The sequence below is a fragment of the Gracilinanus agilis genome, chromosome 1 (genome assembly GCF_016433145.1).
Source record: "Gracilinanus agilis isolate LMUSP501 chromosome 1, AgileGrace, whole genome shotgun sequence".
Taxonomy (NCBI): domain Eukaryota; kingdom Metazoa; phylum Chordata; class Mammalia; order Didelphimorphia; family Didelphidae; genus Gracilinanus; species Gracilinanus agilis.
Genome location: NC_058130.1, coordinates 164,714,487 through 164,837,110, shown reverse-complemented (window position 1 = coordinate 164,837,110; position 122,624 = coordinate 164,714,487). Strand labels below are relative to the sequence as shown.

Below are 122,624 nucleotides of genomic sequence, written 5' to 3'. Positions count from 1 at the left end.
CTGAGGCCCTTAAAAAGGCAAATTTAAAAATTATAAGTTTTCTTTCTTTTCCCTCTGTATCTTATTTACCTTTTCAGGTTTCTCTCGATTTTTGTGGTTCGATATCAAACTTTCCATTTAGCCCTGGTCTTTTCTGTGCAATAGATTTAGATTTTATAGACTAAAAGTTGTAGAAGTAAAAAAGCTCCGGCTTTGGAACTATGTTCTCAGAATAACAGAAAAATACTTAATCATGATTAACAGTACATATAAACTTTTGTATCTGAGTTTCTTCATCTGTCAAATGGGGTTAATTTTTGCCTAACTTACAGAGGGGTGGTAAAGTTTGCTTAGAAAATATAGCTACATAGTCTTGACTTTATACCTCATCATTCAACTGAAATTATTCTCTGAGTTACCAGTGTTCTTTAAAATCACCAAATCTAATGGCTTTTCCCCAAACCTCATTCTTCTTGGCCTTTCTTTAGCTTTGGACACTAGATCATTGAGTTCTCCTTGATTCTTTCTAGATTTCCAGGACACTACTCTATCTTAGTTCTCTTCCTACCTGTCTGACTACCCCTTTACTGGATTTTCATCCAGGTCAAGCCCACCAACCATGGGTGTCCCCCAAGCCTCTGTCCTGGGCCTTCTTCTCTTTTCCATATACTATTTTGCTTGTCATTTTCATCAGCACCTATGGATTCAATTATCTTCTCTGCATATCTCAGATCTACTGATCCAGTCCTATCTTCTCTCCTGACTTTCATTCTCATACCTCCAAATCTCAGTTGAACATCTCCAACTGTATGTCCAGTAGACATTTAAAAATCAACATGTCCAACCTAAGTGTCATCGTTTCTTCACTTTCACATTTCTCTGTTCCCTATACCCAATCTGTTTCAATATCTCTTCTGCTCTGTTTTTCTCCTCTGACACTGTGGCTGCCCTGGTACAACTCCTCATAACCCCAAAACTGAATTATTGCAGTAGGCTACTGTTGATTATCCCTGCCTCAAGTCTCTCTACTCTATAGTCTCTTCTCCAGTTAGCTGTCAAATTGATCTTTTTAAATCACAGGTCTAACTATGTTCATTCAACTCCAATGGCCCACTGTTTTCTCCAGGATCAAATATGATGTCTATTATTTGGCATTCACAATAGACTGGCCCTCTCCTATATTCCCAGTTTTATATCCTACTCACTTCCACATACTCTGAAATCAGTGACATTGGCCTCTTTCCTGTTCCTTGCAAAAGATACTCCACCGTGGGGGCAACTGGGTAGCTCAGTGGATTGAGAGCCAGGCCTAGAAATGGGAGGTCCTAGGTTCAAATGTGACCTCAGACACTTCCCAGCTGTGTGACTCTGGGCAAGTCAATTGACCCCCATTGCCTATTTAAAAAAAAAAAAAAAGATACTCCATCTTCAACTGCATTTTTACTGACTGACCTCTGTCAACCCTGAGTAAACAAAACTACCAAAATAGTAATGATAAAGGGGTATTTAATTAAAGCAAGAAGTTTATAATCTAGGGTACCTCACAGCACTGGGGCACTGGGGTATCCAATGCATTTGGGAGGCACAGGCTTGAGAAGAGATTCCAAAGGTTATTTTTACCTAACAATCAAAAGTCCTGGGCAGCTGGGTAGCTCAGTGGAGTGAGAGTCAGACCTAGAGACAGGAGGTCCTAGGTTCAAACCCGGCCTCAGCCACTTCCCAGCTGGGCAAGTCACTTGACCCCCATTGCCCACCCTTACCACAATACACCGAAGTACAAGGGTTTAAAAAAAAAAAAAGTCCATAGACTGGGAAAGTCTATAATAACTAGAAGCTGGGGAGTTGGGAAGTGGTACTTGCCCTCAGGTAATTATTAGCTCCGAGAAATAACTATAGCCAGAAAAATCAACTGATGGTCAGCTGCTGGTTTAGACACTCCCATACCTAAAATTTTCTCACCCCTCATTCCTGCCTCCTAGCTTTTTTCATTTAAGTTCCAACCAAATTCCACCTTTTACACGAAACCTTTCCTGAACCATCTTTAATACCAGTGCCTTCCCTCTTTTGATTACCTACAATTTTTCCTTTATATACCTTGCATGTTCATAGTCATTGCCTTTCTTTGTATCTCCAGAGCTTAGCACAATGCCTGACACAGAAGCAGGAAGTGAGCTGTTTGTGGTCATCGAGTTAGTTACCAAGTCAGAACTAAAACCTAGGTCTCTAGTTTCTCAGTTACATCTTCTTTCTGTTACATCATGGGAAAAAGCTCCCTATAAATACAAAATAGCAATGACCTGTAGAGGAAAGTCTTTTATAGGGCCGGTTATAATTGTTTTAGGAAAGATATAGAATAACACTAGAAGACAAAAAAAAAAAAAAAAAAAGGAAAAACAAAGCACCAAATCTGTTCTAGGGAAATAGATTGAAAATAAATTTCTTTCTTTAGAGTTTGTAGCATCTACTCTTTTAATATAGTCAGCTCCAAAAATATTTTTTATTTTTATATATTTTTACTTAAAATTTTTGCTACCTCAATAGATAGAACAAATCTAATTTTCTCATGGTGTGACTGAGGAAAATCAAGATAAAGAAAAAAACTTGAGATAACATTACTTAGTTTCAAAATAAAGCAGTTTTTCAAAGCTATTTTGGGGATATAACTTAAAAAGCAGAATTTATATAAGGAATATGATTTCATTTAATACTTATTATCAATATCCTAATCCACAGATATTCTTGAGAACTCAGTTACATATTGGATATTTCTAGTACCTTCTACAGCTGTTGTCTTAGACAGTTGTCTCATATCAGTTGTCTTTTCTGTTGAGTCAATTTACTATAAATAGAATTAATTATCCATTATATTTGAGATAAAGAACTAATTCCTTCCTGAAGAAAAATTGGTTGGGGTTACATATACTTTGCCTTTCTGTCATAGTTTGACTGAACTTATATTCTTGTTTAGTGGACATTATTCGCAACATAAAAGCTGACGTTTTCTTTTTTTTTTTTTTAATTGTTTATCAATTTCATTTGTTGTTTGTACCTCAAAATTTCTTCCTATTTTCCTCCTATATTTCTACCTCATATCTCTTCCTAGGGAGCCACCCCAAATAACCTAATAATTTTTTAAAAGAAAAAAATCAGCAAAACTGAACAACACATCTTCCCCTCCTCAAAAAAACCTAATTTTACACACACACACACACACACACACACACACACACACACACACACACACACACACGAAGTATACCATATTTGTGGATTTCCTCACCTCTGCAAAGGAATTGCTTTAGGACCCAAGCTTGCTCTTTGTAATTCTGCAACATTCATTTTAATTTGTTTTGGGGTAGTGGTTCTTTATATTTACATTCTTGTAGTAATTGTGTATATTTTCTTTAGCTATGCTTCATATCAATTCATGCAAATATTTGCATTCTTTTTTCTTTTCCTCATATTAGACATTCCTCAACAGATGAACATCTTTTTTTCTAGTTCTTTGTTGCCACAAAAAATTCTTTTACAATATCATCTGGTATGTAGAGCTTTTTTTGACAGTAAATTTCTGAGGGCATATGCCTAGCAGCAGGATCCCTTAGACAAAGGATATGGATGTTGTAGCTATATTATTTGCATACTTCCAAATTGCTTTTCCGAATGGTTGTATTAATTCTCAGCATTACTCTGCCTATCTTTCCCTCAAACACTATTTCTGTCTTTTGTCATCTACCGATTTGTTGGATAAGGTGAATCCTCAGGATTGTTTTGATTGCCATTTCTCTCTTATCCTTTACCTTAGAACAAAGATTTTTTCCCCCATTGAATGGCTTCCTTTTCTTATCATAAATGAATTCCTTATGTTTGTACAGAAGCTTTTCCATTGTAGGTAATCAACATTATCTACTTTAACTTTTTTAATTGCTTCCTACCCTCTTTTAGTTAAGATTATAAATCTTTTTTTTTTAGCTGTGAATGATATATGTTCTGCTTCTAATTTTTTAATGGTATGATCTTTAATTTTGGTGTCATAATCATTTTGAATTTATTTTTTAACATGGAATAAGATATTAGTCTAAGCCTAATTTCTGCTAGACTACTTTCCAGTTTTCCTAGCAATTGTTATCATCAAATAGAGTTCTTTCCTTATGTAATTTATGTTTTTGAACTGGGCTATTGAATTCCATTATTTCTAATCCCTTCTTGTCTGGTTGGTTCCATTGATCTACTTAGCTATTTTTAAACCAATATTAAATAGTTTTGATGACTGTTGTTATAGAAGATAATTTGAAGTCTGGAAATGCTATTGTCCTTCATTCCTACCTTTTTAATGAGTTCTCTTAATATTCTAGAATTTAAGGATTTCTTAACTTTTCTTGTGGTGTGAACAGTCTGATGAGTCCCTTCTCAGAATAATGTTTCTAGATGCATAAAATAAAAGATGCAGGATAAGAAAGGAAATAAATTATATTGAAATAAAGGTATAGGGTTTTTTCCTCATCCAACTTTATCAACTTCCTGAAATCTATCCAAAGATCCTATCAGGAATGCTTGTTCTGGATCTTTTCTTCCTTCAACTGAATTTTATTATTTGGCCAGGTTCTAGAAAGTATTCCTTTGATGTGTCATCAATCAAGACTTATTTACGTATTATTGATAGTTGCATTGGTGTGGTCCTTTCGAGTCTATGTCCCCAATCATGTCCACATCAACCCATGTGTTCAAGCAGTTGTTTTTCTTCTGTTTCCACTTCTGTAATTCTTCCTCTGAATGTGAGTAGCGTTCTTTCCCCTAAATCCCTCCAGATTGTCCTGAGTCATTGCATTACTGCCAGTACAGAAGTCCATTACATTCAATTTTACCACAGTGTATCAGTCTCTGTGTACAATGTTCTTCTGGCTCTGCTCCTTTCACTCTGCATCAATTCCTGGAGGTCTTTCCAGTTCACATGGAATTCCTCCAGTTTATTATTCCTTTGAGTGCAGTAGTATTCCATCACCAGCATATACCACAATTTGTTTAGGCATTCCCCATTTGAAGGGCATACCCTCATTTTCCACTTTTGGCAAAATTTTCAAGTTAACTTTGGTAGTGTTGTCATTTTTTATTATATTGGCACAGTCCAGCTATCAGCACTGAGTATAACACTCCAACTATATGAGTTCTTTATTTCTTTAAGGAACACTTAGTAATTGAATCCATGCTAGTATTTAGTATGTTTTGGCAGACTGACTCCCAAGTATATTTTTTGTAGTTATTCTGAATGGGATTTCCTTTTACTATCACTTGGGTTTTGTTATTATATATAGAAATGCTGTTGATTTTGTAGCCTGGAGCTTTATAGAAACTATTGTTTCAGTTAATTTCTTTCCTAATTCCTTACTAAACCATCATGTCAACAGCAAATGGGAATAGTTTTTATCTTTCCTTTACTCATCTCTTCACCTTTAATCAAATCTGACATTTTAAACAAAAACTAGTTGTGGGCTATGTGTCAGACATGCATTTGTACTCATTTATGGAGGCTAGCCTACTCTTCAGAATAAAAATGTACTCTTTGTTCTAGTCAGAAAAAGTAGAACAAATCAGTCAATAAGTATTTATTTAAACTCTTAACATATTTGAGACAGTGTGCTCAGTCCTGCAGAAAGATAAAAGGGAAATCGCCCCTGCTTTGAAGGAACACACATTTAATGAGAGTGGCAACATATACACACATAAGTATATGCAGAAGATCAACAACACAACTACAAGATAGTTTAGTTGCATAGTATGATATGGTGAATCAGTTCTAGACCTGAGTCAGCACTCTTGAGTTCCCACCCCAGTACTTCTCACTTACTCTTTACAATCAAGGCAAGTGCTGCTTCTGTATTTTAGCTCACATTTTTATTGTGTTTTGCTGTTTCCTTGATTTCCTCCTGGTCTTTCCTTTGATCTGTGAAACAACTTTGTGAGGTAGGTCATGTGAATTTTTATCCCCATTTTTACAGATGAGAAAATGGAGGCTTAGAGTAGTCTAAGATCACAAATCTTAATAATTTGGCAGAGCTAAGGAATTGATGAGACAGGTGCTTTCCCCATGCCACTACCCTGCTTTTGGTTAGCCTGCCATTGGCATTGTAATAACCTTTGGCAAGTCACTTAATCTTTTGGGGGCCTCGGTTTTCTCATTTGTAAGATGAGGGTGTTGGATCATCTCAAGGTTCCTTCTAATTTGTTTTCTGTAATTCTTTACTGTCACTTAAAAAAATTACTGTGCTTTCTTCTGTTCATTTCTTCTCTTTGTGCTAACCAGGTTTCTTTATTGCATCTTTTGTCTACATCCATTGCTGACCACATGTTCTGTGTATCAGGAGTCTTTTCCCATAAACCAACATGTCTTAGGATTTTAGAGCTGAAAAATCACTTATAAGAACTCTGCTGAAGGGCCCCTTTCTTAAGCTTTCTACCTAAGGATCCCAATATATCATGCTTTTAAGCTGTTCATTAGGAATCTTCTAATAGTAAAAACTTTTTTGTTTGAGAGCAGCTCTTATTTACTACAGGATCATGTTTTGAAAGCATTTTATAGATGATCTGGTTAAGTTCTTGTGAACCTTCTACTATTTCAAGACTTGTTCAGGTTATAGTTACAGGTTACATCTTATTGAATAATCTCTGCTTTGATGTATAATTTTAAATAATTAATCACAGGGCTAAAACCAAGCTTGGGAAGTTTAATACAAAAGAAGTTTAAAAAAGTTATAAACAAGCATATAAAAAGTTTGAATTGATTCTACTGATGCTACGTTATCTTTTTTAGTCTACTCTCCCATTCAGTAAAACTAAATATACATATATTTAGTATATTAACATGTAATATAATAAATAATATATATTTTTAAATGCTTGCTTTCTGTCTTAGAATTGATACTATATATTGGTTTTGTGGCAGAAGATTGGTTATTGGGCTAGGCAATGGGAGTTAAGTGACTTTCCCAGAGTCACACAGCTAGAAAATGTCTAAGGCTAAATTTGAACTCAAGACCTCCCATCCCTAGGCTTAGCTTTCAATCTTAGGGAACCAGATAGCTGCTTTCTTAAGTAGATTTTAAAAGAAGAAATTTAAAAGTACTGGCCCTCTTAAATGAAAGCAATCTATCAATCACTCAATAGTCATTAAGTGTTTACTGTGTGCCCAGTACTGTGTTCTAAGAGCTAAAAATGCAAAGAAAAAGCCAGGCCTTCCTTTTAAGGGAGCTTATACTTGAATAGGGGAGATAACAGACAGATGAAAAGAGGGGAGAGCATTCCAGGTATGAAAGACAATCAGTGCAAAGGTACAGAGATGGGACTAGAGCATCTTATATGTGAGGAACAACAAGCATATAGGAAAACAATTATGAAGACCTCATGATTAAGCATGTACCATGTAGAGAGCCAATAGACCCAAGAGTATTTGTTCCTCCTTTTCCTTTCCCCTTCCCTCTCCCCTTCTTCTTTCTTTGGACTTGGCTAAAGCAGGGACTTGTTTTGTATGACCATATAATCTTTGTGATGAAATTTTTCTTGACTTCTTTTAAGTGGAAGGGCTAGGGAGGGAAAAGCATTTGCAATTGAAAATGAAATTGAATTTTAAAAAAGAGTGGAAATATAGGAAGAATTTTGATAATGAAGAGCTGTAAATGCTAAACCAGAATTTTTATTTGAACCTAGAGGTAATAGGGGCAGCTAGGTGGCAAAGTAGATAGTGTCCAGCCTGAAGTCAGGAAGACCCAAATTCAAATCCTGCCTCAGACATTTATTAGTGGTATCACTTAATCCTGTTTGCCAAGTTTCCCCATCTATAAATTGAGCTGGAAAGGAAATGGCAAACCACTCCAGTATCTTTGCCAAGAAGACCCCAAAAGGGGTCACCAAGAGTTGGACAAGATTGAAAGTGACTAAACAACAAAAGAGGTGATAGGGAGCTTCTGGAGTTAATTGAGTTAAAAAGGTGACTTTGTCAGTCAGACTTGCTTTAGGAAAATCACTCCTGCAGCTGAATAGAGGATGAATTGGAAGGTGAATGGAAGTCAGGCAATTAGGAGCTACTGCAGTAGTCTAAGCAAAAATTAACAATCAAGCATAAAGATTGCATTAAGATCTCACAAATGCACAAAATTTGTGTCTCTTAAGATCTATGTTCCTGAATGGTTGTGTATAAATCTATTGTTCTCCTTATTGAGTTTCATATAGAATTTCAGAGATCACAGTGGATCAGAGATTTAAAGCTAGAAGGGCTCCCAGGGGTTATTTTCTTTTTACTGGAGACCACCTGCTTCACGTATAAGTCTCAAGTAATCATCTATTTCCCATTAGTCTTAGTTTTGTTTGGCTGAGTGACCTTCATAGATCACAAAGTGTAGTGAATATTTTCAGGAGAGAAAAATCACCTTTAACTGGGTAAGGGTTGAGAAGAGAGAAAGAAGCTCAGGCTTTAGTTAGGGAGGTGACTACATGGGAGCTGAGCCTTTAAGAATAAACTTCAACAGGTAGAGATGAGCTTTAAAAAAATATGCTAGTATACATATACTTATGGACCTCTGGGTTTTTTTTTACTTCTGATCTTCATTTTTCTATTTTTTGATTCAACAACTATTAGAACAATAGTGTAAAGTGCTTGTCTGAGGATACATAATTTAGTTCGTACCATATTTACTAGAAGTGGCAGTTGTGAGATGTATAATAATAGAGAATAGTCTGCTATATCTTGCAATTTAAAAATCTATATCTTACAATTTGAAAAACTGCCTGGTTTTTACATAAAGTTGCACTTCAAGTTTTCTTCTTGAGCCCATTCTCCCTTTCAGGATTACTGTAGTTGAATTGCAGCCAGATGGATTTCATTCAAGACCCTATTTCTGGCCCACTCCAACAGCTGAGACTGATGTTTCTGAGTTGTTATAAAGAACTCTGCATATTTGTGGCATTGAATATGAGTGAACTCTGCATTTGGAATTACTTTAGTTCAGGCCCTCCCGTCTTATCACCTAATAGTCTTCCAACTGGTCTTCCTGTTTCTAGCACCCACCCCCTCCAATCTGTCCTTCCCAGTGCTGCCTGAAGAAGTCTTTACTCATTACTCTATTAAAAATTATCATTGACTCCTCATTGTTTATGAAATAAAGTATAACTTCCTCAGTTTGATGACCAACGCCTTCTATAATCTGCCTCCCTAATGGAAGCACCTTACTAGAGTTTGCTTATTCTACTTTTTCTTTTTTTTTTTTAATAAATCCTTACCTTCTGTCTTAGAATTGATATTAATTAAGTAGTAAGATACGAAATAAATTTCAATTCTAAGACACAAGAGTAAGGTTAAGTAACTTTCCCAGGTCACACAACTAGGAAATGTCTGAGGTTAGATTTGAACTCAGATCCTCCCAACTCCAGGCCTGGTGCTTCTGTGCTATCTGGCTGCCCCCTCTTACTACTTTTTTACATCCCATTCTCTTTCTCTGGTCTAGTCCTATCCTCTCTTATCTATGAGCCTTTGTTTATAAAATAACTTGACCCTGATCCAGTCCTTCCCATCTCTTCCTGTTGAATGAAGTTCCTCCTTAAAGGTCCAACTCAGATACTACCTTCGGAGAGGTTTGTCTTCTCTCAACTCCCACAAGTTAAAAGGTAATTTTTCCCTCTTGAAATTTTTCATCACTGCCTAGACTCTTCTTTTGCATGTATCAATTCTATTTTCTCTTGCTATTTTGGCTTTGTTATTTTGTATAGTTTTTGACTTGCATATGTCTTTTTTTCTTCCCTATTAGATTGTTTCTGTTTCATATGTATGTATGTATGTATGTATGTATGTATGTATGTATGTATGTATTTTTTTGAACCCTTACCTTCCATCTTGGAGTTAATACTGTGTATTGGCTCCAAGGCAGAAGAGTGGTAAGGGTAGGCAATGGGGGTCAGGTGACTTGCCCAGAGTCACACAGCTGGGAAGTGTCTGAGGCCAGATTTGAACCTTGGAGCTCTGGTCTCTAGGCCTGGCCCTCAATCCACTGAGCTACCCAGCTGCCCCCCCTCATATAGATATAGATATAGATATACACACACACATATTTTTTTTTTGAATGTTCAATCTTGATTTCATTACAATAGGGAGCTCTGAATATGGAAATTCTCTTTACCAATGCAGATCTGCAACTGAGAACATCAGAGAATAGCCTAGAGCGGTGATGGCAAACCTATAACACATATGACACGCGTAGCCATTTTCAATGACATGCGGCCGCATACAGAGAAGTATGGAGCCGCATGCCGAGGATGAAACATTTGCTGTGGTGTAGTGTAGACACTCTGTGCACTATAGATGACAATTCTACCTATATTAACTTACCTATTTTGATTTATTAAATAATTATATATTACAATTATACATTTTTGTTATTTAAACTATAAATATTGCAAAATTGTGGGGTTTTTTTTTCCTTGAAGTGATACATCACCGGAGTTATACTCGGTTTTTTGGCAAAATTTGACATACCAAGCTCAAAGAGTTGCCCATCACTGGCCTAGAGTAACTAGAGAGGTTAAATGGTATGGCCAGAATCACCCAACTGTTAATATGTTCAAGGCAAGACTTGAACCCAGTTTTTCTTGGCAGTGAGGTCAGCTTTCTGATCCTCTGAGGACCAAGCCATCTTTTTCATAACTAGTTTTATACCACCAGAACTTAGCACAAGAACTTGTAATATAACAGATATTTAATAAATTATTGAATTGGAAATCTGCCCATCAAAAACTTACTTAGTTTCATTAATCTTCTGGATGTTTTCTGAGTTTTTGCACTGATGAGCTGCTGGTCCCTGGGCTGAGCTGCCAACCCTCCTGATTTCAGTGCAGCCACTTGTGAATTTTACACTGTTGTATAAAGTCAGTCAATAGTCATCACAGATGGACCCTGAACCATTTTCCCCTTCTCAGGCTGAAACTGAGAGCTTTAATAATTTTTTTTCTTTCAACTCTATCTGCTTTGATCCTGTTTGTTTTTAATAAGTTAAATTAAAATGTGCCTGTATTTCATGGAATTAAAACTTTTGAATTGTGGCAGAACAATTTCTTCTGAGTTCCATTTATTGGAAACTGTTCATCTCAAACTTTAACTTTATATGCATTATGTGTATGTGTTAACTTTAAGTATTTTATAGGTCTATAAGTGTTTAGGTATTAGGCAAGGAGTAAGGACAATGATAGTTCTCATCATTTCATTATAATGTACCTGTTCTAGACTTTTTAAGTACAAATGTGACTAGTCTAAACAAATTATTTTATTCATGCTATATTGTAGTGGAAAGCCAACTCCCTTTTGTTGAAAGTTCTAATAGCTCTTTTGCTGTATGTGTGCTATGTGCGTTATTAGTACATATTCTTCACAGAGGTCAGGTGGCCTTGCTAGCAGCTAGCACATGCCAGTATACTCAGTCATGAGCAGTTGTTCCCCAGTTGTCAGCAACTATATTGGATAACTTTCAGCCAATTTTTGGCATACTTTGAAAGGATAAACTGATCCTCCTATGCCTGTCTATTTTACTTTAGCTCTACATAAAAAAAAAAAAAAATTCCAAATTCAGCTGTCCCTTATTTTTCTTGAATGAACTGTCAACATGATGCCTGTTCTTATATTAAAGTCTCTAATTCACCCTTTGATTGGACACAGGTGATATTAATGAAATTTATCCAATAATTAAATAATAACTGTCTAATCCCAGTCTTTTGCCAGTGGAACAAATCATACACTTACTGGTACCTTTAAATTTTGTTTTTGGTCTTGGTATAACATCTTGAAGATTCTAAGAATTGGACTAGGTGTGGAAGTACATGCCTATAATTCTTGCCTCTGGAGAGGGTGAGACTAGTGTATCATCTGAGCTGGAGAATTCCGAGCTGCAGTAGGGCTAAAACTGATCTAAAGTCTGCCTAAATCTGGTGTTAATATTGAGGTGTTCAGAAAGGACCAGCACCTTTGGTATGAGGGTTTGCCAAGCCCTTTTCAGGGTTGCTCATCCACCTTTGGTGTCTACTTGTCAAACAACTCTTAACCTGTAGCTCCAAAAACCTTGTATTATGCATTGAGGCCACCCGCTAGTAAAATCATCTCTGCAGAAGGGCTAAACCAGGTTTAGGATAACCAACAGGCCTCAAACCTGTCAGTGAGTTAGGAGAGTGTCTCTCCCAAGCATGTGAAGGTTTCCCCTGGAGGAATGAAACAATTTGTTCCAATAACCATGACAGGAACTAAAGCAAATTTGGTGGATCCTTAGGGCTTGGTCAGACATTGAAGATGCTATGGTCATCCACTGCATCCTGAGCCATTGGCAATTTCCTGACTTTTGTCTTGCCACTAGACAATGGAAGAAAGAGTGTCACTGACAACTTTGTATAACTCTGCCTTACTTATGTTCAATTAACTAACAAGTTCAGATATCACCCTGTTATGTCATTGGTCTTCTTGGAAAATGAACAAGAAGTATCAGTATGATGCTGCCTGAGAAGAGGGAGCCACCAGGCAAGATTTAAAGGGGCAAACTGGCCCAGACTGAAAACAAGTAGTTCAAGTCTTCCTTCCAATCAATATTAGGACTACTCCCACTTCCAGCCTAAGGGATATAGGAATAAAGGCCCAGTCTCAAAACAAACAAAACAAAAACAAAATCATATTTTTAAAATAGACTTATAAAAATTGTCTTTTGTGTGTGCTTATTTTTATCACATATCCATTACTGATGTGTATTTATCTAGACTAAAAATATACACCAAGACCCATTATAAGTCTGCTAACTGTAGAGTAAAATTTGGTACATGGCAGATTTTGTTGTGACTTCATTCAAAGGAAGTATAGTTAAGTACCAAGAGGATTCATCATTATAAGTTGGTTCAACTAACAAGGCATTGCTATAACATGGACTCCAAATATACATTATGATAAAGTCCCTGTTGAATGTTCTTCTTTTGTATATAATTATTTGGGGGAAAGTTTAATGATTATTTGTCGCTTATTTGTGCTCAGAGATGTTGATATTAAATACAAAACAATTGAATATGTATATTTAAAAGTACAAATTTAGTTGATATAAGTCTTTTATTATATTTTAAGAAGAAAAGAGTCAAAACCACACTTTCAGTTAGCAGTCAATTAAATAATTGTACACAAACTCTGATTTTTCCATATAATGTGCACATGAGATAACTTTTACTTTTGTGAGACATGGAAATAATCCCTTGCAGGTAGTAACTACAGAGTGAAAACACAGGAGTTGTTTCATGTAACTGACATGTATATTAAAATAAATATACATGTACATGGTTATTATATGTGTCTGTAGGTTTGTATATACAACATATATGTACATGTGTTTTTACAATGTCTTTTGTTTTTGTACCATCGCAGGAGTTTCCCCTCATATTTCTTCTCCTCTCCTTCCCAGAGAGCTTTCCCATATTACAAATAGTACTTTTTAAAGACAAAAAAAGAGAAGAAAAAGAAAAAAGGAGGGGGGACATCATAACTAATCAATACATGAAAGAAGTCTGAAAATATATGCAATTTATAACACTTGTGTACCCCCACCTCTGAAAAGGGGTAGAGTAAAAATGCCTTCTCTTATCTCTTCTTTTGAGCTATGTTTGTTTTTATAATTTTGCAGTATTCACTTCTGAATTATGTATATGTGTCTTACATTATGGACATTGTATGTATTATTTTCTTGGCTCTGCTTACTATACACTGCATGCTTCTCTATATTCATGACATCACTTCCTTTTTTTGTAAGGATGTTGTATTTTACCAATTACATGTAATAACAATTTTCCACATAGATTTTTCTAAAGTTATATGATCCAAATTGTCTCCTTTCCTCCCTTTTCCCAGAGAGGTAAGCAATGCAAAATTTCTCCATATTCGTTTTTTTAAAGAAAATAATCACATGCAACCAAACCCCCAAAATAAAAACCCAAATAAACTGAAGTGAAAAATCATATGCTTTGATCTTCATTCCAATTCCAATAGTTGTTTCTCTGGAGGTGGATAGTATTCTTTGTCATAAATCCCTCAGAATTGTCCTGGATCATTATATTGCTGAGTAGCTAAATCTATCACAGTTGATCATCTACAATATTGCTGTTACTGTATACAGTGTTTTGCTAGTTTGCTTATTTCACTCTGTATCAGTCCATGAAGGTCTTTACAGCTCTTTCTGAAATCATCCTGTTCATCAGTTCTTCCAGCACAATAGTATTCCATCACCATCATATACCACAATTTGTTCAGCCATTCCCCAATTGTTGGACATCACTTTAATTTTCAATTTTTTGCCACCACAAAAAGAACAGCTACAAATATTTTTGTAGAAGTCCTTCTCCTCCCCACCCCCCCCTTTTTTTAATCTCTCCAGGATACAGACCTAGAAGTGGTATTACTGGATCAAAGGGTGTGTGTCTGTGTATACACTGTTTGGCATAGTTCCAAGTTGCCCTTTAGAATGGTTGGATCAGTTCACAACTCTACCACCAACGCATTAGTGACCCAATTTTGCTACATCCTGTCCAATATTTATCACCTTCCTTTTCTGTAATATTGGTCAATCTGATAGGTGTGAACTGGTACCTTAGAGTTGTTTTAATGTGCATTTCTCTAATCAGGAGTGATTTGGAACATTTTTTCATGTGATTATTGATTTCTTCATCTGAAAACTACTTGTTCCTATCCTTTCACCATTTGTCAATTGGGAATAACTTGTATTCTTATAAATTTGACTTTGTTCTCTATAGATTTGAGAAATGAGCTCTTTATTAGAGAAATTTGTTATAAAATTTTTCCCAATTTATTATTTTCCTTTTAATCTTGGATATATTGATTTTGTTTGTTATATATACAAAACTTTAATATAGTCAAAATTATTCATTTTGCATCTTAAAATGTTCTCTATCTCTTGTTTGGTCATAAATTCTTCCCATCTCCATAGATCTGACAGGTAAATTATTCTGTTTCTCTATTTTACTTATGGTATCACCCTTTATGTCTAAATTAGATACCCATTTTGATCTTATCTTGGGATAGTGTGTGAGCTATTGGTTTTTTGTAGTTTCTGCCATACTGTTTTCCAGTTTTCCTAGCAGTTTTTGTCAAATAGTAAGTTCTTATCCTAAAAGCTGGGATTTTTGTGTTTATCAGACACAAGATTGCTACAGTCTTTTACTCCTAATTCATTCCATTGATCCACCAATCTGTTTTAGCCAGTACCAGATTGTTTTGATGACTACTGCTTTATAGTACAATTGGAGTTCTGGTGCTTCTAGACCACCATCTTTCACATTTTTTCCCATTAATTCCCTTAATATTCTTGATATTTTGTTCTTCCAGATGAATTTTGTTATTATTTTTTCTGGTTCTATAAAATAATTATTTGGTAGTTTGATGTGGCACTGAACAATTAAATTAATTTAGGTAGAATTATCATTTTTATTATATTAACTTAGTCTACCCATGAGCAATTAATGTTTTTCCATTTGTTTATAAACCTGACTTTATTTGTATGAAAAGTGTTTTGTAATTGTATTCATACAATTCCTATATTTGATTTTTAAAATTTACATTTTCAAGTATTTTATATTGACTAGTTATTTTAAATGGAATTTCTCTTTCTAACTCTTGCTGCTGGATGTTGTTGGAAAGATATAGAAATGGTAATGATTTATGTGGATTTAATTTTTATCCTGCAACTTTACTATACAGCAGTCATTTGTTACATACAGCACAGTAATATTCCATTACATTCATGTACCATAATTTGTTTAGCCATTTCCCAATCAGTGAGCTTCTACTTTATTTCTAATCCTCTGCTATCACAAAAAGTGATTGCTACAAATATTTTGGTGTATCTAAAGACTTTCTTCTTATCAGTGACCTTCTTGGTATATAAATGTAGTAGTCACCTTATTGGCATAATTTCATGTTGTTTTCCAAAATGCATTGAGTCATAGCTCCATTTAACAATGTACAAGTGTGCTTGTCTTCCCCCACTTTATGTCCAACATTGACTCTTTATCTTTTGTCATCTTTGGTATTTTGCAAAGTGTGAGGTGAAACTTCAGGGTTGATTTGATTTTCATTTCTCACATTACTAGTAATTTGTATATAAGTATTGTGTTTGTGTGTGTGTGTGTGTGTGTGTGTGTGTGTATGTGTGTATTGTGTTTACAAGCATATACATATATAGTTAATTATATATCTTGGATACAAAACCATTATCAGAGAAATTTGATACAAAGTACTTTTTCCCCTCCTATTTTGATAGCTTCCTTTCTTATCCAAGGTGCATTAATTTTATCTGTGCCAAAACTCTTTGTTTTAATGTAATCAGAGTTATCTACCCCCCACCTTCTCTCTCTCTCTCTCTCTCTCTCTCTCTCTCTCTCTCTCTCTCTCTCTCTCTCTCTGTCCCCTCCCTCCCCTTCCACCACCACCTCCCTGTCTTTCTCCCTCCTTCTTTCTCCTATATCTCCTGTTTGGTTAAGATTGCATCTGCTTCCTAAGATTGCTGTGAGAGGCATATGATCTTTAATATTAAGTTAGCATATTCACTTAGAATGTATTATGGAATGTGGTTTAAAGTCTTGGTCTAAGCATATCTGTCACAATGATTTCCAGTTTTCCTAGCAGTTTTTTTTTTAAATCAAATAGTGAATTCTTTCCTAAGTAATTTGTATTTTCCAATTTAGGAAACCCTGGATTGAGTTTGATTGTTTATACTTTTCCTTTGTCTAGCCTTTGACTTAAATTTTTAATCAGTAATAAAAATGTTTTTGGAAAGTTGCTGTAATTATAATGATTAACCATGATTCCAGAGGACCAAAGATGACAAATGCTACCCACTTCCTGACACAGATTTTTGGTTTTTAAATTTGGTGGGGAGCTTTTGGAGGAATATTTAATAATTGAAAAAAATTAATTACAAAAAAAGTTGTTATAAATCTAAATTGAGCTTAGCCATTATTTTATGAAGATTTTTGTGAAAGAGGGGCAGCTAGGAGCTCAATATGTAGAGAGTCAGGCCTGGAGATGGGAAGTCCTGGATTCAATTTTGGCCTCTCACTCTTCCTAGCTATGTGACCCTGAGCAAATCACTTAATCCCAATTGCCTAGTCCTTACCACTCTTCTGCCTTGGAACTAATACTCAGTATTGATTTTAAGACAACAGGTAGGGATTTTTTAAAGATTTATATGAAAGAAACATTGTTAGCAGCAGTGATGGTTGTTTTTTACTCAATATGCTGCATGATATTGAGAAAATATCTAGGAACTTAGGTGTGTAATTAGAGGGATGATGACTCCTACCCAACTACTTCTGGCTTTCAAAGATCATCCTTGCTCTGTATGTGAGAGTGTGTGTGTATGTATGTCTGTATATAAGAGTAAAGCCAGCCTATTCCTCATTACCTTTGCCCCACTTTAAGTGACTTATGTGAATGATGTTTAGACTTAATTCATAATAGTAGGTGATTGATCAGTGATCAGTTATTTTAGAAGTGGAATTGCATCATTGTTTTTACTTTCCCAAGTACATTTAGTTTTCCCATCTGCAGCAGAATGAAGTATGTTTCCATTGGTGTTGTGATGCTTTTATTTAATTTTCTTTATTACAAAATTAACAACCAACAATTATAAATTTGTTTTCATTTTTTTCAAGTGTATATTAACTTTAATGAGGTTAAAAGCCTAGGGACATAACCATTCCACCTTTCATTCTGGCTAAGCCACATCTAGAGTACTGTGCTTAGTTCAGTATTCATTTTAGAAAGGACATTCTTAGCTGGCCAGTAGCTAGAGGAGAATGACATATCCAAGTTCAGAAAAAGCCTTGAGGTCATACCATATGGTATTCGTTTTAGAAGAGCTGGTAATGTTTGATAAGGAAAAGAGAAGACTGAGGGATGAGGAGAAGTGGGTGGGTGTGGTGGATGTATTCCAGTATTCCCTTTGAAAGAAGAAAAAAGTTGTTCTACTTGTCCCCTGTGGGCTGGCTTAGGAGCATTTGGATAGAAGTTCCAGAGAAGCAGATTTAGTCTTGGTATAAGGAAAAACTTCTTAAGATACGGAGCTATTCAAAATGGAACGAGTTGCCTTTAGAGGTAGTGGTTCCCCATAGTTGAACCATTCAAGCAAAGGATAGGTGGCCATTTATAGAGTATGTTGTAGAGGGTCTTCTTGATAAAATATGGTTGGACTAAGTATCTTCTGAGTTCCCTCTTAACATTGAAGTTCAGATTCTGTGAAAATTGCTTTCCCTGTCCCTTTTAGAATGTCTTTTTCAATTTTCTGCTATTTTGGATTTGGTTGCTGTTACAAATCTTATTATTTACATAGTTATATATAATGAGTATTATCTTATGGCTAATTCTTTACTCTGCATCACTTCATATCACTTCCCATATTTATTTCTAGTTTTCATATTTGTCATTTCTTATATGATAGTAATAGTCACATACCACACTTCATTTAAACCATTCTGTGCTTTTTAGCAATGTGACCTTTTTATAGTTTTTTTGCTATTGATGCAATGCTTTTGTTCAAAATCAAGAAGTACTTTTTTTTTAAATAAATACTTGTTGAGTGTCTATCAGTGTGCTCTTCCACTGAAATCTTCCTAAAATAATCAAGCCACAGAGGCAAGCTTGAGTTCTTAAAAGTTACATCAGTGACTTTTAAACTCTAACAAACTCTGGCCTGCCCTACCAAATGAAAGGGCTTTGAGTATGTGAGCCAGGACTTGGCAACAGATTCTGTCTGTTTGAGAATCAGTCTTGCTAGGATGAAAGTGATCTGTCACCAGAAAGTTTACCACTAGGCAATGGTGGGATGTGGTGGGGGGTATGCAGTAACATATTTTAGCAATGCTGCTGAGGTGTGGAAGGGTCTTGATCTTCACAGTTATAGAGAATAGTTTTGGTGACTGGCAGAATGAGAGATGCTTTGACGTGTTCAAAAAGCACAAGGGATTGATGTTTAGTTGGCTAATGTAATGAGTTCAAGATCCATGAAAGAGAGTTATAGAGATAGTAAAATTGTTGATTCTTTTGTGGTGGAAGCTAATTTAGAGGTTATTTACCTCAGTGCCTCCCTTCCTCCCTCTTCCTGTACACATACACAAAAATATTTTAAGCGAGTCAAGAAACTCATGTGTTTGCTACTATTTTATTCTGTTCTCTATCTTTAAAAGAGTTCTTATCCCTTTGTTCATTAATCAGGGGCAGCAGATGGACCACATGCCTTAACATTCAGTTGAACATCTAAAATTAGGCATGTTACATTCAGTTGCTGAGGGGACAAAGTTTCAGTACTTCATGGCATTCATCATCTTCAGAAACAAGTAAGTGACTTCTGACTATGTGAGTATCTATGTATATCCTTATGCTGAGGGTTACAAAATAGCAAATTGTATCTTTTTCACAGATTCTATTTGCTATACAAATCATCTCTGCAGTGTACAATTTAACAGGCAGTTTCACAGGAGAATCGAGTCTTATCCATGAAATCTTGGGACATTATAATTCATTTTTTGTGTCTATGTGTGGCTTTCGTTGTTGTTAAAGAGTGTGTACTATGCTATATCTAATGTGAATGGCTTCTTTTTCTTCCTTATCAGTTAAAAACTAACAACTCACAATAATGGCATCATGCTTATACGAATGTCTTTGTGAAGCAGAACTTGGAAAATACTACCCTCATTTTGCTGCCTTTGGTCTTCAGAAAATAGATGAATTAGCTAAAGTTACAATGGAAGACTACTCCAAATTAGGAATCCACAATATGAATGATCGTAAACGCCTCTTCCAACTCATTAAAATCATTCAAATCATGCAGGAAGAAGATAAAAGCACTGATAGCACCTCCCAAGATTTCCTAACAAGTAACCTCTACATCCATCCTCAAGCACCTCCAAGCTCAGGACCTCGAAGGCAACTCTGTTTTGATGCTTTTGCCAATAACAAAAAACAAACTGCTGGGGATTTTGCAGTTGACACATGTAATCTTTCAGACTTTTATTCAACTGAACACAAACCCAGTTTAGTAGATATGCTGGAGCATATCCTACCAGGTGATACTCAATATAATAAAAAGCCAAGAACTCCCAGTGCTGCAGCTGCTGATACATGTATGCAAACAGCAACAAACAGTACAGCAGTGTTCTCACCAAATAACCTTTCTCCACTTTTGGGGGATATTGAAGTACCTACCGTACAAAGAGTCACTCACATTTCTGGATATAATTATGGAATCCCTCATTCTTGTGTCAGGTAATTATTCATTTCGGTTTTTCTTTGGACTGGCTGAAGATAAGCATAGTACTTTAGGAGTCTAAGAAAGAGAGCATTCTCCAAACAAAGCCCAGTACTTTGCAAAACAAAGTATTGTAGAAATGTAAAGGTTTGCTCTTAATTATTAATTTTATGTAAATGAATGCAATATAGGAATAAAGCAACAAATAGTTACATTGATAAAGTAAAAATATCCCTATGGGAAGAAAATATTCATAAGAAATTGGGATTTTCCAGATCAGTAGGAAGATTATATTGGGTAGTTATAATAACTGTTGCTAGCTAGAATCTGCAAAGTATCGGCTGTATTCAGTGGTTGCTGGTAAATGTTTTAAAACTAGCTCTCCAAATACAGAAGACATACACTCTTAAGTTTCATCTGTATTATAACATTTTGTCCATTACTTTCTTATGTTTAAAGTCAACAAATAAATCAAACCCTGATTGCCATATTTGCTGATTTCCAAAGTATATGGGCCTGCACTGAAAAATTAACAATTAACTCGAGCCTGTACAAGCTGGCTACAACACACCTTTGGCTCTGTTTCTGTCAAGCTTCTCTCGTTCTTGACTTGAGGCTCCTTCTCTTCTTCAGCAAAGTATAGCACAGGTATTTGTCCAATGAAGGACAAAACTGTGAGATGAACATAAAACAGTTAATTGATGGTTTTCTGCAATGGTAGATTCATGCCACTCTCAAAACAGTTTTCCTTAGTGTATATCAGTTTTTAAAGTGCCCTGTTGAAGCTAGCACTTATAAACGTAAATCACTAATAGCACTAATTTAAACTAAAATAGTCCTTTGTGCAGCTTGTCTGCAGCATAATCCAAATTGAAAGCTCCCTGAGCTATTCCAGCCCTGGATGAACAGACATCATTAGTGAAAGCAAAGAATGCAGTTGTTTTTATGAAGTGTCTGATTTGAGTGTATCCTTTTCACATTTACTTAAAGTTAGAACTTAAAAATAACCTCAGAGATGTAACATGAAACAATAACAACCTTTTCCCCCTCAAAGTGTCATAGAAAATACAATCTCGAAATCCCTTTTAAATTAACTTTTGTGTAAAAATGATTTAAATTAGTTCATAGTTTCAAATGGGATTTCACATCCAGTACCCTTGTTTTATTTTATGTTATTTCTCTTACACTTACTGTTAAGGTTGGAATATTAAATTGGCAGATCCAACTGAACTGCTATAGATAGAACCATAAAGATAGTGCTTGATTATAGTATAAAACTTATTAGTGGAGGAAGATGAGATTAAGCATGAAATCTCCTTAGAAACCTAAAATTAGCACTATTGGTCTAGCAAATAAGTATGGCAAATATTGTCTGATAGAAAAAGAAAGAATGAAGGAAGAAACAAGGTCTGGTGAAGGACAAAATGTATCAAAAAGGAACATTTTGAGTGACACAAAGAGGGACGGAAAATTGACATTCAATACTGTTCTTATTTAATTCAACAAGTTTGGTCACTTTATATAGAAAAGGTTTTTTAAAATGGTCGGGAAAAGAGTAAGTTTATGGGAATAATTGGATAGTGAGGGGGATAAAATATGAATTGGGGGGGCAGCTGGCTAGCTCAGTGGAGTGAGAGTCAGGCCTAGAGACAGGAGGTCCTAGGTTCAAACCCGGCCTCAGCCACTTCCCAGCTGTGTGACCCTGGGCAAGTCACTTGACCCCCATTGCCCACCCTTACCAATCTTCCACCTATGAGACAATACACTGAAGTACAAGGGTTTAAAAAAAAATGAATTGGGATTTTTAAAAGTTGGGGATGCAGAAAGACTTTTCACCAGGTTCAAAAGATTAATCAGAATGAATTCTATTAAACCTAAAAAAAGAATATCCACAATCAAAAAGCTTTTCAGAAGGAACTCTTAACTCCCCAAATTAAAAATCTTTTATCTTAAAGAGATCTTAATTGCCAAGACACTTAGTCAAGAACTAAACTAGTAAAATTTTTATTCAGTAATGTCAATACTTTGTCAGGAATTACACCCAAATCAACAATTAACACTGAATTAAGAATGAGTGTTGGGTGGCTTTTAAACATATGTACCTACAAATTTAATTACTAAAGTATCTAATTTCTTAATTCTTTCCACTTCTAAAAAGTATAGAGTGACCCAGAAGTCTTAGTGCAGTATTTAAGCTTTACTAGTTATTAAATTTTAAATTATTAAGCTTTTATAGTTATTAAATTTGCTACACTAAACTTCAGGAATACTCTTGACAGAAAATAAAAAAATAAAAAATACTCTGACAGAAGGAAAAAAACCTGTGCAATTCTTTTTCGAAAAGTAGCTTTAATAGCTTAAAATTGCACTAGTACTTCTGGGACACCCAGCACTTATAGATAACATTTGTTGTCTTCATCAAAAATACTGATCAATCATTCTAAAAGATATGCAAGGTAATAAAATAAAAATGGTTGCTACTAATGGGACCATTTAATAGTAATTTCAAATTTACAATAAAGGATACATGTGCATTAACATCAATATATTTTTCTTTTTAATGAAAATCATTTAAAAACTTATTTCAGAGAGAATATCTCAGAGAAAGATGATATTTGGACTGAAACTGAGAAAATTAGAGTGTGTGTACGGAAACGCCCTCTCGGCACAAAGGAAGAAAAACGTGGAGAATTTAATATTATTACTGTAGAAGATAAAGAAACTTTACTTGTCTCTGAAAAGAAAGAGGCAGTTGATCTTTCCCAGTATATTCTACAGGTATGGTGCTACCTTTTATATTTTAAACAATTTATATTTATATTGTAAAGGATGTTAACTGACCTTTTTATTAGAGTATCTTAGAATTTTATCATTGAAAGGGACTAAAGAGATCCAACTCCCCGCAGTGGAAGAATCACCTCTACACTCTTCATGAAAGACAGTTCTCCTTAAATCCATCAATTATCATAATATAAATCACAATATCATAAAGTAGGCAGTTCCATTTTTACATTTCAGTTTATTAGAAAGTTCTCTCTCCCTACTCAGAATGTCGAATCCCTCTTCCATATGTCAGCTTTTCACTTATTTGAAGACAGTGATTATAGTCCACTCTTCCCCCATAAGACTTCCCTTTTTTCAGGCTAAAAGTAAGCAGCTTGTGAGTTCTATTTCAGGTTCTGTATTTATATGACCTTGGGCAAGTCAGTCTCTCTCTGTGCCTGAATTATTTTTTACAAGCACATTGAAGATATTAATATAGTAGATCAAAGGATATCATGTGGGTCACATCAGTAAGCATTTATTAAACACCTACTGTGTGTCAGGCATTTTGCTAAGCTCTGTGAATACAAAGAAAGGCAAGAAATGGTTCCTGCTATCAAAGAGCTCATCTAATGGGGGAGACAATATGAAAACAACTATGACCAAACTGTGTGTGTGTATACACACACAGAATAAATCAGAGATAATCAACAAAGGAAAGTTACTGGCATTAAGGAAGATTTGTCAAGGATTCCATTATCACTGGATTGTAAAGTATGTAGGAGTGAGTAAGATATATGAAGACCGGAAATGGAGGAGGAGGCTAGTCTATGAAAGGTTTTGAATGTCAAATGGGGTTTTTACATTTGTTCATGGAGATGATATAGAATCATTGGAATTGATTAAATAGGAGAATTACATGATCAGCCTTCTGCTTTAAGAAGATCCTTTTGGAGGCAGGTAAGTAGCACAATGGATAAAGCACTAGGCCTAAAAGTTGGGAGGACCTGGGTTCAAATCTGGCCTTAAGCATTTCCTATAGCTATGTGACTGGGCAAATCACTTAATCCTATTTGCCTAGTTCTTGCTGTCTTCTGTCTTAGAATTGACTTAGAAAGTTAGAAGGTAAGCACTTTTTAAAAAAAAAAAAAGGTCTGTTTGATAACTGAGTGAAGATATAGTGCAGAGAGACCTGAGACAGGTAGATCAACCAGCAGGCTATTGCAGTAGACCAGCCTTGAAGTCAAAGGGAACTACATCAAGGTTGTAGCAGTGTCAGAGAAGTGAGGTATTGTAAAAGATGTTCCTAAGGTAAAATCTTCATAACAGTTTGGATATAGGAGAATGGGGACAGTAAAAATGAGGTAATGACTCCTAAGTTAAGAACTTGGATAATTGGGAAAATGATAGTGTCCTCCATAGTAATAGGAAAACTAGAAAATGAAGAGACCTTAGGTGGGGAAAAATAAGTTCAGTTTTGGACATGCTGAGTTTAAGATGGCTATGAAGTATCCAGTGTGAGATGTCCGGTAGAGATTTGGAGATATGGGATTGGAGGCCAGGAAAGAGGTTAGAATAGATAAGTAAATCTGAGAATCATAGGCATAGAGATAATAATTAAATCCATGGTCACTGATAAAACCAAGTTAAGAACTACAAGACTATCACAGGAGACTTAAAATAAGTTAACTTGAATGTAGGGTAGAGAAGTTTCCATTCCTAGCAAAAATGACCTTAAAAACTCAAAGATAATCAAAAGGTAAAATCCTCAGTTTATTGGTATTTACTTCTGGTTAGCAAGAATTTTATAACTGTTTCAGGTGGTAGAGAAATACTTTTACATTACTGAGCAATACATAACAAAGACATGTGATGTTAATAAAATTATTTCACAATTTGCCCTCTCCCCTCCCTGCTCCTCATATCTTCACATACTTAACCCCTAAGTATTTATTCCTAACTTCCCTTTATTGACCTAAGAATCAAATGAGTGGTAGACAGGAAAAAGCAAGAAATAATCTATTCTCTATTATTTGAAAATTGACTATATTAACTTACATAGACCTCTTTACACTTAAACCAAAAGAATTTTTCTAAATCATAATTTTCTTTCCCCACTTTGAACTTAGATTTCTGTTATTTTTCTCTCATCTCAGTAACAAAAATTGGACATAATTATTTTGCTCAAAGAAGTTGACTGGTTCTGTGTGCACAAAATTATTAACTGATCACTGCATGACCAATTATGCTTCAGCAATCAGTACTTATTTTGAAGATGGCTGGAATGATTAAATCAATTTTGCCACTTTTTATAACTGTCGACCTAAATACTATGTGACCATCATCTATAGAAGACTTCTATAGTACCAAGTGACTTCAGATCATGCCATTCTTTATTTGCTATTATTCTCTCAACAAGGCAACACTTTGCTTTTGTATTTTTTCTGTCATTCTCCCAAGCACAATAGCATTATTTCTTCATGTTCACAATTGTTGAATACTTGTAGTTTTCACAGTTCAGCATTGTATCACCATAGTTTAGGTTGCTCAGCCATCAAGAAAAGGAAGGCAAAAAGGAGAGGGAGTGGAAGAATTTTAATTCTGACCACATATTTGTTGAATTAAAGTATTAAAAAATCTATCCTTTTTATTGTTTTATTTTTATTTTTAAAGAGGTAAATGCAACTGTTTAGAGTGGATTCATTTGATAACTTTCTTAACAGTTAAAAATGGTGTTCATTTGAATCTACATTAGATTATACACATATACAATATTACTTATTCCTAATTTTTTATACTCTGATATAATCAGATATCTGAGACCAAAGTACAGTTAAAAGTTTGCCCTAACCTTACTTCCAAATTTTTCCACTTCATCAAATAAATAACCATAAAAATTTCATTAATATTTCAAATAGTTATCCTTTTAATTAATAATTCCTCTCCTAATATGTAAGTTTCGTAACTCCTAAGCTATTCATGTAAAATGGTAGAAGGGAGGAGAAAAATCTCTATACTCTCAGAAAAAGAAGAGATAAAAAAATTATTTTTAATCTTCAACTTTTTTTTATTTTTCTTGAGAAATTTTTATATGTTTATATTTTTAATCTAATGAATTAAGTAGTTTGTTGACATTATTATTACTTTTTTATTTTACTAAGTAATTTTACATAAAACAAGTTTCTATAAGTAATGAATTCATTATCCTCCTTAGGTATCAAGTGCATTTGAAACAATGAAAAATTCACAACTTTCCTCATCATCATCCTAACTAGAGTCATCTTCTACCTTTTTACAAAGGTTTCACATTTCTTTGTAAATACAAAATGGACCTTTTCACCCCAAACTTTCCTTCTTTATCTTTATTTAGCAAATTTCAGTTCCAATGTAACATTCCCGAGGACTGTATTATAGAAAAAAGAATAAAATATAGTGTTGAAATTTATCGTGTTATGGCTGATCTTCTGATAATGAGCCTTTTTGCACTTAATCTGGTCCTTGGATGACAGACAGATATTCTCTAGCTAGGTGCAGCCTAGTTTTCAGCTCTTTCAGCTTGATAGAACTGACCAGTACTTGTACTCCTCTAGAATAACCTTTGAATATACAAGATCTTCTGTGCCACAGTAAGGCCCTGGAGTAGGATTTTGAGGTGTACTCTAGTAGGTAATTGGATTTCCCCATCCTTTCCATCCTGCAAACACAAATGACCCAAATTGGAAGGAACCTCAGAAGCCATCTCATCAAACCTGTACTTGAGCAAGAAAGAATACTGCTATTACTACTCACAATCATTATCATAATAATGGCAATTTGCATTAATATAGTTTTTTAAAATTTGCAAAGCACTTTACAGATATTATTTCATTTGCAAACTCACAGTAACCCTGGGAGGTAGGTGCCATTATGTGGTCCATTTTACAGCTGAGGAAACTGAAGCAAATAGGCTAGGTGACTTATCCTGGGAAGTGTCTGGAACAAGATTTGAACTTGGGACTTCTTACTTCCAAGTTTAGCACTCTATCCACTATACTACTTAGTTGCCCCACTATCACATACCTGACAGTTGGGTTTCTAGGCTCTTCTTTAAAACCTTAAGTTAGGAGAAATCCATTACTTCCTTAGGTGGTGCATTTAGCTTTTGGATAGCTCAAATTGTAAAGGTGTGTTTTCTTACTTACACTTAAATTTGCCTCTTTGCCATTTCCATCCCAAACCCACCCACACTGCAGATGCATTGACACATGTAAAAATGTCAGCTTTCTGAAGTCTAGAGATTTGTAAATACCTGTCCTTGGAAGCATCAGAAACATCTATCCCTTCTAGTGTTCAATGAAAATGCAAAAAAAAATTAATGGGGAAAAATTGCTATTCACTGAGCAATGCATAGGAAATAAAGCCTTTTTTTTTTAGAGATTTTTTCATGTTCAATTTGTAATGCTTTTCTCTTTCTCATCATTTATCTACCTATGTAGATTTATATAACCTATGTATCCATTGTGCCCTTTAAGATTTGTCTGAAAATTCATCCCCTTCTTGAAATCTTCCTCCTCACTTCACACTGATTACCTCTCTAACATCAGATCATTTGGAATTTCTTGACCTTATTTTGAGGAGAATGAAAGGGTGCCCAACAGTGTTGGGCACACAATTTTGGCATATAATAACATCATTTTTACTGCTGACTAGCCCTGTTAACTGACAATGTTTCAAATTGTTTAGGTGGCTATGGTTTGATGCCTAAATAATATAAATTAAGATCTTCACCCCCAGTTGGTTGAGTTATTTATCCCAACTGATCCATATAAATCCCAAAAGAATTAAGATTCTCTTCTAATACCCTCTGGGAAATATTAGTTATTCTTGTGCTCAAGCAATCCCATCAGGAACAAAAATCCCTTTTTTTGGTCCTCTTTGTTAAAAATACTTACACGTTAATTGCTATTATAGATAAGCAATGAAGCTGAGAAAAAGAAGATATTGTTAATCTGCTAGCTTCTGATTGCTTATCCTCTCTGGCTGGTTATCATTTATTATTGTAAGCTAAAATGTCATTTTATTTGGTTGAGTTGAAGAAAATCCATTATATTTCTTTCCTTATAAAAATAAAATTTATCTTTCAGCATGTTTTTTATTTCGACGAAGTCTTTGGTGAGACGTGTACCAATCAAGATGTATATATGAAAACCACTCACCCACTTATTCAGCATATTTTTAATGGGTAAGATAGTTGTTTGCTTCTTTTTCTTTCACATATGTTTTTCTATATGAATCCTATTTATATTTTTCATACTGAATGAAACATGAATTAAGAATTTCCTATTTCCTGTATTTAAATTTCATGATTATTGAAATTAAGCTATGTAGGAAAATGTAATATCTATATTTATAGGAGGACTTAAGTACCCAGAAATTTGCATTACTCCTCAAATGTGAGTGATTTTGATTTCTCTGTATCATAGGAAAATATAGATTATTTTAAAGAACATAATTTGACAGAGTACCAAGAATTTCAAGTTTTTAACAATTAGTTGCATTTTATCTGATATTTTGATAGTTAGAATTATATATCCTCATTGTAGTTGAAGCTAAAATTTCCATAATCAATTATTGAGTATTCATGAGATTGAGACTACTCAATAAATACAATAACAATGTTTAAAAATCTACTAAAGTCACAAATAAATTAAAGTTTTGCATATAGTCTTAATTATGCATTTTGTAAGTACCAGTTCTCAAGAGAAAGGAGAGTTTAGGAAAATGAATGAACAAAATGGATTTGAATTTATTTAAATTGCATTATACTTAATAGCAATATAGTATTAGGCATTGGTATATATATGGTGGTTGGTTTCATTATGGAGAACATAACAGGAACTTATTTCAACATGATCATATATAAAAAAGAGAAATAAATGTATACCCTTTAAAACAATTCTGAATTTGTTATAGACATTAACATAACTTCTTTGTTTTCTCTTTGATGCTGTCTTCATAATTTTTATCTTCCATACACTTCTTTTTGGTTTCTTCCCCAGCATTTTTCAATTCCTCTTTTAAAAGCACTTCTGTCACTTAGCAAAGTTTATTAAGTGCCCACTGTACAAAATACCACACTAGCTTCTCTGAGGGGTGTAAAGGATAATGATCCCTGTCTTTAAGAAGCTGGCAATCTAATCTGAAGTACAGTGTAGTGGAAAGAATATTGGACTTGGAGTCATAAGATCAGGAATTAATGTTGATTTTTCTACTTACTAGGTACATAGCTTAGGAAATCTCTTCCTAACTCTCATTTTCCTCATCTGTAAAATGGGAATGATATTTACCCATCCTATCTCACAATGTTGTTGTGAAGAAAATTTTTTGTACAGTGCAATTGCCATTTTACTTTATCATATTTCCTTAATTGCTTTTCTTAGTCTCCCTCCCTAGCTTTGGGTTGATTTTCATCTTCTTTTCTTTGCTACAAGTAGGTCCCATGTAATTTTATTTATGCAAAGATTCATTTTACATATCAACTCTAAATTTCTCTGCTTGACATTTCAAACCTTTTGTAACTTGCCTCATCCTAATTATCTAATCTTATTTTCCATTACTTCTGACATGAACAGTAAGCTCTGTCTCCTTATTATATATCATGATTATTCTAATCTCTGAGGCCTTGTTTCATGTTCCCATTTTGCCTGGACTGACCTTCTCTTCGTCATTTTGAATTCTACCAATCCTTAAAAGCTTAGTCTCAACTCCTACCTTTTCCATGAAGCCTTCCCAAAATATTCCAGCTTATTCTGAACTATGATTATTGAAAGGCACTGTCACAAAATTTAGCATTTGATTTTATTTACTCATTTCCTGTGCATGAATCTCATGTCCCTAGACATACTAATCTCTTCAAGACAAAGGCTATATCATCTCTTTTTTCTCTATATAAAGTGCCTAACTGGGCCTATGTTAGAAGCTCAGTAAATTCTTATTGGTTGGTTGAGTCAAACCCTTGTCCTTCTTTCCTCCATTATCTTTTCAAAAGCATCAATTCTGTAACTAAACCCACTTTGTAAACTCTTTTCCCTCCTGAGGCATTTACAGTATAAGCTACTCCATAAAGACATTTCCTATACCTAGCTTATTTTTTAGCAATTCACATATGCAGGTTGATAGTCTAATAATATGCATAAATAAGTCAAATTCACATACTAATTAATGGTTCTTTTCACAGAGGAAATGCCACTTGCTTTGCATATGGTCAGACAGGGGCTGGAAAAACTTACACCATGATAGGGACTCATCAAAACCCAGGACTCTATGCTCTTGCTGCTGAAGACATCTTTAAGCAGATAGACATAGATGAGCCAAGGAAAGACCTCTCTGTGTGGATTAGTTTTTATGAGATCTACTGTGGACAACTTTATGATCTACTAAATGGAAGGAAAAGGTACTTGAAACTATAACCATGAAACTATAAGCAGTTTGTTGTTACTAGTTTAGGTAAGAACTCCACTGACTCAAATAAATATGGCATTGAGTAGGGGTGCTGTTCTTTGGTGGAAATAGAGCCACTCTGTGTTTCCTTTTACCTTGCAGACAATGGACACTTAATAAATGCATGTTGATTGGAATGGAGTAATGAAAACAGCATTGAGTTTAAAGTCAAGAGACTTGAGTTTCCTGACTGCCACTGACTAACTTGTAACCTTGGTCAAGTCATTTTACCATTTGGGGGCCTTTGTTTCTTTGCAGTAAAATAAAAGGATCATAGTATCTTATAGTACCTTCGAACTTGGAAGGAGTTTTAAAAGGCATCTGCTCTTAGGGCTGGAATAGATAATCTTTAAAGTCTTTTTCAATTTGTTAAAAGCCCTTTAATTCTAATCCATCCTATCCTATAAAATTGGGTCTTCTACAGTTTCTAGCTGATCTTATTCTCCTGAAAAACCACATAAACTGATCTTTTACTCATTATGTTTCATCATTTAAAGAGTGTTTGGTGACTTTTAAATTAAGGACTTTGTCTATTCTCCTGACCATCAAGGTAATTTCAGGAAGTTAGTATTTTCATCTTTTCCTCTTTGATTCAGAAGCCAATTACACTCTAAATACTGTGGAGTATATATTTCCTCTTAATTTTATCTCTGAAATCTTCAAATACACCTAAAAAAAAACTTATTTCAAAAGAGCCTGTCCAAAAAATACTAGCCTTATCCTTAAGGTTTAATTTTGAAAGTCATGGATCCCTACAACATATTTTCATAATAAATTATAAATTTATTCAAAAAGTACATGTTATAATTTATTATACTTTTTGACCTAGTCACATTTATTCTTTAGTATTTATATCTCATGGCTAATAAAACAGTAAAAAAATTTTAAGATTTATACAAATATTTTAGCCATGAAGTTAGTTGGCACTACTATCCAATCAGCATTACCATTTCTGGCACAATGGAAAGAACCAAAAGAAGAGTAAAAATCAGGATATGAATGCTTGCTTTTCTTGACAATTAGCTGGATGCCTTAGAGTAGAGTGTTTTCCCTTCTGGACTTTAGTTCTCTCTAATATAAATTACTAATGGTCCTTTCTCACTTTAATATCTTTTGACAACAAAGACAAAATTTTGTTTTCTTTGACCATTTACATTGCTGGGTAGGATACTGATTGAGAAATACTGATTTAGTGCTTATTATTTACAACATACTGTGTGGGTGCTCTGAAAGAGACAGAGAAGTATTAAAGTACTGCCCTCTAAGAGTTTGTGATTGATTTGGGGGAGAATAGAGTTTTTTTATTTTTCTATTTTTTTTTTTTTGAGTCCTTACCTTCTGTCTTGGAGTCAATACTGTATATGGGCTCCAAGGCAGAAGAATGGTAAGGGTAGGCAATGGGGGTCACACAGCTGGGAAATGTCTGAGGCCAGATTTGAACCTAGGATCTCATACCTCTAGGCCTGACTCTCAATCCACTGAACTACCCAGCTGCCCCCTATTTTTCTATTTAAAAAAAAAACAATGAGCCTTGCCAATATCAATTTTTTTTAGATTTAGAAATGGAAATGTTTAATTTTTTTCCAGGTTTCTGCTTATTCCAAACATCTTTTAGGGATACTTACATTTCACTTGCAAACTGCACTTTATAGAGATAAAGAAAAATGACATTCTAATTTTCTCTCTGACCTGCTATATACACTTTAAGAAAGTGTTTCTGAATCTAGTGTATGGATAGTCAGTCCATCAGTTTCATGGAATTGCAAATTTTAAAAACTGAAGGGATCTCAGGGGACATCTAGACTAAAATCAATAGAGGTGCATCTATCAATATGGTGGTGCATACCTATAATCCCAACTACTAGTGTGGCAGAACCCTCTGGATCTCTTAACCTTGCGAGTTCTGAGGTGCAGCAAGCTATGCCAATCAGCTGCTCATGTTAAATTTAGCATTAATATAGTGAGCCCCAAGCAGTAGGTGACCAAAGATCAGCAAAAGAGGAACAAACAAACCCAAGTCAGAAGTGGAATAGGTTAAAATTTCCATGCTGCTCAGTAGTAGTAGGATAAAGCCCATGAATAGCCTCTGTACTTCAGCCTAGGGGAGATAGGAAGATGCAGTCTTTCCAAAAAAAAGGAAATTAGAAGAGGATATAATTTTAAAATATTTTCTCTATTATTTCCCTTAAAATCTCAGGGAAAATAACCCCCAAAAAAGTAGGAATGGGTAGGAATAACAATTTTTAGCTTCAAACTATATTATAAAACAGTAATTATCAAAGCTATTTGGTACTGCTTAAAAAATACCAAATTAAATTAATAAACATTGATAAGAAAGAATCTGAAGTTTGAATTTGACTATAAATTACTAAGGGACAGACTCCCTAATCAACAAGAATCACCAGGGAAACTGGAAAGCAGGTTGGCATAAAATAAATTTAGAGAAGCATCTTACCCTAAGCTATAATAATTCCAAATTGATACTTGGCTGATTTTTGTTTTTTGTTTTTTTAATGTCACGTCAAAAATGGAGGAAGTGGAAGAAAATAACTTTTGCAACTATGGTTAGGGGAAGAATTCTTAAAACCAAACAAGGAAAAAGGGAAGTTAATAAAATATTACATTAGACAATTATGATTGCATAGAATCAAAATGCTTTTATATTTGCAGATTCAGTTCAGTAGAATAAGAAGCAAAACTGTTGATTAAGAGAATATTTAAACATCTGACAATTTTGTCTGATATCAGTGATACATAAAAAATAAGCAAATATGTAAGAGCAAGATCCATTCCTCAATAAGCTAAGTGAAATATATAGTTATCAACAATTAAGAAGCACAGCCATGTAAAATATTGCTCCAAATCTCAAATTATAAAAGAAATGCACATTTTTAAACTGTTTCATCTCTCACCCAGGAAATTGCTAAAATGCAAAGAGATAGAAATAATGTTTAAAGAGCCTCTGTAGCAAACAATCTAATATAAGTTATTCCAGTGCTGTCATGGAAAACAAATTTCTCTGTTTCTCATATTGTGAAAGAAGACATATATTCCATGTGTAAGAAAAAATTCATGAAGGACATAAGGCAAGAACTGGCATGGTTCAATCTGCATTCATATTCTGATAGTTCCTTCTATAGCTGTGGATAGCACTTTTATTTATTTTTATTTTTTATTTTTCCATGTTTACATGATTCATTTTCTTTCTCTCCCCTCTTCCCTTCCCCCTCCAAGATCAGACAAGCAATTCCACTAGGTTGTACAAATGTTGGATAGCACTTTTTAGCATGAGTCCCTCGGGATTGTCTTGGATCCCTGCATTGCTGATAATAGTCCTTCACAAGTTGATCATTGTACAATATTGCTGTTACTGTATACAATGTTCTCCTGGTTCTGCTCACTTCACTTTGCCTCAGTTCCTACAAGTCTTTCCAAGTTTTTCTGTAATCACCCCTTCATCATTTTTTAAGGTGCAGTAATATTCCATTATATACCATATACCACAAGCCATTCCCCAATTGATGGATATCCCTTCAGTTTCTAATTTTTTGCTGCCATAAAGAGAGCTGCTATAAATGTTTTTGTAAATGCTTGGTATTTTCCCCTTCTCTATAATGATTAATTTCCTTTTAACAGAAAAATAATATATTTTTTTATCATCATAGTTTCCTCCAAGCTCTGAAAAATATCCGATTCTGTGTTCTAGAGAAGGCTCATCAAGGTGAACTTCTCCTTAACTTATTATTAAATAACAATAATTATGATTAAAGGAAGGGACTTTTGTTCTGACATTAATGGTTTCTTATATGAGGAATAAAAGTATGATCGTGACCTGCTGATTAGGCCTGTAGTGAAGATGGAATTATTGGCTCCCACAAATATAATCCATAGCTTAGGACTGAACTCCTACATTTCCATTGGCTAGTTCAAGCTTGGAGAAGTGTCTTATAAATCATTCTTTACTGCCAAGGTTTTCCCCTGGGAACATCAGAATATAGACTGTGTCTAGTTTCTACAGAAAAAATAAAAAGGCCTTCAGATCCCAGGTAAGAATACAAGCTAAGAAAAAGAATGAATAGATTATAGGCTTTATTCACATGACAGAAGGATAAAAAACACCAAGAATTCACATCTGAGCCCATAAACAATTTAGACAACTGGAGTAGTTAGGTGGCTCAATAGATAGAGAGCTAGGTCTGGAGTCAGGGGGACCTTGGAAGTCTCAGACACTTTCCTAGCTGTGTGAATCTGAACACATCACTTAATTCCACTTTCCTAACCCTTCTTTTTTTTTTTTTCTTGGAGGGGTCTTGAATTTTTTTTTTAATTTTTTTTAAATATTTATTTTTTTAGAAAAGTTAACATGATTACATGATTCATGTTCTTATTTTCCCCTTCACCCCCCAACCACTCCCCACCCATAGCCGGTGTGCATTTCCACTGATTTTAACATGTGTCATCAATCAAGACTTATTTCCAAATTGTTGGTAGTTGCATTGGTGTGGTAGTTTCGAGTCTACATCCCCAATCATGTCCGCCTCAACCCATGTGTTCAAGCAGTTGTTCTTCCTCTGAATGTGGGTAGTGTTCTTTTCCATAAATCCCTCAGAATTGTCCTGGGTCATTGCATTGCTGCTAGTACAGAAGTCCATTACATTCTATTTTACCACAGTGTATTGGTCTCTGTGTACAGTGTTCTTCTGGCTCTGCTCCTTTCGCTCTGCATCAGTTCCTGGAGGTCTTTCCAGTTCACGTGGAATTCCTCCAGTTTATTATTCCTTTGAGCACAATAGTATTCCATCACCAGCATATACCACAATTTGTTCAACCATTCCCCAATTGGAGGGCATCCCCTCATTTTCCAGTTTTTTGCCACCACAAAAAGCTCAGCTATAAATATTTTTGTACAAGTCTGTTTATCTGTGATCTCTTTGGGGTACAAACCCAACAATGGTTTGGCTGGATCAAAGAGCAGGCATTCTTTTATAGCCCTTTGAACATAGTTCTAAATTGCCATCCAGAATGGTTGGATCAGTTCACAACTCCATCAGCAATGCATTAATGTCCCAAGTTGGCCACATCCCCTCCAACATTCATTACTCTCCCCTTCTGTCATTTTAGCCAATCTGCTAGATGTGAGGTGATACCTCAGAGTTGTTTTGATTTGCATTTCTCTAATTATTAGAGATTTAGAACACTTTCTCATGTGCTTATTGATACTTTTGAAGAAAAATAATATTTTTAAATCTATAATGCAAGTGAAAGATAGCCTTTACTATTCTTGTTTAACAATGCTGTTTTAGTTTTATATTTGCTGTAGAAATAGCCAGTAATTTTCTGGCTTTCACTTTTCTGTGACTTTGAAACATAAAACCTAGTCGCTGTTCTTTACTACTTTTAGTTAGATCCTCATTAATATTGTTCTCATTCCTGCAGACTTTTTGCAAGAGAGGATAGTAAACATGTTGTACAGATAGTAGGATTGCAGGAACTTCCAGTGGATAATGTGACTCTCCTTTTAGAGGTAAGTCTTATTTGCAATCTCAGCACTGCTACTTTTAAATGTTAAGTATTTTAATAAAATGGAAATACTCACTTTGCAAAGCGGACTTAAACAAAGTAAAAAAATTTTTTTCAGCAAAATTTTTTATTTGCAAAGAGAAAGAGTTGACCTTTCACAAGTTTCCCCATTTCTTTATATTGCTTATATGTTATAATACTTTGGGAGCTTAGGGAGTTTAGAATTTACCATCACTGAAGTAGAAAGAGGCCATTCCCTAGAACCTCTAAAGATTAATTCAAAAGGATTTTTCAGCATACTTTCCTGTCAGAGTAATTTTGTCCAGAGCTGCACTTAATAAACTCACTTTTGATTGGCTTTCCACACCTCTAAGGGGATTGATTCCTTATAGAAACTTTTTCTAGGAAGTGTCACTAGAGGACTGAAAAGTCATGATGTCATATCTATAAGGTCTTTGCCTTAATTTAATTTGCCAGGAAGATTTTCAAACTTTAGCTATAACTTCCACATGGATTTTGGAAAGGCCGAATGGGGTAGGAAAATACTGTGATACAGGTCCAGCCTTATAGAACTGCCTTCACAGGAAAGAAAGCATGTTTAACACTAGCATAAAACTCAAGGTCTTCCACAATCTGGCCACTGTTTTGGCTTTTCCATTCTTGTCTCCCACTTTTCCTATTCCTGACAAGCTATCTATGTCATTTCCCCAGCATGGATTATAAATTCCTGTTCCAACACTATACCATTTTGTTGTTTAGTGTATGTGTGTGTGTATATATATGATTGTATATTATATATGTATATAATATGTATACCTTTTTTTTTTAAATTTTTTTTAAACCCTTGTACTTCGGTGTATTGTCTCATAGGTGGAAGATTGGTAAGGGTGGGCAATGGGGGTCAAGTGACTTGCCCAGGGTCACACAGCTGGGAAGTGGCTGAGGCCGGGTTTGAACCTAGGACCTCCTGTCTCTAGGCCTGACTCTCACTCCACTGAGCTACCCAGCTGCCCCTATACCTTTTGTTTTTAGTTCTAATGTTATCTTCGCTTCAGACTACATCCCTTCCTTTTCCCCTTCCCATCAAGCCATCCCTTGTAATAAAAATAGAGGGAAAAAACAGTTCAGCAAAACCAACCCAATCAACTGAGTCTAACAATATATTCAATATTCCATACTCATATTTCCCACTCTTGCTTCATGAGAAAAGGAAGGAGGTATAATTTCTCATCTCTTCGTCAAGACAGATTTAGTCAGAGGCAGCTAGGTGGCACAGTGGATAGAGAGCCAGGCCTGGAATCAGGACGACCTGGATTCAAATTTGACCTCAGACACTTCTTAGCTGTGTGATCCTGGGCAACTTAACCCCTATTTCCTCGCCCCTTGCCCTTTTGTCTTAGAGTTGCAAAATGTAAGGGTTTAAAAAAAACAACAGAATTTAATTTCTGCATATGTCTGATTTGCCCCAGATTAAATTAGAAGTTTCCAGATGGCAGAAACATGCCATTTCCCTAAGCCCCCTAGCACAAGATCTCTTTCCTTGGGAATTTGCCTAGAAGAAATTTTTCAAAATTACTTTTTTTGTTTTGAGACTGAATCTGCCTCTCTCATCTAAGCAGGAAATGCAGTGGCCATTCATGAATGAGCATGATCTCATTGCTAATTGGTACAGAAGCTTTACTCTACTCTGTTTTCAGCCTGGGTGGTTTGCCTTTCCTTAGGCAGCCCCTCCCTCTTAGAGGTTCATTATATTGGTGCTGGACAGTAAAAATCACACAATTGGCTTAGCCCACTGTAGCTCAGAACTCCAAAGCTCAAGAGGATCTACCAGCTTCAGCCTCCTTCAGTAGCTGGTATTTCAGGTGTGCACCATTACATCTGGCCAAAATTATTTTTATGGGGCGGATTAGATATGAGGATTTCTATGGGGAAAAGAGCATTTTAAATTTTTTCAAGTCACTTAAAAAAACATTCCCAAGTTGGAATTTAGGACTGGAAATTGACTAGGAGGATTAGCTTTAATGTAGCTACTTATTTTCTTCTATGTCACTGAATTGAGGACAAAAGATACAATTTTTCAAATTCCTCATGAATACTGGGATTTTCCTTTGGTATAACTGTTTGGCTCTTGGGTCTTAGAAGCTGAAATCTAAGGAAGGTATTTAAATTGGCCATTTTGCAAAATCCCAGCTATTGGCTGTATCTCCTGACAATTGCAAAATCACATGCTGTATTATAACCAGATATATCTCACAGTGATCCCTCTGAGGGCAGGGTTGCTACTGAACTGCCTAACTGGAAAATTCATATGCCTTCAGAGGATTCATATGGCTCAGGGGGGAGAGGGGAGCAAAAGAACACAAAAACATTTCAAATCGGTAGAGGAGGAGTTGCAACATAGATGGTCTCTAGAGAAATGGCCTTAAGAAAGTTTGAAGCCAGTGGAGAAGAGAAGAAGGATCCAATATTCCATTATACTTATTATTTCCTCTGTACCTTTCTATACCCTCATTCTTTTCTATTAGCCAGGAACTTTCCCAGGGTAGTGCCTTCTCTATAAATTTTGATGAAAGTCTTCAGGTGAAAAGAATGAATTTCCAAAGAGAAATCTCTTTTCCTAGACTAAAAGCTATAACAGCGAGAACAAGTCTGAAAATTTATTCAAGATTTTCTCAAGAGAATTTTCTGTAATCTGCTTTCCTTAGTATATAGGCATGACCTTTATTATTCTAGTACATCTTTCCTAATAGGAGGCATATGGATTTTTTATGATTTGTAGTGAAGTATTGTTTTGGGAAGGCTATTTACTATTGACTAAGAGCAATTCCCCAATAAATGAATTAATGGTCAAAGGATATGAAGCAGTTCTCAAAAGAACTGCCAAGAATTCACAACCATGTGAAAAAATGCTTCAAAATCACAAGTAATAGGAGCAGTACAAATCAAAACTAGGTTTACCTCCTACACTGCAAATTGGCAAAAATGACCCAAAAATGGCAACAGTCAATATGTGGGAGGGACTGTGGAAAGAAAGGTACAATAGTACATTATTGTTACACCTGCGAAGTGATATAATCATTTTGGAAAACAATTTTGAATTATTCAACTAGAGCGACTAAATATATGTACTCTCTGAATCAGAAATTCTACTATTGATTGGGCTTATAATCCAAGGAAACTATTGATAAGAAAAAAAAATCCTCATACTCCAAAATATTTATAGGAGCATTTTTTGCGATACTTAAAAATCCTAAATGTTGTAGACATCGATTTATTTTAATGTGATAAAAGTATACAATAAATGAACCAAGTAAAAAGCATTTATTAAATATCATGTTGGGTGCTAGATATCTAAAAGCCAAAGCATAGCATCATATGTTATTTTTTTAAACCCTTTTCTTCTGCCTTAGAATCAATTATGCACACTATCCACCCCTGCCTGGCTTCCAAGCCAATTCTAACCCAGGAAAGTTTTCATGCTCCTGGCTGGGGAGGTGGGGGGTGGGGGACACTGAAGCTCTAGTCCACACGAGGGATCTCCCATGCCACATGCTGCTCTCTGACCTCCCAGCCAGAGATTGAGGCTCCATGCTCCAAGCTGTGGCTAAAGGCACACAGCAGCCAGTACACACAGGTGTAGTGCCACCCGCAGGCAAGAAGTAAAACTGCAATTTAATTTTTAAAAATTAATAACAAAATTAAATATAATTGAATGCATGAAGCCAAATTGAATAAAATTTTAATAAAAGAATTATTAATAATTTAAAAGTAATAATATTGAATTAAATTAAATAAATTCAAATTAATAAAATTGAACAAAATCAAATTAAGCCAAACTAATTTAATGCACTATTAATTAATCAAATATAATAATTCAGTGATTCATTATTTAAAACATAATAATAATAATTTTTAAAAACAATAATTATTATAACTTGCAACAATTACTAGTGCCTTGCATTGGTTTCTTATCTAACTCTACTCTGGTTTAGCAACTTTCTAAAAAAATAAAAATAAAGGAATTTGTGTTTCAATTTTTAAAATTTAATTGTATTCTATTCTTAATTTTTTGGGATCCTTTTATTGTTTGAATTGCCCATTCAGCAATAGTCAGAACAGCTCCTTACTGAGCCCTGACAGTAATAGACAGATTAGGACAGAAAGGCTAGAAATGTTTCTTCTAGATTCAGAGTCAAAAGATTAGACATTATAGGAAATATTGCAACAAATCAAAGGAAACCAGGAAAAATTCCTCCAAGTTCACCTTTGCACAAACTATTAAATTCTTGGAATAATCCTAATTTTCCAAAAGAACATGGTATGTCAAAGAAGGAAGCAAAGAGATTATGTAAAGCATGGGGAGTAAAATCCTTTATCTGGCCAAGGTATGGTTCTTTTGATTTTAAAGTTTTGAAAGAACTAAAACTGGCCATTGGCCATAAGAATTCTAAAGACTATGCCTACTGGCTATTGTGGGCAAACATGGTTGAAAATTCAGCAAAATCCACTGAAAATAGTTTGGTTGAATTTGAAAATCCTGCCAAACTGCCCTCATTGCCCTCCAGCCAGGAGGCTATTCCTTCTTTAGATCCAGACCATTCTGGCTTAACTCCTTCAGGTCCTCTTCCTAAACCATTAGTTAAATCTAGCAAGAAAGATACCCTGTTGTCTTCCCTCCCTGCCTGTGAGAAGGCTTTTCTTCCTCTTCTTGATCCAGGCCAGAATTTGATTCCTTCCACCCCTCCTCCTTCTATGCCCCCTTTACCTCCCAGCCCACCTTTGGTACCATCTCTCTACCCCTCCTTACCATCTAAGCCTACCCAAGCTCTGCCTTGCCCTGCCCACCCTTGCTCTTCCCCTGTTCACCTCCTCTCTTGCCTTGCCTAGCTTTTCACTGCCCACTGCCCAAACCCACCCTTTCCTCCCCCTTGCTCATCTCCTCCTATCTCCCCATCCCCTCTCCTTCTACTAGCCCAGCCACTCTCTCTTCTCCCCAACTTACTTTCACAGCTTTCCTTTGTCTCCCCCTCCCTGCTCTCCTCCCTTCCCTCACTCCTGCTAAGTCTTCCTTCATGTCAGGCTAGAAATGCATTACCAAAAGCAACGAGAGCTTGTTCTGACAGGCTGGGTACTTGGACTAAATTCAGAGACTTGAAACAGGAGGAAAATGAGAAACCACCTCAGTTCATGGATAGGCTTGTTGATCTAGGATGCCACTATCTGGACCTAGATCTTTCTAGGGGAAAAGATGTTAGACACATAAGAACACATTTTGTAAAAAACTGCTGCAGGATTGTTAGGAAATATTTTATGGCTAAATGTCCTAACTGGACCTTGATAAAAAGTGTAGCAGTTTACATCTTTGATGACCATGAAAAGGAAGATAGAGAGGAAGCTGAATTAGTGGATAGATTAAAGAAGAAGAAAAATGAATTAAAGGAAGAATTAAGGAAAGAAATAGCTGAATTAAAGGAACAAATAAAAGAAGGAGCAGTAAGACAGAGGTCAGCGCTCTTTTAAAGGAACACAAAAGGCAACCAGTGACTTGTTTGTTTGTGGGAAGGAAGGCCATGTAGCTATGGATTATATAAACAGGAACCAAGAAAATAGAAACAGAAGAAGCTTGACAAATAATAATAACAATAATAGATTCTCTAACAGGATCAGTAATCATAATAAGGTAAATTACAACTCAGACTATAATGCGCCATGCCAAGGAATCTCTTATCACTGTGAGGTACCACAGAGAAATAATCAAAGTGGCCAGAGATGTGGCCAAAGAAATCTAGATGAATGATGGTACTCGGAAGGGGAGGGGACCTTAAAAAGTCTGGAGGTGATTTTTAAGCCTTTTCAGACCTTACTGCCTTATTGATGTTAACTGTTATAATTTGTTCCCCTCCCCATAGTGAAGAAGTCCTGTAAAGCAATTTTAAATACAGTTCTACACCCAGGAAACAAGGTGTATATAATTTCTAGTGAATTACTCCAAAAGCTATCAAAATTGGAGAAAAGGACTCTTGGATTCATTGTTAACATGTAAAACAGCTACTTTCTTTTGACAGTGAGCAACTGTATTCTGTCACATATATTGTATTTGCTACTTATTTGTTTTAAGATTTCATTTTGTGTTTTTAAGCTTATGTGTTGATCTAATATAAAATATTCTGTTACACAATGTTACTTTCAGTTAGTATGTTTTGGCTATTAGCTATATATTCTGTTACATCTGCTTTATTTTGTACCCTTCTCCTCTTATAATTTTGGAGATTATGGTACTTCTTAGAATCTGCATTAGCTGTTGTACTACTGTTTATAATAAGCTTTTACCTGGTGAAAAAATTATGTACACTCACACCATGGGTCATGTAATGCAGGATTTATGCAAGAATTCTTGCGTTTGCAAAATTACCCTAGGCAATCCTGTCAGTTAGGAGAATGGAACTCTGGCCCAGCAGGTGCTAGTCCCAGGAGCTGACAGTTTGAGCCGGGACTATAAAAACCCCTGCAGAACCAACCTGGGGGTTCTGATTTCCTTGACCTCACCCAGACACCCAGCTACCCCTGACTTCCCCTTGGGGACCCTGGGAGGTTGAAGGGAGTTTGGGTTGTGGATCGTGGGCAGGATTTAGATTAGGGCAGCCTAGCAGTAGGGACACCCCCAAACCAATTCATCAACTATATCTGTCTAGCTGGTGGTCCAAACAACATCACGGCAGTGTTAAACTATCTCTGGATGAGGGCGGGTTCCCTTAGCCTGACCTTACCTTCTAGGTCCATAGCCAACACTTGCCAGTCGCCCCTAGCAACAGCCCCTCAAGAGCCCTAAACCCTCTTACCTCAGTTTTCCCCTTCCATATTAAAACCCTTAGCCTGCAACTGAGAGTTTCTATAATTATTATAACATCATCTTGGGCTAAGGGGCTGAGGAGAGGGGAGAATATCAACCAGTTGGCTTTAAAGGAAGTACTGAGCAGGCATCCATTGTATCCAGGAAGTGTGTGAGCTTCACTTCCTGTTGAGTTCTGTTTTCACTCCAGCAGGGAGGGGCCCCTCACTCTCCACCTTAAAGGAGCTATAGGTAGCAGGGAGACTGACTGGCATCACAGCTCTGGCTACACATCACTGACAGTCTCAAATCACCTGCTATTGTAGTTACAGGCTCCCAGGCCCAGGTGACTCACTTGTACCACTCTATTATCAGCCACATTATCTACTTATTACAGTCATGGCCAAGTTAGAAAGGAAATAGAACTCGCTTTTGAGTGAGAAACCGTTGTAATTATAATAAATATAAGTGGATATTAAAAGAAGTAATAATATTTTAATTAAGGCCATGTTGGTAAAATAAAGAATGACCACGTGCCTGCTAAGATCTATTTCAAAGTCCCCGCCATACCTTCTCCCCATAGACCACGCGCCTCGCTCCTTCCGTACCAAAGAGGGAGTGAGCACGTACCAAAAGAGCCAGTCCCAAACAAGTCCTTTCTATTTAAGCCACGCTTACATTGGCTCATGTCATCATGTCAAACCAGAAACCCATCGAATCATGGGAAATGTAGTTTCTAAGCCCCCTAAACGTCCACGAGAAGTTTGTCATATATCTAAATATTTAAAGGCTCAAATGAGTCCCAAATACCTCTCAATGGAATCCCCAAAATTCCAAATAACACAAAACCTTTGTGTTATGCCTCTCTTTGGCTGACACGTTGTCACATGGAATGTGAACTATGAATTCCTGGTTTTTTCAAAATTATTGTTCTTTATATTTGCAATAGGATATTTGATATTTTTTTCTTATTATTTTTTTGGTACTTGAGTACATGGAATCAGTGTTAATGGTTTTAATTTTGAAGGATAAGTTTACAATATCTATTAGCCCTAATACCAATGCATACCCAAAAAGCTTTAGACTATGGAAACCTGCCATTGATTGTTAAGTATTATGGGACTTTAATAATTGTATCTGATTTCAGAAGAAGGGATTACAAAAGAGCCACTGCACAGTGCAAGAAAGCACAAGGTCAAGGAGACTTAACAATCCCTATGGGTTTGATGAGGATCTGTGCCAAGACAAAGGACTTGTTTTAAGGTTCGAGGAAGCAGCTGTTTGATAAATCCAGACACTGGACTTCCTCGTGCCAGATTCCTATAAGTACCTTAGTTTGGCCTTCATTTTGGCTCCTCTATCCCCAAGGTTGAAGGTAAAATCAGACCAGGGAATCACAGTTCCCTTTTACCTTAAAATCTAGTCCCTTATCTTTTATATGCAATTTTCTGTAGTCCTGGCTGCCCATGGGTAAATGTAATACTGCTGCAATTGTCTTGCAGGCTTGTAGGACACAAATCACTTTAAATGGGCCTTGCTGGTGACCCAAAGACCTGTTAATAGGTTTATTTTTTCTTTGACTCATAATTTTATACACATAAGATTTTGAGTTATATATTTTTTATCCAGAATTTAATTTTTTCTCTTCTATTGGGTTTTTTTTGGGTGGGGAGGGGGGAGGTTGGGTGGAGGGAGGTTTGGTTTTCTTTTTAGAATTGATTCATAATACCTCATAACTCAGCCATATATCCCAGGGTGATTCTAGTGTTGATCAATACCCTCCTAAGGGGGGATTATGTAATTACCCTAATTATCCTAAAATCCAAGGTTTAGAATTTTTATTTTTATTTTATTTTTTACTGATTAATTAAGAAAAATTTTCCATGGTTACATAACTCATGTTCTTTCCCTCCCCTCCTCCCACTCTTCTCCTATAGCCATTAAAATCTTTTAAAGAAATTTTAGGAAAAGAAAATCATCAACACCCCAAATCAAGAAAGAGGATCTTTTGGAGAAGGTGCCATGAGGATGCCTACAGAAACCACACACTACATCAAAAGATCCAGAATGAACTTTGGGATATAATGAACTGAACTGAAGGGGGTTGAACATATCATTTATTCTGAATGTAAACTCTTATGCCAAAGGGGAGTTCCCCTAACTGGCATTTTGTCAATGCATCTATCAATCATTTTTTTTCTTTTTCTTCCCTCTTATCCCCAAATTGTTGTAACTCTCTTTTTTGTAAAGTACAAATGTTTTATATACCACTAGTAAGAGACCCTTTACAGGTAGGAGCTATATATGTGGAATGACTCATTGGGGAAACCTGACATGTTAATCTCCTAAAAGCCTCAAGGGAGATTTTAACATGCTGGTCTCCCAAAGAATCAAAGGGGGGCTTGTTTGAAGGGAACCTCCCCTTTCCCCCCAGGACCATGTACTGGCATTTCTTACCTGTGTCCCCAGACTGCTAGCTTGACATCACTTTATTAGATGTCACGTGAGAACACTCCAAACATAGGTCACAGGTGAAGGGTCCTAGGTACACAACCCAGAACTAAAGGTTACAGATCAAGGGATAAAGGGGAAGACAAAATAGGGGGTGTGAGTTAGGGCTCTCTCTATTCCCTTGGACAGGGGTGGTGGAGGACTGAGGCCGAGAGAACACCATGTGGAGATCACAAGTGGCTGGTTAGCTGGCAAGATTAAAATAGGGATAACCTCCCTCTATCTCTATGCTCTCTATTTCAAGTATATATTAATAAACTATATGGAAACTAAGAACCAGGAGTTTTTAATTTAACTTTAACAATTCTAACAATCAGTGCCAAGGCAGGTGAGCAGTAAAGGCTAGGCAATTAGGGTTAAGTGACTTGCCCAGGGTCACACAGCTAGGAAGTGTCTGAGACCAGATTTGAACACCAGGACCACCTTTGATTTAATTGAATACCAGGATCTCCAGGCCTGGCTCTCTATCCACTGAGCCAGCTAGCTGCCCCTATTATATGTAATAAGTTTTTCCAATAAATTCAGTCTTAAAACAAGAATGCCTCTCCCTTTCCTTTGCCTGTGTCATTACAATGGTTGTCTCTCCTTTCCCATGCTTAATAAGAGTCCCTTCCTTCTTTAATAAGAGTCCACCATCTTCTTTGTGAAGCCTTTCTTTATCCCTCAATTGCTTGTGTCCCCCCTCCTAAACTATATTTATTTTGTGCAAATATTTACTTATATTTATGTTGTATACATTTTTATATGTAACTATCTCCCTCATTTGACTATAAGTTCATTATGAGTAGGGACTGCTTCATTCTTTGCACTCAAATACCCAGTACTTAGCACGGTTCCTGCCACTTAAGGGTATTTAATAAATATCTGTTCATTGAGAAAGGAGTGTGTGTATGTCTGTGTGAGAGAGAACTGAATAAAAAAGTGTACTGTTTTTATTTTTCAGGTTATTTTGAAGGGTGGCAAAGAACGCAGCACTGGTGCTACTGGAGTCAACTCAGATTCCTCTCGTTCCCATGCTATCATCCAAATTCAGATCAAAGATTCAGCCAAGAGAACCTTTGGGAGGTGAGATGGAAAATAGAGCTGTCTTATTGAATGTGAAGGGTTAAATCATGTCTTTTATTATAATGTTTCAGATGCAACAAAGTAGCCCAATGATATGTCATTCTTTAGCTCAAAGATGGATAGTGGGATTTGTGTGCCTATATAAATTCTACTTTAAAATAAAAAAGCCATTGGAAATCTCAAAATAAAATGAAGACCTTTTCCTGGTAAGCCCTCTGCTAATAAAGGAACAACAGTTGTTCCTAACTATAAAAATATTTTTATAAAATATATTTATAATATATAATAAAATGTATGATATTTATAAAAATATCTAACCAAAAAATAAAAAGATGGATTTAAGAGAACTGAATGTCTTCCTCTCTTCTTCCCAAAACGCAAAAAATACACATTTGATTTAAGAAAGAAAAAAAATAATAGGAGTGCATTTTTAATTGATCTGTCATTTTTCTTATAAAACTAGTCAACTTCTTGTAGTGATTAATGAGTTCATCAAGCATTTGATTAACATGTCTGCCTATCCTCATTGGAAAATAATAGATAAAATAAAAATGAGTATTTAAAATTTCCTGAGGGGGCAGCTGGGTAGCTCAGTGGATTGAGAGCCAGGCCTTAGAAATGGGAGGTCCTAGGTTCAAATCTGGCCTCAGACACGTCCTAGCTGTGTGACCCTGGGCAAGTCACTTAATCCCCATTGCCTAGCCCTTACCACCCTTCTGCCTTGGAACCAATACACAGTAATGATTCCAAGACAGAAGGTAAAGGTTTTAAAAAAAAATTCCTGAACTGTTGCTTCTGAAGTGTTAAAAATTATTTGCCTTGGTTCTGAATCTCCTTTGGCAGGAATGTTCTGGAAGGAAGTCTTAAAATCTAATCCCTTTCCTCAGAACCACATGACTTGCATTGTGATGATGTGGCATGAAGCACTGGTGTGATCATCTGTGGGAATACATATTACACTAGGATGCTGTCCCTGGGCCAGGAACTCTTGTATATAGCATGTTATTGTGATACTTCAGGGAAGCTATGAAGCATTTTTCCTTTCTTGAGAGGGAAAGTGTTTTGGGTTATTGTGCTCTTAATATTAAAACATGTTGTCTGCTATCAAATTTAATAGGAAAACCTCAGGCTAAATCAATTCTTCCTTCCTCCACCCCCCACCCCCCATTAGGATATCTTTCATTGACTTGGCTGGAAGCGAGAGAGCAGCTGATGCCCGAGATTCAGATAAACAAACAAAAATTGAAGGTGCAGAAATAAACCAGAGCCTTCTAGCTGTAAGTTTTTTAGCAAAAAGTTTATGAAGAAAATTATTTTTCAGTTTCCGTGAATGTGCATGTACATGTATGCTTGGCCATATGCAGGAGTCAAACTGCCACAGGTCCAGGTATCTAGGAGGTGGGATGACATGGGCCACTAAAACAAATGAGAGACAGTCTAAACTTCAGCCAGGCAGGCTTCATGGAGACTGCTCTGGTCTGCCTCCTGTATGGTTTATTTTTATACGCTTTGAGATTACACATAAGGTTGGCATGGAAATTCATTTTCCACATATTTTTTTTCTTGTAAATAATGAATTAAGTCATACGTTAACTTTGTTACTAACGACTTTTCATTCTCTAGTAACTTTCAGTATTTTTCAAGGGTATGTTTGGCTTGTCTCTTTGGCTATGGGGTGGGGAGAACAGTTCAGGGACTTAGCCTTTGAAGGCAGTTTCTCCATTTTTCATTCATTGTGCGATCAGAGATCGGGGTGGGAGACTTATTGTTTCTGGTTTCTCGTTAGATAAGTTTCTGTGTATGGGAATGGAAAATCCAGGTATAGTTTTGTTAGAGTTTAAAATCTTAAACATTAACTCACTATTTGCTGGTTTATTATGAAGTGACTTTTAGGGGAATTTCTGTAGTAACAGCCTTTACTATTCTTCTGTATTTCCCTGGGGCTGAATAGGGATATTGATCACAATAATTTCAATAATAAGGAGTGTTAGTAAGAGAAAAGTCACAGAGGGGTATCTGAGTGAGGGGTTTCCATCTTCCCTGGATGGAAACTGCTGTGCAGTTCCAGGATCTCCCCCTGCGACTTTCTTTCAGGAAGGGTTTGACAGCCCCCCTGGCAGCTGATCTATTTCAAATCAGCTGTAGAGACAGATGGACATGCTCACTCAACTGAGAGTTCCCCATGGTGGCCAGAGAATGGCATTTTTCCAGAAGTTATGGTTGGAGGTAGTAACATACTTAAGACTTTATATGGTTTTCTTGGTTGCCTTTTTCCAGTCTCAGTTCCTACCAAAAGCTTGAGCTCAAGTCACAAGTGGTATGTAAAGGGAATCCCTTCCTCCCAGAATCATGAACTTTCTGCTCCATCCGAGCCAGCCTATTAGCGACCTGGAAAAGACTGGAAACTATTATTAATATACAAATAGTAGCTAACTAAATGCTAAATAAGTTGGTAAAATAATAAACAGTAAATATTACAAAAGTTCGGAGCTAAAAGAGCTGGGAAGTTCAGGCAAAGATTCATGAAGAACATGAAATTTCATTTAGGTAATATTGTCATTACCATTTTATGGGTCGGGAAAATGAGGCAGCACATGATGGTTAAGTATTGTATCACAGTGGCATAGCTAGTAAATAATAGAGCAGGCACTCATTTAAGTCTTCTCTCTAGCCAAGTATTCTTTTCCCTCTCTCACATTATTATATTTAGGTCCATACCTAGAGACATTAAATATTATTCACACACAAATATATGTGTCTCCTTTTTTGGTGGAAGGTGAGAAGCCAAATCTTGTATCTCTCCTGAGGTACCCTCCTGAATTGTCACTGCCAGCCTCCCCAAGTCTCATGAGGAAGGACATAGGCTTAGTTTGCTCTGAACCTTAACCCCAGCGATATGAGGTAGGACACGCAATCTGACAAGATCTCCCCATGCCCTGTTTCTCAGTGTGGATATATAAAAGGTGCAGAGAGTGAGCTTCATCAGCATATTAATAAGTGAGCCTTCTCCTCATTTCAATACCTAAAGGACATATTGCTTTTTTCTCTCCTATTGTTAGCTGAAAGAATGTATCCGTGCATTGGACCAGGAACATGCTCATACTCCCTTCAGACAAAGCAAATTAACTCAGGTAAAATTCAAGTTTTCTTCCTTTTTTTTAACAAATATTCACTCAACAATTACATAGAGAATACCATCCTAACTAAGCTCTATAGGAATTACAAAGGTGAATAAAACATATTCTCTTTCCCGCAGGAGTTTATAAGTCTAGTAGTATAGAAAGCATAAAAAAATAACTATAGTAGAAGGAATGCATCAGTACCCACATTTGACAATTTGAGGCTCAGCATGGTAATAGCAAAAAGAATGCTTCTTGGAGCAGCTAGATGGATCAGTAGATTGAGAGCCAGACCTAGAGATGGGAAGTCCTGGGTTCAAATCTAGCCTCAGACACTTCCTAGCTGGGTGACCCCAGGCAAGTCACTATTACCCCATTGCCTAGCCCTTACCACTCTTCTACCTTGGAACCAATACCCAGAATTGATTCTAAGATGGAAGGTAAGAGTTTAAAAAAAAAGTGCTTCAGGATTCATATCTTGATTCTGACATTGCCTGGGCAGTTCATTACTTCTCTCCTAGTTTTCAGTTTCTTCATCTGTAAAACAGATATACTTGCACTTCCTACCCCACAGAGGTACTTATGGAATATGCTTCATAAACATTAAGGTGATACAGAATTGGCTACTGTAGTTTTTATTTTATGTGTTCTTATTGTATACTTTATCATATCATATTGAAAGCCAGCTATGATAAGCAGCCATGTAGTCGATATATATTAGAGCTAGAGCTGACCTTAGAGATCATCCAGTCATAAGGAGTATGATGAAAAGGATTTTAAACTTCATCTAGTCCTCTCATTTTACAGAGGAGAAAGCCCCAAAGAAAAGAAGCAACCAGGTCAAAACTATTTAACTAATTAATTATGAACTCCCAGTCTTAAGGCTCTTTCCATTAGATTATTCTTATTCTGGTCATCTTGCTAGACATTAAATTTTTTTTTAAACCCTTACCTTTCTGTCTTAGAATTGATATTAAGTATGACTTCTAAGACACAAGAGTGGTAAGGGCTAGGCAATTGGTATTAAGCAACTTGCCCAGGGCCACACATGGCTAGGAAGTTGAACCCAGAACCTCCCATCTCTATCCATACAGCCACTAGGTGCCCCTGCACACTAACTTAATGAAGATATCTGTGCAGCTTCTGTATGGATTTAGGTGCCCAATAAATGTGTTAACTGGCTACAATTGGTTGTCCTAAAATACTGATGAGCATCTTTTTTTTTTCTTGTTAGGTACTGAAGGATTCTTTCATTGGTAATTCTAAGACCTGCATGATCGCCAATGTATCACCCAGCCACATGGCTACAGAGCACACCTTGAACACTTTACGCTATGCTGATAGGTGAGAAGAGGCTTCTCTCTACAAATGGTTTCCTATAATTGCCATTGTGCAGAGTATTATCAGTTTGGGAGGAGTTGTGTGCTGCACACAAGAGAAAATTTAGTTGGTCATCCTTGGCATTTTGCAGATTTGCCAGGAATGAATACAATGTGGAATACAATGTAGAAAGGATTAAGAGACTTGGGTTCTAGTCCCTGTTTCACTACTTACTTAGTCTTGCAACCTTAGCAGAGTCATTTCACCCCTGTGCACTCTTATGTACAGAGCTCTGTTGGACCAGAATACCTCCTAAGGGCCCTTCCAACTCTGACACTGCTTTGATGTTACTATGCTGTAGTCTGCATTGGTACAGTATGAGTCAGCAAGGTGATGAAAAGGACACACATGGCCTTGGCATATCTAAAACGATTACCTACAATGTAAGGATAGTCTCAGCACTAGATGGGGGTTTACTCAGCTTCTGCATTGTATTTTGAACCAGAGAAGATAAGTAAAAATAATTGGAGAGTGCAAAGTTAAGCTCATGAGAAGTCTTAAGAGAAAAAAGCTGATATTTTCCTCATGCATGTGAACATATTTTGCATGGTACTGACCAGGTGTTCCAGCTGAGAGTACATTGGGAGAAAAACTCGCACAACAGCAGGAAGAATACTATTTAGATATGAACTTATTGACCATGAGAAATTGTAACATATGCAGCCCTTAAGGAATTAAAGGGATGACTTAGATATTTCCCTTGCCATCTCTGGGCTGCAAAAGGGTAGAGGGATCCATCTAGATTAGGGTTTTTTCCTCCATTGGATATTTCAGAGTCATGTCCCATTGAGTGGGTAGCTGCTTTCACAGCCAACAAGAAGCATTTTTGTGAAACATTTTATTTTCTTAAAAGTCCGTGGTGTGTTTTTAAACACTCAAGACTTAAGAAACAAGTTTCCCTGAGGGCTTTCCATTCCCCACATTTTGTTCTTCAAATGTCAGGACATGAGCGATGCAGACATAAGAGCAGCAGCCACACAAACCTTGGGAGGAAAGACTTCAGTTCATGCAAAATTTTGTTTTCCAAAAAAGGCAGTATCACAAAGAAGCAACATAATGTAGGACCTTAGAACCAGACTTCTAATCTTTCTGCTTCTGGTTCTGTGGAGAGAATGATTAGAAATTACATTACTTTGTGAAATAGCAAGGAGTAACTAAGAAACCATCAGAAGTAATTTTGAAAATAAATGGTGCTTTATAAATTATTGCATGTTATTTGATGCAATCATTATCTGGTTGACTAAATAACAACAGTAATAGCTAACATTTCTATAGTGTGTTAAGGGTTATAAGGTGATACATAAACTTTATTCTCATCTAATTATCACAGTAAACCCTGTGAGGAGAGGAGTGGTTTTATCCCCCTTTTACAAAGGATGAAACTGAGACCCAAACTAACTAGATGACTAAATAACTAGTCCAGGGTTACATGGCTAAAAAGTGTCTGAGAGAGGATTCAAACTCAGGTCTTCCTAACTCAAGAAAGTTATATAATGATAACTTTTGGTAGTGCAAATTCCAATACAAATAGCTACCTTCAAGAGATTCATTGTTCACACAAATTCAGACCTTGCATCTACTATAGCAAACTATTTCCATGATTATTCCAAGTTAATATATACTTTGTGATATTTTAGTCTTTTTTCTTTTTATTAGAATATAAATAGGCTCTTTTAATAGAGCCTATATTCTTTTTGTGTGTTAATTTGGGTCTGATAAATATTTCTGTTTATTTCTGCAATGATTTAAGTCTTCTACGATTTCCTGATATAACATCATTATTAAATGGACCTAAAGTAATATGCCTCGCTATAATAAATATCAAAAGAATTCTTGTTCAGCTAGGAAAATTGGAATAGTGAAGTTGGTGATAATGTTTGCTCATTCAGGGCAGTTGGGTAGCTCAATGGATTGAGAGCCAGGCCTAGAGATGGGAGGTCCTAGGTTCAAATCTGGCCTCAGATTCTTCCCAGCTGTGTGACCCTGGGCAAGTCACTTGACCCCCATTGCCTAGTCCTTATCACTCTTCTGCCTTGGAGCCAATACACAGTATTGACTCCAAGACACAGAAGGGTTTAAAAAATAATAATAATAATGTTTGCTCATGGCCAGCCTTAAGCTGATTTGAGCATTATTATTGGTAGAATGTAGTAGAATTTAACTATGTTATATAGACATCCTTCAATGTAAATATAGAGTGGTATTTTGGTTAGAAGTTCCTAAAAATCTCTTCTAAATTTAGCACTCTATATAGTTATATTCTCTGACCTCTAGATGTAGGATTTTGTTATTTTTTCTTTTATAAACTCCAAAGTTCAGATTGTTGTAAGAAGAAATTTGAAATAGCCCAGATTCACAGTAGCACTTCCGACTTCACTTCTTTGCAGTCTGAAGCCCACACTGAGCTTCAAAGCATAGCCAAGAATAGATTTTCCATTTCATCTTTTCTACCTATTATCTTATTGCTCTGTGGTCTTGGCAAACTTTAATCTCTTACTTTTTAGATAGAAAGGAAAATATTTCAACTAAGCATAAAAATAAAGTACTATTTTCCATTTTCAGCTAAAATGGTCATTTGGTCAGAGAGGAATCTTCTAACTTAGATAAAAGAATTGGTGGTTATTTTTAGAACCCATTCAATTCAATAAACATAAGCACCTGCTTTGTGTAAAGCTCTTGGCTGTGGGGATGGAGAGTCAATAACAAAATGAAACCTGTTGTCCAGAAACTTACATTCTACTGGGACCTGTTAAGCAGCATTGGTCTTTGCAGGAATTTTAAGTTAAAATCATTAAAAAATTACGATTACAATAGTTTCATTGGTAGCCCTTTTATCATTCTAATTTCCCTACCAAATTTAATAGTCTTTACTTATGTTCTCTGAATTTTAGAAATAGGATTTGTTTTTTTTTTCTCCTATGAAATCCCAAAATTCATATTATTGTTAGGAGAGGAAACTTAAAATATAGGTGAGCCCAACTGTTGTACCACCCATCTGAGTCCTCAGTCCATTTTGCAATACCAAAAATGATCTAGAAACAAATATTTTACTATTTCGTCACTAATGTTTTACAACCAGAAAGGCTTTTAGCCATTGAATCCTGGTTAGGTTATAATTTCAAGTCAATCCTGCTATTTGAAATTCCTTTGAGTAAAAAAATTATTCTTCCCTTTCTGGAGCAAATACTGCTAGATCCTGATTAATCTGAACATTGAATCTCCTGAAGTGGTCATATTATTCAAGTATGCACTACATATTTCCATTGTGCTAGAACCAGTTAAGTTTTTTTTTTTTAAATAATAACTTTGAATAGTGCAAATTCCAATGTGCACAGCTACTTAAAAGGATTCATTGTTCACACTAATTTGGACCAAAGTATACCAATAATAAAAGAGTAAGTACTTACCGAGTTTTTTTCTGGCTGCATCTAATCAGCTGTATATCACTAGGAACTGTTCCTAAACTCTTCCACTCAAGGGAATATATGTCCCATTTGAAAACATTTCCCAGGATAATTTCAAAACTTTTTTTTGTTCAAGTAGAAGAGCATTTTCCCCATAACTAACTTAATTCTATTTTTTTTCTTATTTAACTCTTATGTAAGTAAGGAAGAGGAGCTTCCATTATTTGTAATACTGTTGATTGTTGTTTTTATTCTTAATTATAAGCTATTGAAGAGGAACATAGTCTTTGAGATAAAAACATCTTTAACATAAAATGCTCATTTGCAGGGTAAAAGAACTCAAAAAAGGAATTAAATGCTATACTCCAGTTACCAGTCGAAATAGGTCATCTGGAAATGTGACTCCAAAACGTATTCAGTGTTCACCTTCAGGACTTCTAGGAGACAAGTGCTCTCCCAAAAAAGTGAAGTTAGGATTTCAGCAACCTCTCACATCAGCCTTCAGCACTACACGAGGAAAGTGCTGTCCTTTAACCTTCCATTCAACCAGTGTCCCTTTTTCTTCCACCCCCAAAGCGATGGGCAAAAGCAATGCCTCCAGAGGAAGTCCCAACTATGCATGGCTCATCCCTACTACTCCCATTAAAGAACCTGCAAAGACAGAATCTCCTCCAAAGAAGAAGACAGAAAACTGTACATCGAGTTTCGAGAAATTCTATCCTAACAAAGACTTGGCTGGCAATATAACCACAGCTGCAGAAAACAGGGGTACAGGCCTTGGGGGGGGTACCTATGTGCCAAGCCAATGCAAAAAAGGATCAGCAGTGCAGAAGCAAGTTGTGCCCCGAGGTGGTTTCTCTTTTGGGGATCCCCATCATGGAGAGCCATTTAGTCAGGCCTGTGAGAAGGTGCTAACCACACCCTGCTCTGAAGCTTGGACTACCATTCCTCCTCATCAGAAAGACAGGGAAGCACATTTGCGCTTTTATCACCAGCAATTTCAGCAGCCACCTCTTCTCCAACAGAAGTTAATCAGTCATCCACTGGAACAACTTTTATTCCAGTACAACCCCCAAGAAATTAGACTTCAGCTAGATATACCTCCTTATTCACAAAACCAAGATGTCACCCAACTGGAAGACTTAGACGACAGTGATTTCAGTGAAGATTCTTTTTCGCCTACTTTTAACCAAAAGACAGCCAAAAGAAGAAACACCCTGGAATGTATTGAACATTCTTTCTTCCTTCATCAGAGAAAAGAACAAGGAACTGAGGAGCAAAAAATTGAAAGTGAGAAGAATTTGTTTTTTAACTACAAGATAAATACTCCAGAGAATGATGTGAATAAAAATTGTGTCTATACCAGGAATCCAACCTGTCTAGACCCAGCAGAGCTGAATAAAGGGCACCACTACAACAAATCCCTTAATGATAGGAGCTTAGAGGATAACTTGACTTCCTCAGGCTCTTCTCCAAGACACAACTTGGCAGAACCTTATTGCTCACAGGTAGATTTTATCCACAACAGGAGAAGGGATAGTAACCTAGCATTTGACCATAAACATTTCCTTTTCAAAAATGAGCCTCACGTGCAGGCCGATGATACCTCCTTATTACCAGAAAAGGACACATCCACTTTGTCAGCATTAAACTTTGCAATTCAAAGGGGTTCAGTCATCTTACCACAGGAAGAAAGCAGGGACAGCAACCAAACTCAGCAGATGAAACCAATGAAGAGAAATAACCTTAATGCTAAAGGAGATTTTTGTGAGGCATCAGGGACTTCAGCAGAGTCCACTTCCTGGCCAATGGCCCCTCTCACAATGTCTCTTCTTGAGAGCACAGATAAAGAAGCTTCTAATGAACTCTTTCTTAACCAGATGTCAAGATCTCCTCAGAGAAAGAAGCAGATACTAAATGTGAATACAATGAATTCTGGAAAGTGTGACAAGGAAATCAAAATACCCAATGCAACCAAAGACCTCATAGCTGAAAATGCCAGTACACTGGGTGTGGACAAACCAACATTGGATTCTGATAGCAAGTCGGCTCGGCTGTTGTCTCTTCAGTCAGAGGACCAGTGGTTTTTGTCAGGGTCCACTGCTGCTGTGCCTGATGATGATCTTGCAAACATCTCAGCTATCCATCAGGTCTCAATTAGTAATCTGTCAGTAAGTGAAGGCAGTATAGAAGAGTCTTTAGAGGAAAAAGTGGGAACGATGGCCTTCAGAAACATAAAATGTCAAGACTATATCAACAGCAAGCATTATGAGGCAGATACAGAAGAAACCGTGCTGAAGTGGGACTTGAGCTCCCCCCAAAAGACCTACCCTAATGAGGAGAGTCCAGGAGTCAACCTTCGGCCAACCTCTCCCATGGTTCCTGCAGATGTGCCTGAAAAAGGGTTTTCAGGCAGCCCAACAGTTCTTACAAATGCCAGAAATGTTTGTTCCTCTAACCAGCCCCTGGACAAAGAGAACAAAGTCCAGAAAACTGATAGCCCCTTCAAGTTGGCTTTTGAGGAAAATGGACAGCTAAAACATAGACTGATCCAAAGCATCTTTACAGAGTCAGGCTTTCTTGGGGAACATGTTGCAAGCTCTCTGGGTGCTGATCACTTGAATTCTACCAACAGCAGTCAAAGCAGCCCATTTCACCTTGTGAGAGAGAGGTACAAGGAAACTCTTTTACAAGCACAGTAAGTATAGACTTCCTTTTCACTTTCTTCTGCACTGTCAATCCTCTCTGGTCCCACTTCCTAACATTATGCCATTGGCCAAATGTCACACCTGCAAAATGAGTTAGAAAACAGTATTGTCTAAAATTATACACCTTACAGAAGAAGCTCATGAGCTTCCACAGGTTTGATTAGCCTCTCTAGGCGGGTAATTCCCCCAGATGTATCTATCCAACTCTTGCCTCTTTCCTAAGTTCCATGTCTTCATATTTGACTTCTTCTTGGACATCTCGGCCTACCTGTAGGCATCTCAAATTTAACATGTCTAAAACTGAATCCATTATCTTTTCCCCAGAGGCCTTCTCTCTTCCCCACATTTACTTTTGAGGATATTCAACACTCCCAAGTCACCCACATTCAGCCTTGGTGTTATATAACCTCCACTCACCTACACCCATTCCACATATCCTATCTGTTGTTTAAATTTTATCATTTCTATCTTCACAATATCTCTCATATAGATTTCCTTTTCTACATGAATACAGCCATTTCCTTCATACAGACCCTCATCACCTCTCACCCAAACTATTGTAATAACCTTTTTGTTTAACCTTCATTTTCTTAGTAACAACTCTTAAGACAGAAGGGCAAGAACTAGGCAAATGGGGTTAAGAGACTTGCCCAGGGTCACACAGCTAGGATGTGTCTGAGGCCAGGTCCTCCTGACTCCAGGCCTGGCACTCTATCTACTGTGCCACCTACCTGCCCCTGTAGTAGTCCTTTAACTGCTATTCCTGACTTAAGTTTCTTCCCAGTCCAGTCCATCTTCCACTCAGCTCCCAAAGTGATTTTCCTAAAACACAGATCTAATCATCATCTCCCTAATTTGATCAGCTACAGTGGCTCCCTCTTTTCTCTAGGATCAAATATAAAATCCTTTGTTCAGCATTTAAAACCCTTCCAACATTGCTAATAATAATCTTACTCTTTATTCTCTTCAGTGTACTCTGATCCAACTCCATTCACCCTCTTGCTGTTTTTCCTTTCACACAATCTCCTGTTTCTGTGCCTTTGTACTGGTTGATCCACACACTTGAAATATTCTCCCTCCTCACCTTCCCCTCCTACTTTACTGCGATTCCTTCAAGAGTCAGGTCAGATTTCACCTCCTGTAGGAGGCCTTTCTTCATTTGCATTGCTGTAAATGCCTGACCTATAAGGTTACTTTCAGTGCCCTCTCTCTCTTTTTCTTATGAACAATTATTTTCATGTCTCCTCCATTAGAAGATGAGCTTCTTGAAGACTTTATACCTTCAAGACTTTTCTTAGGGCCTGGCATATAAATGAGTGCTTAATAAATGCTTGTTGAAAGGGCAACGAGGTGGCTCAATGGATGGAGAACCAGGCCTGGAAATGGGAAGTCCTGGGTTCAGATGTGGCCTCATACACTTCCTAGTTGTGGGACCCTAGGCAAAATGCTTAACCCCCATTGCCTAGGCCAGTGATGATAAATTGATGGCACATAGAGCACTCTTTGTGGCCACTGAGCTGCTCCCACCTCCCTCCAGCACACCTGATGACATTTTCTTCATATCCCTGCCCCTCTGCCCAACAGCCCAATGGGTGTGCTTCCTCCCTTCCCTATGTGATGTAAGGAGGGGGAGTGCCCAGCACTCATGACAGGAGGGGCATGGCACTTAGTCTGGGGGCAGGGCCTGGCACTGTGTCTCTCAAAGGTTGGCCATCACTGGCTTAGATCTTACCGTTCTTCTGCCTTAGAACCAATACTTCTTATGGATTCAAAGACAAAAGGTTGAGAGTTTTGAAAAAAAAGGAAATTCCCATGTGCACAATCCTCAATTCTACTGAAAGGAAGTTGCATTTTCTTGTTATTTCTCTAAGCTAAGATTAATCATTTTTAAATAATTTTTTTAAAAATTTAATTAACAAGGGCAGCTGGATGTCTCAGTGGATTGAGAGATCTAGACACAGGAGGCCCTGGGTTCAAATTTGATACTCAGATACTTCCTAGCTGGGTGACCCTAGGCAAGTCCCCTGACCCCCATTGCCTAGCCCTTATGTCTCTTCTGCCTTGGAACCAATACATAATATTGATTCTAAAAAGGAAGGTAAGGGTTAAAAATTTTTTTAATTAATAAGCATCCATTTTATTTTTTTTCTAACCAACTCCTCCCATTGGGGGTGAAAAAAAACAAAACCCTCATAACAATTATGCTGTCAAGCAAAACAAATTGCCACATTGACCACGTTCAAGAATGTAGGTTCCTTTCAACATCTTGAGTAAATCTCCTTTCTGCCAAAAGGTAGGTAGCATGCATGCTTCACCTAGGAACTCAAAGTCTAATAGGGGAGATGACATACCAACACCTATATATATACCAACGAGAATTGAAGACATTGTCAGAGGGAAGACACTACAACAGGCCCCAGCAGGGAAAGACCTCTCACAGACTAAAGGTAGAGAGGAGAGAGAACTCCGCACTTCATAGAGATCCTCCTCCATTTCTCTGATTTCCTCATTTGATGTTCCTGTTGTGTCTAGTAGTAGTCCATTATGTCAGTGTGCCAGCTTGTTCAGCCATCATGCAAGCAATGGGTTCATCACAGGAATTTGCAGTATAAGGTAATTGCAATCCTGAGGCAATTAATTGCACAAAGAAAGTTAGTTATTCCCACTTCTAGAGGCAGGAAATGAGAAAAGGAAGTTTCAGAGGTTGGCACTTAGGTTGCGTTTTTTCTGCAAAGTGCTCTTCCAGAGAAGGAAAGGAATGAGATCAGTCAATAGAGGAAAATGAAAAGTAGAAGATGTGGTTCGGGAATAGGAAAAAAGGAAGGGAAAACACTTATAAAGACACTATTCCTGTGTCCTTTCATGGAAGTAGCATCTTATTGTCCATAGACCAGAAGGCTAAGTAGCCCTTGGAGTCTAGAGCAGAAGGGGAGAATGCAGGGGAAACCAGCTTTCTCTTGAACCAGTGAAGTCCAAGCTTATTGGATCCATAGACATGTTTGTGTCATTAGAGGTTCTTTTGGGTCTGCTTCCTAATGCAAGTGGAAAGACCCAAGGGCTACCAGAAATGTACAGTCTGATGAGTAGTATGGGTATGAGAATGAGATAATATATATTCTAAATAATATAAGAAATATAAAATATTAAAAAGTTGTAAGTTGTATATGCTTAAAAGTGTTGTATAAAGCCCAGATATTAATAGTTAATAAAACCAGTTCAATGTCTTATGAAATGGTGAGTTTGAGGCAGTAGGCAGCCTAGAGACTTCAGAACAGTAGGCAGCCTAGAGACTCCTTTGGCCTGCCCATTTCCTTCCTTTCCCTGTATAAATAGGCCCCAGGTGGCTTCCAGTAGCACATTGGATAAGAGTGCCTAGAGTCAGGAGGATCTGGGTTCAAATTTGGCCTCAGACACTTCTAGCTGTGTGACCCTGAGAAAGTCATTTAACCCAATTGCATAGCCCTTGACACTCTTCTGTCTGAGAAATAATACTAAGACAGAAGATAAGGGCTTTAAAAAAAAAAAAAGTCTCTAAGAGAAAGCCAGCACTGCTAGGTAGTCAGAATTGGGATATATATGAAAGTAATTTCCTGTCAGCTTTGACAGTGAAAAAAAAAAAAACAAAAACACCCGGCTGCCCTATTTCCCCAAACTCAATCTGGCTGTAGGGTCAATTTATATTTCTCTCCTCTGGTAAAAGGACAAAATAGTGGTTCCCAGGCTGTTGGCTTATATTCCCATCAAGTTCATCCATAAGTTCCATGGGTGCTTATTGGGCTCATCCATTGAAAAACTCTGGTCTGGATTTGAAAATGTATTGGGTAGGGTGGCGGGGTGGGGCGATGTTTTGTGCCCAAGTGCATAACATAGCATGGCTAATTTTATAGGTCTGGACCTCAGGAAGTTCATGGTCTAGTTGGGGAAACATGTTTAAATTAGTGTTATTGTTTAAATGGCTAAATAGCAATACAAGTCATTATTTAAGTGCCAAAATGAGTAGTCCAGATTATCATTGTGCCTTTCCACCCCCAGTCACTCCAAAATTAGTTTGGATCAAGAGGTGCCACCCAAGAAAATTGCCTAGGAAACCTGGGATGGGGAGTTTGAGGTGCAAACAATGCTTCTTTCTTCTGAAAGGATTAAGGCAGGAACCCTTATATTTCTCTTTTGTGTTTCCGCAGACAGATTGTCATTCAAGCCCACCAGGAACAGATAGACAAAATGGCAGAACTGGGCTTTAAGGAGGAGAGTTTGATCAGTCAAATGTCAGGAGCTGTAAGTATACCATGGAAGGTCCTCTGAAATTTGGGCACCTTAGCTTTGAGATGAAATTAGTCTCCCAATTATGCCTTCATTCTCTGCAAGAGGATAATCTTTGGCCTGAATGTCTGGGGTCCAGGGGACTGCCTGCTCTTGGCTCCAACCAACTCTAATGCCCTCTTAACGGCTTCAGTCTCTAACCATTTATCAAGGACACATACTTTGGTCATTGGACAACCTTAGTGTCAGGAGTAATTCAGTGTCTTGCTAGCCCCAGGCTCAGCCCTTGGTAAACTTAGCATCGATTCATCTTTTCGGCTCTGAGCATCCTCGGATCACCCACACCAGGCCAGAGGATCACTAGTGGCAGCTTGGTAATACAGGAAATGAAGGCAAGTAGACTGAGTTCAAATCCAGGCTCAGTCATTTACTGGCTGCATGGTCCTAGGAAAGTCACTAAACCTCTATCTGTAAAATGGTGATAACATCTGAATAATCTGAATAAGGATTAAATGAGATTTTACACACACACACACATCACACATACATACATATTTATGACAAACTGTAAAGTGCTCTAAAGTGTCTACAGTTATTAGCATCATCCACATTTAATTCCCAACCCTCTGCTCATTCAGGCTAGTCTCCTCATTGTGAAGCAAACATGGTTACTCATTCAATCTCCTTACCTGCAAAATGGAGATGATAATAGCACCTCCCTCACAGGGTTATTGTGAGAATTAATTGAGATAATATTTAAAAAGCACTTAGCACACCTGACACAAAGGTTTTCTGTAAATGTTATCATTGTTATTGTTATTATAATTATTATTATAGATCTAGTTAGTTCCAGGACTTGTTTGTTTTAGATGAACAGGGGCCCCCAGCTGTCTCCTTCAGTTGGTTTTATTCCGTAAGGATTCCCTCATCTCTCTTCTTTTCCCTCTGGAACCAAGCTGGGATTGGGGAGGGTTAGTGGGGGAGAAAGGAACAAAATGTCCTAAGAACTATGAAGAGACCAAAAATGCTTTCACCTGCTTACCCAGCTCAGCCAAGCTCCTTTCCAGCACTTACTAAGAGTAATTCATGTCTTGTAAGCTCCACACAACAGATGACAAGTCCCTGTCTGACTACTCTGTCCTGCCTTGTATCCTTTCTTGGTAAGAATAGTCTGAAGGAAGAAGCATTGACTCTGGAACCAGGACGACTTCAACTCTGCCCTTTATTTGCTAAGTAAACTGGGCAAGTCATCTCACCTGTGTCAGCCTTTTTCCTTATCTGTAATAACTGCATTGTTAATAATTAATAATATTACTGATAAATAACATTAAGAATTCATCATATTTAAACAACATACCCATCTGGGTTAGTTTGAGAAAAGTTCTTTCTTAACCTGAAATCACTTTATAGACGTGTCACTGATATGAGCTCTTTGGCATAGAAATGGGAGGTGAACTCATCTTCTGTGTTTGTTAGTTTAAATATGTCCCTAAGACAAAGTCTTGGTTCCGTCTTGGGGTATCAGAGGTGTATCAGACTTATTTCTGTGTAGATGCACACTGAAGCTGCGGTGCTGAGAGCAATCCCCCATCACTAGCTGCTCCCCTTACCAATGATTGCAGGAGCTAAGCAAACATTGAAAGATGTTGGCTGGGAGGCAGCTGGGTGGCTCATTGGATTGACAGCCAGACCTAGAGATGAGAGGTCCTAGGTTCAAATCTGGCCTCAGACACTTCCCAGCTGTGTGATCCTGGGCAAGTTACTTGACCCCCATTGCCTACCCTTACCACTCTTCTGCCTTGGAACCAATACAAAGTATTGACTCCAAGACAGAAGGTAAGGATTATTTAAAAAAAAAAAAAAAGCGTTGGCTGCTAGAGAAAGAAAATGGCATAAGCAGAAGAGAATCCATATCTGTCATCTTTTCTCTATTGCTAAGATAAAAGATCCATATATTTAAACTCTTACAGGACTAAATCTCACCTGAGGCCACCAATCCACATTCAGATCCATTCATTTTATTCCTGTATTTATGGGCTTCTATCCTAAGGCCAGGGATATACTGTGGGATAGTATGGGAGAAAACATGGTCCCTACTATGGAGGATTTCCTGGTCTGGTTGAGGAAACAAGACATCATTCATAGAAATAATAATACAGGGCAGCATTCAATTAAACACCAGTAAATGTTATGGCTGTGAACAACTGGGGACAAAGAATAAAGGGGTGAGATGTCTGAAGGCTGCAGCAATTAAGAAAAATGTCATATTTGTTAACAGTTTAAACAGAAAAACTAGATCCTGATGAATGAATAGAATTTGACTATAGAGGAAGAGGGAAAATATGAGTAAAAGGCCACGTCCTGAATGAGTAACCATGTTTGCTTCCTAATGAGGAGACCAGCCTGAATGAGGCAGAGGGTTGAGAGTTAAATGTGGGTGGTGGTAATAATAGTAGACACTTTGAGAGCACTTTAGAGTTTGCCATAAATATGTCAGGGGAGTGGGGGTAAGATCTCATTTAATGCTCAAAACCTTTGAGGTAGATCATTCTGATATTATCACCATTTTACAGATAAGGAAATCAAGGCTACAAAAAAATTATCCCAAAACTATTAAATGGAAGGATTATTCTCCACTTCGGGTCTTCTTACAAATTCAGTGCTCTCTTCATTATACCCCAGAGTCTTTAAGAGTTCAGGAAGACCCGTTTCCCACATTTTTCAGTGGACTGTCCTTGTTTCTTCTAGGATTTTGAAGACTTTGTGACCCAACTGGATGAAATCATGGTCCTGAAATCCAAGTGTATCCAGAGCCTCCGAGGCCATCTGCAGCTATACCTTGCCTGTTGCAGGCCTGAAGCTGCCCTAGAGAGAACATCAGCCTCTTAGATTGGAGTTTACTTTGGAGAAGTGGAGGGGGAGGTAGGGGTGGGTGAGGAACACCCCAGCATGTCTTGATCATGCAAATGACTTCATTTTGTTCTGATTCCTTTATGACTGGTGCACAGTTGAGTTAAGAAAAGCAGGGTAGACCATAGCTGTGCAGAGGCGCCAGCTCTGTAGAGTAGCCCCCTGCGTCTCTGATAAATCAGTCCTCATGCCCAGTGCTCCTAGCCTTAATGCACGCTGTGCCCCGTGGCAGTGAAGCTTAAGCTAATGTGGCTGCTTTTCTTGTTACTGAGTGAAGAGTCCCACCCAAGATCAGGAAGAGCCGACATGCAGGTACTGTAGGACTGTCATATATGAGTGAGCAGGACGGCCAGAAGAGTTGGACAAAGCGTGTAGGGAAAGGAACACTGAGTGGGCCGTTCTTGGGATGCGGCGCTGCACAATTCTTTTAGAACAGAATTTGACTGATAATTAGTAGAAGTTTAAATGATGGACAGGAATTGCCTAGAATTTTTTCAAAGGAAGCATGGACTCTGAAGGTCAGGGAGCAGAGAAAGGATTTCCACCATTAGCTGAGAGCTCCTTTCTTTACTTCTTGGAGGTTTTTGGCAAAATTGACAAGTTATAAGCTCAGGCCTAGATGCCTCCCAAATCCCAGGAACTGGAGACCAAGATTGTTTTGAGTTTTTAAGTTGACTTTAAAAAAAATTAGTGAGACTAAGTTAAATTTGATATGCATTCAATTAATAAAAGAGGTCTGATTTCCACACTTTATTCTTAAATGGAAGGCTGTTGGTGACCTTGTGCTTGAGATGTTTTCTGATATGACTTGCCTCAATTTCCTAATCCTGAGTTCTTGGCCTTTGGGTTATGTCTGATGGACAAAATATGGGTATGTGGTGCTCGTGTCTGTGTCTGGATTCTGCTTTCTTTCAGACTCACTCTGTATGCAAGTGGACAGAGGGACATTGTTCCCAGTGATGCCTAACATTATTATAGAATATTCCTACCATTTTTTGAGCCTTACAAAAATTCTGTGAGTCAGCTAGGGCAAAGATTGTTGTCTCCATCTTATAGATTAGGAAACTGATGCTTAGGTAAAGAGACATGCCCGCGGTCCTGCAAAGACTTAGTGAAGGAACTGAGACCCGAGGCCAGATCTCTTGCCTTCACATCCCACGCTGCCCGTGCCTTTAGCTCATGTCTGGGAACAAAGTTAGCCATGACAGTGCTGACTCTCAGGACCATAATCTTGGGCTATACCCATCCTAAGCTCAAAACACTTCCTTAACTCCTATAGATTAGTGCAAGCTCTAAACAGCTCCACGTCCGGGTAGAATGGAAGTTCTTGGCTAACTGTGACTCTGGCATATCTCCGTATGCTGAAGGTGGCTGTGCAAGCCGAGAGCAGCCCCAGGGCTCCTGATGGAGGTAAAGGCAGAAGCACTGATTCGCCGTGTGTGTGATGAGGAAACAAAAGCGCAGCTTCTTTGTCAGATTGTTCGAAGATCAATCAGCGCAGCTGTCGAGGGAGTAAGCCATTAAAGAGGGCCAGTTTTCTGTGTGGCCATTACTTCTCGGGCAGACACTAAATAATTGCTGTTTGAGGGTGTCTTGGCTAGCGGCCCAGGCAGACAAGTGGTCCTCGGGTGCTGTGTCTGTAGTAACACTCTATGGTTCCTTTGGGGACTCCTCAGGGCACCCAAGCATCTTGGTCTGAGAACGACGAACCAGATTTAGGATTCTTGTATTTGTCACTGGTAGAGCCTACGATGACCTTCATGGCCCCCACAGGTGGCATCTCGCCTGTCCTTCCTGCTTCAGGTCCGCGCCACCGGCCCAAAAGTGTCGTGGGGGACGTAGCTGTTGAAGGTAAGAGACTAGCGGATATCTTGTCCAAACCTCGTTTGACGCCAAGGGGAGCGCCCGACGGGGTCACCAGGGAGTGGCAGTCAGGGTTGGAGCTCTGCCGCCTGACTCCCAGGCTGGTACACTCACCACTGCCCACTCACTCCTCAGACTGGAAGAGATTCAACCTTGATTAAGGGCCTATTAGGTACAGAGACAAAACTAGAGCCTTTCCTGCCCTCAGGGGGCTTACAGCCTAGCCTGCACAGAGAGGAGGGGATACATCCTGTGCACAAATAAATAGGAAGTACAAGTGATACACCACAATTTCAAGAGGAAAAGGAATGTTACCAACTCTGGGCTATCAGGAAAGGCCTGATGCAGGAGCTGATACCTGAGCTGTGCTTTGAAGAAAGCCAGGGATTCCCGGGGCACACGTGACGGGGGGAGGGGGGCATTCTAGATGTGAGACCATTCCCACGAGGGCTGTGTGGGAAAGGGCTTACTCTGAAATCATGCTTTAAAGGGCTCCAATGCTGGGCTGGACCAGAGAACTGAGAGGTGGAATGGGCTTTAAAGTTACGGCCAAGCCCCTTTTTCTGTATGAGAAATTAATTTGTCCAACATTAGGTGACAGATCTGGTCCTTAAACTCCAGGCCAGTGACTCCAAATCCAGTGTACTTGACCCACTGCCTCCAGGTTTTTATGTGTGTGTGTGTGTGTGTGTGTGTGTGTAATATATATATATATATATTTATATATATAATTTTTTTTCCCCCTATTTGATGCTAGGTCTCCCTCTCTCACCCCGGCTGTCCAGGCAGAGCACTGATCTCACTGTTTTGACATGCTCCTTTTCCTGCCTGGGCTGATCCATCCGTCCTCAGGCACACTTCTAGTTCAGCCCTTCTGGTGGACTCCTGGTTCCCAGGGGCTCACCAGACTGACGTTAAATTTGGGATGGACGCCCAGTTGGCTTTAGCCCACTGCCACTCAGCTCAGACCTCTCGGACTCAAAGCCACCACCGAGAAAGGTTGCTCCATTAGTCCTCTGTCCTTCCTCGGAAGTTTTGGGGGATCATGAGTCATCAGCTCAGACCCAGACCCCTCATGAGCCCCAGAAACTGGGATTACAAGTATGGGCCACTACCTCTGGCTAAAGGCAGGAGGGATCTGCTTTTGGGGTACACTGATGTTTTAGAAATGAGTTTGGCAGCTATAAAAGGCTAGGTCGCAGGTGAAGAGGGCCTGATGGCAAGGAGAACAATGAGGAGGACATTGCAGTAGTTCAGGCAAGAGGAGGTGATGACCACTGAATGCTGGAGGTGGGTGTGAGAGATGCTGTTGGGGGGAGCACCGACAAGTTTTGGCAGCTAGGTGTGAGGGTCTCTATTCTTCCTGCATCAGCTCACTCAAGAGCCCTACCTGGATGCCCCACCAGCAACATGTCCAAAGTGCAGTCCATTTTCCCCAAAACACTGATGGCGCCTCCAAACTCACCTTTTCTACTGAGAGGACCACCATCTTCCAGTCTCCCGGGTTCACAGCCTTGAAGTCATTCTTGACCCTCTCCTGTCTCAACCCCAACAGCCAGTCAGGCGCCGAGTCTCACGATCTTTCCTTCTCTCACATTGTCTCTTTCTGCATTCACACAGCCCAAGACAACGTTTCTAGAGAAAGAAGGGCAGAAGGGCACACAGGCTTGGAGAATGCTGGGGGAAATGACATAGCAGAGGAGACTTGAAAAGTTAAAAAGAAAAGCAGTGTTGGAGATAGCTAGGTGTCTCAATGGATTGAGAGCCAAACCTAGAGACCAGAGGTCCTGGGTTCAAATATGGCTTTAATGACTTCTTTAGCTGTGTGACCCTGGGCAAGTCACTTAAATCCACCCTTCTTTCCTCTCCCCCCACCCCAATTGCCTAGCCTTTACCACTCTTCTGCCTTGGAACCAATATACAGGATTGATTTTAAGACATGTTATGGGTTTTAAGAAAAAGAAAGGAAAGCGGTGTTAAGGAAGCTTTGGAGGCAAGAGTGCATTCAGCAGATGAAGAGGTTATAAACAGTGTCAAAAACTGCAGAAAGGTCAAGCAGAATGAGAGCTGAAGGGGAAAACCTTTCATTTAGAGATCACTGGTAACCTTGGGCAGTTTGTGGGGTGGTCCAGAAATGATTAAAAGGTGGACAAAGGGAAGCAACCATTGTAAATGGCTTCTCCTTATGGCTTTGGCTTTGAAAGAGAAAATGACAGCGTTGATAGCTTGAGGGGTTAGCAATGACCTGAGCATGTTTTCATGAAGTATAGAAGTTTGAGCAGCCTGAAGAGGAGGAAAAGACAGCCGCAAAGGAAGCCCTGAGAGCCTCCCCTCCCTCACAGGCTGCAGCAGAGGAGAACGAGACGAATCTGACAGAAGGAGGGTCTCAGAACAGCCTCTTTTCCCAGAAAAGCAGGTGAGATCTGCCAACAGTGAACAAGGGAAGGAGGTGGCAGAGGGGAAGCTGGGGACAACTTTGAGTAGTCCCTATGAAAAGTGATAGTGAGTAAAGCATAAAAGTATGTTCAAAAATATTAAAAACAATAAGTATAAAAGTGGCGAGTGGCTGGCAGTGAACTGGCCACATGACTACTTCCAGGCCATCCGGCACTACAGATAGGAAAAGAAAAGGCACGTGGTGGGAGCGACTTGGGTGCTGGGAAAGGAGGCCCAGAGATTCGAGGGGGTTTTGTTTTCCAGTTTCATGTCTGACTCTCTGTGACCCCATTTGGGGTTCTCTTGGCAAAGACAATGGAGTAGTTTGCCATTTCCTTCTCCAGTTCATTTTACAGAAGAGGAAACAAGCAATTTGGCCAAATGACCTGCTCAGGGTCACACACAGCTAGTGGGTCTCGGTCTAGATTGGAACTTGAGTCTGGCAACCTGTTCACTGCACCACCTAACTGTCCAAGACAGCTGTTAATATAGAGCTGACCTCATGTACAATAGAGAAGAGAAGCCAAAACCAGAGGTAAACCAGAGGTGGACCAGAACAGCTTCCTTGTAAACGCAGAAGGTGAGCTCCTGGAGGGCAAGGACTCTTATGCTTGGATCCCTAGTACTTAGCACAGTGCTTTGTACATAGTAGGCCCTTTAAAATTGTCTTATTCTCATTCATTTGCAGTAATTTAGTTAAATTTAATATTCAAGCGTCTCCTATTTGTAAGGCACTGTTCTGGGGTCTGGGGAATATACTCCCTGCCTTCAAGGAGTTTACCTTCCCCTGGGAGCATATAATACATAGTTAATAGAGAACAAGGAAAATTGAGAGCATGAGTGCGCATGCGCACACACACACACACAGAGCAATCGGGGATACCTGATTGAGCTGAAATTGGAAGACAAGATTTCTGAGAGGCACAGATGGGAGGGGGGGAGAAATGGCACAGAAAACTACATCCGACTGCATAGCCACGAACTGGACTATGGAATTCACAAAACAGTTCATGAGCCAGTTTGGCTAGAACAAAGCATGGAAAGACATATGAAAATTAACCATCATATGGCTACATGTGAGTAGGATAAACTCCCCCATAAAACAGGAAGATGGGATGGATTAGCCATCTATAGCCAACAATAGGTGTAAGAAATGTGTTTGGAACAGGGACACACATAAAAGAGGGCAAAACCATTTGTTATGCTTTGGCTAAAATCAAAAGGGTAAGGGTTGCAGTGGTGATCTCGGAAAAAGCAGCAGCAAAAAGAGACCCAATAAAGAGATAAGGGAAATTATATTTTGCCGAGAGGTACCAGAGAATGAAAGCAATATGAAATAAAGCTGAGAAAGTAGAAGCCCAATTATGGAAAACACGAAGGGTACAGCCAAGGAGTTGGCAGGCCACCCTGGTGCCAATGATGGTTTTGGTTTTGTGTGGCTCCGAAAGACCATTTTATTGGGTATAAGGGAGATTGGGAAGATCAGCCTAGAGAATAAAAGCAGAGCGACCAGTGAAAAGGTCCTGTTCCAGGTCCGTCCTCTCTTAAATGCCACGTCTAATGGTCTTTTATTCTGTTCTAATCTCTTTTGGATCGCTGGTTCTGTCTCCTCTGATGGTTCATTATCTATATCAGTCCCTCTTTGTAGTGGATGTTCCCCAAATTTGTGTCCTGGGACCTTGCTTTTCTCCCTCCAGACGGCTCTCATCAGCTCCCAAGTAACCAATCTGTGCAGATGACTCCTTTCTCTTTCCCCTAAACCCTTCCCTCTTCCAGACCTATTTCTGCCAATGGCATCAACACCCTTCCAGTGTTTCAGGTTTATCTCGGCATTACCCTGAACTCTTCATGCTCCCCCACCTCACATACACCATCAGCTGCCAGATCGTGCCGTCTCTCATATCCATCACAGCTCCCACCTTAGACTAGACTCTCCTCACCGACCTCTCAAGGAAGTTATTGCCAACAGCCTGGCCTCCCCGACTTCTCTCCCCTCAAGTCCATCTTCCAGCTCTGATCCTACGGCCCCACAGCCATTCAGCCAACTCCAGTGCCTTCCTAGTGCCCTTCTGGGATAAAACATCAACAGAGTTCGCTCTCAAAGCCCTTTCCAGCCTGGCCTTCTCCCTTACAAGGCTCCATCCAGCTCCCAATCTTTTACTACCTTCTCCCTTGAGCCCCGCCAACTTCTACTGATCCCCCTCCCTTAGGATTCTGTCCTACCTTGGGGGTAGGAATGGACGTTCAGAGGGGAGGACTGTGGGATTCTTTGCCTAGTGCAGTGCCTGAGGCCTAGTAGGCACTTAATGCTTAAGGTAGGACAGGAGGAATGGGAAAGGAGGTGTGTGGAGGGAGACTCAACAAGAGTTAGTCCCTGAGGGGAAGGGGGTTTTGGCTAGGACAATCCTGGAGAGGAAGAGCAGAAGACGAGTGAGGAGTTTGGGGAAGAATGACTGATTTTGTATCTTGAGATGCCTGCAGGACATCCAGGAAAGAATAAGCCAGAAGGCAGATGAGATATGAGCTCAGGAGTGAAATGAGAGCTCAGTGTTTGGGTGAGTCATCTGTACAGATGATACAATGGAAGGAACACAACTGATTTAGAGAATGTTAAAGCCAGAAGGACCCCTGGATTCTTCAACTAGCCATTTTGACTGCCCTAGTGCCCACCTTCCCCTCCCTCAAAAATAGTACAAATGATCTTCTAAAGAGATTCTGAGAGCTTATGTAGATGGAAAGGAACCCCAGAGATGGAAGGATTTGTGGCAGTGGACAGAAGGGAATAGGAGGTCTGTGATAGAGATCAAGCAAGACGCATTCGGATCAAGAGGATGACGGGTCAACATCAAAGCTGCAGGGAAGTTAAAGACAGGAAAACCAATTGTACTTGGCTGTTGAATGTGGTAATGTTGGAGGGAACACTTGATAATAGAAGGCAGACAACTGAGCAGCGGGGCTGTATGGCACCTAAGTTACTAGACTTGGCCCAAACTAAGAGTGACTCCTCTGCCTCTCCTCTCCCCCCAGAGGGTGAGGAGTGTGTGTGTCTCCTGAAGATAACCTTTGGGTTCTCCCTGTTCCTCCTCTTAACCACAGTAGCTGAAGTTCTCTCAATTATAAAACTCCAAAAGATTAAATTCAGAGCCTTCTATTCCCTCTCTCCTTAAAGCAAGGGTTCTTATCCTATGGTCCAAGACCTGTTTCTGTATAATCAAATCTGGTATGTTTGTTTCCTTTTTTTTAGGTGTGTTTTATGAATTTCAAAACGGTATTCCAAGAGTGGATCCATAGGCCTCACCAGGCTGCTAAAGGAGTCCATGACACAAGAAAAAGTTAAGATTAATGAATCCCCTTCTGAGAGGATAGAGGCTCTTTCCATTATTGTTATTTCACTTTTTAGGATACTGGCTGAAATTTAGCTAATGTGAATAGACATTACTTCTGTTCATTTGCAAAGAGGCAGGAGGGAAAAGCCACACCCCCTCCTCTATTCTGAATCAAGATGAGGTTTGGAGCTTTTCTGGGTTTAGTTGTTGGTTTCCCTTTTTTTTTTTTGGGGGGGGGGGGGTTGGTACGCTTATCCTCATCCAAAATTTTCCAAGTTACTTGTAAAAGCTACTCCCAAAGTGATGAAACTTCAGAGAAGTTGCCGGCAGGGCAGGCAATAGGTTTTGTTCTCTCATCAAGGCTGCCAACTTTACCCAAGAAAATGCCAGTGAGTTGGGTGGGATTGGAAGCCTCTGGGGACAGACATCATGTTTTCACCTCAACAGTCAGGAATGAAAGCCATCTATGAGTTGGAAAAAAAGGGGGAGGGGGGCACAGTTTGAGCCCCACAGAGAATGGAGAGAACCAAATAACAGTTCTTTATCAGGCAGATCTATAGGTTAAAAAAAAAACTCCCCCAACATGAGGAAACCAATTCAACAGAAAGAACCTTTTAAACTTTTATTAGTAGTTGTTTCCGAAGAATCAAAATAGTTATTAGCAAATTACTTTAGATTCATCAAGACTGCATTTTTTTGTATTTAGAGCTTTAACAATGTACAACATAATACAAAATAAACCAAAGAGAGGGATTTCTATTCCTAGATGTTATCAGATGTATCATTCTAAAGTAGTGAATCTATACCAAGAATGATGCAGAAAATAAAACTGAAACGAATTTGTGAGTATGGGCTGGGCCAATGGATTGTGAACTCATTCCCCCAAACCCATTTGAAAGTGCTTGCAAAGAGTTTCTTGTTTCACACTGAATATTAAAATGTCAATTGAATAGTTTCCTAGAATTGGAGGCTTTAGTCAAGGGCCAGTTAGATGCCCTGCTCCCACAAGATCCAGGATTCAGCCAAGACTTGAGAGTGGGTAAGTAGAATTGCTGCCTGGCAGAAAGGGCAGAACAGATCCCAAACTCAATGGCATTCTTCATGCCTTCAAAAGTTTAGGAACCAGTGTTACACTAAGTTAGAATCTAACATGGAGCTCATTTTTAAGAGGAAAAAAAAAAGTAAAATCAAATAAACACCCTAAAAACCCTTTCCATTGCACTAGACATGGATTCAGTTTAGCCAGTCTTAACAGTGAGGGATGGGTGAGGGTTGAATATACAACATTCAAAGCAGCACTGACAACCTAAGAGTCTCTTCCCTCCACAACACCCACGGATCCCGTACCCATGGCAAGGGTGAGAACACACCTACAAAGTTTGGTCTTGAATATATGTACAGCCCCCCAGAATCACCAGGGCCAAGCTGGGAAGGGCACTTCTTAAAATACAAATAAAATTGGATGGGTGGAGTGGGGGCAGGACTGATTCAAGGTTCCAACATTCCTAGAGCTTTACCATCCTCCTCCCCATCTCCCACAGATCAATGTGTGGTGATAGGTCTCCCCAAGGTACAGGAAGTAGTACCTCTTCCTGTCTCTTCCCCTCCCACCCCCAACAACAACATCAACAAACCCAAACAACATTCTCTCTTCTTCCTAAGGAGGGTGGGAAGCCACCAGAGGGGGCGGGGGGCCTCCAGGGACTGATGGGAATACGTGGGGCCTCCCAGAGGAAGAGATGCTCCATGGCAGGGTTGATGGAGGTGGGCAGGGGGCCTGTTCTCAGCTGGCTCCTGCCCGAGCCATAAGGTCTTCCAATGCATTGTCCTGATCATTGTTGTGTAATAATAAAACTTCCTTAATGTCTTTCAGTTCAAAGCCCATTTCCTTAAATTTGCTCATTAACTGAAGAAATTCTGTTGTCTGAAAGAGAAATGGGAGAAGGGAGGAAAAATGAAGGTTAAGAGAGCCCAACAACATATCCCAGAGGGAGCATCAAAATAAGCTCTGGAAGTACATCTTTGTTTATGGGACAAAGTCAGGGAGGTGACATCACCTAAAAGTTCCAGCAGATTCTGTAACTCCAGTTAAAGCCAGGCAGGTAAAGGAGCTTCAAAAGTACGAGTGGTTAGACTCGGGAGGGTGGCCAAAGCTAGCCCAAGTTCATCATCTCCCTTAGCTACCAAGGTCAACATCCTTCTGAGGCTCTCCTACAACTTGTAGGCCCCAGTCGTAAAGACACACAACATAGATGAGGCTCATGCTTGTAGATAGCCACAAACTCTTGCTACTGGGACATTTCTCAGAATACCTGGCAAGGAGCAGTCTAGGATAAAGGCAGTTTCCCAGTCTCCTTCGAGCCTTTTCAGTCACCCACACCACCCCCAAATCAGCTGCAGCTCTCCCTTTTGATCTCAGCTCTGCCCAAGTCTACCGGCCAAGAAATTTCATTTTTCAACCTTGGGGAGCAACATAATCCTCAGTTCTGTCATGACAGAAACATAACTTGCTAGAGGGAAGCTTCAGGGAAGGACTGAGGTGTCTTTCTTATACCTGGCCTTATCTACCCCATCAACCCTTTGGCAAACCATTGATTCCCGGTCTCCAACTGCCAGAGACTGTCTCCGAAGAGGAAGAAAAGTAGCGAGAAGGTCAGATTTCAAGGACTGTAGTGGTTGGGACTATAATAAAATGAATTCCAGGAATTCCTAGTTCCTGGGAAGACCCATCTAACATTTCTCTACTGGACTCTTTATCTCTGCCCCAAATCCCACAAACTGGCAGTCTCACCTTTTCCTCTGAACATTGGTACATTTCCAAAGCTTCTTCTACCAGAATGGGGTCAAAGCCCTTTTCACAGAGCTGTCCATGTGCAAACAAATAGTCAAGAACCTAAAAAAGCAACAAACAGTCAATTCTTCGCCTTCAGCAGACCTTGAGGTTTTGCAATCATTCAGTACAGCTTCATATAAACAACTCAATCCAGTCTGTGAGTTCCCAAAAGAAGCACAGAAAACAAAGTAGGGAGTATGAAAGTTCAATACACACCTCTAACCAACATAAATTTAAAGAGTAGCTTTACTGGAGGAAGTAGCTGTGATCACTAAAGAAAATTAGCACTAACTGGAGCCTTGCTCAACTGGAAACATGAACCGATCTGTCACAGCATTGGTCATCACAACCACTTCCTGAGGAGTATTTCCCATAAACCAATGCATATTTTGATGAGGCTGGAAGTGGAATGGAGTTGCTGGTACCTATCTGCATCCTGACTAGCTGTATCCTACTTATATTTTCCTAGGTTCTGGAGTTAGGTCTCCTATAAACCTCTGGAGGGTTTGAGGAGGGGTGGGGAGGAAAGAGTGAGGGAGAAAGGGGGAGATGGAGGTGAAGAACCTGCCTGTTGTGGTTCCAGACAGAGCAGTGACAGAAGACCAGTTAATAGGGACCCTGCCATCTGCAAGGACAGTCCTACCCACTTCCCTTTCCCTTTCCTATGCTCCAGCCTCTCACCTGCTCTATATTTTCTCCTTTCTTCTTCATGGCTTTCAAGACACTATCATAGGAGTAGCCCATGTTAACCACAGTCTCCACACACTGCCGCTCGCTGGGGGACAGTGCTTGCAGATCCGAATAAGTTGGTGTACTTGAACCCTGGGGACAGCTGGGGGTGTTGGGCACTTGCGTTGTCCTGACATCGTGAGGCGTGACCTGGTGGTGGAGACACATGCAGGGTTAAGCTACATCAACACTGGGCAAAGAGAAGGACATAAAAGGGAGGCCATGCTCTACCCTTACCCCAAAACCCATGACCGTCTGCAGTTAACTGCAGTGCCAGCTCAGGGGAAAGGACCAATCTGTACAGCTGAATCCAACCAAGAGAAGGCAGATGGTTGAAGTGGAAAACTTCAGTTTCATGCTGAGCTAACTTATCCTATCCTAGGGACTGCGAATGAGACAAAGTAACAGGGAAGAAATCATAGGATCATAAAAGTGTATTTATAGCGAAAACACATCTTAGTGGTGAACTTTCCCAAAATGCAGATTTTTAAAATTCTGTTAGTCAACTGGCTCCTATGTTCAAGTGATCAAACACTATTTCGAGTTGACAGTGGTTTTAAAATGAACAATATTATCAAATATTTGCTCCCTGGCATCCAAATTTTTTTTCAAACTGTAGTTTATTAAAGACTGACACAGAATTTTCAGGTAAAAAGTTTGAGGCCCCAAAGTGATTAACTGGAACAAGAACTATATTGACTAAGAACTGGAAAGGACCTCAGCAGCAGCCATCTAATCCAACAATACAAGAAAGTAATCCTCACTATAGCACACTCAACAAGTGGTTCTTGAGTCTCTGCTCAAAAAACCTCCAAGAGAGAACCCAGCACTTCTCTAACACAACACATTCAACTTTTAATACTTCTCTGCAATCAATTTTTTGAGAAATTGAGCCTAAATTTGCCTCATTAAAGTTTCTACCCACTACTCCAAATTCTGTCCTTAGAGAACAAAAAGAATAAATCTAGTCCCTTTCTCTACATTACAACCCTTCAGATATTTGAGGACAGTGATTGTGCCCTTCTCCATCCCCAAGTTTTCTCTTCAAGTTAAAACTCTCCAGTTCCTTTGCTAGGGCAAAAAAGATGCCAACACCTGGCTAATTTCTTACTGGCTCCTAAAACAACCTCTGTCCCAATTTGTACACGTACAACTCCAGCTGAAGATGAGGCAAATCTCTCAGGATGAAGATTCCCAGATTTCAAAAAAGAGCATCACTCCATTAACTTAAGTCACACAGACACACAGAAGACTGTTATCTCAGAACTCATGTTTAGCCCTAGAAAGACTGGTCTGGCCCACAACAAACTTGAGCAATGGGACTAGGGAATGGAGTAGTGTTCTATCTAGCAGGGACTAGACTATGAGCTCCTCAGACTCTGATTCTGTTCTACTCCCTGGCAGGACCTCAAGGCCCCGGGAAATAACTGGTGTTCTCTGTGCTCTGTCCATTTAGACTATCCATGACTTTCATGTACACAAGAAGGATAGCTCAATAACCAGTATTTTATGCTGACTTAATACAATTTATTCCTTCATAAAACATTTATTGTATTGTATGCAAAGATTATTGTATTGTATGCTACATGAAAGAGGAAAGACGTGTAGCCAGTTCTACCTGTAGAGGAATTTTTCATGACTACGCGCCAACAACATCCCCCTGTCTCTGGTTCTGTTAAGGATAATGACCCTCATCCACAGATATAATTACTTAAAAGTCTCATTCGTGGGACAAGTATCTACTACCTTAAACATACAATATCCATCTAGAAAAAAAATACAAATCCCTCTAGAAAAACTTAGGAGTCTCCTTTAAGATGCTTCTCCTTCAATAACCTACTTTCATCCTAAATGCCCCTCCTCCCCTTTTTTTTTTTAAACTCTTACCTTCCATCTTAGAATCTCTACTGTGTATTGGTTCCAAGGCAAAAAAAAAAAAGGGGGGGGGGGCTAAGCAATGAGGGTTAAGTGACTTGCCCAGGGTCACACAGCTAGGAAGTGTGTGAGGCAAGATTTGAACCTAGGACTTCCCTTCTCTGGGTCTGGCTTCTCAATCCACTGAAACACCCAGCTGCCCTGCCCCACCTCCTTTTTATGCCATCCTACCAAAAGCAAATAAAGGAGCAGATATATATAGTTTGAATTTTCATTCCCTCCTTCAGCCTAATTCGGTAAATGCCTTCATGAGATCAGACAGTATCTCTCACCAATGTGACCTGAAGTACTACCTCAAAATGCTTGGTTTAACTTTATTAACTAGGAGGAAAAAAATTCTGGTAATGGCAATTCTTTTGAAGGAGGATCAAGGACTATAGACAGCACATACCAAATGAACCATTACTATATGGAAAAACACATTTCTCAACTGTTCCTTTTATTCCTGAATCACAAAGACTTGGTGCTAAAAAAAAACCCAAATAAACTTCTGAGGTCAACCTAAGTTAATATTTTGGCAGCTGGAACTATGACTACTCATGACTGCAGGTCTCATATATGTCTCAAACTCTTGTCCAATACAAGTCACTATCTTTTCTTCTCAATCTCATTTTTCTTCCAACTTTATTTCTCTCTAGGATGTCTTTCCAGACATTCAGGTTCACAAAGCTGCTGTGGGTTCAGTTCTCAAATTCCTATTCCTCATGTCATACCTGATCAGCTACCAAATCTTGTCATTTCCACCAACCCAACCTGTTTCTCATCTATCTCTTTCTCAATCTCAAACAGCTACTATCTTTGAGTGTGACTGGAATATTTAAGTTCCTCTGCTTCAAGTCTCTCACTGTTCTAATCCATCTTCCACACATCTGCCAAAGTGGTTTTCCTAAAGTATAATCAACAGGTAGTTTATTAAGCACCTACTTCTTGCAAGGCATTGTGCTAAGTTCTAAGAGTAAAACCCCTGCACATAAAAGTTCTATTGTTCTACCAAGGGATAGAACATGTGCATATACCAATATATACAAAATGAAGAGAAAGTAATTATATGAAAGAGAAGGCACTAGAAGCTAAAACATTTCAAGAAAGTCTTCTTGTAGAAGATACTTGAAATTTCAAAGAAAAATAAGAGTTCCAAAAAGCAGAGGTGAAAAGAAAAGTACTCCAGGAATAAGAGACACCCAATACAAAGGCACAGAGAAAGGCTGGAGTGTTATGGGTAAAAGGGGGGAGGGGAGAAGGGCCCACTAAAAAGACAGAAAAAAGACCAAGCTGTTAAGTGCTTTAAGTACCAAATTTAGAAGTTTATTTGATCGTAGAGGAGATAAGCCAATAGAGTTTACTGAAGAGGTATAAAGGGTAACATGGTCATACTAGCACTATATAACTATATAACACATAACTACTTTGGTGGTTATGCAGAGGACAGATTGGAGTAGGGAAAGATTTGATACAGGAAAACTAATATTCCAGACAAGAATCCCAAAATATGGTAGTGTCTGTAAATAGAGAAAAGGGAAATGTAAAATAAAGAGATTCTCAAAGTTATCAATAAGCACATGAAAAAGTATATTCTAAGTCTCTCATAATTAGAGAAATGCAAATCAAAACAACACTGAAGTACCACCTAGCAGATTGACCAAAATGACAGTAAAGGAAAATAATAAACGTTAGGGAGATTGTGGCAAAATCAGGACTCTAATGCATTGCTGGTGGAATTGTAAATTGATCCAGCCATTCTGGAAGGCAATTTGCAACTATCCCCAAAGGGCTTTAAAAGACTGCCCACCCTTTGATCCAGCCACATCACTACTAGATTTGTACCCTAAAGAGATAATAATAAAAATATTCGTACAAAAATATTCATGGCTGTGCTTTGTGGTGGCAAAAAATTGGAAAATGGGGGTGGGGAGGTGTCCCTCAATTTGGGGAATGGCTGAACAAATTGTGGAATATGATGGTAATAGAATACTATTGTGTTGTAAGGAATGATGAACTGGATGATTTCTATATAACTCGAAGAACCTCCAGGAACTGATGCAAGAGAACATGAAACACTGTGGAACACTACAATGGACTTTGCTAATACAAGACAATCCCAAGGGACTTATGTGAAAGAATATTATCCACATTGATAGAAAAAACTGTGGGAGTAGAAACCCAGAAGAAAAAACAAATAACTTATCATTTATTTATATGGGTAGATGATTTGGTTTTAAAAGATTGCTCTATTGCAAAAATGAATAATATGGAAATAGGTATAAGTGATAACATTTGTATAATCCAGTAGAAATCCTTATTGGATCCAGGAGGGGAAAAGGTAGAAGGGAAGGAAAGAAAATGAAATATGTAAACACAGGAAAATATTTTTCAATTTATTTAATTCATGGAAAAACATGCTAAAAATTTTTAATTAAAAAAAATTTTTTAAAGATTCTCTGGAAATAGAAATTATACGATTTGGCAAGAGAATGAATATTGGGGTGAAAATGAGGAAACCAAAACATAAAGGTTGTGAACCTGGGAGATCCTGACAGTAACAGGGAAATTTTAAATAAGGGTGGTACTAGGGGGAAGTGTAACAAGTTCTGTGCTGGACATGTCAAGTTTAAGGTATCTCCAGGATATCAAATCTGAAAGGTCCAACAGGCAGCTTGTAGGGGACTAGAGACTGAAATGCTTGGTTCTGATATATATATATATCTCTGAAGATCATATCCAGATATGACCAAGTGAGCGTGTATAGAGAAAAGAAATGAGGGGCCCAGGGATGGCCAATACACTCAAAATTAGGGAGCATGATGTGATGAAGATCCAACAAGACACACTGGATGGGTCAGTCTGACCAAGAAGGAAGAAAACCAAAAGAACAGTATTACAAAATGTAGTTTTCGAGATTGTGGTCAACAGTGCCAAATGTGGCAGGGAAATTAAGACACTAGATTGGATTATTAATTGATGATTGGAAAATTTAGAGAAAGTAATTTCAACTAAATGACAGCACCATAAGCCAGATAAAAAGGGGGTTAGAAAAAGAAAGCAAAGGAAGTGGAGGCAATGAATGTATACAGCTTTTTCCAAGGATTCTGGCTGAGAAAGAGGAGGGAAAGATACAGGATGATAGCTAATGGAAGCAACAGATTTTCTAAAGATTGTTTAAAGATAGAGGAAACCACTTAGACATGTCTGAAGGCAGCAACAAAAAGTCAAGCAGAAATAAGGATCAGAAAGAGGTGAAGAATGATAGCAAGGGGAATTGCTAAAGATAGGATGGGATAAAGGCTCAATTTTAACACAGAAATCCATCTCTTCATCAGGACATAGTGAGGCCGTGAAAAAAAAAAAAAAAAAGAGGGAACATGACAAGTGGCCATCTCATTCCTTTACCCAAGAAACTCCAGTGACTCCCAATTATCTCTAGAATCAAATATGTCATTTAAAGTCCTTTAAGCACACATTTCTAGTTCAAAATTAGTAAGACTTTATTCTATTAAATATTTTCCTTGTTGATAGCCTCAATCCAGAATAGGCCTGAATCAGAATAGTGGTCAAGGTTAACACAAAACTGAGAATGAAATCGACTCCAAATGCTATCATCCTCACAAACCATCATATCCCTTCTTAATGTCATCCCTACATACTCAAAACTAATTCCTGTAGACTTATAAGAAAGAACGCTATCCAGATCCAGAGAAAGAACTGTGAGAGCAGAAATACAGAAGAAAAACAAATGCTTCATCATGTGGGTCGATGGGGATATGATTGGGGGTGTAGATTCTAAACGATCACATTAGTGCAAATACTAATAATATAGAAATGGGTCTTGATCAATGACACATGTAAAACCCAGTGGAATTGCTCACTGGCTACAGGAGGAGGTGGGAGGAGGGAAGGGAAAGAACATGATTCATGGAAAACATGACTTCCATGGAAAACCATGGAAAAATATTCTAAATCAATTAAATAAATAAATTTTTTTAAAAACCTAATTCCTGTGGTTCCTTACTTTCACAGGAAAGGTAGAGGTAGAAAAGTGTTCATTTATTCATCTTTTTTGGGCCTTGTCTTAAAAAAAAAAAATCAAAAAAATCTCACCGTCAGCACTGTATTTGGAGGTGATGACTCTTCTGTACATACTGACAAAACAGACAAGGAAGGCAGCTGGGATGAGGGGGATAGTGCTGGTGTCTCCTTGCCACTGTCCAAATTTAAAGCTGAAAGTCCCACCCCAAGGTATCCATTGAGTTCACTAGCATTGTTCTGGGAACAGGGCTTTAAAGAATTCAAGAAAGTGCCATTGCGGAGGCAGGTGGTGCTGTGAAAAGTGCTTGTGAGTTTTGCTGTCTTCTGCTCACTGTCATCTGAGTCAAGTTTGGGGAAGGAAAGAGACTTGATATTGCTCACAGCAGTGATAGGTGGGAGGGACACTTTGGAAGACAGTGACATCTTTTCACAATTGCCTAACTGTGGTAAAGTAATAAAGCCATTGGGTTTGTGAAGGGGCTTGAAATCCAGTGCAGCCCGTTCCAGAGATGCCAAGACTTCCTGGTCCTGCAACACAGACCCAGACCCTCCTTTGGGTAAGTTATTATCTAGGATCTGGGCCACAATAGGCCCAGTTGTACCAACAAGAATGTTTCTCAGTTCTTCCTTTTCATCAATAGTTTTTAATTCCATGTTATCAAATGGGTCCTCTTCACATTCAAAGTCAGCGGGATTGAAGTCTGCCTTTGTATGGGGGGGGCTGAGAACGTTCTGTTTTATGGCACTGCTGTTGACACGGGTTGGGGTGAGAATGTTGTTGTGCTGTAAGCTGGCAAGGATGGGGTTAATGGGAGGTGGCATTGTGGTTGGGCAATGTGTTTTTGAGAAACCCATTTTGCTGTCACCCTCTGGGCCACTTTTGGAATTCACTTTGGCTTCTGTTTCTTCAGCCTTTTGCTCAGCTTCTCGTTGAGCTTCTTGGATTTTCTTAAGTTCTTCTGCCCACTCGATTGTTTTTCTTTCCAAGGAAAAGTCATACTGCAAAACATTTACATATAAGATGAGAAAGACATCAAAACTATATGTATATCATTTTTTCATACTTCAGACACGGTTTTAAAGTGACAGCTTTGGTACGAACACTCCCTCATCCATTCTTTCCTTTCAAATAGTATGTGATACCTGGATTGGTGATGTAAAAGCAAGATTAATTTCTTTTCTCTATACAGATTATGACATCAAATCCTAAATAATTTTTGTATTCTTTCCAGAAAATCTTACTATAAAGAAACCACAAGAACTCTACTGTTATTATATACCATAAAATAGTCTCACTGTTAACCCAAAACACTGTGCCTGTTCACAATACTTCCCCTCAATGGAAAAAATTCCACATTTCTTTATCTGCCCTTTGAGGCCTAGATCAGGTTTAATACATGTCTTCCATAAAGTCTTCCAAACTCCCTAACTCATATGTATAATCATCTCCTTCTTTGAACTTACTGTCTGTACCACTTATCTGTCACTTAACACATGCAGTTTTAGATTGCAATTTGCTTTTTTTTTTGTATACCCCCCAAATCGGGCAGCGGAAAGAGTGTTGAACTAGTGAAAAGACCAGTGTTTGAATCTACTACTTCTGACAGTTTTGACCTTGGTCAACACACCTAACCTCCAATAAAATCAAGGACCTCTTAAGTTTCTTTTAGGTGTAAGTTTATAATTCCTGAGTCTTGTGCCTCCTACTAGAATTGAAGATCTTCAAGAGCACAAACGATAATTTATTTCCTAGTATCTCCAACATCGGTCAGATAATACATGTTCAACAAAATAAAGAGTATCTACTGTTGATGCTAATCAGTCCACCTCTAAAAAATATAGATCTTACTTTTACCTAAAAAAAATTCATGTATACAGATCAAAATTTTTAAATAAACCTAAAAGTAATTATTCATATCACAAATGGACTTACTTCAGGGTTCTCTTCAACACAAAGGTCTACTATTTTGGGTTCCAAAGATTAAATTCACAAATGATTTTTCAAGAAAACATGTTATGTGAATTGGAGGAATTCCAGGAGTTGATGCAGAGTGAAAGGAGCAGAACCAGGAGAACGTTATACACAGAGACTGATACACTGTGGTACAATTGAACGTAATGGACTTCTCTACTAGCAGCAATGCAGTGATCCAGGTCATTTCTGAGGGATTTATGAGAAAGAACACTATCCACATTTAGAGAAAGAACCTCTGGGAGCAGAAACACAGAAGAAAAACAGCTGCTTGATCACATGGTTCGATGGGAGATATGATTGGGTATAGATATAGACTCTAAATCACCCTAGTACAAATATGAATATGGAAATAGGTCTTGATCAATCACACATGTAAAATCCACTGGAACTACTTGTTGGCTACAGGAGGGGGTGGGAGGAGGGGAAGGAAAGAATATGATCCATGTAACCATGGAAAAATAGCCTTAATTAATTAATTAGATAAGCTTAAATTTAAAAAATGATATGTAAGAGGTTTCCCTTGAATTATATATAATAAAAGTCAGTAATCTCCTCAGCAAACCAAGGCAAATGATTTGTGTCCACTACTGATACATCTTTAAGGTTAAAAAGGAAAAGGAAAACAGAAAGAGGATATTATGTCCTCAGGAAATGAAAGAGATTAAGGGATGCTCTCCCGGAATACTGGAACAAAGTACTAGAGTAACAGAGAACTGAACTGGTTCCTAAGCTGACTCTAGTATACGAAATACCACCTTGACTTTTTCAGATCTGAGAAAAGCTTGAACACAGATGAAGATATGTTCCCAAAACAGTATGTCTTTTATCTTGGGAAGAATCCTAAAACCCTAGCTAAAGAATTATATTTGACTTTATGTGTATTCATGACCCATATTACGGGTAGAATTAAAATTAGGCTTTAAATCTCTACTCACTGAAATGTGGCAAGTTGAATATTTTAAACACAATGACCAATTCTAAAACTTACAGGCTACCTATGAAATATAAAATAAATACTAAAACTAACCCTTCTTGGAAGCAATTTTGAACTTTGCAAACAAAAATGGCTAGAATGTCTATACCTTTTGACCCAAAAATTGACTAAGAGGCTTATACCCCCCAGGAGAGCATTGAGAAGAAGTCCCTATACACAAAAAAGGGGGAGCTAGGAGGTGGAGTAGATGGAGTACTGAGCCTGAAGTAAGATTTATCTAGGCAAGTCACTTAACCCTGTTTGCCTTAATTTCCTCAATCTTTAAAATGAACTGTAAAATGAAGGAAATGGCAAACCACTCCAGAATCTTTGCCAAGAGAACCTCAAATGGGGTCACAAAGACTGGAATATGACTAATATAACAACTGAATAACAACAAAAACACTAAAATATTTATAGCAGTACTTAGTGAGGTGGCAAAGAATTAGAAACAAATATAGGCCCATTTAAGTAGGGAATGGCTGAACAAATTGTAGTATGGTGATCCCCTCATAGTCTGAGCTCAGACAGATGTAAGACAGACATGCAGATAGGCTACAGGGCAATGGTTTCCTCTCTCTGCACATCATTTCTTCTGCTTGCACTTGGGAGATAGGGGAGCAGAGGTATGCATTTTCAGAGGTCACAGAGCCCAAACTAAGAGGCAGAGAGAAAGAGAGCACAATACTACACAGTAAAGTTAGCATAGGTGTTAAAAGTTAAAATAATAACCATCTGTGGTTTCAGTCATCCACCAGGGATCTTAAAACTGTAACATGCTGTACAATACTATATAATAACATACAATGAATTTCATTTGCAGTACTTAATGTTGGCAATGTCTTCCTAAGTGCTTATTTTATCAATTAAACTCTATTATATGTATATATGTACAAGAAAATCATGTTATATTTGAGGTCAGTAGGTGTTCCCTTATATCTGCACTTTTAAACATCCACGGTGGATCTTGGATATCCCCCAAAGATATGGAGGCCCTACTGTACCTTAATATAATGGAATATTACTATACTGTAAGAAATAAGTGACGAATACAGTTAAGTATGGAAAGACTGATCTGATATAGAGTAAAATGAAGTAGAGTCAAGAAAATAATACACAAAATTATTACAGTAATGTAAACAGAAAATACAAGTATAAAGCAATCAATAGTGAATGCTGCAAAATCACAAAGAAATAAGCATGGATCCAAAGAAAAGCCGTAAGACAACAACCCCATTCCCTTGTAGAGGTAGGAACTCCATGGATATAAACACATTCCACATATTTTCTCCCTTTTGATGTACTGATCACTTTTATGGGTTTTTTCTCTTTTGTTCTTTGCAATTTAAAAAAAATCCTTCCCATCTGTCTTAGAATGAATACTAAATATTGGTTTCCAAGGCAGAAGATCAGTAAGGGATAGGCAAATGGAATTAAATGACTTGCCCAGGATCACACAGCTAGAAAGTATCTGAAGGCCACATTTGAACTCAGGACTTCCTATCTCCAGGTCTGACTATCCACTGAGCCATCTAGCTGCCCCTTTATAAATAATTTTTAATATAGGAGGTAAATGGGAAGGGGTTGGGGTTGTTTTTTTAAAGATTTAAGTTTTTAAACTCAGTCTTCATTCATTTTCAGCAGAAAATAATCTGCCAGCACAAGTTTCTTAAAGTAGGTAATCTATGCACTGGGAAGTGACCCTAGAAAAATCCATGCTTAAGGAAAGACTCATGGCAAAAGAAGATCTAAAAAGATGAAAATATTTTCTAGGAAAATTATTGAATGACCCCAAAGTCTAAAGCCTCATCACTCCAATATACAATAAATATATATCACAAACTTTAAACTACAGTGGTACTATGGCAGTCTCAATTTTTCTCAAGTTCAAAAGCAATGAATTCAAATTAAACAAGTTTGTAATCACCTCCCCAAAAATGTAAATCCCCAAACTATCTTGCCATGCATCAGAAGTACAATAGTTTCTTTTCCTTTTAGTTAATAAAAGTAAGTAAAAATATTCTATCACTTTACTGAAACTCAATTGGGGAGAAAATAAAATACAGTGATTTAGTTTCTATTCCTCCCTTTCCCACAAACCCAAAATGGAGGGAAAAAAAGTATCTATGCAAGATAGGCAACATTACTTTTTTCCTAAAAACAAATGAACACAGACATTAAGTCAAACAGAAAATTGGTGTGGAAAACTGGGTAACTTGCAAATTTCAGGATGTAGCCTCCTATGGGGCAGGTTCTCTGTGTCTATTACAGTTTGTTTTGTCTCTTTATATAGGAAGATAACATTACTGACCCACAATCATCAAGGGACATGGTTCTGAAGTGCTTTCCCTTTAGTGAGGATTGGTTGCACTGATGTTTCCCTCTTGTTCCAGGCAGGTTAAGCTTACTATCTGTAGCCAAAAAACAGAGTAAAGCTAACTAGTATATACATGAATTGAATAATCATGTCCTCATTAGCACCTTGGTCTAATCCCAAGAGCTAACCAACTATATTTTGATAAAATAAATGAAGCACCACATCATGCACTTAAGTACTTAGCTAAGTACCACATAATGATGACTGAAAAACCACTGGATCAGGCTTGTAATTTTCTTCTCAAGTTAAATTAGTTAACAAAAACTAGTTTTATGGTTGTGCCTAGTATATTTAGTAAACATTTGTAGCTCTGCTGCTAATAAAGGGGCTATGCAACTCTAAGGGCAATTTGTCTTGTAGACAGACAATATTTATTTCTGTATTAAGTTGTCTTCTCCATTAGAATATAAGCTCCTTGAGGGCAGCAACTATTTCATTTCTGACTGTTACCCCAGCTCCCAGCACAGTGCTTACTACATATAGGTGAGTAATGAAAGTTTGCTGATTGACAAATAAAGGGAATTTTCATTTTCATCTTAAATGTATAAAATATTGAACAAATGAGATGATAAAGGTCTATCACTGAGGAAACTATAAGGTAAATTTACTTCCCTTTCTGATTCCTAAAACCTGTGCCTCAAAGAGGAACCGAAGGGAAATGAAAACTCTTATTTCAGAATCACACTGCTCAATTCTCCCAATGAGACCATTTACTATTAGCTTTAGTTGGTAATAATGAAATGAATGAGGCCTATTTTACAGAAAAAGTATTATGGTACCAAGATTAACAAATGAAAACTCTTTTATAATCAAGTTGTTGCTTCCAAAACAAATTAAAAACGCATGTGGGGGGGGGCAGCTGGGTAGCTCAGTGGATTGAGAGCCAAGCCTAGAGACAGGAGGTCCTGGGTTCAAATCCAGCCTCAGACACTTCCCAGCTATGTGACCCTGGGCAAATCACTTGACCCCCATTGCCCACCCTTACCACTCTTCCACCTATGAGCCAATACACAGAAGTTAAGGGTTTAAAAAAAAATGCATGTGTGTACACAGACACACACAACTTCTTTCATAAATGGGAGGGGAAAAGTATTTAGATGGTCAATATTGGTATTTAACCTCTTTAATATCAGTTTATAAAATTTAACTGAAAGACTGCTAAAATAGTTGTTAAGAACCTAGATTAATGGGAACATGGACTGGAAAGGACTTTAGAGAAGATTTCCCTGCTTCATTTTACATATAAGGAAACTCTGGCCCAGAAATTCAGGAAATAATTGCTCAAGATCACACAGATCATTTGAACACAGTTAACATAGCCCTAAAGGTAGAAGGGATCTCAAAGGCTATCTAATTTTACAAAAAAGAAAACAAAGGTCTAGGAAGGTCAAATGATTTGCCCAAAGTTACCCAGGAAGTAAACATCAAAGATGGGATTTGGATGAAAGAACGACTCTTTCCACCATTCTATGTCATTCACATTCAATATCCAATACTTTCTTGCTAACTGAAACAAACAATTTTACATTTTTATACCATCTCAAGCTTCAATGGAAAGGAAGCTGAGAAATTTGTTTTCTGCCTCCACCTGCCTTCATCCACAAGTAGAGCAGTTAACTCTATCTTAAGTAAGCAATTTGTCTATCTATGTAATACAAAAAAGGAGATGTGAAATAAACACTCTGGAATGTCACTACTATTATATTTTACTCAATGGAAAAGTTCTGTTACGGTTTTTTTCTTAGCTTAAATTCAAAAATTATACTGAGATATAATCACGTTATACTCTTGTTCAAACATCTAGAATTGCGCCAAACTGCATTCCCCATCAACTTCTCCCAAACTGGCACTGTTTTCTCACCTCTGACATAGTTCTTATTCTTATCTGTACTTTTTAAAATGTTGTTCTTTCCTCCCCTGTCCTCCTCTAAAACTTCACTTCTTTATAGGTTAAGATTTGAAACCTTTATCCTCTGACTATTTATCTATTATAATATTGTGGTGCCCTCTACAGTACTATGTACATCAGTGGTTCCCAAACTTTTTTGGTCTACCAGCCCCTTTCCAGAAAAAATATTACTTAGTGCCCCCTGTCACATACTATCACCGCCCCCAAATACACCTGTAGCCATCACTGTATCCCCTGGATCGCTGCAGCATCCACCAGGGGGCAGTGGCACCCACTTTGGGAATCACTGATGTACATAAACAGTGATGATGGTACAAATATCAAAGCTTTTTTTTTTTTTTTTTAATTAAAGGAAAAGCACTGGCCTAAAAGTTAGAACATTTAAGTTCCAGTCTTCATTCTATTATTTATGTAACCTTAAGCAATTAACGTATCAATGAATTTTTCATAAATATCTTCCCAATGAAACTGGAAGCCTGATATGTATCTAAAGCAAACCATACCCTAGGCACATATTTCTCAACAGAATGACTAGCTCAGGTTCAAATCTAGGCTTTATAGAATAATAAAAATTTCTATTTTGTAAAGCATATGACGATTATAAATACATTTTTGTGAGCCTCATAACTACCTTAGGAGAAAGGATGCACAAGTATTACTATCAACATTTTATAAAATTAAGTTTTAAAGAGAAATTAAATTATTTGCCTGAGGCCACCTAACTACTCAATGGTAAAGTTAGAATTTATTATTAAGTACACTTGGATAAAGATAGGGAAAATGCAGACTGAAAGAGACGAGGTGTTTATAACCCTTCACATCAAATGTAGGGGATCCAGTATCTACTTCTTGAAACTTGGAACAATTATAAAGAGCTGAATTTAACTGAAAGCTAAAAAGTACTTACAATTATGGCAGAAATAAGCAAAACTTTCCCATTTTGTCATATAATATTAAAAAATTTAAATCTTGAAACCCAGCAAAATATACCAAAAAGAAATACTTACTTGTGTTTCCCTGACAGCTTGTAAACAATCAGGCAAGGAGAATCCAATAGGCAGACCAACTTTAGCTGGTGTTTTGAATTTGTCTCCTATCTTAAATGGGACATCATCAAGGTAACTGAAAGTCCCTACAATGAAAAATAAAGTAAAAAAATTTAATTCATTTCCTCTGCCATTATGTCATCTGTGTTCATCAAAAGCAAATTAATTCTTGATTATTCAAAGATTATTTCTGACCAGAAGCTACAGTTTAAAGAGACTACCATTTATTTTAATATCTCTCCTTGACTGACTGCTCTCTCTGTTCCAAATTTCTAAGCAAAGCAAGAGCCAAAGCTTTTCTCAAAATTCCAAATTATATCTATATCTAATCAATGGGGATCTTATCTTCAGTAGGTACTGGACTCACAAAAGAAAATCCCCTAACTAAAGGCTACACCATTCTAGTTGAAATCAAGTTTATACAACGAAACATCAGAAAGGGCACCATATTTATTTCTGGTACAAACGTAGATTTTTCAAAGGCAAAGTAAGTTATAAGAAGGGAAAGACAAAGTAAAATCATGGGAATAAATGCAAAAATCATTGAAGATATGAAGTATCACTGGACTCACTATAGACTATTTCTCAGGGTTGGTTTGGTTTCTGATGACTGTAAGTTAAACTAGAGCACATTTTGTAAATTCTACCTGACCTGCTACTTTCGAAGACCTTTTTCTGGGGACTGGTATGTTGTTCCTGCTGAATGTTAGGAGGATACAACCTAAATCAACAATACATGTTAAATACAAAAGGTCACAAAAGCACAAACTTCTTGTAAATAACACCCCAAAAAGAAGCAATCTAGTACCTCCTTCACTGATTTTTAAGCCTCAACTAAATATTACTACCACTGGCTGGCTGGCTGGCTAGCTGAACAAACATTCATCAGTCAGAGCAGAAAAGTTTTAACTTAAAAGACAAAGTTAAAATTTACCACAGGTTTTAAGGATCTTTTCCCTTTCCTAGATATAGAATGATAATGTTTTTAGTCAACTGAGCCTGCGAGATGCAAGGAAATTTTAATAATTTTAAAAGAGATAAATCAACCAATCAGAAAACCACAAATATGTGCTAGTTTCCATCACAGGTTGACAATGTCACTAAACAAATGATAATTTTATTTGGCTTACTTTTCCAGATGAATGAATTTTATACCCCTTAATTCCCAGCAGTCAGTAGTATACTAAACAAACCAGAAACCATGTAATTCTTTGGAGTTGCTGGGAGTTTGGGGGGCATAGAAATATATGACAAGCTAATGAGTATGAAATATGCTGAAATAAATGTCTCTAAAATTTAACACAACTATAAGGATTTATCAAACTCGTTCTGCCATGTCTCAGGTTGCCTATTTGAAAATATCATAAAATTGCCATATCCCCTAAATAAGACTCTAATTTAGCTTTTTTAAATGAACATTATAAAACTGCCATTAGGCAAAAATGTTGATGGATACTTTTTTTATTTCAATATTTAATTAAATTGTTTTTTAAAATATGTGAATTTATTTCTCTAACTTAATAAAAAGAACTGAAGAGATTACAGTATCTGAGGTCATCCATCTGAATATTCATTCTGATAATAGAGTGGTATAAAAAACTAGGTATAAAAAATCTGAGCTAGGAATTTCCTTTTTTTGCCTAAAATCATTTCTAAGAGCTTTTCTTAGGATTTTTCTCTTTCCTGATAAAAAGCAAACTGGGCAGAAGCAAAATTATGGCTGAGATTTACATTTTGATGGTGTCTGCTTAACTGAAGTTTTCTTTTTTTCCTTTAGCATTTAAATAGACTGGAGATAAATCAGACTTATTTGAAATTACATGCCATGAGGCAGCATGAGATAGTGGAAAGACACTAGACTTCTGGAACAAAAGGACCTGGTTTAAATTCCAATTATGCTACCTACTTGAATCTTTTTTTTTTTAAACCTTATCTTCTATCTTAGAATCAATACTGTGTATTGGTTCCAAGGTAGAAGAGTGGTAAGGCCTAGGCAACGGGGGGTTAAGTGACTTGCTCAGGGTCACAGAGCTGGGAAGTGTCCGAGGCCAGATTTGAACCTAGGACCTCTCAGCTCTAGGCCTGGCTCTCAATCCACTGAGCCACCTTAGCTGTCCCTATCAAGTTGAATGTTGAGCAAAATAAATTACTTCCAGTTTTCCTATTCTGAGGTTCATAGTTATGGCCCAAAGTTATATAATTATATTCTAAAGCACATAATGTAAGATTATGGTACGTAAGTCTCTCAGGTACAGTTTTCCTCATATGAAAAATGATGGAATTAAACTAAAAAACTTAAATCCGTATGGTCATAGCTCTGAATCTAATTTTTAAGAGGTGAAGACTCACCAATGAAAACAGTCCTTAAATCTATAAACCAGATGCCACCTGCAAAAGTGTGTGTGTGTGTGTGTGTGTGTGTGTACACGCGCGTGTGCGCGCGGGGAGGGGGCGGTTAGACCATTTGTTATACATGCAATGATCAGTATGGAGGAAATCTCAATACATGCAAAAACCAAAGGCAACAGAGATCGATACATCTTATAAACAGCTACCAGCAGGCAAATGGTATAGCATGTCAACTGAAAAGAAGTTTTTAATTACATACAAATTTTTAAACTATTTAGATTTCAGGACATATTCCTCTCAAGTTATAAAAATGAATTTTGAATTATGTAAATGCTTGGTAAAGGTAGTACAATAAAAAGCCAAGTACTTTTTCCAAACAGAAAAACCAGCATTTCTGACAACAATCCCCCATTACAAATATTCACTCTATTAACCTGAATAATTTCATTAACAGTCAGCATTAGGTCAAAATAGAGGACTAATAAAAATGCAAATCTAATGTTGCATCTGGTGATAACCCCTCAAAACCCCCATATGTATGAGAGAGGGAATCTGATCTCTTCTTATCCCTACATCTCAAAATCCCTTTCTTCTCTTAAAATAAAATACCACTTTCTACATTTAGCCTTTCTTGATTTTCCCCCCAACTGTTGGGTCTTACTCTCCCTCATTACTTCATATTTAATTATCTTATACTTATTCTGTACATATTTATACATGTACAAACTGTCTCCCTTAATAAAAGGCAAAATTTCTGAAAATAGATTTTCTTTCTTCTTTTTTTTTTTTTTCAAAGTGTATCTCATTGTTAGGGTCAGAAACGAATTTAGGGTTAGCACTACATGCGTTTAAAAATGCTTGCTGATTTCCAAGAAAGCTTGGAAAGGTTACATAGAAAACCTCAAGTTGCTCCTCTGGATTGCTTAAGCTGACAAAATAAAACCAGAATATGGATTATTTTCTCTTAGTTCTCATTTTATTTTCTCTACAGTTTCAATGAGATGAAAGCACTAAGTATAAAACTTAGCTTCTGTTGTTTTTGAAAGGTACAATACAAGTTTAAAGTTTTTACATTTACTAGGTTATCTTTCTTTACTCCCTTTTCCTTTTTCTATCGTCCATCATTGTTCTTTTTTGAGGTTGAATTGACCTAGGCTTACATATCCTAGCTAAGAGATCCAAAGGCAATTTCAAATATCTATCATTCTTTCTCTAGGCCTGACTTAACACTTACTTTTCAATCTCACTATAGTAATTCACTGAGTAATATGGTTTTTTTTTAATAGTAGGGAGTTAGAAGTACACCAATCTATTCATTTTACAAATGGCATAAAACAAGTTAAATGGCTTGCCCCAAATCACACAATATCAAGGTCCTCAACTCCAAATCCAGTACTCTTTCCAGCACTACATACTTTTTTCCTTTGAAAAGTATATTCCTAGACAACTTTATTCCCATTATAGAGGACAGCAAAATTGTCTCTACTGCTTTTCAAGTTTTAAGTCTTCCCCTTAAAAGTTGTAAAGTGTTAAGCAAATACTTTATACCACTATTAAACCCCTGGGTCCTTATCTACAAAATGAGGTTAATACAAAAAAATAATAAAAATATATTACCTACCTCACAGGTTTAATGAGGATCAAATAGATACTTATATGTAAAGCTCTCAGTAAATTATACAAGTTTAAAAGCCACTGTCATCATTATTAGCCATAATTAAGTAAACCAATGGCAAAATATTATGTAAGATACAAACTGGTAGTATGTTTCTATATAATTCTTTTGACATTTATTTAGCATAATTAGATAATCATTGACTTGATTATCAATTTAATCATTATTAAATCCAATTATTTTATTATTATTATTTTAATTTATTACTTTGATATATTAAAGCCCTAGAGTTAGGAAGACTAAATCCTCAGACACTTATTAACTTGTGTGATGTTGGAGTTTCCCTTGATTTTCTCATTAAATGGGAATAATAACAGCTCTCATCTCGCAGGGTTGTTATGAAAATCAAATATTACAATAATTGTTGTGTATTTAGCATAGTGCCTAGCACATAGCAAGTACTACATTAGTGTTAACTATTATTATGTTAATTTAATTATTTATTTTGCTTGCCATATCAGAACAGTATGAGATTTAAATGAGCGAAAATTCTTAATATAGGTGTACAGTGGGAAATAGTTTTATATTTGTAGTACTTATGAAGGAAAGCTGGAAAACTACTTGTGGATAAAACTACTCACTTAAAAAAAACAAGATTTATTGTTGAACATTGATCAAAAACATTTACTTCCACCTCTATGTCTAAGTTTCACATATTAAATGTCCAAAATTAAGTAGATATATTCTGAGGCATAAGAACAAAGATTCTGAGTGAATAAGTATCTGTAATTTGTTTTATGTTACTGGGTAACTTCCCATTTTTCAAACTATCTCTTTTAAAGAAAACAGAAAACTAAATTGAACTATACTGAATAATTACAAAATCTCTGACCAACTCAAGATAGAAATAAATATTCCACTTACCATGAAAATCTGAACCCGACTTCTTAGAAGCCATTTAGAATCTGAAAAACAATAATTAAGCATATTATACACACTTACATATATAAAAATAATAGGATATCTAAATACAGTTTGTAAGAAAAATTAAGACATCAAAAAGAAAGCAAATAGGAAAACAGAACAGATACAGAAGAAAATAAGTAAACCAGAAAAACAATATACACAATGACCACAGTGGAAATGGAAAGAACGGTAACAACAAAAATCTTATTATTTAATTATAATAACCAAGTCTGGCACCAAAGAAGAGATGTGAGAATGCACCTCCTTCCCTTCTTTGTAGAGATGGTGTGAAGTAATTATGGAGGTGCAACACAATATACATACCACTGGACTTGATTTTTGTTATTATTCAGTCATTTTAGTTATGTTCGACTCTGTGACTGTATTTGGTATTTTCTTAGCAAAAATGCTGGAATGGTTTGTTATTTCCTTCTCTAGTTTATTTTACAGATGAGGAAACTGGGACAAACAGAGTTTAGTGATGTGTCCAAGGTCATCTAGCTAGTAAGTATCTGAAACTAGACTTTAATTCAGGTCTTCCTGACTCCAGGCCTGGTAGTCTGTCCATTGTGCCATCTAGTTCCCCCTGGGATTTGACTGATACTGCCTGTTTTTTCTTCATATCTTTTCTTTTTTTATTCTTGAGAGAGGAGAGGATATATTGGGAAACAAAGGAGTTGTAAAACAAATCATCTCAATAAAAAGTGCTTTTTAAGAGCAAGAATGATTGGCATTGGGAGGAGACAAGAAGAGATGGATAAGATCAAGAGCAAAAGTAGTGGGGCTAGGAAAACCTTAACTATCAATAAATCAATAACCATTTATTAAGCACTTACTATTTATGAAGACACTACTAAACAATGGGAACACAAAAAAGACAAAAGATCCTGTTCTCAGGGACTATCAGTCTAAAGCGGGAGGCAATATTCAAACATCTTGTGTATAAACAAGGTAGAGATAGTATAAATTTGAAAGACTCAATAGAGGGAAAGCATGAGAATTGAGGGATTAAGAAAGGCTTTCTGTAGGCTAGGAACTTTAGCCAAGACAAAGAAAATTAGGAAAGCCAAAAGGGAGAGATGAGGGAGAGCATTCCAGATATGGGAGTGGTGATGAAGAAGCCAGTAAAAAATGCCTAGTTGAAAGATGGAGTGTCTAGTTCAAAGAGCATTAAGGAGACCAGTATTGCTGGATTAAGAAGAACTGGAGCTTTGAAGGGGAGGGCACCCTCGAGCTAAAAGCATAAGACTGAAAAAGGCATTGAGAAGAGTAAATTATGAAGGGCACTGAACTACAGATTTTTTATTTGATCCTGGAGATTATAAGAAGCCATTACAGTTTACTGAGTTGGAGGGTGACATGGTCAGACTAACAACAGCCAGTAAGATAACTGACAGTTGATTGGCATTATGGAGTGGAGTGAGGAGAAATTTGTGGCAAAGGAGTTCAAAGGGCTTCTTAAAAGCTAGAAACAAACTGACTTAAAATTTTCTTTTGATATCTTTTATTTTTATATTGCTTTCATCTCCAAATTATGTCCTCCTCCCCATCCAAATAATAGTTCCTCTTGTAACAAATTTAAAAAATGATAAAAATCAGCTCAAAAAATTTAACCCATGTATCAACCGAGTTTGATATTGAAGGCCTCCATTCTCAAGAGTCTCTCATCTCTACAAGGACATTCATGTATTCCTAGATAATGCTCTGACCTTTCCTCAGTCCCTTTTGCTAGCTCATCCATAACTCCCTCTAACTTAGATGCTCCATAAGGTTTCATCCTAGGTCTACTTCTTCTTTCTCTACACTCTCTCAGCAACCTCATCAACTCTTTAGATCATCTCTTTACCGATGGCTCACAACTGGCCCTATATAGCTCTCTCACACGCTTCAGTCCTAAATCAACAACTGTCTATTGGTTGTTTGAAACTAGATGAATCAGTAACATCTTAAACTCAACATGTCTAAAATTTACCTCATCTTTCCCCTTTTTTAAATATAAGAAATGAGAAAAATATCAATTTGTCCATTGAGAACTACTGTCAAAGGAGCAGCTGGGTAGCTCAGTGGATTGGGAGCCAGGCCTAGAGAGGGGAGGTCCTGGGTTCACATCTGGCCTCAGACACTTCCTAGCTGTGTGACTCTGGGCAAGTCACTTAACCCCCGATTGCACAGCCCTTACTACTCTTCTGTCTTGGAACCAATACCGAGTATTGATTGTAAGACAGAAGGTAAGAAGTTTAAAAAAAAAAAAAAAAACTACTGTCAACTTCAAAAACAGCGATTTCAATTGAGTGATCAAGTCAGATGACATCAGAAACCAGACTACAAAGGGTTAATGAGCAAATGAGAAAGTTTGAGAAGGCACTGCAGGAAGGTGACAGTAGATTCTAATAGGCTGGTGAAAATTTATGTTTATAGGGACAAAGGGTTTATGTTTATAGGGACAAAGGGAGGGAACAAATCAATCAACATGCAAGTATTAAACATACAGCTCAGAAGTCACTGTGCTTTTGCACAGGGGCTGCATGAAAGGCCAGTCCAGTCTGAAGCCTGTAATGGAAAAAGCAGGGCAGGAATCAAAGACCAAAGGAAACCTACAGAGTTCTGTCACTGAGCAGGCTGAGACCAGCAGCAATCTAATGTTGCTCAGACCCAAATCAAGTTAGAAACTTGGCATAGCTCAGACCAAGGGATCAATGATCAGCTTCTGCCCTAGATAAAACTGCTTTGGGAACACAGGAAAAACGCAATATTCAACAGCTCCCAAAAGAGCAGAACCAGTGCTAACATTAACCTTCCAGAAATGTCCACAGCCCAGTACTAACATAAAACTTCAAAAATCAGAAAAGTAGGCTGAAGTATGAACAAGCGAACAAAAAAGAATGTCACCATAAAAAACATTTATGGTGACGGGAAGGCTCAACACAAACTCAGATGATGTGAAAGACTCCAGTACACCTAGAAACAAAATCTTAAAAGAAAAACAGTCTAGATATAAATTCAACTAGAATTCCCAGAAGAGATGAACCAATGTTTAAAAAAATACTAGAAGGAAAAAAACAAAAAAAAATTAAAGATATGGAAGAAAATTTGGAAAGGTAATTTATAGGTTGGAATAAAAAAGTACAAAAAAAAAAGGGGGGGGACAGAAGAGAGGATAAAACCTTACCCTAACAACAAATTCCCTGAAAATTAAGAATTAGCCGAATAGAAGTCAATGACTCCATGAGATGAGAAGAAATATTAAAACAAATTCAAAAGAGTAGGCAAAAATAGAAGAAAATTCTATCTACAGCAGAAAAAAATAATGTAAAAAAAAGAAAAAAGAAAAAAGTCAAGTTTCAGTGGTCTAGGGGCAACCAGATAGCTCAGTGGATAAGAGAGCCAGGCCTGGAGACAGGAAGTCCTGAGTTTAAATCTGGTCTCATACACTACCTAACATTAGAAGTAAAAGGGAATGTGAAAAAACAAAGTCTAGGAGTAGTTCTGTTATGTCTTATTCTTAAAGAATATAACAGGAGAAAAGGAGAAATGGGGGGATGGAGTTACTTAACACAGTAATCAAGTAGAAATCTATACAAATAAGTAGGAAGGGGACAGGGCTGACTCTTGAACCTTACTCTCAACAGAAATGGTCAAAAAAGAGAAAAATACACAAAGTCTCAGAGAAATACACTTCATTAACAGGAAAACGGTAAGGAGAAAGGTCAAGGGAGGGTAGATTAAGAGATGAGTCCTAAGCAAAAAAAACTGTACAAAAATATTTACAGCTCTTTTAGAAGTGGTAAAGAATGGGAATTTGTGGGATTTCATTAAAATGGGGAAATGGCTGGATAAGCTTTGGCATATAACTGTGATGGAAATACTATTGTACTCTTAAGAAATGATGAAAGGTAAAGTTTCAGAGAAACCTGGAAAGACATGTAGGAATTGCTGCAGATTAAAGTGAGCAGAACCAAGAAAACCAATTATTTAATCACAGTGATATTATAAGAACAAACAACTCCTTTTTAAAAATATTTTATTTGCCCAATTACAAATAATAATTTCCAACACGTTTTCCAAAATTTTAAGATCCAAATTGTTTCCTTCCCTTTTTCCTTCTTCCCTCTTGAAGACTATAAGCAATTTGATATATGTTATACATGTTTATCATGCAAAACATACTTCCATTAAGAGAATACTCGTGTAAAACCAAAACCCCCAAATAAAGACACAAATAAGCTAAAGTGAAAAATAGTTTGTTCTGATATGCATTCTGAATCAGACAGTTCTTTCTTTGGAGGTAGATAGCGTTCTTGGACAAACAACTTACTTCTGTGGAGTAATAATGAATCACGATTCCGGAGGATTCATAAACAAACATGCTATTCTGCTTCCTGACAGAAAGGTGAAAGATTCTGAAAGATTCAGTAAGTAAAATGAAATATACTTATGTATATATTTGACATAGGATTTACATATTTACATGTTTGAGATGTTTATATATATTTTTCTTTTGAATATGGCCAAAGTGGAAATTTGTTTTGCTTGACTATACATGATGAAACAGAGGTTTTGTATTTTTATTCTCAACAGGAGAAGAGGGAGAAAGTGAAGATTTTTGCAAAGTGAAAAAAATAAATTTTAATTTTAAAAAGTACAGTCATTTCTGACAAGTCTGATATCAATGTATGTGTATGTTTGTGTCAATAGTCACCCCACAAATAAGAGATGATAGAATAGGTATGTATAACTTCTAAAAGAAATGCAAACTATCAAAAACTTTTTAAAAAGTTATAATCTAGTAAGAGAAAAGAAAACCTAAAACATGGAGGTTTCATCTCATGTCCAAAGTGGCAAAAGTGATATGTTAGAATAGAAAACAGAAATATCAATGTTGGGAAAGGACATGGTAAGAAAGGCACACAAATAATACTTAGTAAAACTGATCAATCATTAATCATTCTGAAAAAAAAACTTAGAACTATGCAAGTAAAATTACTCAACTGTTCATACCCTTCAATCCACTATTTTCAGTACTCTGATGGCCGCCCCACAAAGTTTTTAAGAAATTAACTTCCAAACATATTTAGAGCAGCACTTTTAAAAATTAATGTAACAAAACTTCTAAAAGGAAAAATAAAGGTTCACCAAATCTAAACAATGCATCAATTGCACCTAACATAGGCAACATCTCTACTTCACTACTCCCTTGCTCTTAATGAAGGGGGGATATATTTTTCTCATCTTTTCTACAGGGCCAATCTTTTTCAGTTTCATTTTATTGATGTTTCCATTTATGTTGTTGTAACAGTGTGAATTATTTTTTTCACTATGCTGAATTCATTCTACATCAATTTATATACATCTGCCCATATTCCTTATTTCTTATGAGGCAGTATTATCCTATTACATGCATCCATCAAAATTTGCTTAACTATTTTAATAGGCAAACACTATATTTCCAATTTTTGCAGTAGCAGAAAAACTAGGAAAGGAGTGAGTGTTTACTGAGGGGGGGGGAGAGGGGGACTAAACAAAAATAATGCTAACTTTGATTCCAGAGAACTAATCATGGAACTGGTCTCTTTTCTCTATGTATAATCTTCACCCATTAGAATATAAACTCCTTGAGGGCAAGAAGTCTTGCTTGTATTTATACTCCCAGTCCTTCTAACAATACCTAACAACATAAGTGGTTACTTAATAAATGCTTGTTCTATGGAAGGTTAATAAGTGGCAAATTACAGGTGAAACACTAATGGTATCAAGAGGTCCCCATGATGGTTGGGTTTGTGTGCTGCTTTCCATATAAGGGAATTCTATTAAGAGAATTACCAGGTTGTGACTAATATAAAAACAAAATATTAATAAAAAATTTTAAAGAGAATTTTTCTTTGAAAAGACTTAAATGGGACCATTAAACTGTTTAGTCACTAATCTCTTACATATATTAAAAATTAAAGAGCCTTGTCCCCCAAAGTTCTACCCTAGACCACCACCTCTTCTCCCTCTATACTATTTCATTTATCTCAACTTCCCCAAGGAATGACAATCAACTCTATGCTGATGGTTCTCAACTCTAGTTACTCAGATCTTACATCTCTCCCTCCTCCAATCTTAAAAACTGCCTACTAGTCATCTCAATATGACCAAAAATAAACTTAACTTCCCCCTACCAGGATCTTCCCTCTTCCTAAATGCCCTATTTTTGTTGCCAGAAGCACCCATCTTTCCAGTCACATAGGCTTGTAACCTAGCTGTCACCTTCCACTTCTCATTCCTACCACCCCTAACAATATCCAATCTGTGACCAAGTCTTGCAATCCTACCTTCACAAAGTATCTCATATACTCCCTTCTCTCCTCTGATAATGCCACCAGTTTGGTACAGGCCCCCATCATCTCACACCTGGACTGTTTACAATTTTAAATGTTATATATGTGTGTGCATGTATGTATGTGTGTGTATATATATATATGTATTTATATCACCAATGTTTCCACCAGCATCCTTTCCCCACCTTTCCCAGATAGCCATCCCATATAACAAATAAAAAGTTTAATGACAAAGGGGGAAAATAATTTCGATGATCAATAAATTAAAAAATTATGGAAGCATATGTATATGCAATATTTGTGGGTTTCTCACTCACAAAAGAGTGGGATAGGAGGATCCTCTCATCTCTTCTTTCAAGACATATCTGCTTTTTATAATTTTTCAGCTGTCACTTTTGATTCTTCTATGGTCATTCTTCCTGTTTAGCCATACTTCAATCAGGTGTTCACCCTGCCTGTGATCTCTTCCCACTAGAGCCCACTTTTCATTCAGCTATCTAATTGATCTTCCTAAAACACAGGTCTGATCATGTTATCTTCCTATTAAAACAACTCTATTTTGGCTCCTATTACCTCTCCAGGTTTATCTACTAAATCCTATCTAGCTTTCAACCTTTCCAGTTTTCTTACACCTTTCTCTCCACCTCCCAAAGTGATTATGGCATCCTTATTCTTCAAAAAAGACACTTAGTACCTCCAAGACATTTCCACTAGCTGTCCTCCATTCAAGGAATGATTTCTTCTTATATTAATTTCTTGGTCCTTTGAGACCCAACTAAAATCCCACCTATTTAGAAGCCTCTTCAGATTCCCCTTAAAGATGTCTGCATTTGGGGATCATCTCCAATTTTTCAGACATATACCTTGTTTGTATACAGTTGTTTTGTATGCTGTCTTGTCCATTATACTATAAGCTCCTCAAGAGTAAGAAATGTTTTTTGTTTTACTCTGTATCTTCAGTGTTTATTCAAAGTGTCTGGCACATAACATAGTAAGAACGTAATAAATGCTTGTTCAATGACTGATTTAAAGATGCTCCTTTCAGTATTCTTCATTATCTATGGTTGTACTACCGTATCACTAGACGTTGCAAATCAGCATATTTGGCTGATGATGTTTCCTATTATAAGGTCAAGAGTACACTGACTCAGGCTTAGAAGCATTTCAAATATCACCTATATGAACATTTCTTCTACTCACTTTATGTATTGCTTGCTGTTTCTTTCAGCTTAGAAGCAAGAGAGCATTGTCAATGTTTTATAAAATGCCTAATGGTGGCAAGAGCCCTAAAGAAATTAGAGCAGGGACCAAAGAAACAACAGGGTAAAAAAAAAGCAAATGAGAATCCTTAACATGAATAAATAAAATGTGGACCTATACAACCAAATGGAGGAACTAACTTATACCAATACTAAATCATTCAGAATATAATTTAATCACAGATTTAGAGGTTAAAAAGAATCTTAGGTCATCTAATGTAAATCTCTCACTTTATAGGTGAAGAAAATGAGGCTCAAGAGGTAAAGTTGCTTGTAAAGATCACAGAGTCAACAAACATTATTAAACACCCTTTGTGGGCCAAGTACTGTATTAAGTACTGGAACAAACAACAGCAAGTCCTCAAATCCAGGTCCTCTAACTTTAAATCTAGTGCTCTCAACATCATGCTGCATTTAACAATTTGTAAATAAATGAATTGTCCAATTGGGTATTTTCAAGAAAGGAACAAAAAGTATATCCCCATTTATATATACATACACAAATATAGATTCACATTCAGAAAAAAAATGATAAGAGAACAGTGAGCATGAAATTTGAAAGGAAAGCATAGGCCAATTCTTCCAGTACTAGGGAGCCATCCCTTTTTCCTCCTCATAAAGTTTCAAAGAGAGAAAGCAGTCTTCCAGAAAAAAAAATGGTATACAAAGAGAGCTAAGGAGATTAAGGGCTCATAGAAGAGTCTGGGGGTAGAGAAGGATCTAAATTTTTTCAATAGTGAATCCTACATGACCTGAAATCTTTATGTACAGGAGGCAGATGCCTAAAACCAACATTAGTGGCACTTAAGTCTCCTTAAAAACTCAGCTTAAGTATTTACATATAATCAATCATTCAAGAAAATTTATTCAATGTCCACTATGTTAGGCATAGTACTAGATGTTGAAGATACAAAGATACAAACCAAGTCAGTTCCTGCCTTCCAATGATATTGTTTAGGAGGAGAAAAAGCACTAGAACTTGGGAGGAATCATTTTTTTTTATTTTAAACCCTTAACTTCTGCATATTGGCTCATAGGTGGAAGAGTGGTAAGGGTGGGCAATGGGGGTCAAGTGACTTGCCCAGGGTCACACAGCTGGGAAGTGTCTGAGGTCAGATTTGAACCTAGGACCTCCTTTCTCTAGGTCTGGCTCTCAATCTACTGAGCTACCCAGCTGCCCCCCAGGAGAGACAATTTAAGAATTATTAGACTACCTGAAAGTCAAGCTAAAAACAAACAAATAAATAAATAGCCTGCACATATTACAAGAATTAACAAAGAAAAGCAAGTTGGCAATTTCTAATCAGTATCTTCACCAATAAATACCAACTGATTTCAACATGACTGAGATTTGAGGGAACAGAGCTATACTCATGATGAAGGTAAGTTTAAAAAAAAAAAACAAATGTAAGCTGTTTAATTCCAGTGCATGTTCTTGATAAAATTAGTATAAACTAAATTCTCTGGAACAAGTTATATTCTCAACCAAGGGTCTGATGCCCAACTTTTTATTACATGTATAACATAATTAAAGTATTAGAATATAATTACTCAAAGGAAATTAATACATAACTTACCACAAAAACTAAATTTAATAAATTATATGCCTGTATGCTAACATTGAATTAAATACTTATAAACCAATTACACAAAACAATATGGTAACCAGTCAGATACTCTCATAATTCTTTACTTAAAGCCCTCTGAGATCATTATGTCACAGAACCGACCCTGGGTCCCAAAGGCTATGGCAAAAGGACAAAAACCAAGGTAGATCCTAACTATCCTGGAATGGCTAAGAACCCATCAACCAAAAGAATGAATATTTGTCATTTGAGAGCCAAACCCTACACAGACTCAACATCACATTAGCTACAGGGTGATGAAAGTTTCAGGCACAACAACTCAAAACAAAAACGAAGACAAAGAAGTTGCCATGTGTCCTGGTAAAAGGAGTATTTTCACCAATCTTTAAGTGTTGAAGTAAATGGTTGTTTTGTTTTTTCAATTTTAAAATATCAGAAGATGAAGGAACCATTCAGAAGGATTTCTGGATTCATTTTGATAGGTTTTTGAAATTTTTCAGCAGACTTTGGGCTACATCAATAGTTTTTTTTAAAAACTGCTATATACATAAAACATACTTCAAAAAATATGTATCAAGAAGTCATAGGATCACATTTAAAACTGAAAAAGGATCTAAAAGGCCTCTATCTAGTTCAGTGTCTTTATTTTACAAAAGAAAACTAAGCAGCTAGTATGTTGCTCAAGATCAAAAACATACTTACCACATAGAGTAAGATTTTCAAATGATGGATACTCAATGCACTTTACTATTCTATTCTGTTTTCCCTCCAATGAATGATGCCCTTACACTGTGGGCGCCAGAACTGAATTTTTTTAAACCCTTAACTTCTGTGTATTGGCTCCTAGGTGGAAGAATGGTAAGGGTGGGCAATGGGGGTCAAATGACCTGCCCAGAGTCACACAGCTAGGAAGTATCTGAGGCCGGACCTGAACCTAGGACCTCCCTGAACCTAGGACCTCCCATCTCTAGGCCTGACTCTCAATCCACTGAGCTACCCAGCTGCCCCCTCACCCAGAACTGAATATTAAATTTCAGATATGGTCTGACTAAGGGAGCAGAGCAAGGAAGATCTATTATCTCCTAATTACTGGAAACAAAGTTAATGCAATCCAAGACTAGATTTCAAAAAATCTAATGTAAATATGTAATAAGCTGATATTCATTCCCTACAGTTTGAGGTAAAAGGGGAGAATAATGTTAAAAAATAAACACTTACCTTCTGTCTTAGAATAGATAGTAAATATTGATTCTAAGGCAGAAGAGCAGTTAGGTCACACACCTAGGAGTGTCTGAAACCAGAAGCAATAATTCTTATTGTAAAATTCAAAGTTTGAAGACAACACAGCTGCAACTTCCCCTTTTTAAAATTAAACCTTCAATTTTTATAATTTTTGAAGGCTCCAAGGGGTACTGAGAGATTAAGTGAGGTTGCATAGCCAATATACATCCAAGTTCAACTTGAATACAAAAGGAAGCTGGCTTTCAATAGACTACACCATTTTGACATTAGTTTTATTTAACTGGCAATTGTTTGCACTTACATTTTTTTTCAACCAGGTCACTAGTTAAAATAACCCAGTCCTATCTTCATGTTTATGCATAACTTTATGTATAATTCTTAATTATTAAATAAACTTTTATTAATATCAGAAAAAGACATCAACCAATTTTTTTTACCATTTTCTTATGATTAGCAGTCCAAATAACTTGATCCACATTGGCTTCTCCTAAAGCAGGGGTCGGCAACGTAAGGCTCTCAAGCCATATCTGGCTCTTTTGAGGGCCAGATATGGCTCTTTCTGCAGGAGCCATAAAGTCAATTTTTTTTCAGGCACTGTTACAGGAGCGCGCACTGTGAGCACTGTACGGCTCTCACGAAATTACATTTTAAAAAATGTGGCGTTTATGGCTCTCACGGCCAAAAAGATTGCCCACCCCTGCGCCCTAAAGTTACCAGCCTAGAAGCAAATTTAACCTAATAAAAGTATTCCAAAATGCCACAAGACCAAAGTGGCTGATAGCATTCTATGCCAAATGTAGGAGCCTATCTAAGAAAAATGGGAAAGGTGATAAAATAAACAAAAGAGCACTTAATCCATTAACTGCTTCGTTTTGTAATTCTTTCTAGGAACAGAATTTCTTCTCAACAAATGTACCTATTAAACAATGCTGAGGATGCTTCAGTCAGGTCAAAAATCTTGATAGCTAGTAGCAATCTAATTGATTTCAAAATCTGGTTGTGACCACAGTCTCATAATCCTACAGTGTCTCCTCCAAAGTAGACTCTTTCCTTATCCTTGTGTCTTTAACCCTTCCTCCTCAAACTGGGCCTAAATATTTGAAGTTCTACCTACAGAGTACCTTATTTTATACATAGCAGATTTAGCAGATTCCCTCAAACCTTCTGTCTTGCAAAATAAATCAAAGCAAAATACAAAAAAAAAAAATAAAGATAGATGTAAATGTCACTAAGAATCATGTAGATCAGGCAAATCCTAAGATGCTTTCTTTCATAATCACAAAGAGTAGAGAACTAAGTCTTAACCAAGCAACTTGAATTATAAAATCAACTGTCTAAAATTATTGTCAAGTCTTACACATGTATTTGTTTCTTCTACCACAAAAGTTCCTATGTCTGCTAAGGTTGTAGAGAAATTCTCAATATCAGGATCACATTTATCCATGTTGAGCAAAGAGCTCTACAATATCAAACTTCACACAAATTATTAGGATTTTTCATATCAGCTCATTTTTTATGACATCTTTCACAAATTAAAATCAAATTCAAAAGCAAAAAATAATTAACGAATGAAATATTTATTAAGCACTTAATATGTGCAAAGTATTGGGCTAAGTGCTGAGGACTCAAATAGAAAAGTAACAAAGTCACTGTTTTCAAGGAGCTCACATTCTAAAGTGAGACACAACACAATATTATTGAAAGTTACAGCTGTAAATCAGATGGAAGGGTCCTGATAGGGTAACATCAAAGTAGATGTTAATGTCATTTCCATTAATGAAAATCATGTCAGTTTCAGATGCTGATCCATTTGGACTGTGCCAAAGACACAGTAACAAGAACTTTTCTGAATCTTTAAAAGCAGTGGCTCTGAGGGAGGACCAGATGCCAGGCTGCTCTCCATACCAGTTGCTTCTCAGGATGATGTCTGAGGACATTCATTTAAGTATTGCTATTGCTGAAGTTCGTGGGTTCAGAATCCTGGGCTGTTTCCATCAGGGTCTTAAGGGGAGATGGTGGTCAGCAGACTGGTGGTGGTTTGACTTGCCTGGCACATGGTGCTTCCCATCCCAGCTAGGCTGGTTTGCTTGCCCTTTATGTGCCAGTTGAATGGCAGTTGGTGGGGATGGCTGGCCCTTTCTCCATAGGAGTTCCTTCTCCAGATAATGGATATAAGGACTGGATATGGTAGTATGCCTTATTCTAACACTTTCAGGGATCCTGTGCCTAGTTTCTTTTTTTTTTTAAACCCTTGTACTTCGGTGTATTGTCTCATAGGTGGAAGAGTGGTAAGGGTGGGCAATGGGGGTCAAGTGACTTGCCCAGGGTCACACAGCTTGGAAGTGGCTGAGGCCGGATTTGAACCTAGGACCTCCTGTCTCTAGGCCTGACTCTCACTCCACTGAGCTACCCAGCTGCCCCGCCTAATTTCTTTTTGATGGCAGTTATTGTTAATGGAGGGGGTCCCTTTTCCAAAATTATTTTTCTACTCAAAGATGACTGTGGAATCAGTCTCAAATCAATTGATATCTTAACTGAAGTAGAAGTGCTGTACATAAATTCAGCAAAACAGAAACAGAATAGCTTGACAAAGCTGACAAATTTTCAACCAAACTCTGTTCATAAGGAAGCATTACAAATAATACCTAAAATCTTTTAAAAATACATTTCAGGGGGCAGCTGCGTGGCTCAGTGAATAGAGAGCCAGCCCTAGAGATGGAGGAAGTCCTGGATTCAAATTTGACCTCAGATACTTCCTAGCTATGTGACCCTGGGCAGATCACCTAAACCCATTACCTAGCCCTTACCACTATTCTGCCTTGGGACCAATACACAGTATTAATTTGAAGACAAAAGGTAAAGGCTTTATAAATAAACAAACAAAAGTTTGAATGAATGAATAAAAAAATAAGCAAGCAAATAAATAAATAGATGAAGGTGCATTTTAGTGATGTCTTCTATCTTTGTATCAGCCATTTTGACCTTCTCTTCCCCTGGACTAAAACCTCCCTTAGGCCAAAAAACAATTAAGCAAAAATACAGGGCCTCCATCTTCAGTAATCACACTTCTATGTAAAAGTCTGGAAAAGCAAATGGAAACACTATCAACTTTAATAGCAAAATATTAGTTTTCTTTCAAATAATAGCATGAGCAAAAACCTAGGATTATCTCACGAAATCTTTTTTAAGTGTCTTTTTCAATTTAGGGAATTCTACTTCAGAGGCAGAATAAAAAGAACCGATTTTAGTCTCAGCTCTACAATTAACGTTCCCTGGGCCTCTGCTTCTTCATCTATCAAATGAAAAGCTTGGACTAGACTTCCTTCAAACTTTAAAATTCTAAGATTCTATAACAAGGTCTGCTGGAAGAATATTATTGAAGTTTTTTAGTTTTCTATTACCTTTAATGGAAAGTATTAAATTTTTTTTAAAAAGTAAGATCCTAATAGATTAGAACTGAAGAATAATTACTAATAGTCCTACATCTAATCCCACTCCATTAACTTACTCTACTATGTATTACATAAAGTTATCTTCTCAAATACTGGCCCAGTAAGCTAGAACTATAGATGATATAGAGGAAGACTCCCAATCTTTTTGTGAACAGGAAGTATTTGTCACTTCCCTGAAGCCTTGGAATCAGTGAAAGAGGGAAGGACACTCAAGTCATTACCAACCAAAATATTCCACAATATTTTCTTCTCAACAATAAGAATTCCCCCAAAACAGCTAACATCCCATGAGTTTGGATCTATACTAGTTTCCATCCAAATGTAACAGATCACTTGCTTGGCATGAAAAAAAAAAAAAAGAATAACTAGATAAATACTCTAGAAAATAAAAGTGCTTCCAGCTATAAAGAGAAAAGTGCCATTTCCCCAAGAGATAAAGTGGCCAAAAAAATATGAATTTTTCAAATTATCTACCATATGAAAAAATGCTCCATTACTAAAAAATTTGCTTCAAAATTTGTTTTGAAGGGACAATCTCCAAGTTTCCATCTAGCTCTGAATCTATGAAATGATACAGCAGTTTATATTCATTCGATGCTCTATCACTTTTGCATACATTATTATGCTGTTGTTCAGTCACATGCTACTCTTTGTAACCCCATTTGTGATTTTCTTGGAAAAGATACTGGAATGGTTTGCTATTTCCTTCTCTAGCTCATTCTACAGATGAGGAAACTTAGGCAAACAGGGCAAAGTGGCTTACCCAGAGTCACCTAGTTAAGGTCTGAGATCAAATTTAAACTTGGCTCTTTCTGAATCCAGCCCAGAACTCTATTCACCATTCCACCTAGCTGCCCTACATTATTATGAACCATTACATAAGCAGTTTCTAAAAACTAGGTATTCTCCCCAGATGGGGGGAGTGGAATACATCAAGAAGACATATAAGGAACAATTAAAGTAGTGGAACTACAGATTACATTTTCCATTCATAGATCATGAAATCCATCTCATTATTTTATGGCGACCCCATATACACTGTAATTATCACTGAAGGCTTTTAAGTCTCCAATGATTATAAGATTCTTATTATATTAAATTAAAAGTTCCTATGCCAAAGTCCTATTATTCCAGCTACTACTATAAAACAATGCAAATATAATCTCTCTTAAGGAGCAAGCATGTGCCAAGGTTTATAAGATTATAGATTTAGAGCTCAATAGGACCTTGTAGGTCCCTCTGAGTACAAAGATTTTAAACCTGGGATCTATGAAATTATTTTTCCATGTATCTGATAATTGTTTTTCAATAATTGTTTCCTTTGTAATCTATGTATTTACATCTTGAAAAACATTATACTGAGAAAAGATCTACAGGCTTTTTCCAGACTACCAAAGAGGTCTGTGGCACAAAAAGTTGACTCCCTACAATTATCCAACCCCCTTATTTTACAGATAAGGAAACCAAAGCCTATTGATTAAATAACTCAAGTCTTTTGACTATAAAACCAAAGTTCTTTCCACTTCATCAAGCTCCCTTCCAAGAGGTTAAACAATTTGCCCAAGATTATAGCTAATAAGTGGCAACGGTGGGATTCTAAAATAAGTTTTCTAGTCTCCAAGTTCAACAATCTACTATGCCATAGAATCATTCAATGCACAAAAATGAAAATTTAAGTACAGCAAGGTAATTCAGGGGAGTGTACTACTAACAGTAACGTTACTGATTTGATAGGGTAGAACAAAGATACATAAGGACCACAGCCTGAAGCTCCATTCTCTAGAAAATAGTTTAAGTGATAGAAGATATAGATATCCAAAGACTTAGACAGTTAAGAAATAAAATTAAACTCTTCCAATATCATATAAGTGAATTCCCTTCCCATAATTATTCATGTGGGGATGGGGGGGGGGGGTTCAACACTGAAAAAACTATTTTAAGGACATCAAAAATCATTCTGATTATATTTAAGAATTCTAACAGGTAGGGCTGAGTCATTATAAAATTAATCCAATACTATCAACACAAGGAAATTCTCAAACCAGATGCCAATAAAATACATATCATTTTACTATTTAACAAAAATACACTGAAGAATCCTGCCCAGACACTTATTTGCTGTGTGACCTTGTACAAGTTACTTAAGTTCTCTCAGTCTCAGTTTCCTCAGCTTCTGCAAAAGGAAAGCCAAGAATCTGCAAAATGGGGGTGATAATAATAGCAGCTATCTCATAGCCTAATACCTAAAATTTTATGTCAAACTAAGCCTAACTTGTTTCTCACACACTTCTCTGACTCTGTACCTTTATACTCCTCACTGATTCAGAACGAATAAATTCCTTCGAGACAGCTCACATGATACCTTCTGAAGGAGACCTTTACCAGCTCCCTTATCTTCAAAGACCCTTTCCCTCAAAGTCTGGGATTCTGAAACTTTATGTATCAAAGTCCCCTTTGGAAATCTAGTAAAGTCTATGGGCCTTTTATCAGAATTTTAAAAATTCACAACTAAAGGGAAAGCTAGATTTCAGTTCTAGATCTAATTTTCCCCTCATCCAAGTTCACTCAACCCTAGAACATGATGTTTCTCCATCAAATAGAATTACTTTCCATCTAATAATTATAGGTTGCCTCTCTGAATGGGATGTAAGTTCCTTTGAGGCCAGAGCTTGTTGTGACTTACTTTGCATTTCCAGCACAATGCTTGATATATGTGTTTAATAAATAAATGCTTGTTGAATGACTTATCTTCCATCTTTTCCTAACTGCTCCAATATATCAACCATTACCTAGAAGTCACTTGTGATATTTTTCAACATCCTATATATCTCATGTCCTATACTTTTCCCTACTTTCTATACTCAATCCAACCAATCACAGAAGTTCTGCTTGGTAAGAGATGCAAAAGGTAGGCTAAGTCCCACTCCAGATCCTACCTTCCCACTTGTCTATCATCTATGACCAATATGACATTCTACTTTTTGCCTTTATCCTCATTCTACACAGCAGTAAGATTTACTCTTACACTATGATCAAATAACTTTTCTTCTATTATAAATTAGCTCATATTAAATTTAAACTTAAGGCTATCAGTTTTAAAGCAAATGCTTATAATCAGTTGGTACCTCTCTTTTTTTCATCTGCTACACCTCATTTGATATTTTCCACTCAAGTTTGGCAACCTCTTTACTATTATAATTGCCTTAAATGGCATAAAGGAATGTCTCATTTTGAAGAATATGAATTACAGTAACACATTTTTACTTATCAGGAAACAAAGTAATTCAGAAGTAAGTTTTATTTTTTCCTCCAGGAACATGGTATACTAGTTTTCTTTAATGTTTTAAATTGAAGTTAATAATAAAATGTAAAGATATAATAATAAGAAATGATGAATGAGAAATTTAAATTTAGAGAAACCTAGTAAGTCCCGAGTGAAGTAATAGAATAAAGAAAGTAGAACCAAGAGAACAATGACATAAAAGCATATGAATTCATGATCAATCTTGATTCTAGAAAATGGATCCGTATTTCTTCATTCTGGGAGAGATAGGGAGATTGAGGTAAAGGGGTAGAATGTTACATAAGTTATCAGAAATAGTTGGTATGCTGGTTTGTTTACTAAACAAGAGTTCTGGGGGCAGCTGGATGGCTCAATGGATTGAGCCAGGCCTGAAGATGGGAGGTCCTAGGTTCAAATCCAGCCTCAGACACTTCCTAGTTGTGTGATCCTGGGCTAGTCGCTTAACCCCCAATGCCTAGACTTTATCACTCTTCTGCCTTGAAACCAATATACAGTACTGATTTGAAGACAGAAGGTAAGAGTTTAAAAAAAAATAAAATAAACAATAGTTCTAGGTGGTACACTAGAATGTGACAAGTGATGTAAACATTAATATATGAATACATTGATAAAATGTACACTGCCTTGCTTTCCTAAACAGATTATATTGAACATAATTTAACCTTTTTTTCTTGATGATTAGGGTCACTCTTCTGACCAGTGTTCCAACAGTACGGTTCAATGGTCCAAACTTTCAATAAGACAGCATTAGTCTTAAGTTCTAGTCTAGTCTTAGCTTCACCACTAACCAGATATATGATTTTTGAGGAAGTAACCTGCTTTGACCTTTATTATCTTTTTTTGTAAAATGAGATCGAACTAGATGAACTCTAAAATTCCTTCAAATTCTAATATTCTATGAAAAATATCCTTCATTCTTCTTAGGAATCATCTATATGATCCTAACCACTTCTCTCTACAAAACCTGTTCTTTTCCTACTTGAAAACCAACAGGGAATAGAATTGTGATTTCACTGGTCTAGGGCAGTGATGGTGAACCTTTTAGAAGGGCGAATGATGTCCTCAGGCACACATGGAGAGGGAGAGGGGAACAGTCTAGCTCCATATCCCTCTGGCTTTCTAGTAATGAACTCCATATGCTGGGGTAATGGTGCACGTGCCCACAGAGGGCTCTGAGTGCTGCCCCAGGCATGCATGCCATAGGTTCACCACTATAGAAAATCATGAAGAAGAAACTACTAATTGTGGTTTTAAAAGTTCTTAGTATCCTACTTCCAACCCAGTCTCTCAGCCATTATCTGAAGAAGGAACTCCTATGACAAAAGGGCCAGCCATCCCCACCAACTGCCATACATCTGGCACATAAAGGGCAAGCAAACCAGGCTAGCTGAAGCAGTCAGGCACCCTGAGGGGGAAGATGGGAAGCACCATGTGCCAGGCAAGTCAAACCATCACCAGTCATCTCCCCTTAAGACCCTGATGGAGACAGCTCAGGACTCTGAACCCAAGAACCTCAGCAATAGCAATGCTTTCAGCCCAATGAATGTCTCTATGGAGAGCAGCCTGGCATCTGGTACTCCCTCAGGTGCTATAGCCACAGCTATTAAAGATTCATAAAAGAAAATTCTTGTCACTGAAGACTTTGGCACAGTCCAAATGGTTTAGCATCTAAAACTGACATGATTTCCATTAGTGGAAATGACATTAAAGAAAAGACATTAACATCTACTTTGATGTTACCCTATAAGGACCCTTCCATCTGATTTACAGCTGAAACTTTCAATAATGTTGTATTGTCTTTCCCATTAGAATGTGAGTTCCTTGAAAATGGTGACTTTGTTACTTTTCTATATTGCTTAATAAATACTTGCTTTGGGGGCAGTTGGGTGGCTCAGTGGATTGAGAGCCAGGACTAGAGACAGGAAGTCCTAGGTTCAAATCTGACCTCAGACACGTCCTAGTTGTGTGACCCTGGGCAAGTCACTTAACCCCTTGGAGCTAATACACAGTATTGACTACAAGAAGGAAGGTAAAGTCTTAAAAATGAATGAATGAATGAATGGATGGATGCTTGATTTACCTCATTCATTCATTAAACAGTTCAGTGACTTATCCAAGGTCACATCACCAGAATGTGTCAGAGGCAGAACTTGAATCCAGAACCTTCCTATTCAAACAACTATACTCCATTTACCTCAACTTGAAAAGTATTCAAGAATAAATACCTTCATAGTGCCTTCCTAAATTAAACAACAATTCTATTCCTTTATCTTGAGTCTTTCCAACTGCTCTCAAAGCTTGCCTCTTAATTATCCTCCCTTTCACCTTCAATCTTTTCTAATACATTGGCTTCTCTTCTGCTTATAATAAACATTCCCAGATAAACCATAAAAACCTTCACTTAACCCTGACAACCAGTCAAATCAATGTCCCTTCTCCCCTATATTCCTTCATTTCCCATCCTTCATTTCCCAGCCATGTACTCCCCTTTTGGGACTGTTCTAGGTGCCCCTGGAAAGCTTATCATCCTACACAATCCAATAAGTATACTGATATCTAAACACAATCCTGATACTCACACTTCATCATTTGATAGTTCCTCCTGGAATATTCTCTTCTTTCTTGGTTTTTGGAAACCACTGTCTTTTCTGGTTTTCTTCCTATCTTACTACTTCTCTTATCTCATTTGCTAGACCTTCTTCCAGATCATGCCCACTAACCAAAGGTGTCCCTCAAGATTCTGTCCTGGGCCCTCTTCTCTTCCCCTGTATGCTACTTCACTTAGTGATCTCATTGGCTCCCATGGATTCAATTATTATCTCTATGCTGATGATTCTTATATCTACCTGTCCTGTCCCAACCCCTCTGCTGACCTCCAATGACCTCTCTAACTACCTTTCAGTCTTCTCATACTGGATGTTCCAGTAGCCATTTTAATATCAATGTAGCCAAAACATAAATATTATCTTTCCCAAAAAAACTCTGTCTACTGTTATGATTAAAATTCACTGGACAGTATATCTTAATTTATTAAATAATAAAAAGTAGGCCAGAGGAAAAAGAAGGCATCAGCCACATGTGGCCAGCCACCTTCCTTTTAAGACCTGGGACCTGATCTTACACCTATTCACTATTCACTCAGATTCCAGTCCCTATGTCCTCCCAGAGCTCCAATTTATGCTCTTTGTGAAATCCCTTTCCCAAGCCTCTTTGGAGCACTCAGACCTCACTGTGCAAGAGGAAAGTCTTCTAGATACCGTTAGGCAGGAGATCTTTAGACTGGCTGCACAATACTCCAAGTTCATTTTTCTCTACCACACTATCTTAAGTCTTGTTTACAGATAAACAAAACGCTGTCTCCACCCTTACTCAGCAAAGGGGTGAGAAGAAGCATTTGGTAGCTTCAAATGTAAGATTAAACTTTTTTTCCATTTAAAATCCAAATGTTGTCTTGAGGTGTTAAAAAAAAATAGGGTACAGGCTAGTGTTAAATTTCCACACCACCTACCTCCCTCTTCACTTCCTTATTACTGTAAACAGTAATAAGATCCTCCTTCCCAGCCCCTAAGGTTAGCAACCTAGGAGTCATCTTGGACTACTCTCTCTCACATCCCACACCCAATCTAATGCCAATGTCCATAGATTTAGCCTTTACAATCTCTTCTCTAATGATGCTACCATTCTGGTACAAGTCTTCATAACCTCACGTCTGGACTACTGTATTAGCCTGCTGGTGGATCTGCCTGCCTCTCCCCACTCCACTCCATCCTCCATTCAGCCACTACAGTGATTTTACTAAAAAGTAGATCTGGTCATGTCACCAGTACTTTCACTCAAAAACTCCAGTGACTCCCTACTGCCTCCAGGAACAAATACAAAATGTTGTTTGACATTCAGACCTCAAAACCTAACTCCCTCCTACCTTTCCAGTCCTACACCTTACTCCCAGATAAGTATTCTTTGATCTAGTGACACTGGATAATCTATCCCATGGTTCCATCTCTAGAAAGATCTTCCTTCCTCTATTCTGACTACAGACCACTAAAAGCTTCAAGTGGCAACTAAAATTTTATCTTTTATTATTATTAATTTATTTTTTAAGAAAAAGCCTTTCTTAAACCCTCTTAATTTAAATGCCTTCCCTCTTTTCATTCTTTCCTGTTTATCCTGTACATACCTTAATTTTTATAAATTTGTCTGCTTGTTGTCTTTCTCATTAGACTGTAAACTACAGAGATAGTATCTCAAGTGATTATTAGCACATAGTAGGTGTTTAATAAATGTTTATTAACTGGCTGGATCACTGCCCTCTGCCTCTTTGATTAGAGAACAGAGCTAGGAACCCCAAAACCTCCACTTAAGGTGTGCTTAGCAGCAACATCTCATTTCTGACATGGCTACACCACTCTGGGACTTTTCTGACTTCACCACCATGCTCCAGATACTTTCCCCTCTTCCCCACTCTACAGCTTTCTTTTGTAGCATCTTCTCCCAGTGGACTTGCAAGCTCCTAGAGGATAGGGATTATCTTTTTTTCCTTTTAATTTTTATCCCCAGCATTTAACAGAGTACCTGGCACACAGTAAGCCCTAAAGAAATGTTTATTACTTATTTGACTTATTTCAGAGCCAACTTCTTAGGAAAAGCTATCAGGGGTAGCACAGTGGATAGTGCTGGCCTGGAGATGAGACCTGGTTTCAAATCTGGATTAAAGTACTTCCAAGCTTTGTGACCCTGGGCAAGTCACAATTTCTCAGTGCTCAAGTTGTGTCAAATTCAAACAGAATTAGATTCTGGTGGGCCATATTGCCTTAGAAAACCACAAATCAACCTTGCCTTTGTTGTACTGTACTTCCATTTATTTTGTTAAACACTTATAAAATCACATTTTAGTACAGTTCAGGCACCACTTGAGAACTAGTTTGACACCTCTACTACTTGAGACTACTCACTAAGATCCTGGGCAAGTCATTTAACCTTCCTCAGTTCCTGTTTCCTCACCTATAAAAATGAGACTAATAGCATCCCCTTCACATGGTTGTAGTGGCAATCAAATGAGAATTATGTATGTAAAGCACCTTGGAAACTTTAAAGTACCAAATACTATTATTATTCAAGCTAGTTACAAAATCTGCCTGGATAGAAATTTCCTAATCTGGAACTCCCTATACTCGTGATGGCAAACCTATGGCACGCAGAGACCTCTCTGTAGACACACGTGGGCCCTGGCTTAGCCAGCTAGGAGTCTGGTTCCATCCCCAAACACAGGGAGTAGGGAATTCAAGGCAGAGCTCAGCTGTAGCTTGACCACCCAGGACCTGCAACCAGGGGAAGGTATGGGGTGCTCAAGCCTCTCTCCTCACCTTTGCTGTGGAGCTCAACCCTGGTTTGGCCAGCCTACAGCTCAGCCCTGCCCCCCAACACAGAGTGGTGGGGCACTAAATGTAGTCTGGGGTGAGGCATGGCACAGGGTCCCTAAAAAGTTCTAAAAGATTCACCACCACTGCCCTATGCCAATAAAATCACAGATCTACTCCTAATCTCTAAAATGATTCTATGACAGCCACATTAGAAGGATGGTATTTACAGCAAACATTTATTTTCCAGCATATTCAAAGTTGTGTCATGAAAAGTCCTGGTGTTCTTTGAAAAAAAAAAAAGACCCTTCAACATTGTGATATTTTTCCATCTAAAATATTAAATATACAATTATGTATATATCAAACATGGATAATACATAGCACTTCTTGGATGTGAAAGGTTTTATTTCCTCCAAAATGCTGTCAAACCAGGAAGTGTTCCCCTGGATCCATACAGGTTTATCAATATATCTCAAGTCCAAATATTTCCCATGGCAAATTTAAGAGAAATGTTATTTTTAGACCTTTAGTCAAAAGTCAGAGTTCAGGTCTCCTATGAGACTCTAGTTTTAATTCAAGGAAACAGTGGACCCTCTGGAGAAAGGGAAAATGGGTAGTACAACTTCTCAACCTTCCTCAAACTGCACTGAATTGTCTCAGTGAAAGAACTACTTATTTGGTAGGAACCTACAGCAGTAGTGACCCAGGTGTCTTTGGGAAAATTCCCTCCAACCCTTTACCCAATTTCTGTCTCTCAGATCTCCTTTTTTTTAAAAAACCCTTACCTTCCATCTTGGAATCAATACTGTGTATTGGCTCCAAGGCAGAAGAATGGTAAGGGCTAGGCAATGGGAGTTAAGTGATTTGCCCAGGGTCACACTGCTAGAAAGTTTCTGAGGCCAGATTTGAACCCAGGACCTCCATCTCTGGGCCTGACTCTCAATCCACTGAGCCACCCAGCTGCCCCGCCTCAGATCTCCTCCTGGTTGTGGCAAGCACTTCTCTGAGGACTAGCTAATAGGCTCTTGACCTATGAGTAAGAGTCCCACCTTATCTCTTTATTTCCACTGGAACAAATGAGTTACAAGGATAAGCAAGCACATGGATGGGTTGCAATTTGCAATAAAAATCTTTTTACATTATCTTTCCCCCTTAACTCACCCCTCTTCCCCATCTACCTATTTCTGTCAAGGGCAATAACATCTTTCTTGTCCAGGTTGTCTTTTTTTAATGTGTCATCATCTTTAGTGAATCCTTAGTGTCATATTCCAATTCTTATTCTTCCTTATACATTTACCCAATCAGTAGACAAACCTGCCTCCACAACACTTCTCTCATATCCATCTCCTCACTACTCAAAAAGCCAACTCTCTAGTTCAGGTCTTCATTATCTCTTAACAGAATTAGGATTTGCAAGGACCTACTATTCATTCAATCTTCCTGCTAAGTCTCTTCCTTCTCCCATCCATTTTCCACTCAGCAAAATGATTTTCCCAAAGAAAAGGGCTGATCACTGTCCTCAAAAACCAGTGGCTTCCTACTTTAACCTAGAAAGAAACACTATTTCATTTTTGGTTCAACTTTTTTTTCTTTTGAAACCTTTACATTCTGTCTTAGTAACAACTCTTATGACAGGAGAGAGCGCTAAGCAAACAGGGTTAAGTGATTTGCCCACAGTCACACTGATAGGAAGTATCTGAGAATAGATTTGAACCCAGGTCCTCCTGAATGCAGGCCTAAATCTCTATCCATTGTGCCACCTAGCTTATCCTTTTTCAAACTTTACTTTTAGGTAAACTTTAGGATATAGGTAATTTTAAGTACAATAGTATATGTATGCAACTTACAAAAAAAAAAAAGGGGGGGGGGGCAGCTGAGTAGCTCAGTGGATTGAGAGCCAGGCCTAGAGACAGCAGGTCCTAGGTTCAAATCCGGCCTCAGACACTTCCCAGCTGTGTGACCCTGGGCAAGTCACTTGACCCCCATTGCCTACCCTTACCACTCTTCCACCTATAAGTCAATACACAGAAGTTAAGGGTTTAAAATTTAAAAAAAAAATTTAAAAAAAAGGCAAAAGAGCACATATTGTGGGCATATGCTCAAATACTTTTTACTCTTAGGGATGTAACAAGAATAGTTTGGAGACCTCTATTCCAGACTATTCAAAAACAGGTCATTACATGAAGTAATTTATATCTGAATTTTCAGTAAATTTTAATACATTCAGACTTCACTCAAGGCTGTTATAGAAGTCACAAGTATTTACAAATTGCATTAGTATAACTCATTGCTATACTATAAATTTTCATCAAATTACATAGCACTCAAAGGCTGATTTCTCACCCAGAATCAGAATTCAAGTAATCAGGCCCAAGAACATTTGTTTATAATTAGTAGCTTCTCTAATATTAAAAACGGATTCTAAAGACATTATTAGGCCCTTCAACATAGTCAACAATATCATATACTGGTAAGCACCTGCCACTTCTTAGCCCTTATTTTGAATATTTTGTAATTACAGGTAATGTCAAAAACAATGTCAGTGGTGAAAGAAATTGTAATATACAAAGAAAAAGCAGGGGGCAGCTAGGTGATTCAGTGGATTTTAAGACAAACCTAGAAACTAGAGGTCCTGGACTCAAATCTAGCCTCAAGATAGTTCCTAGCTATGTGACCCTAGGCAAGTCACTTAACCCCCAGTGTCTAGTCCTTACCACTCTTTGGCCTGAAAATACAAAGTATTAATCCTAAGATGGAAGGTAAGGGTTCTTTTTAGAAAAGGTAATATAAAAATAATCTACCTAAAGAAATCATTCATATGACTATGACCCTTTCTAAGGATTCTGCTATGGAGGATACTCTACATATGGAAAGATATAAGCTATTAACTGTAAATCTTTGATTAAATCACAGTCTTTTGGAACCTGAGTTTCCTCACCTTTAAAATTAGAGGGGGTAATTAGGGTTTTTTTTATAAGGTTAATTAAATTCTATTATTAAACTGTAGATCTAAATGCCTTGAGCCTCCCTTACCTCTACCTTCTATATGCAAAAAACTATCAAGAGGAGACTATTCAGAGTTTTAAAATTTTACAATATTCTATGTATCTTTGAGTAATTCTATAAGCCACTGTCTATTAAAATTCTATTCCGCAAATTAGGCTAATAAAATGTGCTCCTGACTATTATGTATACTATATGTATTATATAAAGACAAATGAAAGTGAAACTAAAAATGAAAGATCTTAAGTATTTTTTCAATGGGCTTATACCATATGTACAAAAGCTTGGTAAGACAAATTTCTACCACTTTCAAAACTATTAGTCGGTTATTATGATTTGAAATTCCCTATTTATTAATTTTACATTAAAATTTCCCCTCATATAAGATGATTTAAAATGGAGTATAAAACACTTTCTCTGACTCTAAATTATCATTTAGAAGACAAAAAAAAGTTCATATTCAAAATGATTTCTCAGTACTGCTCATAAGTAACTATTAAAAATAATCTTGGGGTGGGGGGCAGCTGGGTAGTTCAGTGGATTGAGAGTCAGGTCTAGAGACGGAGGTCCTAGGTTCAAATCTGGCCTCAGATACTTCCCAGTTGTGTGACCCTGGGCAAGTCACTTGACCCCCATTGCCCACCCTTACCACTCTTCCACCTAGCAGCCAATACACAGAAGTTATGGGTTTAAAAAAAAGTAAAAAAATAATAATAAAAGTAATCTTGGTATATGTAACAAGAAAATAATAATTTCTACGGCTATATAATCTATAGCCTATAATCAGGTCCAGGAAGTAGAATGTTACTTTTTTAGCTGTAATACTCCAGAGGAAAAACCATTAGGTTAGAATCTAACCACTGAATGGAAATGCCTAATGATCTTCATTAAAATATCGCCCAAGAAATCAAAAAGAAAAAGCAGAATGGCTGGAAAGTTGACAATCAAAGGACAAAAAGAAGGTAATAATTACTAATATCTGTTCAAAAGAATCTGCCCATAATCTAACATTACACTCATTAGTATGTTGCTACTTCAAGACAAGGAAAATATTTCTGGCAAACAAAAAGATGTCTTGTTGAAGCAACAAGTTTTGGACTAAACAGAACCGAAATTCAGGAAGCACTTGAATTCTTTTGTCATATATTAATCTCTCTGCCCCAGCTTCTCCTTTTGTAAAAATCACACTTTGTATTTCTAAACCCCACAGAATAATATCAGATTATTTGCAAATCTACTATACAGGTAATCCCAAGTCATGGTGCAGTTTGTAAGATTTTAAATACCAAAAATATACCAAGACTTTTAGGACACCTATGATAGAAAATGCTAAATCAACAACAAAAAAAATACAAATTCTGAAAACATCTATATCCTTTTATGAGTAAGAGCTCTTACTAATAGAATTTCTTTAAAGGAAAGGAGCTGTAAGTTAATGAGTTTATAGACACTGTTCAAATTCTGTGGGATGTTTCATATTCTTGAACTTTAAATAATGTCTTTCCAGTTAACCAGGTTGGACATAAAAGTTTCAATTTGCATATCTCAAAAGGTAGTGGCTACTAAAGAATACTCTATTTAGTATTTTCTATCCTCAACTTAAACTTATGAAACATACTTTGACTTTTCCTTTATGACCAAATCTAGAGATAATAATGAACAGAAAAATCATCAGGAGTGAGAGGGGAAAAAAGGAAAGCTTACAAATGAGTGACAGATCAATGATAAATCTAAGACTCTAACCCATGATTTGGTCCAGTCTTGGTTTTACAACCCTCAGGAGCATCTCCAATTATCTAACTGTTTCTAAGATAAATTTTCAAAATCCTATGACGTTAACTTTTTTAATAGGTTTCTATGCTTAAGGAAATTTTTACATAGTCTACCAAACAAATGTGTGGCAACACCAGAAAGTTTAGGAAATCAATCCTCCATGAAATGGAATCTGACCCTCAAAACTCCCAACAGAGATTCTAAATTTCTCTTCAGTTTCCGAATGATATAAAGTATGACAGGAAAAAAAGACGAGACAAATTATTTCAAATCTTGCTGTGTACCTCCTGCCACCTCTAACCCTTTACCTCCCTCTCTTCTTTACAAGTCCTGGGCTTCCCCCTCGACTTAATTCGGGTTCAGTCTTCTCCATCCCTGCCTCCACACGTCTCATCTCAATCTATCTTTCTCCTTCCTTCAATCCCTCCCTTCCCCAACTCCAGGCACCTCTATTCGACACTTATCCCCTCGCGGCGTCTCCTCCTCTTTCCTCCCTACCCAAAACCTTCTCTCTTCCTCCATCTCTTTCACCCCAGACTCACTCCCCATGGTACCCTTTACCCTCAATCCCGTCGCCCTCCAGGGCCCCTTGGACCTCACCAGTCTAAACCGAAGGCCAGGAAGGCCCTGGAGGAGCCCCTCACCCCGCCCCTCCGTTCAAGCAGCAGGATCTCGCCGCTCACCCAGCGACCCTCACCCCGCCCCTCAACTCGCGCCCCAGAGCTTTCCCC

At 37.5% G+C, this 122,624-nt stretch overlaps 2 protein-coding genes across 2 annotated transcripts; one reads left to right on the top strand and one right to left on the bottom strand.

The window, feature by feature from the left end:
* The first annotated feature begins 19,679 nt into the window (after window positions 1-19,679).
* On the top strand, window positions 19,680-64,218 carry KIF24 (kinesin family member 24). Its single transcript, XM_044657243.1, has 13 exons — window positions 19,680-20,308; window positions 22,880-23,069; window positions 28,178-28,275; window positions 30,271-30,486; window positions 35,970-36,057; window positions 46,337-46,458; window positions 47,630-47,735; window positions 49,518-49,589; window positions 50,812-50,921; window positions 54,690-57,059; window positions 59,602-59,682; window positions 61,251-61,344; window positions 64,078-64,218. The coding sequence occupies exons 1-13, from the start codon at window positions 19,680-19,682 to the stop codon at window positions 64,216-64,218; spliced, it is 4,317 nt and encodes a 1,438-aa protein (XP_044513178.1).
* An 8,254-nt stretch (window positions 64,219-72,472) lies between these two features.
* On the bottom strand, window positions 72,473-94,597 carry UBAP1 (ubiquitin associated protein 1). The gene is made up of 6 exons (XM_044658643.1): window positions 94,553-94,597; window positions 89,626-89,750; window positions 81,457-82,383; window positions 75,379-75,576; window positions 74,656-74,757; window positions 72,473-73,788 (listed from the first exon to the last, which is right to left on the bottom strand). The coding sequence occupies exons 1-6, from the start codon at window positions 94,584-94,586 to the stop codon at window positions 73,648-73,650; spliced, it is 1,527 nt and encodes a 508-aa protein (XP_044514578.1). The 5' UTR covers window positions 94,587-94,597; the 3' UTR covers window positions 72,473-73,647.
* Between the last annotated feature and the right edge of the window lie 28,027 nt (window positions 94,598-122,624).

Excerpts from the sequence above, each read along its gene's own strand:
- UBAP1 (XM_044658643.1), bottom strand. The coding sequence starts at position 94,586 with ATGGCTTCTAAGAAGTCGGGTTCAGATTTTCATG. Across the intron at positions 82,384-89,625 it reads AAGCTGTCAGGGAAACACAA|TATGACTTTTCCTTGGAAAG; the intron begins GTAAGTATTTCT and ends AATGTTTTGCAG. Across the intron at positions 73,789-74,655 it reads ACCAATGTTCAGAGGAAAAG|ACAACAGAATTTCTTCAGTT; the intron begins GTGAGACTGCCA and ends TTTCTCTTTCAG.
- KIF24 (XM_044657243.1), top strand. The coding sequence starts at position 19,680 with ATGGCATCATGCTTATACGAATGTCTTTGTGAAGCAGAACTTGGAAAA. Across the intron at positions 47,736-49,517 it reads TAAACCAGAGCCTTCTAGCT|CTGAAAGAATGTATCCGTGC; the intron begins GTAAGTTTTTTA and ends TCCTATTGTTAG. Across the intron at positions 49,590-50,811 it reads GACAAAGCAAATTAACTCAG|GTACTGAAGGATTCTTTCAT; the intron begins GTAAAATTCAAG and ends TTTTCTTGTTAG.